Raw genomic sequence first — 127,149 nt, forward strand, 5'->3', positions numbered from 1 at the left:
TTATTCAACATTTTCATGAAGGTTTTTTTAATGTTTTACAGCTTGCTGGCTATTTTAATCTAGCTTTTCACTTTTTATTTTACGACTTTTTTCTTAAATCGTATATTATTTTACGTTTTATGGGATACTTTTAATTGTTTGGAGATTTATCTTTCTTTTGATGGAGGTCTTTGTCTTGTTTAATGCCTAGTTTTGTTTAGAAGTTCATTAAAAAGACGAAATAACGCATATTATTACCAAGCAAAAAAAAAAAAAAAGCCTCTAAATACTTTAAATTTGAAAGTGTCAGAAGAGCTATACAACTGTACTCGATGTCAAATGGCTGATATCCCAAATTTGCCACGGCGACTGCGCATGATGCACGCGAACTAAGCTGTTTAAAAGTCTTGATTAAATTAATTGCAAAAATTTTTTCAGTTAACAAATTACTGCAAAACACGGATATCCACACATGTATTTCATATATTTTCAGTTCTTAATGTGTTATGTTTGTGAAAAATTCATTAATTTAGAAAATAAGCAAACCAATAAAAAAAGGGGCTATTTTTCGCTTTCAATTATAAAGTTAGATGTATCATATTCATATGCGTATAGTTTCATATAATATGTCAAGCAAAATTTTCTAATGGTTTAACCCATTGAGAAGGAATACTAATGGAGGGCCATAGCAAATGTCTCAGTGAAATAAGCTTGGGACCCAATGTTTCCCAGGTCAGGTGACTTGTTTGGCTGGGAAGTTGTCGCGTTTTGGCACGCAATCGCTCTTTTGGCATTAAATATTTTTCAGACGGCGCGACGGCGCTTATTATGAAGTCGGGGCTACACATCAGAGCAACTCTGGCTCCAACTCCTTTACCGCATAATAAATAAATAAATTAATAACGGATACAAATACAGGCCTATCATTCAAACTCCCTCTACCCCACTTCTTTCCGGATTTTAAAATATAATGTAACTGCATTTTTCATGTATTTTGATGTTTATTCCCTGAAAGGACGGACATGTACAAATAGTTTAAAGTGTTCTGTTATTGACTGAAAAATTTATGGATTAATATGTATTGTAATCAATGTTTTGAAATGATTTCATACGCAGGCATACTAGTATTTAAATTGAAGCATTAAAATAGCAAATCTTCATTCTTGCTCATCTGCTGTTCACAGGAGCTTGGCGAGAAGATACTCGCCAACAAAGCAAATGTACACAAAATGCTTAAGAGCCGTTAAAATAATTACTAGTTAAGTAAAAAGTGTTTTTATGGAACTAAAATGTTATTTGCACTCAAGATATACAATGTTTTATATATTTTATAGGTAAAATAAGTATTAAAATTTAAAAATTATAGGCAACTGTGGAATATGTACTCGTTGAATGCGTATAAATGTTATTTTTTCTTTATTTAGAAGTAAAAAACATTCGTACGTGCTAGGGAAAAGTTACTGGACCTCCTGGTGTGGCTTTTTCCTCACAGTTTACAATGAATACTGCACTATTACTATAGATCTAATTTTTCCCTTCCACAATTAAATGTTTTTATCATTCATGGCTTCAGCTAATGAAAACTTCTTCAGCGGTTACGGTCAACTCGAAATTGCTCCCCAGGTCACATGTTACTGTTGCCGTATCGGGATAGTAGGGGTGCACTCTCTCCATCTATTCCTTCTCAATGGTTTAACTCCAGTTTCGCGCCGATTATTAAAAATCCCCCCCCCCTTAATTATATTAAAGCTGAAAAACAGGAGAAAGGAAATTTCGTATCGGCAAAACTTGGGGGGGGGGACAGCATTCTAATGTCATTCATTAATTTTTTTTCTCTGCTTAAATATAAACAAACAACATGGAATCGTAAAACAGAAAGCCCAAGGAGCTTTGTCCGCGCGCATGCGCAGTCGCTGTGGCAAATTTGACATATCCGCGATTTAACATCTAGTTGCAACTGTTGGATCTGTTTTAGTCTTGATTGATTTTCATTTTCTGAGACAACTTTGAACAACTGTTAGATCTGTTCTAAACTTGCAATTGCAGTCAGAGATTAACAAACCCTATGAGCTGAGAGTAATTACATAAGAATTTAAGGGAAATTATTGATTTTCAAACTTTGATTACTTCAGCCCATGATGTCTCTGTGGGGGTTGAATTTTCGTATATGTACTCAATGGTCCCCCAAGAACATGTATACCAAAAATCATTACCATAGCCTACCGGAGGGCTGTGACAGAATCCCGGGAAGATACAATTTGGGGGGTAAACACGAGGGAGGAGGGGGAGGGGGTCAAATGGCACACAAGGTACATCAGTAGGGCACAAGGAATGTGTGTGTGTGAAATTTCAGCTTGATTCGATTTTTCGTCTGGGCTGTAGCCCTGTCAAAGAAAGCGAAAACCTTTTTGAACAGCGATTTTATAACTTGAATTCCTCCTTACCCTGATTGTCCTGGGGATTGTATTTTGGTTTATGTCGTCAGGGGCCACTACAGATTGAGTATACCAAAAATCAACTCCGGGGGTTTTCATGGGGCTGAGATACAGAGGCGTGAAAAACCCAGAAAAACCCCAACTTGTTCTGTCGTGTAAACTGTTCCTTAGTCCCGGTTTTTCTTTCGTCCTTCTTGGCGTTGGATTTGCTTTTGTTGGCTGCTGACTTTTGGTTCTCTTGGCGGCCGGGACGCTCTTGCGTCCCGTGATAAAAAAATGTAGGTAGTTTCCATATTGAAACTTCGAACAACGGCAACCCTGTGATTGCACCACTTTTGCTTAGGCAACCCTCTATATCATCGGTTTTGTAATATTTTTACCTACATTTCTTTTAATATAACTTGTGTGAAAACTCGATGAGGTAAATTATTCATTTTTCAGGCACCTTTTAGCCCCTATCATCCCTGAGTTGTTCACACGCAACAGGTAGGCAACAATACTTTAACGTTTTCTTTAAGCTTTTAGTCTTCATCTATGACAGACATTTTTGGAAACTCGATGCGGGTAAATTACTCATTTTTGGGTACTTTTTAGCCTCTGGCAACCCTGCTTAGGCACCAGAAAAAGGGAGGCAACCTTACTTAGCGTTTTATTTACAGCTTTTACACTTTATTTCTGGCAACAATTTCCGGAAACTCGATGAGGGGTTAATTATATCCCTCATTGAAAAACTTTTATCTCCTGACAACCTTGCTTAGGCACCGTAAAAAGGTAGGCAACCTAAGTTTAGCGTTTTATTTCCATCTTTTACTCTTCATTTATGATAACCATTTTTGGAAAATTCGATGAGGGGAAGTTACTCATTTTCAGTCACCTTTCAACCCCTGGTAACGTTGATTAGGTCACGTGAAGGAGGTAGAAGTTCTTACTTTCACGTTTTATTTACAACTTTTACTCTTCATCTATAGTAACAATTTTAGGAAACTCGATGGGGGTAGGTCAAGCCTAGTGGAATCTTACACTATTACGTAATTCTAGACCAGTTTTGATAGCGATAGGAGAAGACGTGGGGTTCGGAGACTTTTTCAAAGTCAAAGTTTCAAAATTGCGCTTCTAGGCCAGGTTTGATAGCGTGAGTTGAAGGGATAGAGTTCGGGACCTCTCTCCCTTTTTTTTGGCAATGTCTTTATTTTTTTATCTTTTTTATTTGATTAAATTATTGATAAAAATGTTCTAAGAACTCTCCATCTGTTTTTCTTTTCCAAAATATTTTGACTGCTTTGGTTTTTCCACAATAAAATTTTTATTTTCCAGCCTCATATATTTTTATTTGTTTGAAATACAAGCGTTTGCGGCCCCCGTCGAAAAAACTTTCAACAATTAGAACTCATATGGTTATTTTCAGAGATACCTTTTCACTTTCCTTTGTTTTAAATGTCATGCCTCCAGAATCTTGCTCTAACATTCTTGTTTAATTTCGCTTTTTATGTTTAAACATTAGAACTACTGGTGTGACTAGTCATGACATTTTAAAAATCTTGCTTACTCTGTTTCAATTTTTCCTCTATTTGAAACGTATTTTGGCTGCAACTATATTTTTCTTCACTTAACTGAGATTTTCACTATATTTTTTTATAAAACAAAGGCAAAAGAAACTAAAAATGATATAAATGTCAGTGCTCTTATGAAGTTATGTTTATTCACAATTCATTTTTTATTTGGCTGAAGCTTGATTAAAAAAATGTTCGAAACATTCGTTTCAGCGGCCCTTAGTTAGGTAAATCATAATGCAGAACCTTGGATGTTCTTAAATAATATTCAAACATTGCTTTTGCTTTCAAAATTTCACCGAAAAAAAAAGAACTTTTATTCTATTTGTTCACTTATTATTTCTCTATTCCATTTTCTTAAGATCGCGAAGGTTTCCTTTCTGTTTTTTTCTTTTTTTCCCCCCTTTTCTTTTTAATCACGAAATTTGCTACCCGATTTCTAAAAAACGGGGGTAGCAACATCTTTTTTGGCGAAAGCCTTGATGCCCCCTTAAAATGTTTGTTCACGCTACGCCTCAGGATAGAACCAATAATTGACTCATTTTGATCTAAGAAACTATTTGCAAAGCAATAGATTTCTTTTTCAGCTTATAAAAAATACGAAATGAATGAAATCATATGCTATTTCTAAGCAAAACCATGACACTAATGGGATTGGCATGTTGTATCAAAATGTTTTCTCAACTGTATCATGGCTTTAAAAACAAATCAGCAACTGCTTTGAAATTCACACAGAAATAGTTTCTGAATTCTTCCAAAAAACTTATGTCATGAAGCTATGATTGTCTTAATCATATATTATTTCAGTTAAAATATAAATTAATTTATAAAAACTCAAATGAGGTATTTTTTTCCCCATAACCTCGCCCTTGTGTTTTAATCATTATGACAATGTTCCTAATTAAAACCGCTCATTGTATAGCATCTCGGTGACATTATATTACGTTTAGTATCTAATTGGCTTGAAACGTTAAAGATATTTTGCGTCCAGATTTAAAGTATATCTGTGAACTTAAAAGTAGATTCATTGGCCTGAAGGGATCTTAAAACGAAAAAAAAATTTTAGGGGTCTGTCATTAAATTTCTCGGGCCCCCTCCAAGAGATTTTTCTGTATCCGCCCCTGTTTGTAACATTGAGCAATGATCTCACCAGACTCTCTGGATTTGAAACAGAAAAAATATTTAATAGTGCTGCCACCTATGCTTGTGACAAATAACTACAAATGATCTCATCTGACCTCTAAGCATCACACTCCTGGATTCCACACACAAATTATTTAGTAGTGCTGCCATCTATGCTTGTGAAAAATAACTACTAACATTGATCCGTGGACGTAGACTGCGTGCGAATAACCTCGACCAGACTCCCTGGATTCACGTTCGGTTAGGGACCGAAGGTGTCCAGGTGAAATAGTGCAATATATTCGCATTTCTGCTTGATTTTCTTATCGTTCATGCTGCCATCTAGTGGTAGGAGTATCAATCAATCATAATTTAAAAATAAGGTTGCTTAGCCCTCTTAACGAACTTTCACTTTTTTTTCGTATTCATTTATTTTTTATGCTTAGCAGAAATATTAATATGTAAAAAATTACGTAGTTTAAATTTATTGTTTACGGTGGAAAAAAAGGAAAAATAGACTTTTTCATTTACATTCATGATTATTTACATTAGATAGCGCAATCTTATAAAGGAACGATAAGAAGAGTGTATTAGAGTTGGTTGCACTTGGTGTAAATAGATGAATAAATAGATTTTGAAATTCAGTAATACATGAATTTGATAAAATTCAAATTGCCTAGAGTTGTTAGAAAAATGAAATTATTCAAAGAGACAAGAATACGATTGCAATATTGAAAGTTTTTTCATTTGGGTTGTTCTGAGTAAATACTTGGCACATTCACATGAAAAAGACTTAGGATATGTGGGAGCTACGATTCATGTAAGGAATAATTAAAAATTGGACGAAATAAATAACAAACATTGAAGCATTGAACTTTCTTGGGAATTGGTATTTGTTACATTTGAGTGATTTAAAATTAATCCTCTGGACTTAAAAGTTAAAGTAACTTCAACTGAGGAGAGTTTTCATTCAAATTCGCTGAAAAATATTTTAGAAATGAATAAAAACGCATTAAGAGAATTATTTTATTCTTGTTTATTTACATTTTACAATAAACATTCATATGACTTAATGCCAGGTGAAAAACAATTAAATACAATAGAATATAAGTTATTAAATTAGTTTGTTGATAATAATATCTTTAAAAAACGAAAAGGGTGTTGAAAATATCAGTTAATTAAAAGTAATAAACAAAAAAAAATGAAAAAAAAATCAAGTTCGTTTATAACAAGTTAATTGAAGCAGTGAGAAGCAAAGGGATGTAAGTGGACATTTTCAAGTTTTGAGTAAAACGCATTTAAAATTAACATCCCAGGTAGACTTTCATTGATTTTTTTTTTTTAAATCATGCTGTATAGCAGCAACTACCTAGTACTAGTACTATCTCTTACCCCAAGACATAGGAGAGGTTCACCTACCATGTGTACTGGTTTTATCCAAATTTTTAATTTTGCCACTTACATCCCTTTGCTTCTCATTGCCTCAATTGATGAACACAATAGTTAAATATAGGAAAAAAGGGGAAATTCTATATGAAAACAGTTTAATTGTAATTTTTTTTATAAAAAAATCGGATTTTTTTTAATTCATATTTTTTATGAATCTTCAAGCATTTTTAGATATTAATTCTTTACATTTATAAACATAACATATTTTCCACAATATATGAAATGCAAAACTTTTTAGCTATTTTCATTCAATGACATTAACTAAGTTTTAATAATAGGTATAAGTAGATCAGTTTTATTACAAACTAGCCGCCTGCGGCGACCAGCTAGTTCGCCTTCTTACGCCATTCACCTTTCTATGCAAGCAGCCACCTACGGCGGCTGTTTGGCTAACTTGTCATTTACCTTTTTACTTCAAGTTTGCCGCCTTCGGCGGCTGTTTAAAAAAATTTGGCTGCAGTATTAATCAATCCATCTCTATCTTTTTTTGTGCCATTCACATTTTTACGTCAAGATTGCCGCCTTCGGCGGCTATCTACCTTTACGATCAATCTCTAAATTTTCTTTTACATCTCTATTTAGTTTAACCTCCTCGCTCATTTCCTAATAAAAACAAAGATCACTCAAAAAACCGCTTTTTTTATTTAAGTAGAAAAAAAAGTTATCTCCAAAACTCCCCGTAGTGTGCAAAAAGTAACAAAGTAAAGTAAGTGACAAAGAAAAAAAATCTCGCTGTTTTTATTGAATTAAATGCGCACAACTATGAAATGTAACGCAATATCGAAACAGCAAAACGTCCAACTTGGGGGGGGGGGGGATGGGAGATGGAAAATGAAATAAATGCATTCCCTAAATTAAACAAAAAAAAAAAAAAAGGAAAGAAAGAAAGCAAGCGCTGCCGGAAAAACACGTGGTCATCACGTCATAAAATGTAGAAGTAAGCTATATAGTAAAAAAAAAAGATTAACATTGTTTGCGATTAAGATTCCGTCGTAAATATCGAATCGAAATCCAAGTAGTGACGTCAGAAGCATAGAAGATTGAAGAATGCTTTTTTCGACCGATGCGTAGAAAGATATGATGTGTTCAGCATTAAAAAAATTGTAAAAAAAAAAACTACAGTAGAACCTTCCTTAAAGGACACCTCCAAATAAGGGACACCTCTATTTAAGGGACATTTTTTCTGGTCCCAGTCCATTTGAATTGGGACCTCCGTGTATTTGCCTCTAATTAAGGGACACTCTATTTAAGGGACAATCACAGAGATAAAAAATTATGTAAAAGTGCATAAGAATTCCAGTAAATGAATTTACTGGAATTCAAGTTTCACTTTTCCTCTAAATATTAATTGAGGCGAGTTTAACGTATGTAAACGAAGGAAGTATATATTGTAAAAGTCTTGCTGAAAGTTACATGCACGATTTGCCCATCAAGATATTTATTCAAGTAGGCTTAGGGCCAAAGGAGAAGGCATAGAAACTGATTAGCTTTTTATATAAAAATTGAAATGTAAACACTAATTGTAATTCACAATGTCTTGCATTGTAATTTACATGACATGATGAAGCAAATTCATGCAATGAATTATTTCTAAATAATTGCTTTATGCTGAAAAACTTTGGACTTACCAAATTTTTGACACAATTATAATTAATAAGATATTAAAAGCTCAAAAAATTCAATAAGTTTGAATTTTGCTTGGTTGTGTATGAAAAATGCATAGTATTTAATCTTAAATGTTAATAGTTTAAGTTCATAAAAAAAATTATACTGAGTTAACATATTGCATGCATAAACTAAAATACCTCCGAAGAAGGGACACCTCTATTTAAGGGACAAAATGTTTGGTCCCATTAGTGTCCCTTATTGAGAGGTTCTACTGTATTGCGTATTTTTAAGAGCTTTTTTCTTTTGAAGAGGGCGAAATGTTTTTACTATTACCAACTTAAGTTTTAGAAATGAAGCTTTGATACTTCTCGCAGGATGATATTAGAAAAATGTAAAACCCAGAAAAAAATGCAAATTGAAGGTTTTTTCAAAAATCTATAAAAAATACAAAAATTGCTCTATCTTCAAAGTTTTTTCATTTATCATATTTAAAATGAAATTTCCTACACTATAGTACAAAAAATATTCGTCTGACGAGGTTGGTTCGGGGTCTGTGAGGTTAAAAGTGCTAAAAATCACATAAAACATTAAATAACTTTTTTTTCTAATTAAAATATCAAAAATCGAAGCCCGAGGTGCACATCTTCAGCAAAAACTGCACCTGTATACCAAATTTCATCTTTCTAGGCCTTACCGTTTTCCCGGGATGCGCGCCACACACACACACACACACAGAGAAACATCTTATTTTATTATATGTATAGATTTGGATAGCTGAAAACAAATTAAAGCGGCTGCAAAAGAAAATCTCCAAGAAAAAAAAATTAATGAAATATTTACATATGTGTCACTACAAAAAGATGTGAGTTACACTGACTTTTTCTGTTTTGTTTAAACCATTTAGGGCATCATTTTAAAACTCGCTGACTGCCTCAAATTGTTGATCTGCCTAACCGGAAAACAATACAATAGTGTAATAATGAACAAAAAATAAATAAAAAATAAAAAAATTAAGTAGCAATCAAAAAAGCATGGTAAAAGATAAGAATGAATGCGTAAATTATGTGTCCTCATATCCCTGTTACCAAAGTATGAGGTCTTGATGTCTGCCAAAATTTTTGGAAACTCGCCAAGCTTAGCGAGTTTCACGAGCAATGGAAGAGATCGTTCACACGTTTTGCATGCACTGCAAATGGATATCCTAGCCTGCCACATGCAGGAGTTGAAATCGTGTAGTTACCTTCAACTTCTCGCCAAGTCTACATTTACTCATTTCTTAAAATATCGGCAGATGTTAAAACTTTATATCTCGATAATGGAGGCACGAGGGCAAATATTTTTTGCGTCAAAAAGAAATTTCTTAATATTCTCTTTAGGTTGCTACTTATTCGGACTTTTTTCATTGTGACACTGTTCGTAAAAGTTGTGGGGGAAGAAACTCTTTTTCGAAAAAAATTAGAAATATCTACTTTTGCAGCAACTCGCTTCAATTTTAAACCTTAAGGTGATATAATTTTTTGCAACGTAAATAGAGAGATGCGGTGTATGTAACCCTCGCTCTGGCAGCTTTCTCAATCAAAGTTTTCCAAATGCGTACCCAATTTGCCCCGAGATATTGCTGAGAAAAACCAAATAATGAGTATAGTTTGGCTTAAACGTAAGTTTGTGAGTAGTCAAATTACTATTCGAAAATTTCAAGTATTTCTATTTTAGATTTGCAAATGTTTCTTTTCTGAGGAAGGGGGCAGAAGCAGTGTTTCCACTCCACCCTCGCCTCTTGTTGCAGAACGCACATAAGTGCATTTTTTTAAATTTATGTAGGAAAATTAACTCTAACTTGTTAAAAACTTTCTCATTCGCCAATTGTTATTTGCTTTCTTTACAATTATGCGAAAAGAAAAAAAAATGCAAATTAAAAAAGAAAACTTTACATACCCCACTTTAGTTACAAACCAGAATTTTCAAGGTTTATAATTTTCTGGATTCATCGTAAAACTCTTTTTAATGACTAATTTGAAGTGAAAAGTTTTTTTTTTTTTTTTTGTCGTTTCCATTCTCTAAATATTGGTATTTTTATATTGAAATCCGAAAAAGCTCGAAGTGCATCGAGCAATTTGTGCTCGAATTGTGCATCAAATTTTGCAAAATAAGTGACCCTTCAGAGATTTTGAAAAAGGTAACGCTGGAAATTGTAAAATTGAAGCAACCAACGATCTCATATCGCAACGAAACTTCATGTTTTGAAGTTCAATGAATTTTTTCGAATATTATGTTACCGTAATCCAAGATCTTTAAAACCTTTGTGTTTGTGGGGTTTTTTGTTCAGGTTTCACTTAAAAACAAAACATTAAACTTGCACACTTTAAAATTTTTAACACTTTTTTTATTTAATAGATTACTTAAACTGAATTTTGGACAATTTTTTCATCCTATTATCTTTTTTCAGTCAATTATAATTAAACTGTGGTACGATCTCAATTACTGAGACAGTGCGCAGGGTGTGTAATGCAGTGCCGGATCTACAATTCTTCCGAATCGGGGCAAATCTTGAAACCGCCGCCCTTGCCCATCTTTTTTTAAGTTTTTATATGGGTTTCTTTTTTCTTAAAGAAAAAAATCACCACCTAAATCTAGTAGATATTCCGCTTCTCAGAAGTTACCCCTAGATCTGGCACTGACCAGGACAATTTTGATTTTTTTTTTTTTTTTCAAATTAATTTAGATCCTTCTGATACTTCGATATAGTGGTAAATTCATTTCGATCAAATTTCACTTTTTCAAATATGCAATCATTTTTTATTGACAAACATCATGACATCTCCAATTAAATCAATGTTTACAATCGTATATCTGTGTAACAATGATAATATTGATAAACTGATAACTGAAAGACGTGTTTCGGGGTTTCCAGGAATCACTTTTTTTCTAAATTCAAAGTTGTGAGCTTTTGGATGCAAAGACATCCGGTAAAAAATCAACCAACTGTCTTTACATCTATAAGCTCAAAAATTTGAATTGAAAAAGAGGTTCCTGGAACACCCTAATACACGGTGTACGATGCTCTTGTGTAAGTTACGTGGACTGTATCTCAACAGTTCATTCAAGTAAAAGAATACATTTATTTAAAACGTGTAAAATTAAATCATACATATCAACTAAAGAAAACTGAAACATCGCCCTAGCAACTAACTGAATAACAATTGACTAACTGGTTAAAATAATCAAAAACAGTTTTTATAACGTAGAGGCACGTGTGCGCTCCTTCTTGACTCACACTGCTAATGCGCCTTCTGCATTACGCAATGGATTTAACACACGTGTATTCAGTAATCTGTTTATTTTTGCTAAATTTTTTTTTTGGATATTTTCTGTTATTTCTCAGCACAAAGGTATTTATTTCTTAATGTGATAATACTGATTAAGTTTTATTCATACCTTAATTTAACTTGGAAAGAAAGAACCTCGTATAAATACAGAATCCTGAATTAGGTTGATCTATATTTATTTGGATAATAAAACTACTGTTATTATTCACTTGTTAACAGCTTATTCAATCAATTATTCCGAAGTTTGGTTTTCGTTTTAAATATCTATTTTACAACACACACACACACAAGCATGAATTCAAAAATAAAAGATAACACATATATGATTCTAGCTAAAAATTAGTGAATATGACAAATTTCGAAAACAGGAAATAGTGAGTTATTCAAATAAAACTAAGAAGACAAATTTCTATTTTACAACACAAGCACGAATACAAAAATAAAATATAACACATATATGATTCTATGTAAAAATTTGTGAATATAACAAAATTCAAAATAAGAAATAGTGAGTTATTTAAATAAAACTAAGAAGACAAATTTATATTTTACAACACACACAAGCATGAGTACAAAAATAAAGGATAACACATATATGATTCTATCTAAAAATTAGTGAATATGACAAAATTCAAAATAAGAAATAGTGAGTTATTCAAATAAAACTAAGAAGACTTGACAAAACAAAATGCAAAACTACTCCCTTTTTTCAATAAAACATTTGTTTTGACTTAGAAAAACTTCCACTTCACTAATGACATCTCTACAGGTGCTAAATACTCTTTCAGAAGGCCCACTTGTGCCTTGAATAGCCAAAAATTTCTTTGCCAAAATTTTTAGGGAGGGGAACGATGCTTCATGCGACTTCCACCAAATCAGTGGGTCTTCGTTTAAATTTATTTTTGGCAACGATAGGTAGTTTTGCAACTCTTTTTGGACCTTAAATGCTGTATGTGAAATATCTTCATCATCGTCATCACTGTCGAACAATTTTTCTAGCCAATACTTCTCATCTTTCTCTTCTATTGGGGTATTGGACATAATAACATCAGATGGATAATAGTACAACATACGTGACAATACAAGTGACTTGACCTCTTCTTTCTCGTCAGTATAATTCAAGCGAAATCGTGGATCATACACAGTTGCGAGTCTTAGAATGTCGATCGATTCACTGCTATTAAAATAATGCTCTTGTATCGTAAAGAATTTCTGTTCCTATATTTTTGACCAAAGGTCTATCTGTTTTTGTGGCTTTCAGATTTTTTTGAATTTTCTTTAACAATGGTAAAACACATGACGCAGTTATATATTTTTGTTCAGACATAACTTTTGTGACTCTTCAATGAAAGTTATCAAGTTTACGAAATCCTGTAATGCAAATATTTCTATTTTTTTAAGCTTAAGTTGCTTTTTTGTAGGATTATTCATCAGCAGCTGGCTTAACGATAGCTGGTTATCTAAAACAAATTTGCATAGTTTCAATATACTACCCTATTGGTTTGGGCATGTACTTGAAAGTTTTCCAGTTTTCATTTGCAAAAATATTTGAATTTTCAAAGAGTCTTTGGGCTATCTCCCAGCAATAGGAGAAGGCATTTTGCAATTTTTTCAACTTTCCGATTGCTTGCTGCAAGACAGGGATCTGTAAAACCCTGTTTATGCATACATTTATTGCATCTCCAAAGCATGGAACAGGTTGCACATCAAAGGAGGACATGGTATTTGATATGTTGACTGCATTAGCAGTTGTGTAAGCACTCACCATATTAATATCTATATTAAACTCTGAAAGTTTGCTTTTCATAGCATCACCAATACTTTCAGCAGTAAGATCGTCCTCATAATTAATACAACATAAACAAGCTGATATAAGATTCCAGTTGATATCAATGAAGTGCCCAGTGACGGAAATGAAACGTGTAGAATCGACATTTGTCCAACAGTCTGTCGTTATGGACACATTTTCTTGCTCAGCTACAGCAAACTCACTCTTTATTTTTTCTTTTGCCTGAAAGAAAAGTTTTGGCACAGCTTCTTCAGTAAAGTACTTAAGTTCAGGTAATTTGTACCTAGGGTTTAAAGTCCTAACCATCTCTACAAAGGATTCATGCTCAACTATGCTGAATGGTTGCCTTGTTGTGACTATAAATTTTGAAACTGCTGCTGTGCACTGCTTTTCGGAGCGGAGGGATTTCATTTGAAGCTGATATTCGTACATCCTCCTTAAGTACATGAGGTGCTGGCGAACGATTTGCATTTATGGCTTTAAACTCCGCTGGATGTTGCGTTCTTATATGAAAGATTAAACTTGAGTTACCTTTTCCTATGGAAGATACCAAACTTTTGCAAAGAGTACAGACTGCAATGCCTTCCTTTACTACATTACCATCTTTATTTGCTGGCAACAGAAAAAAATTCCATACAGCACTTTTTGCATTCCGTTTTGGAATTAGCTGAAAATACTTAGGACAATCCAGAGAAATTCTGCTGACTGGACGCATCCTGTGAAGAGGCTCTGATTATGAAGAATCTAAAAAAAAAGTTAGAGATTTTAATGCTAACTTAGTTAATTAAGTTCTTTTCTGAGTGGTGGGAGTTAGTCAGGCTATTGTTATGGCCTTTACTTCCACCTACTCAATCAGGGATTTTCAAATTGACAGGGTGAAATATATTTCTGTTTGTAATTTATTTTTCTTTTATTTTATATGTGAAATGTATGTTTGAAAAAAAAAAAATATTACCCTGATTGAAATAAAATGAAAAAAAAATGAAAAACTTGTATATTCGTTGGAAAAAAATTACATTACTACCCTTTGTCACAAAAAAAAATGCAAGCATCCAGAAAGAAACGAGCTATCTTCACGAAACTTAATATGTATATGGTCTTTGAGGAGCTGAGTAAATGATTATAAATCAGAAACAAAAATTGTTTTATTACCAAGTTATGACACGACAAATGTTACAAAACCGCTGGTAGTATAGTCTCCTGTGGAAGCCAGTGGCGGCAATTTGGGGGGGGGGCAAGGTGGGAAATCCCCCCCCCCCCCTTTTATGGTTCATTTTTTTTATTTTCCAAATGAGGAACCAAAACAAGAAATTATAAAAATAGCAGAAGTGTCAAAATTTTCAGATCATAATTATTTGTTTTACTTTGTATATCTGTTTACGAAACATTATTTAGCACAAGCAGTAACTTTTATGTATTCATTGTTTAGATACTGGTAAATCAATTGTTTTAGTTAAACAAGCCATACGCGTTTAATGAAATCATTACCAAGTGTCTGTGACATCTCAAAATACATTAGGGTAAATAATGTAAGTCTAATTAATGTCTAAGTGTTTCTTCGGGGTATGTTATTGTGTACATAATTCATCAAAATCTTAAGAAAAACGTGAGTTAAGCCGTTGGATTTACATAAATTACCACTCATATGCTCTCAAAATCAGCCTTAACAAAATTTTGTTCTCCCCCCCCCCCCTCCTTTTTTTCCCTTTCATTTTTTTGCTGCCTCTAAGAATCTTATGGCTTTTAGTTTTTTTTTTTTTTTTTTTTTCCCTCTCCCCTCCACTTTTCAGTCCCAATCGCCACCTCTGGTGGCAACTATGCAAGCCAAAACACGGCTTGCCATAGAATGAATTAGATCGTCTATGACCCCTGCTGAGGAACAGGCCATAATATTTGCAATTGCGCAGCTAATTAATCAGTATTCTGGGATGACTGCAGTTGCCTCAAAAGCTTGATCTAAACAAACTCCACAAGAGGGCTGGTGACCTAGAAGGCAATGGGACCACTTTGATTCCTTTAAGGCATTATTGAGAGAATCACGCAATATGGGGACGAGAGTTGTCTTGCTGATAAATGGCACTTGAGAGGCTTTGATAGAATAGACGGTAGTACAACCGGTGTTAAAATGTCTTTCACGCAAATGTGAACCGTTATAGTGCCTAGAATGACGACTATAGCTGTTTGTGTGACCCAACAAATAACTCCCGACATTGTCACAGCTTATATAATCCCCATATGCCGCCCGATAGCAAATGTCGAATCGGACCGCTGACCTGGCAGTCTCCACACAGGTGTAAGTAGGTCACGAGCACTAAGACTGAGTCGGAATTCATCGTTGAAGATCACACGTCTCATGTAAGCCACAATCCAACATGCCAAATAAAGCGAAAATCAAATCTGTGCTACCTATGATGACAGGTCAGTGGTAGGCGTCATAATGACGTCGGATGACCATCCCAGCGTCTTTCAATCGTCTTCAGACGGGTTTTTTTTATATCACCAGATGCCTGGAAGGTGTTAAATAGTGTCGAACCGATGTTAGCGACGTTCTTGGTACGGAAGGTGGCCGCTCTTACGACTGATTGATCCTCGCGCTCATTGTGTTCCAGAAAGCCCTAACCTTCTGCAACGGTGGACTACCCTTTACTTGATTCATTGTCGCCAATACCGATCTACTATCATATTGCTCCGACCGTATGAGCGACCTATAGGCTTGTACAACCAACCTGCTTCTCTGAGACCTACTGCACGCTAGGGTGAATCGAATTTAACGTTTTTTAAAAATTGAATTCGCCGGTGGTGGGAAAAATTGTGTATTGGTATCAATACTCGTGTAATTTTTTCTTTTGGAAATCAAAATATATTTAGATTCCCCGTTAGCCCCTTGAAGTTTCGTCAAATATGTAAAAATTAACATTTTTGAAAGTTTTAAAACATATTTAGCCTCCCGGTCAGACCCCTGAACTTTAGTTGTATAATGTAAAAATTGATATATGTAAAAATTGATACTTATTTCTTCTAATGTATGTAAAAATTGATACTTATTTCTACATACATTATATAAAAATTGATCTAAATGTATGTAAAAATTGATACTTATTTCTTCTTTTTAAATTCCTTACACAGTATTTTCAAAATCATTTGTGATGAAAATGGTTTACTGTCAAAACTACGGGTGCCTTTGACTAACTATTTGGCTCCCTGGTGTGAAAACACGGTACCTCAGGGTGCAATAGAGGCTAGGAAATGTGATCAAGGTGAATGACGCTAATAAATGTGAAAACGGACCTTCTAAATGCATGGGTGAAACGTTGGCGCATGCGCTCTCCGCTCTGACATTATTCAACCACAATCAATGGCAGACGCAAGAATAACTACGCACATGCACTTTCCCATTGTATGAAGTACGAAATTGGATTAAAACTCATGAGTTTCTGCGATTTACTCTTCAAAGTTTCGCGTAAGTACAGGCATTTGATCATAGTGTAGCTTTTAAGGCTTTCGAACATATTTAAAAGTGTTTCAAAGGTTCGTTGATTCTTCAGTTGGCCGTTATGTACATTTGCTATTTCTATCATGCATACATTTTACCTAAAAATAGCTATCAGCACCGGATAAGTAACATTTAATAATCAAAATGCTTAAATTAGATGATATTTGAAAAGTTATTTCAACTATTAATTTTGAATATGTGGTTTTACTTGCTTGTATTGTCAACGATCTTGTGGATTTTTAACTAAGAGATTTATTGTTAGAAATGTGATGCACTAAGCAAGTGAACGGAAACTCTAATTATGATGATGCAAATAACAAAAACATAAAAGCACAAAAAAAAAAAAGAAAGAAAGAAAGCGGATTGAGAAAAAGAAATTTCTTCTCCGTCTCGATTTTTTTTTATTTATTAGTAAGAATGAATAACTCGATAGAATTTGTTTTGGCTTTTAATTTATCGAAAGACTTGTGCTCTTTTATATTCTATACGGATATTCAAATGTCGAATCATATATACGTACGTACTAATATGTTGCTGTTGATTAAAATTTCGAACATTTGTGAAACGATTTTATTTTTCCATGATTGCAATATAATTGAATATTTATTGTTCGTGTAAATGATTTATTTAGAAATAGCACCTACGCTCTTCATTTTCGGTACGATCGGGCTGCAGTAAATGTCAATAACATATTAAAATTACCGAGCAATCCAAGTGGATGTACGAAAATTAGTGCACGGCAGACAAATTTAAGTCATGAACACTTCTGAACTATGTTCGAAAGTTGAAATGTGATCAAATGCCTTAAAGTACAAGTTTTAATCATTTTCAGAACTATTCAATGTGGAAAATGTACCAGGACTTAGTTTTACTGAAAATAATAAATAATAATATATACAATTGTTTATAGAAATGCACACAAAACCGAGAAGGGGGGGGGGCACAGCAACAGGAAACATAGGGTGCCAATGTTCTGCCATAGGGCTCTGTTTTTCGCCGCGGTGCACGTTGGGTGAAGGGTGCCGGTTTTTCGCCCGTGTTAAGGGTGCAATTCGGCACCGTAAAGGGTGCCGCTGGTGAACAAGCTTTTCACCCTTGAAAAGTGCCAAATGCAACCTGTAGTTTTAACAGTGTTGCCTATAAGATTCTTTTTCATGAAATGAAAATACATTGATATCGTACGATATTCAAGCCCCTCCCCCTCCTTGACCGATAATATTTGGAATATTTGTAGAGTTTTTATTGTTTGACATTTTAAAGTAGCTCTCGTGTTACATTTTCTGCCATCACATGATCAAAAATGTACTGAACCAAAACTTCAATATAAATCCACATGCTAAGCATTGATAAAGCACTATTAAAGCAGAAATGAGGATTTTTTTTTTTTTAAGTGGAGTGAATAGATTTGGCAATTGAGGCATCAAAATAACACAAGCAGAAAAATTTTAACATTTTATTTCCTACACGTTAATATTTATAAGTTATTTAAGTAAGAAGAAACACTTTGAATGAGGAATAAAATTTGAACAATATTTACATATACTTTTCCTTGGCTAATCTAGGACTTACATTAGAAGGTGTTTTGGGGCTTTAATCGTGTTGTAAAAATCTTCACAAGCTAATACGATACTTATTTAACTTGTCAATGTTACAAATGACAATGTAGTTATAATAATCTTTGTCTCAAAACCGGGACCTCTGGCAAGCCTAGATATAAACATGGCACATTTTGCAGTTATTTTTTAAGTATTTCGGAGTTTGTCCTTTCTTTAAAATGAATTTAACGTAATTTAGTAAATAATTATTGAAATAAAATTTTCAAAAACATGAAATGCAATAAATAAATAAGTAAATATTAATGAAAAATGATTTTGTTAAGTTTTTAAAACATATTTCACTCAAAAATTAATAAGACAGGTAATACAAAGTATACCACTCTGCTGGCGCTCATATTAATTTTAAAAGGAACGAAATAAATTTACTTACTAAGCTCCTTTGCTTTCACTGTTTCACTGCAGCCAGGTATTGCACCATTCAGTCACAGCTAAGCTTCACTGAGATAAAATGAAATCAAATTTAATATCGTTATGAAGCCTGGGAAAGATAATTGCCGGCTTCAGTGATCGGTAGTGTCAGTTGAAATGGAAGATTCAGAGAAACGAAGTTCGCGTTTTGAGGCACCTGAGGTACGCCCCTTTTCCTCACAAGCAAGCTGATTGGAAGTTCTCCCGAAGGGACCCCATCATTCGCCCGTTCTCGGTGAAAAACCACCGCAAGGTAGCCGGCGCATCCGCCATTTTGGATCAAAATAGTCGTCTGCTCTGATCCATTGCCGTTGGGATGCATTATTAAAAGAAGCAGGAAAAAGTGCCAAGATCGTAAAAATGAGTGGCTTCCCCCAGTGTACAGTGCTAACAGTTCACAGAAAGTGATGATTCGCTGGAAATTCAGTGCTGAAACCAGGGACGTAACTAGGTCATTTTCGAACAGGGGCAAGACCTCGTTTCGGCGCCCCCCCCCCATACAAAAAAAATATCTGAGAAATTTCATAACGTCAACATCAGGGCTCCTCAACCACGCTCCGAAAATACACGCTCTCTCTATATATATATAATGAAAAATAATAATAATTATTATTATAATACAAGTGAAGAATATTGGAAAGACCAAACCAAAAAGCCCATAGATGCGCAACGCAGCAAAACTAAAAAGCCAAGTAAATATATAAAATATACATGCCAAATGACAAGTTTTAAACAATTTTTAAGAATAATAATGATGAGGAAAAGAAAAAGTTGAAAGGTTGAATCTAGAGCTCATCAGCCGTGGAGTATTCAATAAATATGGTAGCAAGACCAAAAAATTAAACTACAAACTAAAAAAAGAGTATAGAGTAAAAAAGAGTAAAGAGGGAAACTGCAGCCCTCGGCTGGAAATGACTGAGCTGGCGGTGTATTTCATGTAAAAAAAGAGTGTTTAAGCTCCAGTATATGCAATACAGAAAAACATATTGGACTAAACGCATCACATGGTAAACTATCTTACTAATATTATATATGCGAAAGTTTGTCTGTATGGATGTATGGATGTTTGTTACTCTTTCACGCAAAAACTACTGAACGGATTTTGATGAAACTTTACAATAATATAGCTTATGCATCAGAATAACACATTGGGTAGTTTTCGTCCCGTTATGGGGGGCAAAACTCCCTTAGGGGGGCAATAAAACACAATTTTTGTATAAATTCTCTAATATTGGGATGAAAAAATACTTGCACATATTTACATTATATGTCCATCGAAAGCTCTGATTTTTCTGCTGAAGATGGCACCTGTTCGAAATTTCTAAGTAGAATAAAAAACGAGTTATGAGCTTTTTAGATCCATGTTCGAAGGCTTTCCTCGACTCAAAACAGTATTTAGTGTATCATCTCAACACCCTGTCGATAGCGACAATTGTTGTATTGTTGACTTTCTTTGCTTTTCGTGATTGTTCAAGGCTTTTCTCAAGTCAAATCTTGAAGTAAGATTTTTGCACAAAATTGGCAAATAATACATGATTTGGCTGATGATTTTCCATTTAAACGGAACTTGAATGTAATTAATGGTTTTTATTATTATTTATGCTCATTGAACACTTACTCATTACCCAAACAACCAGCAGATCGCCAAAATTTTTTCAGAAAGATTTCCGTAGCTGATGCATTTGGCAGTTTTTTCAACGTTGCTGTTTTTGAAGCCGAAGACTACGTCATAATGTTTCTCAGCTTTCACCATGTAAACAAAATATCGCCAATCAAAGAATTTTCAAAAGACTTTTTCTACTGTGTTAAATAATCCAGCAGCTAAATTAGGCAAATCCATAAACAGCACAAAAACTTCCATTAATTTTCCTTTTTGCACAATTTCAAACAATCGCCAAATTTTATTACTTATTTTGGTAACATTTCGGATGAAACTGTTTAGCGCCATTTTATGGTGACCAAAAATATCTCAGCATCTGGCGACGATATCTCTGTAACGAAAATTAATATCATATCGTTTTACAAAGTAAGGAAAGAATGGGGGAGCATCATCGAAGGTACCCCGAAACGACTTTCGCAAATTCGGTAAAATCGCACCAAGAGCCACAATGATTGAAATTTCCCGAAATAACTAAAGCAAGTATAAGGGGATTACGAGCGCAGCTACTTTTTTTTAATCACTTCGTACTTCATTAGCCATACAGAGAAGGTTTTAGACTCCATGTTAAAAAAAAAAAAGTATCAACAGATTAATCTTTTTAAACATGAGAAGATTAATTTCATGTTTTTTAAATTTGTATATGCTTAAATATAGTGCTTTCGTTTCTAAATCAATACTACTTTGTTCTTTATACTTATTGCTATTTTAGTTTTATGGGTAAGGAAGAAACTCGATTTTTAATCACGTCAAAAAGATGTGTTTTAAATTCTTTCACTTCAAGCAGAAAACAAAAGCAAGTAACGATTTTTTCTAATAATTATTACTGACCCAGGCAACGCTGGGTATTTTTGCTAGTATACAATAAACAAGAACTTAAACTTAAAATTAATATCTTAAATAAATCTTAAATTTTATTCTAACTTATCAAATTTCAACGCGAATGGAGCACAATCACGGAGGAGACGGTTACATATGAGCCAAGGACGAATTTTACACAAAATGCATTTGCAACCTATCAGGGTTGGCAAGTTTCTGCCGAGGCGGTTAAAACCACTGGTAGAAACCAGTTAAAACCGGCATGGCAAAAACCACTTTCTGCCACATTTGCGGCAGAAACTGGCAAAAACTCACGAAATGAAAAAAAAATTAAATTATTGACTGCAATAGGAAGTGCACAGAAAAAAGAATTATTAACCAAAGCACAATTTAATTACGATATTACCACAATTTAAAATCAAATGTTACATTGTTTGGACACTGCAATTGCTTCTTAGAAAAGGTGGTTTCTAAAATCTAAACAGTTTCTCAATCTAATATGTACAAATGAGAAACTTTAGAATATTCCTGAAACAGAAGAGCTAGCAGGCAATGCATGAAGGAACAAGCAATGTTCATGAAACTTTCATCAATTATTTTTTTTTTAACTGGTCCACCATGTAGTAACTGGGGTAGCGGGAGAAATTCAACTGGAAAAATAAGTTTCGAGAAATAGGGCTAATTTGTTTTGCTAAACTATGACATTAGGTACAAAATCTATATTAATATTGGCAAGTAAAATTCAGGCACTTTCTTCTTGAAGCACGTGATAATTTCGATCACAAACAATTTAGATGAAGCATATAAGTGAACAAATTAAAATCAGAAATGCCTTTTAATTCTGTATGTCACTCCTCTTTCCTGAGCACCTATATGATTTTTCGTCCTTTGTTAGATTTATCCAAACATTACGAGCATCTGCAATTGAAAAGTTCCCTTCTCAAACTAAATCAAGGGCATTAGCATAGGATTTTATTTTTTTTAATGATGAAATGAAGTTTCATTTTTTAGTTTACTTAAACGAATATCATTTAGCAATCACTTAGGTAATTAAAGATGTTTTTAAGTTTTTGCCAGTTTCTGCCGGTTTTTACCGGTTATAACCAGTTTCTGCCACTGGCATGGCAAAAACTAGTTTCTGCCGGCAGAAAGCCAACCCTGCAACCTATACATATCTTATAATGTAACTTTTCTTTACACCGTGAAAGAGTACTCTTTAACCAATAAAACAAAATGATAAATAACATTCCATTTGGTATCATTTTTTAAAAGTTTCACCGCCGGAAGCCACATTTAAATTAGGCAGTGAAAAAGGAGTCCGCTGCCTATAATGCAATAAGCCTTATAAATGCGACTTTTACGTAATTATAAGTTTTTATATAGCTTTATCTTATCACTGTATTGCATTTTAAAAAATAGCGATAGGGGGTAAATATCATTAAGTATTTTATTTATTATTTTACATACGAATTATTCAAGAAAAATTATTTTTGTATTTCCGCAAGAGTAATTAACAACTTGTTACATTTTCTTTTAAAAAACAAATTTAAAATTATAACTTCAATAAAACAGAAATATTTTCAATTATTTATTTTAAGTACTTTAATATACTACTATGAAGAAATTCGCAAGAAAAATAACAGTATTCAACTACAAAAGAGCAACATATCGCAATAATGTGTGAAATAATTTTAAATCCGATAAAAAATTTAGTAGGTTATTTGTTTTTGTTTCTTACTTGAAATTAATTGAATATTACTATGCTTGGCTTATCCTGACTGTAAGCTGACATGTTACTATAGTTCGAAAGGACAGATTATCTTATTTAAACATTTATTTTAATAATTTTATGTGCAATGCAATTTTAAATTGTCGCAATTTGTACAGTTAAATATTAATTATTACAGCTAATTTTTATAAAGGACGCACGTCCCCCAACTCTGGTATATAGTATACATCTGAGAAACAGTTAACAGAAAAACAGAAACCTAATGTGCTTGAGATCATAACTCTTCCTGTTAACCTTTTTTAATTTAAAAAGAAACCACAAATCTTAAAAATATTAATATTATATGTTTTCATTGCGCTTCCGTCCAGGTTATTTCCATTTACAGTACAACTTCATTTATCCGAACTAACGGGGACCAAAGCAATTCGGATAACAAAAATTCGGGTAATTCCTAAAACACATTCGTTAATAAGCAGACTTATCTTTTATAACAGCAAAAAACGCTGTAACAAAATTACATAGGATTGTTACTCGCAAACACTCAATCATTTATAGTTCAGGTGCTGTGATGTAGACTGACACTCCAAACTTGCCATGTTGTTTATTAGATGATTAATTTATTGCAGGTCCTATGCAGGAGTTGTGTATTTAATCAAAATAAAGAGCAAATATTTGGTACATTTACAGTTTCGTTCCAGCGATCATATAATTTAGAATTATTATTTCAGTGAATATATTTTTTAAATTTACAAATTTGATCTGAATAAGTCTGGATAAGCCAGAGATCTGGATAAACGGAGAAAGATAAACGAGGTTCTACTGTAATTATAAATATGCATCAAAAGTACCAAAGAAAAATTCAAGTTTAGAGCCGTAAAAAAATAGCTGATTTCTGACACATTGATTGACGTTGATGATTTAAGCATGTTTAAAATATTGTGTGGGTGGAAAAAATGTATTGAAACTAAGTCGAAAATTTCTTTTTTTTTTTTTTTTTCTGTTCAATTTATCCCCAAAAAAACCCTAGTATTTTCTAAAGAAAAATTGGCAGCCTCCCGAACTTTAAGTTGAATCAACATTATTATAGCGCGAAATTTTTTCCAAGAATGAGAAAAATTGTTAAATTCAACAAATTTGTATTAGTACATCCTTTAAATTATATAAAAAATGCCTTACTGCTCTTCTAACGCCTTTAGCGTTTAACCAAGATAATAAATAAGATGAAGATTGTTGGGGGGGGGGGGGGCTCTTTTCCGTGGTCTTTCGCTCTCTTTCTAAATTCAGCTTCAGATAGTATTTTCGACATATCTTAAAATTAATTTAAAACTATACAAGATGAGCAAAACATACCCTCAGCATACGCATGCGCTACCGATCTGCAATTATAATCACCTGCACATCATGCCCTACTTTAAATTTCCTGCAATTTTCAGCTCACTCACGTAAGTCCTTCGTGGTTTTGCAATTTTCACTAACAGGAGTGTATAACAAGTACTCACTCTAGGAAAGGTCACTCTAGGAAAACACATTCATGCTATTTACTGCACCCTCCTACTCTCTCTCTGTCTATCTTTCGCACTCTTTATCCACATTTAAACATGCAAACTTTCTGCCAGCGAATGCTCTGCGCGTTTTTTTTTTTTTTTTTGGGGGGGGGCGACTTCTAATAATTTGTCCTTTTTTAAAAAAGTACATTTAAGCATTTATTTAGTCAGTTTAGCGCCCCCAAAATCTGGCGCCCGGGGCACAAGCCCCGCCTGCCCCCCTCTAGTTACGTCCCTGGCTGAAACTCGGCAGTGGGAAAGCAATAGGGGAGGATGGCCCAAAGCGGGTAACTTTTCGAAGAACGCTCGAAAATTGTAGTTTTGGGATTTTTACCGCAACAATTTTGGTTTTATTTCGTAGCAGGGTTCTTGAACTTCAAAATAAAAGTTAATTTTTTTATATTTTCAAACCCAATATTTATTTAACTAATTAAATTAATTGACGAATTAATTGTCATCCCAAAAAATAACTTCTTAAAGTTATACTTATCCTATTGAAATAGAAAATTTAAGTCAGCACACGAATCAAAAAAAAAAAAAAAAAAAAGACTAAACCGTATACCCGCTTTGCCCGAAGGCACGTCTTTTTATTTCAATAATTATAACCTTAATTTTAAAAAAAAAAACAACGAAATGACTATCGTAGTTTGTAGGTAGATGGTGTCAGAATAACGTAATATCTTTGATAATCAAAAAAATAGTAAGCTGGTCTTCTACTTATCACAAATTACAAAACTTTTTAAGCCTGGTTGCGCCATGCCACTTCACTGCTGCTTCGCTGGAGCTGATTAAAACTCGGGTGTGTTCATGTAAACACGACATACGTATGCATCGCCGCTTACACACCATGGGGGGGGGGCATACGAAGGCCTACCCGCTTTGGACCACTCTCCCCTAAACATTGTTCATTCTCGGCAGTGATGCAACCCCCCCCCCCCCCCCCCCCCGAATGCTGAGTTGAGTTTTTCAAAGCTGTTCTTTATTATTTAAGAGAAGAAAAGAACACGTCTTTGGAAAACAAAGTGATTTTTAATGAGAAAATAATAAAAATATTAGTGTAAAATCTTAATTTCTGTTAAAAAGAAAGCTTTGAATTAAAAAAATTCAACAGTTATCACAGTTAGTCCCAACAGTTATTGATCAGCTAACCCCCCACCCCCTTCCCGTCCAATATTTTTCTTTTTTTCTCTTTTTTTCTAGTCCATCTGAAAATAAGAGTTTTCAAAATGCTGCAACTCCAAAGCCCCCCCCCCCCACACACGCCGAAAGCATTATGGGGCACTTGAAATTTTGTTTTCAGGTCTTCAATTTCTCAATTTCCAGGGGAAGCCCCCAAATACGCAACAACATCACAAATATCTTAAAACTGCGCTTTTGGAGCTTTAATTTCGAAAAATTACTGGCCTTATGAACATGGGCGCCCATAAGGAGGGGGGGGGGACAAGTGGGGAATTAGAACTTCTTTGCTTTTAGTTCTTTTCTATTTGCAAATATACAAAAACATTTCTTCTCCAGCCATTAATGAATAAGTTATTAAAAATATCAAATTTTAATAACCCTAATCTGTACTGCAATTGGTTTCCATGGGGAAAATATCCTGCCAAACCATGGGGGAAATATCTGAGACCCCCCACCTACCTTACAACTTTGCATATGGGTGCCCATGGTTCCTAGTATTAAAAAATATTTCTTCCAATCGCGTTTTCAAGACTTGAATTTCAGAAAATATTCGGCAAGGGTGCCTATACCGCCTTCCTCTAATATCATAAACAATTAGGTTTTTTAAACTATACTTGCAAAAAATTTAAGCGGAATAGCCCCTGAATATAAAACATTGAAAAAGTTTTCTGTACCATAATTTTGGAAAATTTTCCAGAGAAGAACTCCAATTTCAACCGAGTTTTCATTTTCCTGGACCTCCCATCCCCCCCCCCCTTTGCGAAATTCGAGTTATTTTATTTTTCGTCAGACACTTAATCAGGTCCCAATTTCCCAATAGGCAGAGTAGGCAGCTGTCTACGGCAGCAAAATTTTTAGGGGCGGCAAATTTTGCTTTAAACACACATCTTTAAATGAATTTTTCATTCTTTGAAAGTAAAATATTAGCATTCTTTCACTTCTCACAGAGACAATTTTTCTTGTAATTTTATAATGATTACTTTCACACCTCTTATGAAAATTAAATGTTTTTCAATCATGGTAATTGGTCAGCGTAAAATAGTGAAGACGAAAAGCGACGTCGATTTCGGAAAGTATCGTTGCGTTTATCCAGAAGTCGCAAGAAGATTGGAGTTTGACTAAGATTTTTAGTGTTTTAATAAAGTTTATTCAGTTCTGGGTTTCTTGAGTGATTAACGTTTATTTTCTTTTTTACATTATATAGAAAACCATTTTTAAATATTAATAAAGACTCGGAGTTAAATATTAAGTCTCGGAAATCAAATTTTCTTTTAAACGTGAAACATTTTTGTCAAAAGGACAGTTTTCAAAAGCGAAAACTTTTAACTCTTTCCAAAGTAATCCAGTTACAATTTACTAATGAAATACCATCGAACAGTGAGGAGTGGTAAAAATACAAGTGAGTAAACGTAATAACAGAGGAAATTATTCAAATCGATGACTCGTAAATTAAAAAAAGAAAAAGGAAAAAGATGCTGTTATAAATAAAAATGACAACTCATAAAATGGTAAACGTACAAGACATTCAAGTTCAGTGCTCATCAAAGATTCAGCTACATAGATGTTAAATAACTAAGCTAGAGTTTCGATTTCAAAACAGTTTTGACCATAAGAGCACTAGTACGTAACTTTTAGAAAAAAAAGTAACGGAATTAATTCGGAACGTGATCATTTTTTCCCCCTAAAATCAAAAAATTTTTTGAGTAAACGATGAAAAATAATGAAGCAACGAAGAAGTTTTTTTTCTTTTTTTTTTCTGAAAATAAAGATGCTGTCTCATGTGAAATATACTAACATGCTTACATTCAAGACAAATCTCGGTTACTCTTTATCTCACCATTTTCTGTCATTATATTGTCCCTTAGGTCTAACTCAAGTCTATGTTATTTCTCAGTAATTCATCTGCGTTGCCTTTATAAGGAAATGTTTCAAAACTTTGAAGAATGAAAGAGAACTTGTTTTTTGAAACTATAGGGACATGAAAAAATAAGTATGCTCTATTAATTGATAATCTTTACTAATAATAAAGCTGAAAGTCTCTCTGACTGGATGTCCGCAGGATGTCTGGATGTCTGGGACGCGCAAAGCGCCTAGACCGTTCGGCCGATGTTCATGAAATTTGGCACAAATTTAGTTTGTAGCATGGGGGTGTGCACCTCGAAGCGATTTTTCGAAAATTCAATGTGGTACTTTTTCTATTCCAATTTTAAGAAGAAAATTATCATAAGATGGACGAGTAAATTACGAAATTATCATAACGTGGAACCGTAACATGGGCACAAGCCAATTGGCGAGAAAATTCATCATACATTATTTGTAAATATACAGGCGAACCGAAAGACCTTTTAATTTTTCTATTGCGGGCAAAGCAGTGCGGGTACCACTAGTTGTAAATAAATATAAATATTGTAAATATTATTCAAATTGGTCTTATGTGAATCACTTGATAATCTGCCCTGAGCCATGAATGATGGACAAAATTAAATAATATAAAGAGAGGCGCATTCGAGCAAAAATTTTTGGGAGGAGTAAAATTCTAATTTTACCGAATGATAAAACACGAGCTTACACGCATATCATACATACGTACATAAAATCTAATGAGAAGGAACGTTAGGTATCATTAAAAAAAAATTTTAAAAAGATAAAAAAAGAATATGTTGCAATAGTATTTTTAAATTTTCCGAATCGTCAGCAAAATTGCCGAATAAGGAATTTTCTTTTCGAAATCGCTGTGACCCCCATCGGGGCGCCCCTGAATGTGAAACGTCCTCATTTCTTCATAAGCATCTACTATATATTAAAATCTGTTTGCGTCCGTCTGTCTGTCTGAAGATCGATCTTCTCGAGAACCGCTGCGAATCGAGAGTCAAACGAGATACCGATCAATTCGAAATTTTCCAAAGAAAACAATAGGACCAATCTCGTAATCGTGCGACTTTAATTAGCGGAGATATTAATTAAAACGTTAATTAACATAACGTTATTCAGGAATTTTTATTTCTTTCCTGTTGCCATTTTGCATATGCGTGAGCAAGTAAAATTCTAATAATTGTTTTAAAAGAGATTTTTTTGGTTGTGGTCCAAATCTTAAAACAACGTTTCCATCTAGAATTTCATTTTAAATTAGTTTAAAATTGGTTGGCCTATTCGGACGTAGTCTTTATTTTATCGTCTGTCCTTTTTTTATTTTTTACATTCAACGTTCCTAACTCTTTTCAGCATATGAAAGTTGTTTCTTTAGCTATGTTTATCGATTGTAGTGTAAGTTTATCATTCACCGGCCTCATATTTTGGTACACTTAGGATGTGTGACTAATTATGTTTATTTTGTTGGACTTTTTCTCGTCACATGGATGAGTTTTCGAATTGTAACAAGTCTCTTTTTCTTTCCTGTTTCTATTTTTAAAATAGTTTATATCGTTAAAAGAACATGTTAAATTAAGATTGCTTGGATTTCTATGTGAAACAGAGTTGAACAAAAAAGATTGTTCTTAAGGATTTTAACTAAAGCTAAATTGGAATCTGATGACTTGGTATTAAATTAATGCTTATTAGTAGTTATTTAGTCTTGGTGCTTTAGTTTCACGTAATCAACCAAAAAGTATGTGTCATTCTATGTAAAAAGCTGATTGTAATTGTACATAAATAGTTCAGACATAGTCTATCAGATGTAATTCATTTTAACGTGAGCACAGATTGTAGTTGATAATGCATATATTTTCATCTTTTGTGCTAATTGAAAATACTCATAACTTGTATCATTGATAACTATGATTAACGTTAAAGAGGTTTTTGCCAAAAATATGCTCTACTGGTGTTTTGCAAACTTTGCATTACGCGTATTTATTTACTCCTTAGCTCTTTAGAAACTGATGTCAGAGTAATACAAAAACATCAATCGGACATCCTTTTCATTTTTTAAGTAGCCCGTGCAACGCCGGGCACACAGCTTGTGATATTTTAAATTTCGGGAACACTTTTTTGCTTGTTTTTGAGTTTTTTGCTTCTTTAAGGGGGAGGGGTCGGCATATTTCAATTCTGCCTAAATTGGGCTCAACACTTAATCACGAGTCATTATACCCTATAGGCTGTTATACTATCCTTGAACTCGCTCCTTTTTTTTCTTTAACCCACTAAGTCCGAGACCACATTACCAATTTTGGGCAATAATCATTTTATAACGGGGTAAAAAAAAAAGCTGCCTTATTTTTGATTGATTATAATTGTTATTATTTAAAGTTTTTTTTATCATATCAAGAGAAAATCGTACATCTAATTTATAATTGATTTTAAATTATGCCTAAAACCTTCAAAGAACGAAGGACGCTCACATATATTCTCCTCCTACAACATTTTAATTCCATAACTTTCTGGTTTAAAACTTATGTAACTTCATCATCTTTAGGAATTCATACCGCGTGCTTAGACAGCGTCATACGAGGAAGAATTTCAAAATCTAAACGAAGATATTCTTTAACCTAATCATTTTGCTTCGTTTATTGTGTTGGCTCCCAAAATAATTTTGCTCCCGATTTTTTTTTTCTTTCTCAAAAACTAGAATCAAAATCTTTATAGGATAATCCCTTTTCGGTATCATGGATTCTAAATAATTGGGTCTTTGAAAACTGACCTTCCTATACATTGCAAATAAAGTTTTTGTCTCTGTACGAATTAGGCCAAAAATATCGCTATTTCTGTAGATGGGTTTCTTTAATTTATCTGTTGAAATCCGAGAAAAGCGTCAGTGCATATTTTATTTAGATAATGGCTTCCCAAATTTTATAGCCAGCGGACCCCTTTCCAGGGCCGATCCTAGGGTGTCGGCTGCCCGTGTGCAAAGATCTAATTCGCCGCCCCTGAAGAGCAATTTACATGTTTTGACTAATACTTAACGTCCATATAAATCTTTCTTCAAATTTCTGTATCAAGTTCTAATTAGAAAAAAACAGAAAAAGGATGGATTTGTGTAAAAGGTTAGAAACTCCTTAGGTACAGTTTATATCTTTGAAGAAAGTAATAGGTACCGAAATTTACTAGTTGTAAAAACGCATTTTATAGTCTGCCTTTGCTGACATCAGAGAAAGGGGGGGGGGGGGATCGCCCCCAGATAATATACGAAATTGGCGTATGAAAAATAGCTGTAATTAATCTTTGGTAGTGTTTGGTTGCAAGGACAAGAGTCGGGAACATTCAAGGTCGATGGAGAAATTTTTCAATATTGACGTCAAAAATTGCAATTTTAGGAAATTTTTCGAGACTTGACGAGAAAGTAATGTTGGAGTTATTTCCTGAAATTCTTTCAGAATTGATGTCAAATTGCAGTTATTTTGTGTGACCTTAGTTTAGGAAGGATCGGTGCTTTTCACGAAAATTTTCTAAAACAGAAGTTTTAAACACGTAATTTCGGGTTATCTTTGTTGAAATTGCTGGAGGGAGGAAGATTCGATCGTCTCCTATCGAAAGTTTTCGAAATTGAAGTTTAAAACTCAAATTTAGGCTGTCCTCTTGGTGACGTTAGGGGGTCTGGCATCTTTCCTCCGGTAATTTATCGGCACTATTGTTTCAAAAACACATTTTTGGCTAGATTTGGACACGATAGGGGAAATGGGAAAATATTCCGAACTGAAATATTTTTCGGAATTAAAATCTATTTTAGGCTATTTTTGTGAAGGATGGATTTTGGGGCTATAAAAACCGCAATTTTGTGCTATCTTTAGTGACGTTAAGGAAACCGGGAAGCTTCAGCGGATCTTTCTGAATATTTTTCAATATCAATATCTGAAAAATACAACTAAAGACTTTTCCCCACCTCACGTTGGCGATTGATGGGGGATGGCAGATGCCCTATCGCCGTGAAAATTTACAAAAGCCATCCGGAATTTTTTAGAAACGGAAGTCCAAAAATCATATTTTAGGCATTATTTGATAACGATGGGACAAAGAGCGGGTGGGGGTCAGTGTGCCCTCAAGAATTGTTTTTTGAAACTGAAGTCAATTTCAGGCTAGTTTAGGCAGGAAGGGTTTGGAGGCTCCACGGAGTCGTCTAAAAACGAAATTTTGAGCTATAGTGATTACGTTGGAGGAAAGGGGATTCGGGGTATTCCCCCCCCCAAAGTTCTTCGAAACTGATGATTGAAAAACGCAATTTTAGTTTGTTTTTAAATACGTTAAATGAGAGGGGTGGGATTGGGGGCCTCTCTAGAGACGCTAATTCAGACTATCTTTCGTAGTAATGTTAGGCAATGGATTTCAGGGCCCTCAACCGCAAAAATTTCGAGAAAGAAATTCGAAAAATGCCATTGAGCAATTTTTGAGGACGTTAAGGAGGGCTCTCTCCAGAAAAGACATTTTGGAGCCATCATTTTTAGGCTATGTTTGATTACATTAAGGAAGAAAGGGTGAATAAGAGACTTAATTGGATCCTTAAAATCGGTGGTTCAACCAGAGAAATTTTCCGAAATTGAAGTCCTAAAAACGCAGTTTGAAGCCTTCTTTAGTCTCGTCAAAGCATCCTTTTGGATCTTCGTTTTGGAGCCACACTTGAAATTTGCTACCCGGGGCAAAGGCCCTGTCCTCCTACCTGATCTGAAACCGCGCAGTTCATTCGTGATTTCAATTAGAAAAAAATGTTGTAAAGGGGGAAAATTAAAAATTTTAGATCGTTGATTACATATGTTTGACTCTCAGGGGAGTCGCAATTTTCCATTGTCTCTCCAGTCTCCACGCATCCACGACTGTTGAGCACAGAATTTGTTGTTTGAAATATTTACGAGAGTATGCTATCAGCATAGTTTTTTTTTAATATTTTTTTTACACAAAATATGTCTTCATTGTTTAATATCAATAAAAACTTGCGAGGCTGGGTGAAGCATTAGTGGCCTTTAGAAGGCACCCTTTCATGCTTGAGGGGTGGGGGTCATTGCCCCTCTCCTGTATCCATACCTGATTACCAGTTCTGTCACAAATTTTGCAACCAAATGAAGCATGTATGTAAAGAGTTGATATTAATGGATAGTGGAGCAACACAATGTGCTCTAACATTCTATTTTTCTTAATATGCTATGTGCGGTTGGAAAATTGGCATTTACTTTGATATTTGAACATTTAACATTCAGCATATTTATCCGACTATTATGGTATCTTGTGAGAAATTCTTGAGGAATTTTGCTTGATTAAAAGAATTATATGATGCGGCCTGCGGCCGCCCCTTGCTTTGGCCGCCCTTGTGCGGTGCACACTCTGCACACCTGCTAGGATCGGCCTTGCCCCTTTCGTAGACCAATATTTAGTGCGGACCCCTTTAAAAAGAAGTTTTTGGGGACTGTCCGTAAATGATGTCACACTTGTTTTCAACATACTTGACCCTCCCTCATTTGTCACTTCACCTTGTTACATGTCACCCTGTTTTTCATAAGCATAAAAATTTGCGATGATGTCACTCTTATTATCCTCTCCCTTTCCTTATTTCGAACTAAAACAATTTCCTAAACCCCTTCCCCCACAAAGCATTGGTGGACGGACCCTTGATAGGTAGTTTGCAATGTATAACTTTATTTACAAACTCTGAAGTACAAAAATCAAATTAATCAGACAGAAATAAATTGGTAACAAAAAATGAAAATTCAAAAATGGTTATTGAATGAATGGGAAGAGTGAAATTGGTTTAGCTGACACAATTTTTACTACGTATACTGGGTTTGCTTTTTGACTGCTGGAATCAAATATCAGCTTCAGAATCTAGACAGCTTCCGTATTTAGTTTTGCAGAATTATCTGATACTTTTTGAGCATGTCTTGAACTTGTCCCCATTTTTAGAACACTTTTAAAGCACACTTTTTGAAACTTCTTTCAAAACATTTCTGAGAATACTTTTCAGAACTCTTATTTGGCTCAGCACACTTTTTTTACATCTTGGGAACGCATTTGAGAACATTTTTTGAACACTGACACTATTCGACATGGCTCTTTTTTTTAGAACACATTGTAGCACCGTTTTTGGTGCACTTTTTACAGTACTTATGGACCACTCCTTTGATTATTCCAGTAGGTTTTGCCGTTAATTTTACCGCAATATCGTCGGGTAGCTGTCAGTTGCCGTCGGCAAGGGACGGTCTTCGACCAGGGAAGGCCTTCCTTTTTTCCGGCATTCTGGACATCAACTGATTGCGATTCATTGAACAAAATTTCTAGTATTATCATTGTTAGACATTCTACAGACTTTTAGTTAATTATAGAGGTGGAAATTGTGTTTGTTCGAAAGAAAGCAATGTCTTTCAAAAGATTCAAAGTCAATGAAAGAAAGCAATCACTTTCGTTTTAACGGAGCAAATTCGGAACACTTTTTCTGAATGAAAGTCTTCCAAACTGGTTTTCAGCATGCACTTGGAATTTGCTGTGTGGTGGCTGCGTGATCTGTCAGGGCTCTCCAACCTACGGCCCGCGGGCCGAATCCCAGATTTTCCCCGGCCCACGGGGAAGCTTACAAACTGAAAACAATTTTAAAAAATTTATAATGTATTTCGTTTTAAGTATTTTAAAAGAAAACTAAGCCTGGAAGATCTCAAAAACTACTACTAAGCATGATCGTAGTAAGAGGGGAGCAGGAAATGACAGCAACCTCTCCCTAGTCGAGAGTCTTAAATTTTACTTTCAAAAGTCACCAAAGATAGTTTAAAATTGCATTTTTGGGACTTCAATTTCAAAAAATTGCTAGAGGATAGTCGCTTACCTATTCTTTTCCCCCCATTAGAGCAAAAATATCCTTAAATGTTGTTTTGGTGATTTTAATTTCAAACCATTTCCGGGAAGAGATTCCGAGGGGTCCCTTCCAATCGTTTCAACACATTTAGCTTAAATTGCGTTTTTAAAACTTCAATATTAGAAAATTTCTTTAACAGCTACTGAATTCTGACCATCACTTCCTTAACTTCACAAGTCACCAAAGATTATCTAATATTGCGTTTTCGAAACTAATTTATAAGGAAGAAAAACCTTTGACTTTACTATAAATACCCTAAATTTGACGTCATTTTTGAAAAAAAAAATTTTTGGGAAGAGTATTGCAACCCCTCTTTCCCTTAATTTTTCTAAAATTGAATGAAAATGCGAATTTGTATGTGCATTTTGAAAATTTCTCTGGAGGTGGACACTGAAACTTGTCCCCTACCATTTCTAACACCGAAAATTGACCAAAACTACGCTTTTAAGAGTTCAATTTGGAAAAATTTCCGTGAGATAGAGGTGATCCCCACACCTCTGTCTTTCTTCTGATTCAAAGACAGTATAAAAAGTTTAAGTACTTTTGGTGCCTATGGGGCTTTTTTCAAATCAATAAGTTGCACATAATTTCTCAGTGTTAAAAACTCATCTTACATTTTATAACTCACTCATTTTCATTAATTAGAAAACGAAAAATCACTGTACGAAGGGGCAGCAAAAAACCGCCACCTTGCTGTACATTGGCTGCACTTATGGCTACTGTGCGCTTAAAAAAAATGTGAGTGTTGGGGGGGGGGGGGGGCGCGAGCATTAGCTAAACCATTTGAACTGGCCCGCATTGCCTCCAAAAATTTACAATGTGGCCCTTGAGCAAAAAAGGTTGGAGACCCCGATCTAACAGTATCTCGATAGCATGTAAAATAGCATGCAAATGACAGAAGCTTTGCCAAGCATTAATTTACTCAAAAAAAAAAAAAAAAAAAAAGAGCTAAAACAATTTATATTAGTATTCTAAGACACTTATGTCACCTTAGCTACAATTGAAATTATGTTAATAAATTCGAAAAAAATATGCAATACAATTTTCAAAATATGTATTGAAAAAAAAGTCACCAAAGAGTTTTCTATGGCAGTACATTCCAAATCGAACAATAAATCTATTTCAAAAGCAATTGTTTGGGCGGAGGGAATGAAAGCATGGGATGCCAAAAGTACCTTTTGAATTTTAGCTTAATAAGCAAAAATGTAGAAATTGTCCAACATTAGGAAGAGAAAAATATGAAGCCAAGCCTTGCCATAAAAGATCATGGATAAAATAGAAATGAAACATTATTTCAAAACTATGTCACTCAATCAATATACATTATGGCGACCTACACTAATTATTCAGACAACTTCTGTGGTAAAAAGAAATTATGGGCCAAATAATTAGGCTAATTACTGAAAAGCTCTGAAAAAAAGAGAGAAAAAAAAATCTTCAGCCAACTTTAAAAGCAATCATGGATAAATGGTCTGGAGGGAATATGCCTTTGATGTACAACTGTTCTTACACTCCTTCAGTGGTTGCAAAGCATCATATGAGGCAGTGAGAAGCAAGTGGACATTTTCAAGTTTTGAGTAAAACGTGTTTAAAGATAAGGTTCTAGGTAGGCTTTCATTGATTTTTCTTCCTCAAAAATTCTGCATAGCAGCACCTACAATGTCTACTAGTACTATCTCTTGTTCCAAGACAGAGGAGAGGTTCACCTACAATTTATACTGGTTATCTCCAAATTTTTAATTTTGCCACTTACATCCCTTTGCATCTCACTGCCTTATATGAGCATCTAGACTGTGAGCCAGAGAAAAGTGGCAGTTTTAATAATACTACTTTCATGCAATCCAACTTGTTGTTTTTAACTGAGTTGTCAGCCAACAGTCCGATGTTATTTTATAGAGACAAAGCAGGGGCGGATCCAGAAATTTTTCAAGGAGGGGGAGAATTTTTTCATTATTTACTCTTAAGAACTCCAATTTCTAAGGAAATTCAAAGGATTGTATTGAACCCCATTGCTTTCCCTTATGTAATCAAAGGTGTCATACAGTTGTGTTTCTTTCAAAAAATATTTATGGTACACTTTTGAACCTATCCCTAATATCATCTAAGATCGTCTAAAATTTAATTTTTATATTTCAATTTCGGAAAAAACCTGTCGAAAGTTCCTGTCCCCATCCCCAGTGTAATAAGAAATCTGCTACGATTGCATTTTTAAGAATTCAGTTCCGGAAAAATTCTGGGGAAGAGCTCCGTTTCTTCTAACACCATAGACTATTATGTAAAATCGCGTTTTTGAAACTTTACTATCAAAAATATACACGAAGAAAGTTCCATTCTCTCGGCTCAAGGAGGGGGCCCTCCTTTGCATCTGTCCTTGAGACAAAGGCGTAATACAGAAAATACTTGGAAGATATTACTCCATTAAATCTATGCTGTTTTCAGACAGTTTACTTATGTCAAAGAACTCATGCCAGTAATAAAAAGCATGGTACAATCTGAGCAAGGGATCACATCTTTTAATTTTTCAAATAGTAAAATGTAGTTTTTGGAGTTGTGAGAAAAAAGGACAGTGCTCTTTTGTACTATTTTTTATTGATTTCACATTCAAGTTCAAATTTTTGGGACAATACATATTAATTGAGGCAGTGAGAAGCAAAGGGATGTAAGTGCCAAACTTAAAAATTTGGAGATAACCAACACAAATGGTACGTGAACAACTCTTCTGTTTTGAGGCAAGATATAGTATTAGTAGCCCTGGTAGGTGTTGCTATGCAGCATGATTTAGAAAAAGTTTTCAATGAAAACCTACCTAGGATCAGAACTTAAAACGCGTTTTATTCAAAATTTAAAAACGTCCACTTACATCTCTTTCTTCTCACTACCGCAATTTATCTTTTATAATTTACAAGTATTGCTCATGGTTAGCTGTAATTTCTTGCTGCAAAAAACAAATGTGTAACAATAAAGGTCTGTTTGACTTTGTAAACATTAAAATTTTGAATTCGCAACTTTTATTTAACTATAAACATATAGAGTAAAGTGTATAAAAATATGTAGTTTTCAATGAGAAAGAAATTCACAACTATAAAATGTAACATTTTACAAAAATACAGACTAATTCCTAAAACTCAATGAACAGTTTTATCAATACGATATGTTTTATCAATACAACATACTAGTAAAATTGATGTTTATAAAGATTGTTCCACAAAAATGTACACAAATTAAAAGAATATGTTCGAAAAAAATGAATTTTAATTCATATTTTCACAAGATTTGTCAATTGAGCAAAAATATCTTTGTTGGAAAGAAACTTTGCTTTAAATGTTACTTTGTAATTATGAAATTCATATACAACAACATTTTCCACTAACTTTCACTGCCTATTTCTAAGAGTGTAAATGAGTAATGAGCACACTTGAAAGTTGAGGCATTTTCACAATGTAGGTAAACTATCTTGGATAAAAAATTGTTATCAAAAATATTATAAGAGTTTGATAATTGTCCACCAACTTTCACTTACTATTTCTAAGTGTGTAAATGAGTAATGAGCACACTTGAAGGTTGGGTCTTTTTCAAAATGTAGGTAAACCATCTTGGATAAAAAATTGTTATCAAAAATATTTTCGATGTTTAATAATGACGCATATGATTTATCTTAAAATATTTCTTTCCATTACAAAAATATTTTTAAAGATGCTTATCATGATTTTTTCAAACAAGTATTTACAAATACACCCTGTGCGAATTAATGTGAACAAAGGGAAATTTTAAACAAAATTAATTTATTTACCGAAATATGACAAAAATCAATACAGAAGTTATTTTTTTCGGAGGTCAAAATATAACTCAATTAAAAAAAAAGGAGGTTATACATCCTATCACCTTTATAAGCAACATGTCTATTAGGCTTGTTGCCTAATTAGTTGTTATTTTATTAAAGTATTTTTAATCCTATCATAAATAACTGCAATTTAACAATACCCGATTTAACGATTTCCTCAATTTAATGATACATTCCACTGGATCGTGTTTGACTTTTTTATTTGTTGCCTGGCTTTACATCCAGACACCAACAGTCTTGGCCAAACTGTTAAATAATGCACATGAACACCAACATCAAATACAGTCAACTCTCGATAACTCAAAGCCTTATGACTCCAATATTCCTTTATTTCGAAGTTTTTATTTGGTTCCAAAATAATTTAGCTTTTAATACAATGTTGTCTTGATATCTTGAAATCCTTTTAAGTCTAAGTTTTTACGAAAGTTTCGTTTTCATTTTATGCATAAAAATGCAGACAAAACAAACAAAAAAAAAGTCGCCCTTTAACACATTGCTTTGCTTATCAACTTGTGTGAAGGGAATAATTTATAAAATAGTGCTACTTAATACGAGTATTGCAAAATTGAGTGAAAAGTATCGGATGCAGCTTTTTTTTGCTTTGGCTGCCGACTTTAATTTTCTTGCCGACTAATATTTGAGAAACTTAAAATTTTGGAAAAAATTAATAAAAAGTAGCTTTTATTTTTTGGATGATTCAAATAATCTGCTCTTAAGACAAAATGATATATGTATGTAATGTGAACTAGAACTGAAATCAAGAGAGAAAAAATTGGACCAACAACATACAAACTAAATGACGTTTTAAGGTGCATTAAAAAATGTAAGCATTCAAAAATAGTTGCTCTTTTCGAAGAATCTTAATAAAATTTATTTTCTGTAAAGATATTTTTGCATAGTACAAATAATTAATTTTATCTAAACTATAAGTGCTATGTCTGTTCATTATCACTATTCCTGAAAAAGGAAATAAAATTGTTCTTTAGAACACTCAGAAGGGCACTTTAGATAACTGGAATACTGATTACTTAGATGTTTTAGCCAGACCATTGGGACTTAAGAGTTATTGAGAGTTGTAAGCTGAAAACTAGTCTTATTATGACTTAATCTTTCTAATGAGAAATACATAGTTTCTGGCTCTTGCTGAACACTTTTGCCACAATGGTTTTCTGATGAAGTAAAAATTGAACCAGTCTTGACTTTTAATTAATTCTATAGAAAACACCTTCACATTTTGAAGCGATTTCATGTTGTTTGAGCTTGCCCTTTTTGGGAAAATAATGATGGATAATCATTTTCTCGGTTTGAAATTGCTCAACAACAAGACTTACAGATAATATACTTGGCCAGGCCAGTACAGAGATTAGGACGGGCAAAATCTATTGCCATTATCAATTAAAAAATAGAAAATTTGAATTTTTGACAGCTTGAATATAGGTTACGCTTTCCGTAATCACAAGTATGTGCGTGTATGTGTCCGACCAAGGGGGTGGTGTAAAAATAAGAACATTAGACGTGGACAACATTCAATGGTCAAGTGAAAACAATAAGCAATTTGTGAATGCTCAAAAAAAAAAAAAAAACTTGTTCACATTAATTTACATAAGGCTGCACTGAGCCATTCCATGGGAAATGGTCATTTTGTCCTGCAAGTGACGCCTCATATATTTCATTAAAAGTAATACTTTAAAATATTAATGAACAAATTTTTTCTGCTTCAAATTGCAAACTTATGTGTGATTTCTTAAGCAAAACATTTTGTCATCACCCTTTAAAATTATTACTTTTTAATAAAACACATGAACCATCATGTGCAGGTCAAAGGGTTGACTTTTTCATGGAATGAACCTACTACAGTGTCACATAGAGTAATTCTTCATCATTTATAAAAAATAAAATTTAGCTTGATGAGTATTTATAAAAAGCAAATACAACAAAGTTCACAATAAAAATAATCAACAAAAAATGCAACTTAATTCTATTTTTAATTGACAAAAGAATTTCTAAAATTTATTATAATTTAGCTAAAGATTTTACATTGAAAAATCATCCTTTTTTATGTTAAAACATATTTTAATAAAAATTTCTTGTACTATTTTCGTCCCTCAGTTTTTCATTTAAACATATTTAAATACAAAACGCTATTTTTAAACAGTTTCCGTAACAGTTCCCTTTGATTTTCCTTAAATTTAATATAATAAATTACTTTCATTTTATTCATTCGCAGAAATAAAATAATATACATCATATGGTATTTTCCTAAATTAAAGGATTTCTTCCTCACACTTAAAAAAATTCCATAAAGGTTTGTAATCAACATCAGTACAAAACGAACTGTACAACTGCTTAAATGTTGGTCTATTCTCTGGATTATATTGCCAACATTGGGACATAACTTTTTGTATTTTTTCAGGACAATCTTCAGGTATGCTGAGCCTTTGGTTACATTCAAGCAATTGGATAACCTGTAAAAAAGATTACAAATTTAAGCCAATTAACAGTAAGTTGCAATGTTATAACATTGCAACTTACACTTGAGTTTGAAATAATGTTGAAATTTTAAATATCTACTTTCTCTGCATAATTACTTCATATTATTGAACTATAATCAACAGTTTTGGAGCATTTTGTTTGTATAAAGCTGTTGAAAAGCTTTAAAGCACCTACATGTAATAATCACATCATTACAGTGAAATACCATTACAACCAGGGTTGCAGAGTTGGAGGGAAAATGACCATTTTTTTTTTATCCAAAAACCAGTCTGACTCTGCAAGCACTGGCTGAGTTTTGGACTTTGATTCTTGAAATTTTAACCCTTCGAATCCTGACTCTGACTTCTTTACCCTAAAGTTATTCTAACTTCCCAGCCTTGGTTACAAGGAACAACAAATAGCCATAAATGTTCTATGTTGTAACAAGAATTTTGTCCATTCGAATTCAAGCACTGTAGTAGCAATGATATCCGGACTGAAATTTAATTTTGCTGAAACGGACATTTGGTGGCATTGATTTTCTTTCATACAGGATTTCACTGTATTTACCACAAATGCATTCTAATTTAGTTTTCTTAGAGAGGATAACGAGAAAGTCATAAAGGAAAAAAAATGTGTTTCTATTTTTTCTCATTCAGTAAATATTATGCAAAAGAATGTGTTTGTATGATATGTTCAATGTGCCATTTCATTGAGTAAATTTCATTTCAAGTAAACGAATAAGTTATCGCTTGAAGCATAATAATTTGTTTCCCTTGTACTTTTTTAATCAAAAAAAAAAATGGCAGGAAATTTGCACATGGGCTCAGTATGGTTTGTTTTGTTTTCATCTCTGATTATAGTATGATAAATAAGAAACTAAATTACGATGTTTAAAGCTATTATCCATATGCAAGTGAATAAAAGTATAAAAAAGATAAAAGCAGGAAAAAAGCAGGAAGCTTCTTAAATACCATATTTTAGGATTTGGTTTCATAATGAGAAGCTAGTTTTTTTTTTTAATTATACTTGACTTTTTTGTTTCTTTTCACTAGTTGGTACCAAAACTAATGTCACAAGTAATTTTTCAACCAAAACCAAAAGTGAACAAATTCTGTTTTTGTCGAACACAGCTTTAATAGGGGATATGATTTTCCTTAAAGAGTAGCATACTTATACAATATTTAGGGAATCTTTTTGACACATGGAGTCTATCATTAAGAACATGATCATTAAGAATCATTCCATCAGAACTATCCAGCCTAGCTCTTTTCAACTAGGGAGCTGTTTGAGAGGTAGAGAGTGGAGGAGTTTACTTTCAAAACGGATTATATCCACTTTTGGATTTTTTTCCGTCAGAATCTTTAATGTAAGCCCAATTAACCAATGAATTTTTTTCTTCTCTAGATGGTTTATATCTACTGTTAAAAAATGCATAAACAAAGTGGAGCGAAGCACCGGCAGCATTTCCAATCAAGCGTGATACCCGTCCGTATTAAGAGATCGCAGCACCTTGCACAAGTCTGTTATCAGGTAGGCAAGCATGTCCTCAAACTGTGATTACTAAATCCATATTAAATATTTTTTTACAATTAAATTTTGATTAATTAATGACTGAACTGAGATTAGTTGTGATAAAAATTGATCATATATAACTGTGATAAAAATTGTGATCTATTAATACCTATACAACGTTGTTATTTGAATCGGCTGGGGTAGTTTTATTGTTCAACTTAATTGGATCGAAGGCCTTTTTTTTTTTTTTTTTTGAAATGGAAAATGAAAAGATTAAGTAAGTTGGAAGGGAAAAAGTAGAGTAAAAAAAAAAATTATTTTTAATGTTTTGATTATTTCGTTACAATCTAATCAAGTTTATTCCTGATGAAAATGAGTTTTCTTTGCAAAAGGGGATGATATCCACTGTTTTACCCCAAAAGGAAGAGACTACCTGCATTCCCGTCATGTCTCCATAAGGCGGATCTCCATATGTAAAAAGCTCCCATAATGTAATGCCATAGCTCCAAACATCACTTGCATGAGAAAATGTTCCATAATTGATAGATTCAGGAGCATACCTGTGAAAATTATTTACAGCACTGTATTATTATACACTATGTTAAAAATAAAGATACAACAAACAGGAAACAAATTATCATGACTAATTACATTGATTTGTAATTGCAAAAAAAAAAAATGTAGAAGAATATCAGTAGCAAACCAATCTACTCATGTCACTATAACATTTCAATGTTTTAAAGTAGAATGTGCAGTAAATTTGAACTGACATAAGGAATTCTATAATAAAATGTTGAGTCACCAATAGTGATTCTTGAACAAAAATGAAAAGTGCACAGAAGAAAGGCGAAATGTTATTTTTCTTAATAGAATAGAGCTTAATATAGAAATACTAAATATTTGTAGGGTAGAAGTTGTTGCATTATTTATAACAAGTATGAAATAAAAAGAGTCGAGGCACAAAAACACAAAAAGTTCAATGTACAAAGGAGAAAAACTAGGGTTTGAAGTTTCAACCCTAAGGAATCAATGGATTTGTCAATGGCAATTCTCAACAGGCAGCCCCGCAAGCTTTTGTGAATGGCTCAATAAATGCAGACAAAAACTTGGAAGCCATTAATAAATTTTATTTTTGTTCAAAACGTCCAGAAAAAAACACCTTTTTTCTTCTTACAAGTAGTTTTAGTTTTGATGAGGCACCCGAAAGGATCATTTTTTAGATGAATCAGATTTACTTTTACATTGCAGCTGGTGGGAAATATTTCTCGGGAATGTTTGGTCCAAGAAACAAAAGGTACTACTGCTGTCCAACTGTAGTTAAACATGACTCTTTCCACAGTTAGTAGGTCATTAGCATGAAGGGAAGAAAACATTTTGTTCTTCATTGAAAGAGAAGCAGAAAACTTTTGATCAGCCAAACTGAGAGAATGTAGATCACTGACATAAAATATATTTTTTATTTTAAAAACATCAGCTGTTGATAAGCCAACTGCAAAAAAACATTAAATGTATAAATTATTTTCAACACTGAAGTATCACCAGGAGTATAAGTAAATAAAAGTGCCAAAATTTTTAAACTATGCAACACACCTTTTAAAAACTGAATCAACAGCAACTTACTTCATTCTGTTGTGCTGAACTTTTTTGAAAAAAAAAAAAAAAAAAAGAGTTAGAAGAAAATGCAGCAAAATAAAACTAATTTGTGTTAAGTTTATTTCATTGAAATTAAATTCATATAATTGGTTCTCTGTTTAATGAGGTTCTATTTTTAATGACTTTCTCTATTTAAAGACGACCTTTTACGATCCTAGATGCTCTACTGTAGTTTTAAAAGCATTCTATTTAAGGATGCATTCTACTTAAGGACAATTTTTGTGTCATCCCTTGAAAGTCATTAAATAGAGCATTAGCTGCATAATAAACATCAATTAATAAGAAATGGGAATACAATAAAAAAATTAAAATAAATGAAGAATTTGATTACACATGAATAGTCAAACAATTCGTTTTAATTATTACTGCATAAACTATTCTACACAAAAGAAATGATTAAAACATACCACTTAACAGGCCATCTTCCACCAGTACTTGCTTTATAGTACTCACTACCTGTTCCTATGGCTCTAGATAAACCAAAATCACTAATTTTTGCCTGTAAATTTCAACGAGTTATTAACAATTTCTTTAAAAGCTATATTCATAATTTAAAAAAAAAAAAAAAAGAACAACTGAAATACCTCAGTTTTACTCGACAAGAGAATATTTCTTGCAGCCAAATCTCTGTGAACAAATCGTTTACTCTCCAGGTAAGTCATGCCCCATGCAATTTGAGCAGACCACAAGATTAGATCATGAACATTAATTTCATCTTGAAAATCTAACAGATAGTCAAACAAGGAACCCATTGGTACGAGTTCTTGAACCTTAAAGAAAAAACTTTTGTATAACAGCAGAAACAATTGGTTGATTCAAAAATAAATAATAAATGCTTTAAGCTGTTGGCAAGTTATTTCATAATTAATATGGCTTGGTAATGCCAAATTGTTTAAATAAATAAATAAATAAATAAACAAAACTTTTATCAAAATTTAACATTGAGGAAAGAAATTTTGCATGTAGCAAAAATTTGGACTTCATTCTGACATACTAATACTGACCAGGAAATAGGTTGTATTAGAGGTGAACCCCGTTAAGACAAACTCAATGTAAAATTGAAAATCTTACCGTAGTCTTAACCATAGTTGTCTTACTTGAATAACAATAAACAACAAACAATAGGACCGGAATAATCATCTTAAGTGTGTTCAAATTAAAGAGGTTTGACTGCATTCATAAAAAGGTGAAATGTATTTTCAATAGATTTTTTATTTGTAATACAAAATGATATCCAAAGAACCTCTGCGACCAGCATAAGAGAAAAATGTGAGAAAAAAGCATGATGTCATATGTCATTGTTCATTGATTTTATTTTTAAAATTTAAACACATTTAGGATAAATTCTAATATTCAGAATATTATAGGCTTTTAAGTTAAGCAATGAAAAATCTAATACTGTATATTAATTTCAAAGAAAGAAACTAAATACAAGACATTAAAAATAATTCAGTTGTTCTAAAACTTCATTATAAACAAAACCTTTTAAATGCACCAAATAGTTTGGATATATTTTTCAAGTTTAAACTACTGCAAAAGTTGCAAAATAAATAAATACATGAATGATGTTATTAATAATGCAAAGCAGATACTCACTTTTTTTTGTTGCCACAATTCTGAACAATGCATTATTCTATATATCAACATTCAAAAATTACATACGACACTGCTACATGAATGAATCAGTTTTTATCACTATTCCAGTTAGGGCCTGTTTTGTTCATTGTTTTTATGAACAATATTTATAAAAATATTTCTGGGAGCATGAATTGTTTTGCTGATAAAATGTCAAAGTTAGTAGGTAGTTAAGAGTGTAGAAAATGAAGAACAAGCAAATCAGCTGCAAGAGGATCTAGATCATATTACGGAGTGGGTTGATAAATGGGGTATGGCTGTGAATGTTGGGAAATGTCAAGTGCTACATTTAGGGCATGGAAATAAGTGTACAAGTTATTATTTGTAAGGTTCAGTCATTAGTCAGGCAGAAAAAGTTACTGATCTGGGCGTCTTAATAAGTCAGGATTTAAAGTTCAGCCAGCAGTGCAGCATAGCTAGTAACAAAGCCAATAAGATGCTTGGGTTTATCAATAGATCTATTTCAAACAAATCTAAAGAAGTTCTTCTGCAATTATATATAAGTTTGGTAAGACCTCATTTGGAGTATGCTGTTCAGTTTTGGTCTCCTTATCTTAAGAAAGATATTAATGTATTGGAAAGGGTTCAAAGACGGGCTACAAGGCTAATAAATGGACTTTCTCATTTAGACTATGATTCCAGGCTTAGAAGGCTAAAAATGTACAGTCTTGAGCAAAGAAGAGACCGAGGGGACATGATTCAGTTGTTTAAGTTTATTAAAATGCAAGATGTTACGGGGCTGAAGTTTAGCACTGAAAACAGGACAAAGGGTCATTGTTTTAAGCTATTTAAATCTCAGGCCAACATGGATATTAGGAAAAATTATTATTATAGCAGGGTAGTGGAACCTTGGAACAGCTTACCGGAAGAGGTGGTAATGAGCAAGGGAGTAGACAGTTTTAAGAGGGCCATTGATTTTCACTGGGGATTGTAAATTGACTAGGACCAGTCTAGCTGGGCCCAGAACCTGTTGCTGGTCATCACTTTTGTATTTTGTATTTGTATTATTTTATACTTTGTTATTTTACAAATGTGGGTATGGGAAATGAAAATTCTTTGTGCTCATAGTTTGATTTAGTTTATAAGTGTTTTATTAATTAAATTCTGATAATTATTTTTTGCCAGTGTTTTAAATTATCAAAACACAAACCTTAGGTCAGTTTTTCTTTGATAATTTTTAAACGCAATATTGAACTCTTCTGCAAAATCACAAGATGCTCCACAAAACCACCATAGATGGTTCTCAAAGCCTTTGTTTAACAATTTCAATCCTGCGTTTAAATTTTGCATTTTGTTCTCAATATTTGTTTATGCTTTTGTCCTAGTTTTTAAACTTCATTCAATTGAAATTTATAATGTCATTATTTTTCCATTTGTTACTGTGATCGTCAGGAACCACGTATAAAAATATGATAATGCGTAAACTATAAAAATATTATGATTTACCAAGAACACAAAGAAATCACCCTAGTTTGAGAAAAAGTTGGGTGTTTTAAAGTGCTTTATTTTGATTTCCATTTTAGAGTGGGGACTCTGGATAAAGTTACACTAGAATCCACAAAACACATGACAACATACATAAATTCAGTTTGAGTCAAAAGCAATTTTTATTTTACATTATCATAATTTGCAAAAGAGTGTAAAACTTACAAAAAGTTCAGGTTTGCCTGTTTTTCCCCTGATATTTTGATAGTTCTTATTATGCTTCATAAGGCCCCAAAATTCTGAATTTTTCAACTGTTTTTCAAAAATTTTTACGGGAGGAAACCCCCCAGATCCCTTAAAACTGGAGATAAACTATACCACAGTGAAGGTGGCCCTTGCATAACTCTTCTGATACCTCTCTCCCTCCCAGATTAAACACAAACACAAGAAAGCGGGAAGCAATATAAAGGGGGGGGGGCATGGCTTTATGTATCAGAGGGGGAAAAGACTTTAATAATTGACCAGTTCTGCCACCAACATAAATTGTCCAGGACAACAAAAAGGGCCTGCCATACCTGAGTTAGTTTAATACCCCTTAAGCCTAAATCCGGCCCTGGTAAACTATAATAAAAACGTAGAACTAATACAGTATATAACAGTTCTTTGATACAATTTTTTTGTAAGGGAAAGATTGATTTGAGATGGATCGTTTACAACGACAAGCCCCAGACACTGCAACACCTAAAGAACAATATCCGGCTAGCCATCGCCAACATTCCTGTCGATATGCTCAAATTAGTGGAACAAAACTTCAAAAATAGAGTAGATCAGTGCCACCATTAACTAATGGGAGCCAACATTTGCCTGATGTAAATTTTAAATCTAATTAAAATAAAAATTCAGAATGCATACAATATTTTATAAAAAGAAATAAATTGATAAATGAAGCACAGTGAAACCTGTGTAAGTTGACCACCTGCGGTGCGCTACTTTAGTGGTCAACTTAAACAGGTGGTCAACTTACAGAGGTTGATTTATATGATAAGTGCTAATTCGAAGCCTGAAAAAAGTCGTCAACTTAGACAGGTGGTCAACTTACAAAGGTGGTCAACTTCACAGGTTTTACTGTACTTTTTATTTTATTAACTTTTCAAATAAGCAAGTTTCCCTGCTGCACCATTGTACATGGTGCAGCAGGGAAAATATAATAATTTTTAATATAGCGTTAATAATGTTTAATTGAGGACCCTGCAAAAAGTTTCTGCCCAGAGTACTGCAAGACTTAGGGTCGTCACTGGTAGGCCAGAAACTTGACATACTTTGAGAGCTTCAAAATGGTCCTTTAAATGGTTTAAACAAAGCAGAAAAAGTTATTGTAACTGATATTTGTTTCTAGCGACAGGTACATGAACCTTTTTTTGGACATGTTTCATATGCTTCAAATAACAAATAAGCTTGGTAGCACTTGATGTCAAGTTTGCATCCACTAACATCAGGGGTCTGGCCAGAGGAAATTCCGGTCCGTTAACGGACCCTTCACAAAAATCCGATCAACCAAAACGGACCTTTCACAAAATCCTGATCAACCAAAATGGACCCTTCACAAAATTCTGATAAAAACGAATCTTTCACGAATTGTTTATTGGAAGAGAAAATCTCAAATCAAAATAATGCAGCATATTTCTATGCATAAAAAGGATAATGTTTGGAACCTTTTTTAAAGTTAAATTAGAGGTATCAACTTATACAAAATCTGCTAATTTTGCAAAAGAAAAAAAAACAGCATTCTTGTGACGCTCCTGCAAGCAACAAATAACTACTAAGGCCAAATAAATATAATGCTTGTTGTTGCTTTCTTTGAAAGAAAGTAACAGCTGAAAGTCAGTTTGGTTTATAATTTTGCTTGTTTGCTTTATGCAGCGGTGTTGTTGTAAACTTCTCTGACAAAGGGTCATATACAGCAAAATGAACTTAGGGTTACCAACTTTAAACCTACCGTCACTTAGCGAGCGTCTGGCGGGGCGATGTTCAATTGTTATTTTGGGAAAAAGTTATATGGGTTTGATTTTTCGATGCTAAAAAGGATTATTAATTTTAAATAAACTCTTTTATTAATCGTGTTTTTCTTTAGATGCCTACATTTTGAAAAGCCCAATTTGTTTACATTCAATTTGAGAATCATATTTTATTATTTTTTCAAGCTAACTTCAATTTATTAGGATGCAAATAAATGAAAAGTCTTTTTATTTTTGTAACAATGCTTATTTTAAGTCTTTAAAGCGGAATTCCATTTTCTTTTACGAGTCAAAAATTTAAATGCTGAATCGATGGTTCATTTTTTATTTTATTTTATTTTTATTTAACTGTGTTCAGACATTAATGATATGTTTATCATAGGACTCTAAAACGCAATTCTAAAACAATTTTACCAAAAATATTTATTTTACAAGCCGTTTTTACTTTCAATGTTTTCACTTTGAGGATTGCAATCTCTTTGCATCCGCTAGGGGAATCTGATTTTTGGAATTTTCGATGTTTAATATGCTTTGTTAAGATGTAAACAAATAAAAAAATTTTTTGTAAAAATCACGGCGTGTAAAAGTTTTAAATGAAATTCTGCGCTCTTTAACAATGTCTTGGTTCAAAAAGTTAAATGCTGAACCCCTGCCTGAATTTCTTTCTTAAAATTATTTTAAATACTATATATATAACATTTCTAGTATAATTTAACATAATGCAGAATGGTAAATAAATATTGATACTTGATGGGTGCCTATCTCCCAGAGAGCGATGCCACCCTCTCGTACCCCAATACTCGAAAAACACTCAAGAATGATATTCTCAACAGAAAAGAGGGAAAACACTCAACTTCAAGTATCAATAATGCAGTTGCGCCATCTCAAAATTCAAAAATTTCGTTTTTACAAAAAAAAATTTTTTTTTTCAAAATTTGATTTTTCACAAAATTGATTTTTCACTAAAATACTTGATTTTTCACAAAAATGGACCCTGTGAAAAATCCTGGACAGACCTCTGAACATACCTATATGAAAACTAAAACACATTTATTTCAAATTTTAAAGGCTAAAAACAAGTGCTTTAATCAATACTTTTAATTTCACCAAATTCTTTATGGATTATTTTTTATAAATAACTATGAACATACCATCATTAAAGGAGGGCCTAAGCATACTCCAAGTAACTTTACAACACATGGATGATCCAAACCCACCATTACTTCCACTTCACGAATAAATTCCTCTCTGCAGCGCTGTACCTGCTCATCACGCATAGTTTTAATAGCCACATTTACCTGCAAAGAAAATACAAAGAAAGGATTGTAATATTATTTTCATCAGTTTTATATTATGATTATCTTAATATCTAAGTTTAAACAAAAGCAAACATTATTTCCTTCAACAGTATTGGCACACGACATTACTGACCACTAAAACCAGTTAAAGCAGATGTTATCATTGATGTTCATAATCTTCACATTTTTTTAAAAATGATATTTCAAAACAATTTTGAATATTTTTTATTTCATGTTAAATTCAGATTAAAATTTCTTTTTTAAGCTGCTTTAATCTGTAAGACTTAACTGCAGTGTTTAGATATTTCATTTTCTTTGAACTACACCAGTTTTGAAAATGAAGAGAATTTACATATTTTGTCCCATCTCACATCAAGAAATAAACAAAATCTAAAACCACTGATTCGAGACAAAGATGCAAATCTCGTACGTCAAATACCCATGGGCACACATGGGTGTGGGCAGAGCTGGAGGAGAAATAGGTTTCAAACATGCGTCTGACCTACCTGCACCTTGTTCACTAGCACAACTCAGTGAATTTTTCTTTTTTTTTTGTAGTAACCAGTATTTTGATTTTAACCGTAAAAATTAGTTATTACCAACGTTTAGATAATGGAATGAGGTGGCAAATTGTGGGAACACTTGAAGTAGGCCAGTCTTAAGTCCAGGCTTATACAGAATTAAATTTAGCTCTTAGCACTGTGTGCAACTTATGGAGACAGTTTCAAGATACAGGAGCCATCAAGCAAAGACCTACGCAAGGTCGTCCAAGAAGTACGACAGCTAGAGAAGATCGGCATTTGTCTATTTTAGTGAAGCATAACAAGATTACTATAGCTTCTCAGCTCTCTCATGACTTATATGTGGCCACAAGAATCCGGGTTCCAAGGTCCACCTTTTCTAGAAGACTTCATAAGAGAGGGTTTTTAAGAAGACCTGCTGTTTGTATCCCTCTCAATACTACCAAGAGCTCATTTTGCATGGTGCACAGCATAGAGATTGGAGTATGGACCCATGTGAGACCACTGGAGTGGTTCAAAAAACTTTCTCTCAGCTAGAGTCCAGGCCATTCTTGATTTTTTTTGGACTAACTAATAGTATTATGCTGCAAAAGTTTAAGCTTCTTACCGGAATTTTAAGAGGGTGCTCAATGACCCCTTAATTTAACATTAGCCGTAGTATAGAAAATGCCACAAGTTTAGAAACATTTAATTTCCACAGCTGTTTTTTTTTTTTTTTGTTATTTTTATTTTATTGCAATTTATATGCATATTATTAGCGTATAAATTATAATATGTAGCATTGTGTTTTCGGTTCAATGCATTTTTTCAGCCCCCTCCCCCTTCCCATATGTATGAAGTCTGGGGGAGGGGGTTGAGCACCATCTTTCAGTTGAAATACGAAGCTAAAATTCCTAGTGTATTACTATCCACAAGTCTAAAAATATAGAGGGGAGGCCCACTATCTAGGAAAAACTTTTTTTTTACATGTATTTTTGAACCACTCTAGATACCATTCTGTTTACTTTCAAGTCTAGGTTCAGCATAACCAACAATTCTTGTTGTATGTTCATATGCAAAGCCTGATTACCGCAGGGACACGTGGGGCACAGGCCCCTCCTCTTAGATTTCAGGGGGACTAAAATCCCCCTAATTTATCATGGTAATTAAAAATAAATGATAATTTCACTCAGAATCTAGAGTACAATGATATCATTGATATTTTTGCAAATGCCAAGACAAGGAAAAAAATCTCTTATTTGTTGATAAAATTTCCCCTTAAAAATTTAATATCTTTTGCAAATCCCAAAACCCACTCACAGTTTAGTTTGTATTTACTATTAAATGTTATATCATAGATAATTTTTGTGTTTACAGTCACGGGCAGATTTTAACCACATCTTATATAATTGTAATTTATTATCTCTTCTACTTTTTAAATGTGCCTTTATATTATATTGTGATATGAGGTACCACCAAATTTAGCACAGCTGTGTTAATACGCAAGTATCGAAATATTTTATTGTTTCTTTAATAGCATAAGGGGGGAATATTTTTTTTTGGGGGGGGGGGGCATAGAATGAATTTTGAGTGCTAGTTTCTTCAAATATTTTGAGGGCTGAATATGAGGCTGAAATAGAAATGTGCCCCATGTCCAATATCAGAATGATCGGGCTCTGTTCATATGGATCCAAAAAGGGACCAGCTACCTGCCCTCCAATATCTAGATAATCAACCCTAATGGTAGAGGAGGTTTAAAAAATAAAGATATTCATTTCAGTGTTTGTTCAAAAACTCAACTATTTTATGAAAAAAAATTCTGAACTACAGTAAACTCTTGATTATGTGCGGATTAGGGTGGCAGGGTAACCACAAATAATCCAAATATTAGGTAGAAAACAATACTGATGTATACACTAGCTGAAAAATATGAATAAAACTCAGACATACATTTAAATTCTAGCTAAAAACAATAACATTGATTGTAAAAAATATATGTAAAAGCTAAAAACAAACAATAACATAATCATAAGTCATCACCACTGGATAATCCAAACCACTGATAGTCTGACCACCGATAATTGGGAGTTTACTGTACTTTAAAAATAAATTTTTAATTTGGATAAAATCCAAATTTTTAAGCTTGCTGCATTCAGATTGTTTGCTTTGTTACTTTAATGTGTCCTGCACTACCATACCTCCCCTGTGTTACTGACATGTTCTTTCAATCTGAGTGAAATTTAAAAATTAAAAAAAAAAAAATTGAAAATCAAATAGACAAATATACAAATGCATAGAACAAAAGAGTATTCCCATAACAGAAAAAAATTATAAACAAAAGAATTTACTTCTATATTATCTAAATTCAGCCATTTTCCACAGAGAACTGATCCAAACTCTCCTTCTCCAATAGAATCACCTATAATTTGCCAAATTTAGAAAGATACATTTTATGGTTTCAGAATATTTTAGTAAAACTAATGAAAGTTTTGCATTAACCCCACCATCTCAACACTTACATTTTACAGAAAAGCTTAAGAAGTAGAAAGCATCAATCTATATATTTTGAAAAATATTAAAAATATTGGGCAAAATGAATAAAATTTCATAAACTTAAACTTGATTTTCAGAGAAAAAAATTTAAGAAAAAACTGAATCCTGTGAATGAGTACACTCGCGACTTTCAGGAAAAAAAATAGGTTGGTTTTGCCATGTTTTTTCAGGAATAAATATCTTAAAAATAAGAAACATTAATTGTAATAAGCATGACTAAATATGACATTATACAGTTCTCAAATTCTTGAAATGAAAAGGTTTTGTTTTTACATTTGTGATTTTTGTAGATAAGTATGTCAAGAACAATTTTCGCAAACTGTTAGAGTTACGTTTTTTTTTTTTTTTTTGCATAATCAACCATATGGAAAATTCTTGATTCTGCCATACTTTCATAGTCTGTTTTTTACTGTAATCAGTCTTTGATTGACAAACAGACAATATGAAGATAAATTTCAATGAGAAAGTATTGTTCTAGTTTTTATTTGAAAGAGTTGGATAAAAATGATTAACAACAAGTTTTCAAGAGTTCTTTAAAAAAATATTTTGAAATTTTACCTCTCTCTCTCTCAAACTTTAGAGCATATTTTTGTACTAAATTACCAGTGAGTACGTATGACATATGGCTTATTAACATGACTTGCTTATTTTAGCAATATAGTTTTCAGTAATATAAATAACTAATCAATCAAGAGTAAAAAGAAAACTTAACTGCACCGAAGAAGATGTGCAAAAATCTTTTTATGTCAGTTAATGAAAAATAAACAGGAATGTTTAGACCAAAAAAAAAAAAAAGGTTTGCAAGCATGAAACGGTTATTCTTACAAATTTGCCAAATTATCTGTCTTTGTAATTTGTTATGGACTGAAGTTTAAAAAGATTTTCCATTGCCTGTACTAACAATCATATGAATAAGAGCAAATTAAATGTGACACGATTGTTCTTGGAACTTGAATAACCAAACACCATTCTGGGAATGTCTTATTCAAAACTTAGAAATTTAACTAATGCAATTTTATTCATAACCAATGTTTAATGCTCAAACCTGCTTCCTTTTTTTGTTCTGGTTTTCTACTATTTTATTTACAATAATTAGTTCAACAGAATTCTTCTACTGAAAATTGCTCAGCAGATCTCCTGCTCATGAGCATGATGAGTAATAGATTATCTTATTCCTTCAGAGTCTTAAAAAAGTTTAGTGTGATAGCAGTTATAATCTGCATCTGCCAAATAGCAGGAAGGGCAACAGTGAGTTTGTAAACAATGAAATTGATTTTAAGTTTTGATGTTCCTGTAATAGTGAAAATATATCATCACCTAATCTTTACTAATAATAAAGCAGTAAGTCTCTCTGTTCGGAGGATGTCTGTAGGATGTCTGTGACGCGCATAGCGCTTAAACCGTTCGGCCGATTTTCATGAAATTTGGCACAAAGTTAGTATGTAGCATGGGGGTGTGCACCTCGAAGCGATTTTTCGAAAATTCGATGTGGTTCTTTTTTTATTCAAATTTTAAGAAAAAAAAAACTATCATAAATTACGAAATTATCATAACGTGGAATCGTAACATGGGCACAAGCCAGTTGGCGAGATACGAAATTATCATAACGTGGAACTGTAACGTCGGTACAAGCCAATTGGCGAGAAAATTCACCATACATCATTTGTAAATATACAAGCGAACCAAAAGACCTTTAATTTTTCTATTACGGGCGAAGCCGTGCGGGTGCCACTAGTTTTAAATATGAATATATCATGATTGTGAATTTTAGGTCAAGATGTTCAGTTTTTTTTTTAAATCTTCGACCTATCTATTGCTATAAATTTTTATTTTCTCTTCAATGTTTTGTCAAAAACAATAATCAAATTAACAAAGCTTTGAGTTATTGAAGTGAACAACTCATCTTCAAATTGGTTATTCAGCAGCAATTGTTTTTCCAAATGTGAATCAAGGGTAAGCAACAGCGATGTAACACTTGCAAGTTTGGTGATAATGTTTCGAAAAATAAAACTTTTCATTGAATTACTTCCAGATTTCTTCTAAAGCATGTTACTATTATCAAATAGTAATCATCATTTTTAAGGTCACCAAAGAATAGTCATTCTGTTGGCCTAGAGCCATTAGTTTTGGTTCTTGAAGACAATTCCTAAAGTTTTAGAAGGTTTATAAAAAGTTCCAGAACTTACTTCCTTATTTTTTTGAACTTAGAATGTCATCCCAATATTTAACCGGCGCACAAATCATTCCCCAGAGCCATTATTCCCTGCATGCCTAGCATGTGTTTGTTGACCCGCCATGATGATGTGACGTCATAGTAAAGATGTTGAGTAACTTTTTGCTGTGTGCATGTGGGAAACAATTTTAAAGATTTGAGTTTTAAATAATGAACTGGGGGGGGGGGTTGAGTAGTTTCACCAATATAATTTATGCATTCTTTTTAGATATGCGTCCTGCCATCGTGCAGGGGGATTGGGAATGGTATTCAAGTGTGAGTTCTCAATCAATCTCTTTTTCTTTATGACGTTTAACTGCAGTTCAATGTATTGGTGATGTGCTGAGATTGCGTCTGGGAGCTGAGTACTCTAAGTTGATTGTTCCACGTTGTATAGTGGATTCTTTTTGAAAGATGTAGGAATTTCTTTGGTATAGCCCAGCTATAAATGGGGGCATGTTCCAGTTGTTGCCATGAGATGTTTTTAAGTGGATTATTTTCTTTTTATAACATAAAAGTTTAAATCAAGTCATTTTGCTGGTAAAAGGCCTAGCAGGCAGGAATATTGAAGATTCAGACTCAAGAACTGGATTTTATGTCCATTAGAATTCTTCGTCCAATGGATGGTTCCTGGTATCCAACAGTAACGTAACTACAGGGTCTGGCGCTCCTGGCGAACTTAAAAAATCGTGCCTCTCCTCCCCGTAGGGCGCCTCGATGGGAAGTCATCAGAGATCACTGTGACCTCAATTTTTTTTGGGGAGGGGAGGGGGGGACATGGACTAATTAATTCGACAAATTAGGAGACAGTAGTGCAACTTAAACATTCTTTTTTTTTGACTAGTTTTCAACGATGCCCAATGTTCCTTTGCAGTATATGTAATGTATGTATGTGTGTGCATGTTCGAATTTTATCATTCGGTAAAAGTGAGATTTCATTCGGTGAATTGAGAATTTTCCCCTTCCCAAAAATTTTAGTTCTCCCCCACCATTTCACATAAATTCAATAAAACCAATGTTATTTGCAGTTCGTTAATATATATATATAAAAAGTATGTACATTCTTGAATTAAATGAGAAAAACATTTTCTGTTCCGTTTATAGTAATGATTTTTTTTTTTCAAAACAGCTTTTACTTTTAATAGAACTTGTTTCAAACCAATAGGAGAATGTATAATATAAACATAATTTACACATTTTCTAAAAGAAAGAAAGAAAAATAATTTTTTTTCAAATAAAAATCAAAGCATTTAAAAAATTCTATTATAATTAGGAAAGCAAAGCAAATACAAAAGCATAGCAAATCTGAAATTGACTAAAAAACATGACCATTTCCATACAGGCAAAATAAAACAAAAACACTACCGTATTTTCCTGCGTATAATCCGCGCATTATCTGCTAAAAAAGGCAAAGTTTATGAGGTATGGACTATACGCAGCCGCAGATTATCTGTGATTTTTTTTCCCCTTAACACCAAACCATTGAACCTCAATACTTTTACAGTAGGATTCACTGATCGAGACCGTACGCCGACTGAATGTTGTTTATTTTACCAAGCATGCTTGTTATTCCTCGCTGTCTGCCTGTATGTTGGTTATTTTACGTTGCTTGAATGTTCCTCTTGGCGATTCCGGTCATGTAAAATAAGCAAGATTACAGTGAAATAGGTAGCCATTTGCACAAGATTAAACCGTTTGCTCCTTTGTCTTGACTCTTTGTTTTTCAAGTAATTAGCGTACTATAATCAAGGTTTCAAGAAGAAATCATTATATTTTAGATTATATTTCAGATTAATTTTGATTATGCATTCAAAGTAATTACTTTTTCACGTTTGTAGTATAGTTGCTTAAATGGTATGTTAAATTCAAACTTTATTTTTTTACATCGTATTATCCGCGGATTATACGAAGCATTTTGTTTTCTTCAGGCCAATTTTGGGACCTGCAGATTAAAGGCCGCCCACGGATAATACGCAGGAAAATACGGTATATCTTGGCTAATTAAAGCCTCTTAATATTTTGTTCAAATAAGGCTTTTTATGCTTAGATTATTTATTATAATGAGAGTAAATACTTAGCCTAAGAAAAACTACTAACTTCAAGCTACAATAAGACAAAATGTCGCCCCCATCCCGAAATTTTTTTAAAAATCATCTGGCATAGAATGCCCTCCACTACGGCTCCCTGGTATACAAATTATGTGATTTTAAAACAAATTATGTGCTTAGCTAAAAACTTAAACTAACTCAATGAATCGGAATAGAATTTCACGCCACGTGTAAACTCCCCCGCCCATTTTTTATTTGAGAATTAGGGATTTTTTCATTTTCCCCTCTAGCTCTTTTTGTTGCAAATTTAACTTTTATTTTTTATTTTATTCATAAAAGCAATTTTCTACTTATATGATAAATTTTTAAAAAAATAAAAAATGAATAAATAAACCCGATTTTTTTTTTTTTTAATCAGTCAAAATACCGCTGCCTGGCTGCTGCACCCCTGGCGAGAGCCACTCTTGCAAACCACTTGGCACCAGGGTAGGATGCAGTTCATGCTGCCCAGGGAAGTTTCATCAATTTTTCATTCTTCTGTTATTTTTGAGAGAAAAAAACTTCTTTTGTGTCCAAAAGAAAAGTTTTTGTATAAGATTATATCAGTGTTCAAAAAGCAATGCATTATACATTACAATTTTTTCACCTTTAAAATATATATTTTCCCCTTTAGCTCTTTTTCTTGAAATTTTTTAAAAAACATTTTAAGCATCTTTCAAATACTATGATCAAAAAAAAAAAATTATATCTTTAAAAAAAATAGCTTGTAGGGTATGAACTTTTATGTTGTTCATCTGAACTATTGTTTTTGGCATAGGACTCAAGGTGATTCTAGAATTAAACTAGTTATGTGAATTTTACTGGAACTTTAACGATACTATTTTAAAATGTGTCTTCTACTGATATTTATAGGATGAGTTTTAGTCAATTGTTGGGGAATGTGAATTTTTATTTACACTTGTTAATATTTGTATGATTCGATATATTTATTGTTCAATAAAATGTTTATTTGATTGTTAAATATATGTTTGTTATTCCTTTCCTCCTGAGCAGATCATTCCACAAATTTTCACTTAGGCTTGCCCATAACCTGTTTTTAGTTTTTCGAACTTCAGGTTTTTAATTGAGCTATCAGAAAAAGTCCAACAAATTCCTACTTCAAACATCAAATTCTCCACGTATTTGTCTCATTTCTGTTTTTATTTTAACTCACCAAAAAATTCTTTCTTATGCATGCATATTGATGTCAATGCTACTAAACTCTAACTCTCAAAATGCTAATAAATTAAAAAATGATCACATCTAAAAATGAAATATTTATATTTAAAGTTAATAAACAAAAGATAAAGTTAACAGCATAATCAATAACACAATTAAGATTTAAGCATACTGTATATTATATCTTATTAAATTTACAATGCATTTTCTGCCTAGTTAGACATTTATTAAACAAATTTTTAGTTTACAATTATAGAAACACAGTTTATACACAACACAGCTATTATGTAACTGTGTTGTACATATTTAAATGTAGAGTTCAACTTTCTGTGGGAAAACCAAGTAAATAAATAAACCAGAATAACTTATATTTAGATTTCCTCTAGAATCACTACATGTGTGTGTCAAATCATCCAAATTTAATAGTCGGCTGTGCCGTCATGTCTCACCTTTTGTCCATCATTATTTTTTACCAATTGACATCTATGAGAAAAGATCAAATTAATGTTTTAAGATTTTTTCAATGATAATCATGCTTTGGAGATTTTTTTTTTCAAAAATTCGATTTTTGATCACTTCTTGGAGTCGCACTTTTAGTATGAACTTAGGAAAATCTCCTTAATTTCTTTATTTTTCAACCAATTAATCTGAATTTGGTATCGATTTCAAGCTCATACTTTTATCTTTCAGTATAAACAATAGAAAGCGTTCTGTGAATAGTGGGGTGTTGCTGCTCCTTATCTAAAGTCAGTTTTATGCTTTTTCAATTGGGAGATTTAATAAGTCATATTTCTGGAGTACCAACTCATATCTGCATCAATTTTATTTTGTAACGCATTTAAATCATTCTCTTGCTATGTAGAAAAAACTAGAACATTTTTTTTTTGTTGTTTTGAAATAAAAAAATAAAGTTTGTTTTGCAGAAAATTTACTTCAAATACTAGTCTTCCATAGCTTTCAAGCCCTTTTGAGTCAAAAAAAGTGCAAAAACTTTTCAAAACAGTCAATAGTGGAATGTGAAAGACTAAAAGTTGATTTGTATCTATTGTATGTCGTTAAAAAATTGTTCACTTTGGAAAATAATTGTGCAAAACCCCCGTTTCACACTTGACAAAAGAGAAAGAAAAAAAACCTTTTTATTGAAAATATATTAATATTAAGAATAAGAAAAAGAATAGTTTAAAAAACATTTTTAATGGCATTATTTTTCTTTGACATTAACCCATTAATGCGGGTTTCAAAAAAAAAAAAAGAATAAGTTTTGATAATTTTATTAGTTTTTATTTATTTTATGTCTAGTGCATCATATACAAATTTAATTTTTCCCGTTGAATTTTCTATTTTTATTTTTATGGTAGATTTTTCTACCAAATGGCATTTATATACTCTGAGCATATTTTTTTTTTTTTTGTGAAAATTTTACATTTATTGTGTAATTTCAATAATTGCATTGATTATCAATTATAAATATCTATAATTGTCAAATTTACTTAGAGTGGTGGTAAAAAAAATTGCATCACTCGTGTCGCAAGGGATAGGAATATCATCCCGACTGCATTCAACACACAGTCAAGCGTCCTGTATCCCAGATGATTTGGGGATGTATTTCTGGTCAAGGAGTTGGTGGGCTTCACTTTATGCAAGGAACAATAAACGTTCAGGAGTATATTGGCATTTTGGAGGAGAAATTGCTTCCTACTATCCGGGATCACTTTACTTCAGTTCCAAACGTCATTTTCCAGGATGATTCTGCTCCTTGCCATAGAGCAAAACTGGTAAGTGACAATTTAATAACCTTTATCTTGCCATTAGACTTAAATTGACATGGGGTTAAGTAATTTTTTTCTCTAAACTCACACGCAGGTTCAGAAATGGAGAAATGAGCATGGGGTCAGCAGTTTGCCTTGGCCCGGAAACAGCCACGATCTATGTAAACAATTATCGGATTCCTGCTGTTAAATGTTTATTTCATAAGTTTTGCAGAACTTCACATACATTCATCGTTAATCGGTCAACCAAATCTTCTCACATAATCCCATTGTTGTGAAAGCGCGAAGGAGATGCAATTTTTTTTACTAGCACTGTAAACTTAGATAAAGTGTTTTCTGACAAAAATTTCAATTATTCAAAAAAAAAAAAAAAAAAGCATTCAGTTTGTAAAATAAAATTTCATCGAATATGAACTTAAAAAAATCTTTCACTAGAAAATTACAAAAAATGTAATTACATTTTAAAAATAATTCGGTATGAATAGTGAATCATAGTTTCAAAGATTCTGGTACTTCTGCCATTCTTTTACAGCACGTTTCACAAATTACCCATGAAAAAAGTGATCAACACAGTTTGTTTTTTTGAACAATTTCTAATACTGTATTCATATACGAATCAAAAAGGTCTACCCCACAGATGTACTTGCTATGTGTTTCTTTGACATAGGAACAATTTTCTTTTCCTCAGAAGCACCTCATTTGTTGCCCGATTCACATCATGTTCTGAATACTTTATTGCTTGCAACTGCAGCAGCAGTACTGCCGTTCCACTTTATAACATCATGTACATTGTCGCATTTTCACGCGCTATTCTTGGTTGATTGTGTGTGTGTGTTTCTTCATTTCATTTCTTGAATTCAATGCAGCATCCTATTGCATACTCTCTTTCAATGCATAAGTTGAAAGATTACCCCTATTAGAAAGTTCTTTTAGCACAGGAATACAAGTATAAAACTGCTCATACTGGCACGGGTTTCCTCTGGTACTTAGATACTTATGGCTTTTTCAAAAGTCCAAGTGAAACGTCAATCTAAACCAATTCGTCTAGATTCCGCAATATGGCTCCGAAAGAAATGAAAGTTGATATGATGAGACTGACACACACACCCACACATAATATCCAAACCAAAACGGATTTCCTCTTATCAGCTTTTTGTGTCAATGATGTCGATAATAAAGGACTATTGACTCGTCTACATTGACGTATTATGAGTTTTCTAAATTCTTGTAGCTCTGTTAAACGGTGCAAAAATTGAGCAAACTTCAAAGTAGTAGAAAAGCTATCATTATTTTGAATTTTTTACTTAAAATATAAACTTTGTAAATATAATTAACAACAATATTAAAATGCACAAAATCTTTAAAAAATATCACTTATTTGTACAAATTTTAGTTCAAACACTTTAATTTGCCCAAAGCAAGACAGGGATTTCATATTTGCTGGTTGGTACAATTTTCTACCATTGAAAGTAAAAGTGAATTTACAATACGAAACAAAGATAAAAACAACTTTTTAAAAGCATGTTTAAATCAAATACACCGTTACAATTATGATACAATTTTAAAACTTTTTTGAAATTACTAAAATACATGCAAAACTTGCATTTTATTTTTTAATGGAAGAGGAATGCTGTTGGAGTTATCATTTATTCAAGTTTTGAGCCTATTAATGCGTCCATTTTTAACAATGATGCAGAAATAATATTTTTTTCTGTCTCCATGGTTATATACTATGTAAAATATTATAATTTTGTTCCCAGTAGGTATATTTTTGTATCAAACAGCATTAATGGGTTAAAAGACAAAGAAAAAAATAATTACTATTGAAAAGTTTCCATAATATGAACTTGTTTGGATTATGTAACACCTGATAATGGTCCTCCACTCTTACTTTACTCATGCAGCCCAACTCTAAATTTCTCCAAAGATCATTTTTGCTGATTGAAGTACATTTAAAAATATCTTTAAGCCTTATTTCAAAATTGATAAAAATTCGGATTTTCCCATCATTTGATAAAAAGTAAGTGCGCCCCATCTGCCATCATTTTTGAGACCTGAAACAGAAGGTAATGAAGGGAACTTTGTAAGTTGTTCTGTAATAAAGAAAAAATTTAATTGAACTTTAATTGAATCAATAAATAGAGCACATTTTTAAAATAAGTTCATTCCGCAAAAGCATGCTTTTCATTTAACATTTTATAATCGATGAAAGCTATGTGTCGATTCACTTACAAAGCGAAAGTATAATAATGTGTATAATGTGCATGCAACAAGCTGTGTTGTTTACTTTATTAAAATAATGTAAATAATTACTTGTACAATAAAATGTTTATTTGATTGTACCGAGTACAAAATTATGTACTTCTTACCAAAAAGAATTTTTTTTTTTCAATTTTTCCTGAAAGTAGTCAGAATAAATCAATTTTTCAGGCAGTGAGTATGAACCAGATTATTCAGGTTACAACAATGAAGCCACTGCAAAACTAAATGAAGCCTCTGAACAAATAATGATTTTGTCATTATAGTTAAAAAACAACCTACTTTGTAACTGGTAACAATAAAAGCAGTTGTTGCCATTCCTTTCATAATGCATGCATATAGTTTGTAGGTCATATTGCTAAACATTCTTCTAATGTTTTGAAAAGCTTTCGTTGATTATAAAACATTTAATGGAATGCTTATGCCAACTGCTTTTATTTAATTAATTTACTCTGCATTTTAATTTAATTAAAAGTTATCTTACATTTTTCTTAATTGCAGAACAACTTAAAGGGTCCTTCAAATCTATCTGCTTGGGCTGATGTAGGGGTCTCTTTAAAAAGATGGCAGATGGAACATATTTCCTTTTTTTTCTTCAAAAGAGAAAAAAACCAGGACCTCTGTCAATTTTGAAATTATTTTCAAAGAATTTTAAAATCTGCTTTAATCAGCAAAAATAATCTTTTAAGAGAAATCTAGAGTTGTACTAGATTAGTAATGTAAGAGTAGAGGACCGTTGTCAGGTGTTAAGCAATCCAAACGAAATCACGCTATGAAAACTTTTCAACAGTAATTCAATTTTTTTTTTGGCTTTAAATGCTTTAAAAAAAAAAAAAAGCAAAATAAGGCTGTTAAAAATGCTTTTTGAACTACTCCTTTTGTTATTATTCTTAATATCTAGTATATTTTAAATCCAAAATGTTTTTCCTTTTTTTTTTTGTCAACTGAGAAACGAAGGCTTTGCACAATTATTTTCCAAAGTGAGCAGCTTTTTAACGATTTAAGATTGATACAAATCAAATTTTATGCTTTGACATTCCATTATCAATTGTTCTGAAAAAATTTTAAGCTTTTTTTTAAGCTCAAAAACGATTTAAAGTTATAGAAAACTTGTATTCGAAGTGAGTTTTCCGCAAAGCAAAATTTATTTTTTTATTTCAATGCAACAAAAAATACCCTTCTAGTTTTTTCTACATAGCAAGAAAATGATTTAAATGTTCTACAAAAAAATGATGTAGATCTTAGTTAGTACTCTGGAGATATGACATATTCCCAATTGAAAAAAACATAAAAACTGACTTTTAGATAACCCGTGTGGTGACACCCCACTATTCACAGAATGCTTTCTGTTGTTTATACTTAAAGAGAAAAGTATTCGCTTGAAATTGATACCTAATTTTGCTCAGATGGTTGGAAAAAAAAGAAATTAGGGGGAATTTTCTAAAATCATACCAAAAAGAAGACTCCGAAAAGTGATTAAAAATCAAAAACTTTGTGGAAAAAATCCAAAGCGCAATTTTCATTCAAAAAATCTAAAAAAAGTTAATTTGAGCTCATCTCATGTCATTGGTATCTAGTCCAAAAAAAAAAGAAATAATAGACAAAATCTGAGACATGACCGCACAATCGAGCTGTAACAATAAGAGGATAGCGAACTAATTGGTCCATTTTCTGACCAAGCGAGTATGGCAAAAGAATCGCAATTTTAACGTTTAAACTCAAGTTTTATCCTGTAAAGCCTTTTGCCATGCAATTTTCAAATCCTTAATATGTTCAAATCGTTGCGGCAAAAGAAGTGGTCTTTTGCCATTAAACAAAATGTTTTATCATGCAATTGGTTTTGCCATACTCGCTTGAAATTCAGACCGTGAGCCTCAGTATAGAAGAATGGGAAGTTCTCTCTCCTTTAAATGTTATAACTCAATGGACCGCACATGGCAAAAGGCGATAGAAAGTGAAATGACCCAGTTGGGACTTTTTTGCACTTATAACTACAGCAGCAAAAAATATCTCACAAGTACAGGAAAAACAGAACTTTTAACTTTGAGAAATATTTACCTAATTTTAAAGATTCTCGTCGAATCAGATTCGGCCTTGAAATAGGATCTATTTTTCTCACTTTAGGTGGTGTTTTTTTCTCTCTATACACTACATTTGCAGCAACGTTGTTATAGATAAGATTTTCAACATCTTTCTAAAACAAAAGAGAAGAACTATCAAGAAGTAGAAAATACCAAAATACAGTAGAACCTCTCAATAAGGGACACTAATGGGACCAGACATTTTGTCCCTTAAATAGAGGTGTCCCCTCTTTGAAAGTATTTTAGTTTATGCAAGAAATGTGTTAACTCAATTTTTTTATGAACTTAGACTATTGACGGTTAGGATTAAATACTATACATTTTTCATACACAACTAAATAAAATTTACACTTAATAATTTTGTTTAAGTTTTTATTATTTTATTAATTATAATTGAGTCCAAAATTTGGTAATCCAAAATTTTTGCAGCATAAAGAATTATTTTGAAGTAATTCATTGCATGAATTTGCTCCATGTCACGTAATTTACAATGCAAGACATTGTGAATTACAATTAGTGTTCACATACAATTATTATATAAAAAGCTACTCAGTTTGTGCCCTCTCCTTTGGCTCTGAGCCTACTTGAATAAGTATCTTGATGGGCAAATTGTGCATGTAACTTTAAGCAAGACTTTTACAATATATACTTGTTTCTTTAACATATGTTAATGTTAAACTCTCCTCAATTAATTTTTAGAGGAAAAGTAAAACTTGAATCCCAGTAAATTCACTCTTTCTTATGCACTTGAACATAATTTTTTGTAATTTCTTTCTCTGTGACTGTCCCTTAAATAGAGTGTCCCTTAATTAGAGGCAAACACAAGGAGGTCCCTATTCAAAGGGGCCCGGACCAGAAAAAATGTCCCTTAAGGGAGGTTCTACTACATCATTGTATTATTATTATAGATAATTTTACTAGAACTAACAAGAGAAAGTACAGTACGAAGAAACAAAGGAATACTCTTACTATTTCAGACAAATTTACTGCAATTACAAATACTTTCTATACAGCTATTATAGTTACATAACATTTGATTCAGCAACTTAGCTTCGCTTTGAGTAAAATCATTATAAATTGACTGTTTGAAAAGCTATTTTACTATGTCATCTCAAAACAGCATTGGGTCATTAATTAAAATTGCTTGTTGATTTACTTTACACATATGTGTTAAAAACAAAATCAACTGTTCCGTAATTTGAATAGAATCATAATAAAATTAATGATCACAGATTGATATTGACACAGGACTGAACATCATTAACTAATGAAATGAAGGAAAATATTGAAATAGTTATTAACAAAGTAGTAATCTTTGATGACATAAGAGGAAGCAAGGGCTTTCCCCTGAACATTTTTTAAAATTAGAAACCTAAAAGTTTTAGGCTCTCTTTGTAAAAGCTTTGCAAAATTTAAAATCTTGAAAAATTCAGATTTTAAACTGTAAGTTCTAGCCTCATGGGGGGGAGGGGGGCGCTACAGCTCCCTTAGACTGGGAACAAAGTAAAATATAAGACTTAATTTGAACGTAATAACTTCAGATTAAAAAACCTCAGTAGTAGGACAAAACTATTCCTTCAAGTCTTTCCATGGCGTTGCAATTCACATTGTAATATGTTCAAAGTTTTGACCAAATATGAGAAGGGACTGCAGTTCCCTTAGCCCCTCCCACCAACCTTAATGAAAAATTTTATCCTGGCTTTTTCGAATTGCTAGCTTGGATATTGATTATCATTTTTTTACACTTCGGGTGGCAGAATGCCTTACAAAAGTTCCATTAAACTTAGATCAAGCCTTTTGTCTGGCCAGTACAGTAATTGCACAAAACAAGCATCAAGCAATGATTTTGAAGTTTGAGAAACATGTAATTAGACATTATTCTGTTGGAACAAATTGCTTAAACTCGTAACTAACATTGTTTTTGGTTTAAAATTTTTTTCCAGTACATTAACATTATTCTCAGAATTCATTCTGCTTTGCAATAAAAATATTGGTAGTTTCTGTCCGTTACGAAGCTTTCTCAGACGATTACTGAGCCGCCTCCAAATGTACGCTTTGAGATTTTTTTCCCTCAGAGTGATTGTACCAGAAGTTGCAAAAAAATCCAGTCCATCCTAATTAAACTCTTTCTCATCAAAAAAGATTACATCATCCCACATTTTACCCATACCAACCCATGTTTTACAAGCCCCACCCTTGGTTTCTTATGAACTTTTTAGAGTCAGTCGTGACCTTATACATAGTTTCAGATCATGAAAAGTTTTCTCTTTTTGGGAGGCAGGTTGAACAGTTTGAGCTTTGCATTGTAACTTGAATTCTTATCTAATATTCATTGATGTTTGTTTCCTGAAGCAAGCTCGCCTTATTATCATGTTTCACATGTACAGAAACAGAGGATTTCTTACCTGTTTGTCTTTGTGGTCCTTATATACCAGGAATTTTGAGAAAGCTTTAAATGACCAATCTCTATTTATTCAGATTTGTTGCTATTTGATGAATAGTAAGTCATGAAGTTTTCAAGCAACCACTTTCCATTTCTCAAATTCTTAAAGTTTAGTATCCAATGGCATGATTAAAAATAGAATGTGACATCCCCAATCGCTTACTAAGCATTTATATCGCTATGTAGTGCAGTGTGCAGAACAAAAAATAAGCAAATTTTCTTTTTAGAACACACACATTAAATTGTCCTTATAAATTTGCCCATATAACAGAGATGTCTAAATTCAAACTTCATTCTATGAATACGAAAATCCTATGTATTCCCATTAAAATTGCGTAAAAGTAATTCTAATAAAATAAAAAAAAATTACCGTTAGTTTCCACTTATAAAATTTGCATAACTTTCCAACCAAATGCAGCCAAGATTTGAGGATTTTTCTTTTGTTGTTATAATTTTGGCCACCACTGCAGAAGGGGGAATACTTAGTATGCTCATTTTGGTCTCATAAGGCATAGATTAAAACGTTTTCTAGCTTTCCACCAATTACATCCATATTCAATTCCCCAACTACTTTTCTCCACCTCTTAGCTTTTAGCTTTAGGTTAACTTTCCAACCATTGGGCTAAATGTATCACAAGGAAGAATTTTTAATATATCACAAGGAAGAACTTTAAGAAAGCCAGCAATAGAATAATATTAACATACATTCTATTTTAACTTACGTCTTTTGAATTTGAAGGAATATCCAATGACTCAGTCCCTATGAAAGGAAAAAAAAAATTAAAAGCTATTAGCAATGTTTGAAATGTGGAAGATGGAAGAAACTCTGATTTCAATGCAATGAAATAACATGAGCAGAAATTGAATAAAATATTGGACAAAAAAATTTCATAAGTAATATTGATATTTGATTGCAGCATGCATGTCATAATGAACTTAAGTTAAAAATTACAAGTAAAAAGATTTGATTTATATTAGCTAATTTATCTAAGAAGCACTGAAATTCACAGTTAAAATGCTACTGATACTAATCAGATTTTGAGCATAGTATCAGGGAACAAATTTGATGCAACTAAAGTAATTATTTTAAGGAGGTTTGGTTATTCTCACAGAGGCGACAAATCAAATGGAATCATTCGCAACTAATCTGTTTTGAACACGAATCACACTCAACAACTGCAGGCAGATGTTAACAACTTGCGAACAATCTCTTAGGCATGCTAGAGAATAATTGAAAATTCAGCTCAATAGGTCAATAATATTTTTTCAAGCTTTTATGATAATCAACTGGATTATTTTTATGAGTTGGTATTTTTAATTGTTTACCAAATTTTGAAAGTTATAAGTTCCTATCTTTTGCCTATGCAAAGTGGGAAATTAATTGCTTTAAATGTTTATATTTCTTCTAGTTTTTATATTTGTATTTTAATGGTTCTCTTGTACACTGCCGAGTTTACTGCAAGTTTGATAGGGTTTGACAGAAAACGCTGCATGTTACGAGCCAAAAACATGTGAACAAAATCAATATTTTAAAATACATGCTTGTATCTTCTTAAATAAAAGTGGCACTTTCACAAAAACATATAAAATTAATGTACATTTTAAGTAAACTAATTATTCAGATTTACAGCTTATATCCCCTGCTATTTAGGATGAAAAATGATTAAAAAACAGTTTTAGTTTCTTAAATTTATTGCTAGTCCCCCTAATTGCATGGGTGATTAATTTTTTTATTGAAATATGTCAACTGCTGCATACTTTTTATGTGACAAAAGTTACAGAACAATTGAAGAGTTTACTTTCAAAAAGGAATATCCACTATTGGAAAAACAATTTTTTTTTCGTTTTCAGAATCTATAATGAAAGCCCTATCGATCCATGAATTTCTTTCTTCTCAAAGTAGTTTATACTTACTGTTAAAAAATGCATAAACATTGGTTTAACCACCTAAACGGTGTACATCCATCCCCTTATTTCTTGCCAGATCTTTTACAGCAAAGTGGAACTTATTCCTTTTTTGCCAGAACCCTCTCTTTCACTTTCAGATCAAAAGGTCACATATCTAAATTCAAATTTGCTACTTCTAACTCAAAAGTAGTTCCCAAATAAAATAGCCAAATGAGACACTGGCTGAGCATTTCAAATCAAGCATACTACCTATCCGTATTAAGAGGTTGTAACACCCTGTGCCTTGTGTAAGTCTGTTATCAGTTAGGCAAGCACAACCTCAAATTGTGATTGCTAAATTAATATTAAATAATTAATATTACTGTTGAGTTGTGATTAATTAAAAAAATTGTGATCTATTAATACCTACAACGTTGTTATTTGAATCAACCTGGGTGGTTTTATTTTTCATACTTGATTGGATTGAAGGTCCCCCTTTTTTTTCGGAATGTTCAATGAAATGAATAAAGTAAGTAGGGAGGAATAAAAGCAGAGTTAAAAAATATATATTAAAAAAATTTGAATATTTTGTTTCAATCTAATTAATTTTATTTCTGAACAAAATGCATGCTTTTTTGCAAAGGGATGATATCCACTGTTTTACACCAAAAAAAAAAAAAAATGTACCCAAAATGAAATTGGCAATTTCGGTTTGGTAAAATTGAGGACAAACTACTAGACTTATGCCAATAGACAGTTGTTATTCTACCAAAACATTGTGAGAAATTCAAAATTCTAACAGTTAGTGTTTGTGTGTAAAAACCTTTTATTTTTCATTTTCCCAAAAATATATAAAACTTGGTATCATTCGTTTTGAAAGTAAACTTCTCAATTGGTCTCTTATTTCTCTAGAAATTCTTTAAAATATGAATTTTTGAAAGTAGCCCAACACTTTTGGAAAAACAGTGTAGTACTAATTTCAAATGCTTTTTTATTTATTTATTCAATCATTTTTATGATTTTGGAGGGGCAGGGATTAGAAAAAGAAAGATGTTTATTTTGCTTCAATATGATCTGTAATCCTTTCTATCTATGATTATTTTCTATTGTGATTAAAAGAAGTTATCCCATAGAAAAAATGTATAAAATACGAATTATATTACATTGAGATAAGTTTATTATATTTTGACATAAAAAAAACATTCCTTCACAAAAATAAAAGCGCTTTCAAAATTATACCTTACATGACTATGTAACTTTCATGAAATATAGAAACTCTTAATGATTTGAAAGTATTAGCAAACAATTCTTAGTGCAAAAGCAGAATTCATGCAAATAATGCACATTGCTGAAAGTGCTCCCATGGATAGGGAAGTTATTTACTGTCTAGAACTGAACATCTCTACATGTTCACTATTCTGACTTCCACCATAAATGCAAAACTTAAAACTGAAACTTTTTCTATATGATAGAAGATCAAAGGCCATATTTTTAAAAGTTTGCTAAAGTCATGCACTTTGCAAATCAGAAAAAAGTACAAAATATAATGTTTTCACCCTCACATAAACATTTTATTATTACTCTCTTCTAAATATTTCAAGTTCCTTCTTATTTTCTCATCAAATTGATGAGAAAATCTTCTTCCATAGTAAGAGTTTTTTTAAACTCACATAATGTTAGTTCACATCACAGAAACATCCTCCCAAATTATAAGTATTTTTTTTTCATTGATTTTGCTATTAGATCACTGAAAGTATTAATTTTTCTAAACAAAGTAATACCTGGAGGAATTGGTTGCACTAAATTTGTTGGAAGCCCATCTGCCATGTTACTATAGTGTTCAACAAGGTGGTCTAAAGAGTCCAAATAGGGACCATCATCAATAAAATAGAAAGTTTCCTGCAAAAAAAAATATATATATATATCTATATATATATAATTACAGTAACAAATGTGGAAAAAAAAATTCAGTATTTCTACAAAAAAATTAGATGAATACAATAACAAAATGTACTATCCTAAAACATTTTAAAAAGAAGTCAATAAGAATATATCCAAATGCTAAGATAATAAACTTTGAACCCCTCCATCCAATTTTTCTCGACAATACCCGGAATTTTACAACCAACGTCTGTAATTACAACTTTCCATGGGTACAGCAGTGACTACTTACTTTTTACTTATTGTACTTGGGACAGGAAGAAGATCTTCCGTAAATCTTTTGATGCAGATCAGAGAAAACGACTATTTTAATCTTTAAAATTTTTTTATTTAAGAGAAGTATCAAATTATTTTAAAATATCTTTCATTTAAAAAAATTAGTATTTTCGAACATGTATTATATTTCAATACTGATTAAATTACTGACTTTCATTGTTATCTTCAAATTGTTTTTTCAAGTTGGTAAAATATAAATTTTGTTCACATGCATAAATATACATTCAATCCTTGATAGCTTAAATCTTGGTGTCTTGACTTTTCTGATTTTTAAAATATTTTTTTTTTCCTCTCATACATTCTATTTTTCCAAAGTTAACGTTGTTTAGTACACATTTTCAATTTTGAGCTCATGATGACAAGAAATTGTATTATTTCGCTTGGATTCAATTTTCTTTTTTCATTGGTTTCCTTGTTCCAAAATGTGCAAGAATGTGCACTTTGTTTCCATTCTAGTTCACGGGCCTCAAGAATTTTCAACATTCTGATCTCTCTGTACAGGTCACATATCTATATGCAGTGGCATAGCTAGTGTTTGCCGCCCAGGGCGGTTCCTCAATTTGCTATCCTTTTGGCAATACATTAAACTGTCAAAGGTGTTTACAATAAAACTAGAAACTCAACTCAAGAAGAAAACGAGCTGATGTGTGCATCACATGACTTCCTTTTACTCCAATTTAATGTCATTTTCCCACTATTGGCAATTTTAATGTGATTCAATAGTTTACTCTCTAATTATCACCAACACTGGTCAAATTGAAACCACATTTAAAATTTAAAAGAAAAAAAAATCGCCAAATTTGTCACCAAGTTAGCGACAAAACGTAGCAACCAAAAGACTGGCGATATATCGCCAAGTGACGATATATCGCCAAGTGTCCGCTAAATTATAAAACCACTTGGGTTTACATCGAAATTAACAATGATTTCCCCCCAAAAAGGGGCAAAAGACCCCCTTAGGAGCATCCGAATGCAACTAAAAGGGAAGGTGCACAACTAGACCCCACAAGGAGTAAACGTACCAAATTTAAACTTTCTAGGCCATACTGTTTTTGAGTTATGTGAGATACAACCACACATACGCACATACATACATACATACGTACATACACACGTCACGAGAAAGCTCGTTGTAATTAACTCGGGGATCGTCAAAATGGATAATTTGGGAGTCTGTACGTTCCTAGGCATATATCCACGTGTGGTCAAGTCAAAAAAAAAAAAAAAACCTAACGTTCATTTGGGGGTGAGCAAAATAGAAATTAAGGCTGATTTTTGAGTGAAAATTTTTTCTCGAATACAATACTTACTTTTTTTGTAAAAGTAAGTAAAAAAGAGACAAAGTTAAATTCCATATTCTTGCAAAAGAAAAAAAAGGGGGGGGGAGGGGGGGAGTGGGGACCAAACTTGGAAAACGTTGCTAAATTTAGGTAAAAAATTGCAAATTTAGGCAATTTTTAGCTGCGTTAAGGGAAAGGGCGGGTTGGAGTTTGCTCCTAGTTTTTTTTTTAATTAAAGTTTCTTTTACTGTTTTTTTTTTGACTTTAGAGCGTTGGAGGCACTGCAAGGAAGCTTTCTGAAATTAGTTTGAAAATGCAAGCTTAGACTATTTTGGAGACGTTAAGGAAATTGGGATTGTTTGGAGACTTAGATCAAAAATTTTAAGGATTGAACTATGCAATTTTATGCTATCTTTGGCAATGCAATTGTAAGCATATTCAAACGCAGTTGAAGGAGCTAAGGAAGAGAGGAGCGCTGAGATTTTTTATTCAAATATTTTCAAAATTGAATTCCAGGGGAATTTTGGGTAGGTAGGAGAAGGTTCGGGCACTTTTTTTTTTTTTTTGGAAATTTTTCGGCACCAAACATTCAAAGTTGCTAACTTTGCACCAAAAATGTTGCAAAGTCAGGCGGCTCTTCTCTTGGAAGTTTTCTGTATTTGACATCTGACTTCAGACTTTGCTTGATAATGCTAGGAGGAAGAAGGGGCAGAGGGAGGTTCACCTCCCAAAATTTTTCCTGAAGCTTAAGTCCATTTTAAGCTATCTTTGGGAAGGAAGAGTTAGGGGGCTCTCGCACTGAAATTTCTAATTACGAAATTTTATACTATCTTTACAGGCGTTAGGGAAAGGAGTGAGGAGTTCCCTATATCAGAAATTTTTTGAAATCCAAGTTTTAGAAACGTAGTTTTAATCTTTGAAGACATAAGGTGAGAAGGAGGGGGGGGGGGGGCGCTATTGTGGGGAGGGGCTTTTCTTCCAGGACATTTTTTGAAATTTAAAGCCTAAACATGTACTTTTAAGCTGTGTTTGCTAATGTTGGAGGAAAAGGCAGGCATCAGGCTCTTTCCAGAAATTTTTCGACATTGAGGTTTTAAAAAGTAAATCCGAGCTATTGATGGTAATATTAGGAAAAGGGATGAGAAGATCAAGAGCTCTCCCGCCAGAAAACATATTTTGAAGCTTTGTTTTGCTGTGTCAGGCAACAGAGTGGAAGTAGGAGATGTCCCAAACTGCAAATTATTTTAAACTTAATAAATTAAAACGCAAGACTATGGTTGGCCAAGTTAAGAGATCAAACGAAATGTTGAAAAATGATGATTGCTTACCTTCTAAAAGGAGCCAACAAGAATCGGAGTGGAAAAAATCTTACTTTTTAAAAATGTACTCCAGATAAAACCTGTTAAAAGGAGAAGCCTGGAAAGGAGACAAGAGGAGTAAAGAAAGCTTAACTTTGCTACTTTAAATGGGACTCACTACTGCTGCTGATGATTGGAAAATCAGAATACCCAAAATGATTTTCTGGCATAAAATCTTTCCCTCTTGCTTATGATTCTAATCGTAGAGTTTCAATGATGCATAATTTTTTTTGAAAATTGGCTAAAACAATTAGAAATGAAGAGGAAAAGAGAATGAAAAAATTGTGTTGCTTATTGATAACTGCAAAGGTCATGGAACCACCCCAAATTTAGATTATAGGAAGGTTGAATTTCTTCCTCCGAACACAACATTTAAACAACAACCTCCCGTTCAAAGGACCATTCAAAGCTTTAAAATAAACTAAACCAAACCCTGTGGCACGATAGCCTGCGAGGGCCAAGGTCTACTGTGCCCAACTCAGTTTTCCTGACCAGGGGCTCTGGGGTGCAAGGCAGATGTTCTGGTTAGGTGGTCAGCCTAATGTGGAACCCCCGTGTTTGGTTCCCAAGTACACTTGGTACTCATTTTATCGACCCACTGAAGGGCTGAACAACCGAGTCAACCATGCCCGACCCGGGAATAGAACCCGGGGCCTGTGACCTGGGAGTGCGAAGCACTACCACTGAGCCACAGGGTTTCTTAAAATAAACTATCAAAATCTAATTGTGAAACACTTTGGCTAAAAGTGAAAGAGAAAAGTTATCAGGAGTGAGCCTTTTGAAAGCCACGGAAATGACAGATATAGCATGGAATGGAGTCATTTCATTAACCTTTTCAAATTGCTCTGAGTAAGCTTGATTTGTTAAGAATGTAGAGAATGCCACAACTGCAAACAATGATGAAATGGTAAAAAGTGTGAGCGAAAGATTGGGGATTACTTTCAGAATGGATAAAGAAATAGAATTTTAAAACTGAATGTTGATGATAAAGTAGAAGTGCAAGGTCATTGGAAAGACCATCAAATTCTTTCTCAAGTTACTGGTGGTGATGTATTTTACGAAGATGATGAGGAAGAAGAGATATGTATATTTTACCATAAAAACAACAAAAAAAGAAGCTTAATCTACTGCTGATGTGTTGAGATCGAATTTTCTCAAATCATATCCAAAATGACAGGAGATTTTTAGAGCTACCCCCCCCCCCCCGTAGACGAATGTGAAAGTGGCTCAGCTTTAACACAATCCAGCATAGATTCTGTTTTTAATGATAAAATGTATACGCAAGTACTTAATTTATAAACTACTCTTGTTTTCAAAGAGGCTTTTTTTTTTTGCATATCATTATTTTATTCCCCTAGCTATCAACAACAATGGAATTTCAATTTTTTCACTGAAACTTTATTTAAGCTTTTTTTATTTAAGCTTACTGCTTAAACTCAAGCTTTGTTTTCAATTGACGAGTTGAGCTGCACCATTGCTGTGAACTCTCACTGGTGTGTTAAACTATTTTAGCAGCCAGTTAGTTGGTAAACTCAGCTTCAATGAAAGAACATCTCCCTTACGCTCAGTCACTGACTATTCAAGATTGATGAGCCCATTACAAGGACGAAACTGCAGCCTCTGGATGTAATAACCACGCATTCAGTAATTCGCATAAATGTTATATTACCAGGAATCAAAGGGAAGCACAAAATATGACTTTTTTTAGAAAAATATAGGAAAAAAGGGGAATCGAATCTAAACAGCAAGTTGTTAAGTTTTGCATATAAAATATTGAAAAATTATGTTTTTTGTGTTAATCATTCATACAAAATTATAATACTTTTCAAATCTTTATGTTTTTCTCCTGCTATCACAATAAAGTTACTCAATATTTATCACAAAAAAAAAACCGATATTTAATAATATTAATTTAAGTAAAAGAACTCAACTGCAATTTAAAATTGAAAACATAGAAAAAAATTACTCATAGCTGTTGGTTGCATAACATGCATTTAAGTTCAGATTTCAATAGCGTGTGGTTTTGTCTTCAATCGTGACTGGAGTCTATGAAATGTGTTTGTTAAATCCTTTTCAGTTTATCCTTACATAAGTTTGTTTTTAGAACTAAATTACAGCTGAGCGTCCAAGTTTCTTTTTTTTGGCCTTTCATTTCTCTCAGATTTTTATTTTCTTTTTGTTCTATGGATTGTGCTGTTTTGTAATAATTAAATCATTTCTTTATTTATGCTTCATTTTGTTCCTTGGACTTTTCCTGAGTCCGTTTTTTCAGTTTGAGAATAGCAAACTCTTATTTGGTTTATGTCCTTTTTTTTTGCAATGCTCATGCTAACAAGAATGACCCTTGGCCAAGGGAGAAAGTCAGAACAACCTTTACAAGTCTCGTCAAATGAGGAAATGATGCAGCTCTACACTTCCATTTTTGAGTTTAAAGATAAAATAAAAATATTTATCAATTACGTTCAATTTCTACTTTAAGTAACACACACACACAAAAGAAAAAGCAGCTTTTTTTTCAAAATATATAGGCTCTGCACCTGATGTAAAGCTGTAATACCAAAAACTATATTTATACCTTACGTTGAATTTCATAATTGAATGGATGAGAATTATGCACCACAGACAGCACATAGATGTCTTTTCGCCTTGAACTACGACGAACTAAAAACATTCCATCTTTTAACCCTTCAGAGCGAAAAAGAGACATTGCTTTCTGCAAAAAGAGACAAGATTTTATACATTAGTACTGCAAGTCAAGAATTATGTTTAGATTCGAAAAGTAGGACAAAATTGAACTTTATTTATTGTATATTTAGCATCCTAGTTGTAATTACTTCATTGAAATATGCATACAGATGCAAAAAGTAAATACAAAAAGCCTCCATTCAATATTTCTGTACATCATCAAATAACGCACCTGAAGGTACGAACATTATTATTTTATTTATTTATTTTTAAGTTTGGTGCTGAAAATTTGCACAGCATCATCTGTGATGTTTAATATCAAAACAGTCTGCAATATTAACAAATTTGCATTATATGTTAGCTATTAACTTTCTAATATGAAAGTTAATTCAAAAAAAAATAAAAAAGCTCAGTGCACACAAATAAATAATCATGGGAATGATTTAATATACCATTTATTTAAGTCTTATGTGGTGCAATTAGTGCTGCATTTTGCTTTCAAATTAATTTTAGCGAACAACTACAGACATCATAAAAAATCAGTCATTAACCCTTTCCCTGTCCAATTTTAAAAAATTGCTGTTGTTATCCTGTGTTGGGCTATGTTCAACATAGAACTGCAAAGGTTTAAAGACAGACTAAATAGCCACTCTTAACCTGCTATATAACTTTCACACAATGATTTTGAGCTTATTAAGTTCAGAAAAAATCAATTGGGTGGAATCAGATGAAACCTTTCATAAAGATAGATACATGTAGGGGGGTTTATCAAAAAAAATATTGATCTTGTAAAAGAAAAAAAACGAATAACATTATATACCCTCAGCATTATACCCTCACTTAAGTGTCATTTCCTCAGTAGTGACAGAATGAGGAATTCAGTAAAAGTGATTCCTAGTAGTTATACCTAACTGATATTTGAGTTTATTTGCAGACAAATATTCTCACATAAGAAATGCACTGACAATCATTCAGTGTTTATGCATTATTTTACTTTAATCTTCTTTAAAATCAGATGTGAAGGAATGACAGATGTAAAAACAGTTTTCTGGTTTTATGCTTTCATTTAGATTTCAAGTAAATTTCCGACAAATTAAAGACGCAAATATGCTGCAATATTTCTCTGGGATTTCAGTTGTAAATTGCAACACTTTTTGTTAAATAAGATTATTTTGTTGTAATTCTGGGAAGGAAATCGACTGTTATGAAGGAATGACACTAACTGCTTTAAAATAATTACGTGAACTAATTTTTTATGAAAATTTAATTTCAAATGTCACACTTAAATTTCAATCCCTAAAAGTACATATGAGTCATAAAACATTCGTAAATTATTACAGGGACATGAAAATAACTGTTTCTGTGAGAATGACTCTTATAATCCTCTCCAGTTACATTTTGTGATCTCTTTGTATTTACCAGGAGGAAAATGCTTTTACTAAAAATGGACCTCAAAGGGTTGATTTCAATGGACATACCTCTCTGAAAACTAAGAAAATGCTTTTTTTAAAATTAAAATTCAGAAAAAGAAAAACTACTCACTTCTCGATCTAGATCCTCATGAAACCATTCCGATCTTGAAGAAGTGGGAGGGGCAGCTACATAGTTTTCTAAAGTAATAAAGCACAACATAAAAATTTAGCAAGGAATCTTTCATGACTTTCATACAGTTGTAATGCATACAAAGAAATGTGTTAAAAGAAACACCAACTAATAACTGATAACAACATGCATATTATAATGCAAGCTTCTTTGAATAAAATGAACTCTATTCACATGACGTCACTTACAAGTCACTGAGGGTACTGAAGCAGGCAGAAATCCGACTATCCGGTGTTCATTAACAAATACATTTTTTCAGCTTAATAACTCTATTTCTATTTAAAAGAGAGGTCTTTTGAAAATTTTCACTAATTGCTATAAAAGAATGATGAACAGTTCATTTGGTACGCAATACTTTCTTTATAATTGCATTTTCCTCATTTTAAGCTTCATGGCTCCTCATAAGAAAATAGATGAAAACTCATTCTCTTTTTATTTAACCCTCTTCTGAACACTCTTAATGCAATTGTATGAGACTGTCTAAGTCCTACACATTTCTTCATGTATATAACGTCTATTGGTTATTTAATAAAACGAGTTTCTATAGCACTACTGACACCGAATACTGAATCAAAATATTTCAAACAAAAATTTAAACTGACCCTTGCTACACCATGGGCAGGATCTACTGACATTTTTGTAAAGCATGTTTACTTCTTTGTTTAAATTTCAAAAACATATACCAATACATTCATAAGAGGATTTTAACAATTAAATTATTTAAAGTAACACAGTACAAGATTTGACTATATTATCTATTGATGGGGCCAGTGATTACTGGTAGTAATTCAGAGGGGCACATTAACTTCTCACTTACCAGAATCTTTTAAAATATCTTTACATGCAGTCTTAAGTTAATGTTACATTTTTCAAAAGTAACGAATAATCTTCAAGCATATGTGCTACTGCTTATACATGGAATAAAAAAGAGAGAGAAAAAAACAGAATAAAAAATACAAAATTGCAAATATCTGCCTTAGCAAAATGCCAAGAGTAAAACATCAAGCTACAAGCATCAATCGAAACTAATTCCATTAGGAACCAAATTACTTGACAATAATATAATTTAAGCTAAGATAAAATTTCACTAACTTAAGCAATTATAATGCATAATAGAGAATAAAAACCACTCAAATAGAAAAAGTTGAAAAACCTCCAAGAAAACATTGAATAAAAAAGCAGCATTACAAAAACAATAATAAATAAATAAAGCAAAATAAAATACAAGAAAGAAAGAGAGAAAGGGAGAAGAGAGAGGACTAGAAAAGAATGAAGGGTCATTCCATGTCAAGTGATCCAAAATTTCAGAAATTTTTTCACATTTTTGTATTTCTTTGAAATTTGGCACATCGATTGTACCCTTCAAGGTAATCAAAAGTCCAAATTTTTAGATTTTTATCTCTTTTAAGTTTTGATTTATGAGACTTTGATTTTTAGAGAAACCCTCTTTTTTTCATGGATGCTTGAACATAAAATGGGCGATAACTCAGCATCAAATCTAGATAGAAAGATTTGGTAAAAAGAATTTTAAAGTACATTAGTTGCTGTTTAATATGACATGTAACATGACTAATTTTGTAAAAATTTTCATTTTTAAAAATTTAAATTTAAATTAAAAATTTAAAATTCTCAAAAACATATAATGATTTTTAAAAAATCCTAAACATTTTTCTGTATTTTATCTTTATTTGAAAAATTTCAAGTTGGGCTCTCAATGGGATCATATTTTTATGAATTTTTTAATAAAATTTGATTTAAGAAATAATGATATTTTTCAGATTCTATTTAGTTAAATATGGGATTCTCTTACTGGTGATGGTCAAATGCATAGTAAGTAAACATAACTATGCTTGAAATGAACTGGCATAAACTTCTACATTAGTAATCCCCCCCCCCCACCACCAGCACAACCACTTATAATATTTTTTTGTTTAAAGTTTTCAAAACGTAAAAAAATAAAATAAAATAATAAAAATGAATAGTAAATTATTCAAATGTGGTAAATGTTCTTCTTTAAAACAACACGAAGTATATCCCCCCACCCCCCACCCAAACATACGATTAACACTGTACTAATATCACCCAATATGCTTTTTTTTTCTGACAAAGTTTCTTTTTAGGACATAACTTCACTAAGTGTACTTGATTAATTCAATATCTAATAAGAAAAGTTATGATTCATTTCATCCCCTAACCCAGCACCAACCTTCAATTTCAGAAGGAGGTAAGAAATAGTTTGCCCCAAGAACATAGCAAAATAATGTTTCCCCCATGTTGTTTTAATGTTTTTCCTTTCTTTTCACACAAAACTACAAATAAATCAAAGTATCAGATCCTATGTCTGTCCATACATAACTGTCTTTCTACAACATCTGGAGTGCAGCTGTTTTTTCTTTTCTTTATTGCTCGGTTTCTTTATAATTTCTGTTGTGATGGAGAGTAATGCAACAAGATCTATCTATACATTAAAAGTAGTTATAGATCAAACAAATTTTGCTCTTTTGAGCATAACCTTCCATATTGTTAAGCTTCATTCAAGATTGCTCCGATCCCCCCACCCTCCATCACTCTACCATCCCACTTTCCAAAAAAAAAAAAGCTGCAAATGAGTGTGGTTCTATTCAGTGATATTCCTATCGATTTTTCTGAGGGTATACTCCCATTATGCACAATATGTGTACATTTCATGTACATAATATGTCTAAAAAATGTTTGAGAGCATACAGCGTATATAGAGTATACCCCTGGTTCTATTTGTCTCTTAAAGTTTTCCCAACTTTTAGTGTTTGTGATTTCCCTCCCCACCATTTATGAACCTCAGTCATTTCTGATGTTTGGCAACGTTTTTTATGATTAGTACTCTTAGGTACCAGCTTTTTTTCCTTTTTTTTTTTAATTTTGAAAACTGTTTTGAAAAAAAAAAAAAAGATAAAAAGTGGTGGTGTGGTGGGGGGGGGGGGATGCTTACCAATCTACAAGTTCATACTAGTTTATTTCAAGCATATTCATGTTTATTTACTACTCTTACTTAATCCTATTGATTCAAATTTTATTAAAAAATTCATAAAAATATGATCCCATTGAGATCCCAGCTTGAAATTTTCCACAAATGAAGAAAAAATACACAAAACTTTTTGGGAATGAAAAAAAAAATCATTATATGTTTTCTGAAAAATTCGAACTTTTAATTTAAATTTAAATTTTTAAAAATGAAAATTTTTACAAAATTAATCATGTTGCATATCATATTAAACAGCAATGAATGTATTTCAAAATGCTTTTTACCAAATCTTTCTATCTATATTTGGTGCTGAGTTATTTTCCATTTTATGTTCAAGCATTCATGAAAAAAGGAGCGTTTTTTTTTTAAATCAGTCTCATAAATCAAAAAATAAAAGAGATAAAAACCTAAAAATTTGGACTTTTGATTACCTTGAAGAGTACAATGGATGAGACAAATTTCAAAGAAATACAAAAATGTGAAGAAAAAACTGGATCATTTTAAATGGAATGACCCTGAAGTAAATTAAAATGCATTCCAAAAATAATAAAGAAATAAATATTGTGTCAATTCAGATGAAAATGGTTTGAAACTCTCAGAAGTGCAAGGAAGCTCATTGTTTTGTGTCCTTTTTTTTTATTTGGGGGAAGAAAAAAACATTGAAAATTAAAGAACAGAAGTTATTGTTTTTCATAAAAGGGAATAACATGATAAATAAATACCAATGAGTTTTTGAAGGAGTGGATGCACACAGTTTTTAAAAAGTTTAAGACTTTACATAATAATAATATTTTTGAATACACAATTCAATGCAACTAAAGTACAGTTCCCATAAGCAATTATTTGGTAATGTACACTCCCCCTCTCACATTATTTATTTTAAATGTATGTTACTGCTGTCTTCCTATTTTACTGTATCATTTAATGCAGTAGTGCAATAGTGGTTTATCTATGACAGGGGGATTTAAAAAATCGGTTGAGATAACCTACATGAAGAAGGAAACGAAGAGGCTCTGTTATGGGGCCCATATGTAAAATTGTAAGGGGGGGGGGCTCAGATATTTTAACCATGGTTCAGCTAATATTTTCCATATGAAAACCAATTTCAGGACAGATTAGAGTCATTAAAATTGGACATTTTTAATTACTTATTCATTAATGGCTGGAGAAGAAATGTTTTTACATTTTCGCAAAGAAAAAAATGCTAAAAACAAGGAAGTCCTAATTTCTAAGGGAGGCTCGAGCCCCCCTTGCCCCCCAATATGGGCGCCCTTGGGCTCTGTACGTAAAATATCACAGCATGCAACGCCCACCCATGATGTCACTTTTACATACGCAACAAAACCAGCTCTCTTTGCCCTCTTTACTGTACAAAAAAGTTGTCTGCTAAAATGCGAATGCACAGTAAATTAATAGCGTGATTTTGCTGGCACAATTCTTTCGTATGTACGTAAAAGTCAAAAACAAAGATGGCTGCTGGATTCGCCGCTCGTTGAGTTTTGTGAAACTTGCTGAACTATTGGAACTCATTGAAGGAAATATGTTTACAAATCATCACACGTGTTGGATATTTTAGATGTAAGGTTTGTCAAACTTTTTAAATTGATCAAAAAAAAGTGATTAATGTCACAGAAGTGAAACATTGTTTACTGTCTGTAGAGGATTACCAGTTGTTGCATATTTGCTAGTACTTTTGTCGTCATTCTGCAAATAATACATCATTTTTAATTCTTAGCGTTCTTTTATATTTATCGATAAGAGTAAAGTAAAAGATCTTGCACCATGGCCAATGAAAACTGCTGTTTATTTTGTTCAAACCGATTCATTTTTTCGACAGGTAAGTGTGTCATTCCATTTTAAATCAAGCAGTAAATAAATAAAATTCTCAAGCTGACCATCTGAGATTTTACACAATTGATCTTACATAATGGATCAGTAATTAATTTCTGAAATTCGTTGAATAACTTTTTATCTTGCTAGCAGTGTTTAAAAAGGAAAATGCCCTACTCAAGGTTCAATTTCACTTCAGCGTTGAATAATAGCTCATTTGAAAGAAAACTATGCGCCTTACTTTGATATGTAACATGAATATTTGACGTAAAAATATTTTTTCACAATTTTAAATTTTGACATAGTGTCTCTCAAAAATTCAGATTTTTTTTTTTTCTTTTTAATGTATGCACCCAAAATGTTCAAAGTGGGCTCATAAAAGGATTAACAGTTACAGCAAATATTGTAGGATAACTTTTGTGAAAGATTGGCTTTAAAAAAAGTCCTAACTAATGATGTGCCAGACATCCAAGGAAAAATAAAGATCTGTATCCTAACATGTTTTTTACGGATCTTAAGCAAATCTTTTGTATTCTTAAATTTCAACACATATTTGAACTTTAAATATAGATAGATGTAAAACACTCTTAAATTCTATTCAAATTAGGTGTTTTTATTTAGTTAAAAAAGGTATGGTTTGAGAAATTAAAAAGTTCATTTTTAACCCTCCAACTCAACAAGAAAGGGGATAATAAGTTTGACGTATATATCTGTGTATGTCTGTGGAATTGTAGCCCCCAAACAGATGAATCTATATAGTTCGTACTTTCTTACGCTCAAAAGGTGACTTGATCGAAAGTATTCTTAGCTTGGTCTTACCATTGTAACACTAATTGCCCAGGGGTGCCCACCCCCTCCCCAAATACCAACAGAGAAAAATACCCTCCTAAAATTTTCAATGCCGTAGTCTGTGCTATGACCTCTCCTAGGTGGACACCCATGAATAACCAATTTGGTATGTTTCGCAATTTTAACAGGTGACCAATTTGGTGTGTTTTGCAATTTTAACAGGTGAAAGCTTACATGTGCCTTTAAAATATTGGCACTAGTCGAAAGAATGAAATCTTCTGCATTTTATATTTGTTTGGAATTTCCAAGAAGGAGTTATAAACTTGTTTACTAAAAAGTAAATTTTAAGTGCAATGTTACACCTTTATGCTTGCGATTAGTAATAATTTCTTTGTTGCAAGATAAGGAGAAAAAGCTCCATGATTTAAAATTTATCTGCTTTCAATTTCTGCCATGTTCTGACCCACAAGAATTATCATAATAGGAGATCAGCCCTCTGAGTCAAGAATTTAAATTTTTTAAAATTTGATATTAAGTCTTATAATTGATTTAGGGTTTGTATTATTCTTCATTCTGGTTTTTCTGGGCATTCTTCAAAAAAGAGAGACAAAATTCTCTGTTTACTGTTGTCAGTAATAGCGAGTTAGGAGTGGATCAGCGCTGCATTTATGCTAAAATAAAAGGTGGGAAATGTTTTTTAGCTTTTCCAGTAACAGCTTCATTATAAATGCTTGCTGCTACATCCTACATCTACCGTGTAAGCTAGAAATATTTTTTCTTATTTTATTTAATCATAAATGCTGCTCTATTCTAAAACTCTCTCCCAATCTTAGCGGAGACTTCTTTTAAGAATAAATCATTCTTGATAACATTTTTGCAATAGATGGAATTTTCAAAAAAAAAAAGGTGTCCTTAAGTTACCCTGTGACAAATTTTATATTTGGGTAATTGAATTAGGTGAGAAAAAAATGATATCTGCATCTGCTCTCACGGATCTAGACAGTAATGATCCCTATCCGCAGATCTAAACTTTTTACAATCTGGTAAATCACTAGTAAAAACTTCAGTTTTTTTTTTTTTTTTTTTTTTTTTTTGAGCACCAGAGCAGTACAATAGCTCGTTTTAAAGAGAATTGCATGATCTTTGATCTCTGATTTGTAAGTTAAACATTTTTTTATTCCCATATTTTTTTCACATTTTGATGCAGTTAAGTTTTCCTTAAAAATTTTCCTAACTGTTGATCCTGTCATGATCCCACTTTTTGGCCCTATTCACTAAAATGCAGTAAAAACCACTTTTTTCCCTTCTTTTCAAAACTTTTAATTGACACTATTCTCAATTTTTTTTTAATTTGAAAATTTTGGAAGAAAGATTTTTTTTTTTTTTTTTTTTTGAAAAATAATGAATTACACATTCAACTAAAGTGCATGTCTTTCTCTTCAATGTGAGTTATAATACAGCTCTGCAGCTCTCATAAAGCTTGAATTATAAAATTTTGAAGCACTGACAGCAAGTTAAAAAGGAGAGCTTTGTAACAATTTTCAGAAATTAATTACTTATTAATTATGAAAACATTTTTTTAATTATATATACAGGGTGGTTATAATTAAAGTTATCCTCTTCAGACCCCTCTACACATTGGATTATGATGAAACTGGGAATATAGATTATATAAGCCATGGGGAGCAGGTTTATGCAATAAAAAAATTAGTTCAAAAATCTACCAAGAGGTTAGAAAAGGGTGCATGAATCAAATAAGACGGAGAATGTTTCACTAAATCGATTTTATGTACAGAATTTGTTCGATATGCGTTCCATGTAAGTCAATTACGTGTTCAAAACGTCTTATAGCATGAGTCACAGTTGCACAAAGGGTTTCTCTATCAATAGCATTAACATGACGCCTTATGATGTCCTTCAATTCAGGCACTGTCTGTATGCTTCCACCATAGACCCGATCTTTCAGGAAGCCCCACAGCAAGAAGTAGCACGGATTCAGATAATTAGTGCGACTTCTGGCTGTGGGTGATTTGGCTGCAGGTGTGGATCAGGTGATTCGGTGATCGGGGGGGCCAACCTGTAGGCAGCTGATAATGTCCTTATCGGTGTGTAGACTGCCCCCTATCTTCGATTTCTGAACTAATTTTTTTATTGCATAGCCCTGCTCCCTGTGGGCTATATAATCTATATTCTGAATTTCATCGAAATCGGATGTGTAGAACGGTCAGTAGAGGGGTCTGAACAGGGTTAACTTTAATTATCACCACCCTGTACATTTAAGATGTCAGACAGAAGGGTTTCCGAAAGTTTCCTGAAAATCTGAGACGGTCAGGTTGAGAATTTTATTTATTTACAGGTAGATATGATCAATTTACCTGTCGGATAACATTAATTTGTCCAAATAAAATGAACAGCACTTTTTCTAGGGCCAAGGCACAAGACCTTTTACTTCACTTTCAATAAATATAAATGAATGCAAGAAATTAAAAATGATGTTGTGTTTGCAGAATGATGAAGTAAAAGAGTTGGTAATCCCATAATGATGGAGGAACAAATGAGCTGGTAATATTGTAAACAGGAAGCAATGTTTCATTTTTGTGAGGTTAATCACTGAACATTTATTCAATTAAAAAAGTTTGACAAACACTTTGCATTTAAATTATTCAATGCATTGTATGAGGATTCTGAAATACTTTTCTTTTGATGCATTCCAATATTTCTGCTTCTTCTTGTTGAACACTCAATGCAGCAATTCAGCAGCCATCATAGGCTTTGCATATAATAGCTGTAAGCTCAGTTGCACATGCATACTTCCCACGGATCCGCTCAAGCTACAGTGGGGTCTTGGGCAGGACAGTCTTTTTAAAATTTTCCAGGGGAAGGAGAGGGGGGGGGGGCAAAGGATTTGTGCTGAATACATTTTATAAGGAGAAAACAAAATACATACAATAATGCTAAATTTAATTGCTTCTGAAATCCAGAGGATCCCCTTATTACCCAATTCATGGGGCTCACCCTTCTCTTCTGTTTCTTCACTATACATATCATCATTCTCTTAATACATCATCACAAAATTTTACTCAGATGTGGAACCAATAAATGCACATTTTCATCAATATTCATCTTTGTTTCTTCCATATGCACTTTATTTGGATTCCTTCGGCTGATTTCAAATAAATGTCTCTACTTAAGCTGTCATTTAATTATAAAAAGGATTTTTGATCAATACTCTGTACTAATAGCAATGTTATTTAATGGAAAATTAGAGGGCTGTGCCCCTGCTTGAATGGCTCCCCAACCACGGTTTACCACCTGTGGTGGCTTAAAGTCACTAGCAGCAGCTGACTATAAATGATTTTTAGGGTGTCATAACATCCGTGGATATCCTCAAGGCATAATCAGAACTGGAAATCCGGCCCCTCAAGGTTTGGAGGGATGAGACAGGACGCAATAAGTACATTTTACAGGGAGATTAACAACCTGTATTTGATGTGAGCTGTGTTGGCGAGATTGGCAAGGTGTTGAATTCTTAACCCAGGCGTGCCAACCATAGCTAGAAGGGGTCATGGCGCAGACTGCGGCACTAAAACTTTTAAGAAGGGGGTGTTTTGAGAGGTATTTTTCTTTTTTGGGGGGAGAAGCACCCCTGCTTAACTGAAAGGTCCCCGGTCTGATGTCGTTCGGTCAAAGATCCCCTATGTTTGTTAATGGTGACTGGGGCAGGTTAAATACGTCACAGTCAAAGTCCTTCAAGGAATCAAAACTTCTGGGTGTGCTTAAGCACGAATTGCTTGGCTTCTGGCCTGGATCGAAAAATAGAGCAGTCTTCAGGCCTTCATCTAACAGTTTAAACCAAAAATGGTAAAAACCCTGGAGTGCTGGAGGAGATGTGGTTATAGACAGATATGCAGAGAAATTAATATTACAGACTATCAGATAATCTGTTATGCAAATTGTTCTGAATGATGTTTAATTTTCAAACTACAAATAATAAGAAATTCAAGAAAAAGAAACAAAAATATTTCAGCAATTATTTTTCTTTTCGTAATTGTATATGTAAAGCCTAATAAATGTAAATTAAATTCCATTCATTGGATATTTAAAGAGAGATGGGTTTTTTAAACTCCTTGGGCCTGGCTCATTTGCCCCAGTCCCGGATTTACATATCTGCAGACCCCGCAGTGCGGGGTGGCTCACTGTATTAAAGGGGCCTGTGGCATTCAGTGGCATAGAACTCCAATAGGCAGTTAGAGGTCCTGCTGATCTATTGCAGGGGGGCCCAAAATTTATAGATCCAGGCCTGGTTGGCCCAAGCGTTGATCAGGGCCAGGCAAGGGCCAATCCATCTGAACATAGAAGGGGAGGGGCCAAGGAGAGTCCCAATGGGAAATTGATGTGACCTAGCAAAATTTTCTTATTCAGCAAATTTTTCTACCAATTTAGCAAAAATTAGAATTCTATTAGGCAGAATTATCATAATTCAGTGACAATATTTGAAGAGTTCCATTTGGCAAATTGAGAGTTTCTGCCCTTCCGAAGATTTAAGTTCATGGTCCCCATAGGGCAGGCCCATCATTTGGACAATTGGGAGACTGGTCTGTTAAGCCCCCCCCCCTCAAGATTTATGGAAGCAATGTAATTCTAAAATGATAGTGGTATCAACTCAACACCAATAACTTTTCCTTTTAATGGACTCTCAAGAAGATGTATACACTTTCAAACTCAATGACAATTGCCCTCCCTGTTGCCACCTTGTGGATATGCCCATGAGACCAGAAGTACCTGTTTTATGTTTGAGATCCAGCACAAAAGTATTTTGAGCCAAATTCTTAAAATGTTATAGTGCATAGATATTTTGATAATTTACAAAATATATTCAAAATACATGGTATGTTTTAAAGAATGATATTTTGGTACCAGGAAGATTTTGTAATTTCATTATTATATTGGTAGATTAATGAAGAAATATTAAAAATGAATTTAATTAGAACCTTCCCTTGCTTTTTTTTTTTTTTTTTTGGCTTTTGAAAAATCCAAAAATTTGCTAGTTCCTTTTCATTTTTTAGGAACTTGTTACTTAATACTCCAAAAAAAATGGTAAAACCCCAACATATATGCTTGTTTTTTATAATCATTGTGGTTCTTAGGTACAGAGGTTCTTCTTTTGTTCCCCTTTTTTTTCTGGTTCGGGTAACCGAGTGGTATCAGTAACAAAAAGAACATCTTTTCCATGTTTCTGTGATTGGGAACACATGTCAGGAAGGAGAAACAAAACAAAACAACTGATGCTAGCCTCGTCTGCAGAGCGCTGTCAGGCCAATGATTCTACTTCTCCATTGGCTATTAGTGACAGGAAGAAAGACAAGCTCAACATTTTAGTCTTGTACGTTATCCAGCGTTTGCGCGGGAAATATTAGCAAACATTTGGAATTTTTAGGCAAAAACTACAGCAATTAAGGTGCGTACGGTAATAGCATACGTTGCTAGCTTTTGTTGCAATGCGTCCGAATGCTGACATCACGATTGACGTATGTTATTTACGTATCGGCAGAGACTAGAGCTCTAACACAAAAATTCTTTGTAATGATGAGGCTTTTGTTCCAAATAGGTTTAAACATTTTGAGCAGGGTTCGAAAATATTGGATATTTTGATATATATATCCAATATTTTCAAGAAGCACAAACTAAAGTCTTCAAAATAGTAATTGCATCCTCAAATCATTCTTTATTTTCTCATATTTTAACTACACTATGTAGACTTAAAATTAAGGTTTCTTTCATTATTTATGTAATATTTCATTTAACATTTTTATCGATTTTAATAGTACTAATTTAACATTAGCTGTTTTACTCATTTTTTCTTCTGTTAGCTACTTTTACAGTTATATGATTCAGAAATAAAAAATATGCATTTGTCGGTGCACAGTCATAAGACTTTTTTTCTTACCAATGTTTAATATTTAATCAGGCGCTTTTAACATCAATTAAAACTGTTAAATTATCAATAATTTTATGAATATAAAATAAAAAAAGGAATATAATATAACATTGTTACATTAATAATGTATTAATACATCATAAAAATATAGTACATAACTTTTTGGTTGTTTTTAATAATAAATGAACAATATTGCTAAGATTAATATAAATTTTACACAAAATACCCTATTTAAAAAAATAAATATCAAAAATATCAAAATAGCATGATATTTTCAAAATAAATATCAGACATATATCGTGATATATATCATGATACATATTGATTGATATATATTGGCAAACCCTGATTTTGAGCATCATTTGAATGAGTTTTGAGAGCTGCAGAACTTTTCTGGCAGATGTTTGAACTAAATTAAACAATGTAATGTTTGACACATACAGAAAAAAAAGAGAAAATAACGCTCCAGGCATCTTAAGATATATATTTACCCAATATTGATATGCATTCTTTGTGCTTATTTTTTTTAGCCAAATCTAAGGGAGTTTCATTATAATTGGACCTAGGATGACAAGGACATTTCATCTCCAACAATACCTACAAGTTGCAAAGAAAAAAAATGCATAAATTTTATCTTTGGTGCATCATCAAAGAGAAATTGAAAACTAAACAGAAAACCAAATCATGTGTCTAAAAATTAAACTTACAAGAATATACTTCACTACTTAATTTTAAAATTATAACAAATATTATATACAGAGGTACAAACAATGAAATTAGCAAAACAACTAATGGTTTAAATCCATTCATCTAATAACAGAGGTGTCAAGTTTGAAATTTTCAGCAAAATTGTTGAATTCTAGATTTCTTTACCCTTTTTTGTGTTCATATTTAGTAAACTATTTTATTTTTAAAAAGAATGTTTTGTTCATAAAAATGAATAAAAGTAACATCCAAAAATACAGTAGGCGCCACTTAATGTGATCACTTTGGGACAAATATAATTTGATACCAATAACCGACTGATAACAATAACCGAAAAGAATCCAGGAGATTTTTTTCCAATTAAGGTGCATTTATTTTGGCAACCTCAAATTAAAATCACAATGACTCAACTGAACGTAGTTTTAAATTATAAATTAAATTGACAGAATGGAAATATCTGAATTATAAAAAGTTAAAATTAAATTATGAAATTTTTAATCATAGTAATAGGTGAAGTAAAATATGACCGTTTTCCCCGACATTTGTAAACCAGTTTCAAAGCACATTCAGCTTTTCTATCTTTTCCAGCATGGTTTTGCTTGTTGTTGAAATTTTAATTTAACTTCGCTTTGTTTTCAATCTTGACACAATTCTTTAATAGTTTACAAAGTATTGGCAACAATGGAGGTCCTACATCAATGCCTGCAACATGTCCAGCGACTGATTTTTTTTTTTTTAGGTGCAAAAGAAAGTTTTCTTAGGGGGAGTCTGTGGTCACTAGGGGCGAACTTTTTGTAGCTTCATTCCTAGAAAAATTTTGAACTGCTATTGAAAATCACAAAATCTACACAGAAAGTTAGTCTCGTCAGGGTTTGCCTATGTATTTCTCTTAATTGAGGAACAAAAACGGGGAAAAAATTGAAAGTTTATGAAAAAGTAACAACAATAAACAAAGACGCTGATTACAAAATCCGACTTTTTTAATGTGTGTTAACATACAAGTGTTGCGGGACTTCGTGATTCTGATAACATTAAGCGAATGATAACATTAACCGTGATCACATTAAGCGGCTCCTACTGTAGCACACTTTGTGTCACAACGCCCCTCCCTTTTAGGCAACTTTTGAGAAACAAGATAACATTCAATGATGATCAGGAGTAACTCCATTATGTTTTTATGTAGGAAATTTATCCAAAAGGGAAAGTTTTTTTTTAAGGACAAAAACAAGTGAAGCAGTCTCAAATATGTTCTAATTTCTACATGGTCAGCAATATGAAAGTTTCTAAATCCAGTTAGTCCTTCCTGCACTATTTATATAGCGGAGCTTTTACTACAGTTAGTCAGACAATATAAAATTATAGCAGAATGTAGCAGTATTTGTTTCTTTAGTGGTTACTTGAAAGCGTTAAACTAAAATCCAGAAACTGATCAGATTTTCTAGTGTTGCACCGAAAAAATTTCAGAAATTTGGCCCTGTGATGTAACAGGGCAGAATGTAACATATCCCACACCAGAGCCTAAATTCAAACACTTTTTTCAATGTTTTTAACTGAAGGGTTTATGAGATGAAATTACTCCAGAAAGTCTTGTCATTAAATGGGGGATGTGAATGTTTAGTGGAAGGTGAAGAGTGCTGTGTGCAAAGCTATGTAGAAATTAAAGAAATAACATTAACGACTAACTATTTTGCAACATTCTATTACAGCAAATGAATAAATTGATGCTGACTAATCAGTTTCAGCTTTTAAAGACATGACTCATGGGGAAATTATAAGGGTAAGCAACTGCCAATTCACAATTCAATTCATCTAAAGCAGAACTTCAGAATGAAGAATTGACCACCCAAGTCTGAATAATATGTTACAAAATACACCTTTCAAAATTATACCCATGCATTAGAAAAGGATGTAGAAAGAGTTATTTTGGGGGGAAATGTCTAGGTAGCATTTATATAGAAATATTTTGCATCAAAGAACACATTGATAAAAAATGTTGGAGCACAGAAATTTATGTACAGTATAACTTCAATTTAACACTACTCGATTTAACGATTTCCTCAATTTAACGATACATTTCACTGGTCCGTATTTCAATGCATTAGATGTCCACGCTCCTTAACTCAACGATATCCTTGATTTAATGACAACTTTTTCCAGTCTCTTGACAATTGTTAAATTGAGGTTACACTGTTTTTTTTTTTTTTTTTTGACCTCATACAGGTATGAACATGTTTCAATTTGATTATATTTTTTAATATTAATATTCAAAATTTTTGTGTAATCCTATACTTTAAACTTTGATGTACCACCAAACTTGATATAAAGCCAAAACAGAATTAAATCCAACAGTGGTGTTATATTAGAGTTTGACTGTAATGGCAAAAATTTCTCAAGCTAAAAGAACATTTTTCAAAAAGAAAGGAGAAGTAAAAACACAATCCAAAGCACTACATACATTCAAAACCTCTGTGTAGCCAAGAAAAGCAGCATAATGTAGAGGCACCCAACCAGATTCAGTAGCTCTCAGTTGAGGGTTAGCTTTATGTCTTAACAGAACTGCCACTGTTTCAGGTTCATTATTTTTGCTAGCATACTGAAAAATACACATAAAAATAAGAAGCTATTTACTTATGAAATAACTCTTGTGCATATTTTAAACACAGCACTTAGATTTCCAATGTCAGATAACTATGATAAATATCTTCACAATGTTTATAGCTTTTCCCTAAATCGAAAAAATATTCAGGTAATTTAATTTGCTTGCATGTTCTTCATCATTCATCGATGGGATTTTTTTACTGTTGCATAAAAGTTTCATTATGGATCATAACTTTTCCATGTTTTAAAATTAAAAACTTCTCAAGTTTTCACTATTATTTTAATAAATTAATGTACAATAAATTTTGAGCATACACATGCTTAAGATCTAAAAACAAAGTGGAGGGGAAACAATCACACATATAATCAACATTTTTTTATCTTAAACATTACAGTTTTCACAACTCAAGATACTCATATTAAAAAATACATATGGTAGAATCCATGTCAATTCAACAGGGGGTGTTACTTATGGTCTCGGATTTTTTTTTTTTTTAATGTAACATATGTTAAAATTTATAAAAAATTAAGAAATAGGTTTTTTTTTCTTCTGCCCCAAAAAATTCCGTGGCCAAGAAATAGGCTGCCAAAGATGGCGGTCGTGTAATGACTTCTCACTTGGAGTTTTGTTCAAAATCTTTAAAGTACATTATCTCAGGAACGGTAGAAGATATTTTGTTTCGTTTGTTTAATTTAAAAGAATATTTGTTCTTCTTGTTTAAAACCATATGCAGTATTTTGAAATATGTGCATTAGTTTTTTTCCAGTCTTTGGAAAAAAAAATTTTCAATATTTTTTTTGATTTTCCTCCAAAATGTCTATTTCAAAAAATTTCATTTTTTTTATAGTTTATTCGTACCACTGAGCACTACGTTCCCTGAAAAGGAGAGCTTCCATTTTTTCGTTTAACAGATTTTAGAGGCATTTGAAAAAATGGGGGTTTTAAGAAACTCTTTACATAATGGCAAACCGGAGAATTCAAAAAATAAAAAATAAAAAATCGCGACAAGTGGCCATAAAACACTTTTAATTAAGTTACATAGCGAAATTTTCATTTTGAGTCCCCACTTTATCCATGAGTTTTATTTTGTATGAAAACAAGAACGCAGTCTCCAGCCGATTTGCTGCATTTCCCCACGTATCCTTTCAGCGTAGCGCCGGAAGAACCCTTAAGCGTGATGCCATCTTGTTCTCACTAAATTCAATATCCTGAATAAAATGGTGACTCAAAACAAACGTTTCACTATATGACTGAATTAAGTGTTTTCTGTCCACTTGCTGCAAAAAAAATACTTGAATTATCATGTTTGCCTTTATGCAAAAGTTCATTAAAAACCCTCATTCTTTTTCAAATGCCTGGTGAGAAATTCTTTCTTCTTCTCTCTTTAGTCAATGCAAACATGTTCTACCAAAAGAAGGTTTAAAAGTTTAAGTACTTTAAAGGACCACATTGCATTTTTAAGCACTTTCGGGAGCATCTAGAAGGCAAAATGAAATTTAAGGACTTTGAAGGAATGCGAGAATGTTGTTCAATAACGTCATGGAATGACTTTGCAAGAAATAAGCATTAAAAATAAGGAAACATTCTTAAATCATAAATTTATAATAGAAACAAATGCTTACCAGCATTTGGTAGCATTACAATGCTGCCAATTTCACGAAATTCTCACTACACAGTGAGAGAATTCCCAGAATATAATAATAAAACCTTGTTCATAGTTACTAGAATGCTAGTGTTTAGCTGAAGCACAAAACCCTTTCAATAAATCATTTCAGGGAATAAAGTTCCCATCAAAATCTGAAAGTTTTTCATTCATTCCCATAAGTTCAATAATAACTAAGACATTAATCTGAGTAAAAAGATATTTTTTTTTTCAAAATGATGTGTTGGATCTTGACACAGTGGATACATTTAAATAGTGCTGCAATCAGTAACACATTCCCCTTACATGTTACCAGTATGTCATGCATTAAATACCATATAACAAACACTAAAGCAATGCAATAATCTATTATGTCTATATAGTGCATCTCCTAAAAAAACTACATGCTCAGTGCATTTCACAAAGCATGCATAAAATGTCATGTCCTTAAAATAGAAAAATTTAAATTTAATTCATTAAATCTATTTACTGTCCTTGTTTATTTGCAAAAGAATGTAGAGCAAGCTATTTTCTAAAATATAAACATGCTTTTGTGTTTTCCTTTTTGGATTCAAAACAAAATAAAAATAATAATCAGACTTGAAACAAATTTTTTTTTATTCAATTTAAATTTGTTTTATTTCCCCTAACGGTGTCATATCATTTAAATTCAATGATACCATTACTGATCTTATTAAAAATTGCTCTTATTTTCATATTTCTTGGGACATGTTACACAATTTCCAATTAAATGATGCCAATGTTTTCTTTAAAAATAAAGAAGGTACACAGTTTCAAAATGACTGTTTTACATTTTTCATTTAAAACCTAGACTAAATTTCCTACAACAGCCACAGCTATGTGAATGACAGTGAAATACACTTCTCAGAAAAATTAGGGGAGCAAGAAAAAGGAAAGAAATCATTGCAAAGTCCTTAAAGTAGTTTACCTTGGCATCAATATAAAAGAAAATTCATGAACTTATGATTGATTCATATCATAATGAGCAATATAATGTTTTAAAACATCAATGTACAACAAATGTAAAATAATAACATTTATGAAAGAAAAGTTTTTTTAAATAATAAAATACTCATAACATTACATGCAAAGGTGTTAAGCCACTGCCATCTCTAATGTTAGGGTTTGCTCCAACAACTAAAAGCAAATCAAGAATATCATTGAATCCCATAATACTTGCTAAGTGTACTGCAGTTTGACCTTCTTGATTTTTTGCATCTAAATTGTGATAACCAGATTTGAGTAATTCTCTAACCACTGTAACCTCTCCTGCAAGAGAAATATAGGAAATTTGTTACAACAATGCATGCATTTTCCACATTTTTAATGAGTAGAGTGATCAGTGGATGAACACTACCCAGTAAATGAACGAATTCTTAATATTTTTTTTTTAAAATCAGCTTTCAAAAGATTTTTTCTGCATGAATTCACCACAATAACTTCTTTTATTGATGTTCTAAGCTATCTGACACCTGATTGGTTACTTTGGCCACATATTTTTTTCCTGAAAAAAATATAGAATGTTTAGGATTGTGCATCACTCTTTTTTTCTGTGAAAATGAAAAGGCTGGTTTCGTGCATGCAACTATTTCGATAAATAAAAATTGCATTTATAAATTTTAATTTTTAATTCCATGAAAGATAAATAAACTATGCATATTTAGGCTATGGATTTAAATTGTTTCAGTCAATGCAGAATGTATAGATTTTCAGGTAGATGGGGTGCTCAGTAGAGTGTATCACGAAAAACTTTTTTGGGAAATTCTAAATTTCAAGTTGATAAAAAGCTGTCACTTTGATCACGTATTTACCACAAAAAATATGTTTAAAAAAATATGACTCTCCTGAAATGAGCTTTAAATTTATAGTTTTTATGTAAAATGCAGATTTTTTGAATTTTTTCTAGATATGAATAAAGAAAAAATGTTTCTTTTAAATTTCAAAAACGTATAGTTTAAAAAGGCACCTGATGTTAAAAAAATAATTTCTCTTTGTCATTAACTATGAGCATTTCCCAGAACCCAATTAAGAAACCTAATTATTCTATCACATATCCATACCTTTCATTTTCTTTGATTGGTGGTTTTAAAAATTTTCCAGGCTACTTTTTGCATCAGTGAACTTCTAGAAACTATGCAAATAAATCCCATCTTACCTTCAAATGAGATTATTAGCCTCATATGGGAAGAGGGGGTTAGAGGGAGGGGGGGCTCATGACATCAGAAAAATTTAACTAGTAAAAAAAAAATCAACCTATAACGTTTTGATAAAATATATTACAAATACAGTAGTTTCTTTTGTTAAACATTGAATTAGAAAAACATTATTCAAAATATCTTCTAATTTCGTTTTCATTTATCTTGATGATTTATTTTTAGAGGGGAAGCAGAGCGCCACAATTGTAGCCCTCTTTTTCAGCCACAAACCAAAGTTTTTGGTTGAGCTGGTTGTCACCGGCCATTCTGAGAGGCACTTCGCTTAAATAAAACATGCAATTCACTATTTGTGCTTGGTGTTTTAAAGGATTTTCGAAATAATTGACCCATTAGAGCAAGCTGATTAGAGACTCCAGTATTTGTTGTTGCCCACTGTACCATCATATCCAACAGCTTTATTGATTGTCGAATCAATCTTATATATTTCTGTAGAATATTTTTGGTAACACCCAAGCGAGAACTACTTTATTTCTTTATCAAATTCCATGATTTACCCCTCATTTTAGAGCTTATTGTGCCAGCTATTGACGAAAATTAGACCCACTGTCCAAAAATCTTTTTTTTTGTGTCAATAGAATAGAGCGCTGTGCTGGAAACACGAAGATCATACCGTCGATCCTGCTATGGGTTTTGTCACTTTTGATTGACTTTTTTCACCATTTAGTGTCGATCCAAATGCCCAGGAAAATGCAATAGGATTTTAAACTTTAGTTGTACTGTCGCACTAAAATTGGAAAAGAGAAGGTTTATTTTAGCAGAGTAATTAAGCATAAATAATATTGCTTAATGGTACTTTTTTTGTTGCTGTTGTTGTTTCCTTAATACTTCATAAAACTATGAAAGTGAGGCATCATTTCATTTTCTTTTAAATCAGCAAAAAAAATAATAAAAATTCACTTTGTGCCTGTTTTTTGAAAAATTACTGTTGAAATAATCGAATTTTTGGTTTTCTGCTGTCAAGCGTGCATGCTTCCTGCGGGTCAGCTAGTATATTTATATTTCAACTGCTTTAGTACTAATGATATTATGCTTTTCCTAGAGTCACCGTCTGGAGTTACATGACCAAAATGTGTTGAATTTGGTTTTTCAACCAAAGATATGTTCTTCTTGAATGGTTTTCTGAAGATTCACCACACACCTTGCCTTTGATTATAATTTCAACTTTTTGACTATCAAAATAGAAAGTATTTAGTCATCCTTTTTGCTTACCTGAAAGCAAACTAGAACTCCATATTGAATGACAAAATGAAGAACTGTATTGTTACAAATTCTGTAAATATTAGTTATTTTTGTGATTAATTTGTCGTAATCTAGCTAAATTTGGCATTTTTTAAATTATCTGTCATCTAAAATTATTGTAGAACGTAACCTGTAAATAGTTTCCCGTAATGAATATACAGCCCCTATACATTCGGCTGAAGTATACGATCCCCTATTTTTCATTGATAAAATTTGCGAAGGAAGAGAAATAAAATAACGGTCTACGATTTTCGAGAAGTATTTGGAATCTGGTGGAATGTTTGAGAGCTCTCTTTTCGGTGTGTATAAAAGCCGTTATGCTGGATAAAAAGTTAGTTTCGATTGAGAATTTGTACTGAGAGTGTATTAGCTCTGTTTATTGCGAGGCATTTCGCTGTGTTGTTTTTCGTATTTGGAAGTAAATACGTGTGTAACCATTGATTTAACGGTGTTGTGTGATATTTGCTTAATTGCTGATGATTAATTTAGCAGTTGTTGACGCTCTTTCCTGTACATAGTGTAAATAAATTTCCTGTGATTTTAATAAGAAACGTGTCTTCCTTTCAAGAAAGTTGGAAGTCGCACCGGATCCGTTACAATTGGCGCCCAACGTGGGGCTTCTTCAGGACTTTCTTGGAGTAAGTGTGACTTTGGACATTTTTTCATAAAGACTGTTTGAATTCGGGACTTTATTTATTTATGGTGATTGCTCGCGCAATGGATGACCAATTAAAACAACTTCTGGAAGCAATTAATGCTGTGAAAAGTGACTTGACTGAAAGTTTGGCGGCTAATCAAGAACAATTAAAAAATGATATGGCGGCTAATCAAGAACAATTAAAAAATGATATGGCGGCTAATCAAGACCAATTAAAAAGTGATTTGACTGCAAGATTTACTGCAAATCAAGAACAATTAAAAAATGACATTGCGGCTAATCAAGAACAATTGAAAAATGAATTGGTGGCTAATCAAAAACAATTGAAAAATGAATTGGCGGCTAATCAAGAACAATGGAAAAGTGATTTAATGGTGCTGAAAAATGATTTAGCTTCTAACCAAGAGGAAATTAAAAATGACCTTACTTCGGTAAAGACTGTGATGGAAAATAAATTTAATGAGATAGAGCATCGAGTTGATGCTTTTGATGAAAGATTTGAAACAGTAGAAAACCGTATCGCAACAGTTGAAAATCATGTGGATGAGAAAATTAAAAACATGGAAAGGAGATTGGCGACCGGCGGAAAGCAGCTCTGTACAGTTTGGCGCTCCCACATTGGTTGCTCGACCGTCCATTAAACTTGCCACATTCGATGGGAAAACTTCGTGGCAGGTTTACAAAACTCAATTCATGATAGTGACGGAAGCAAATGGATGTGTGATATTTGCTTAATTGCTGATGATTAATTTAGCAGTTGTTGATGCTCTTTCCTGTACATAGTGTAAATAAATTTCCTGTGATTTTAATCAAGAACTGTGTCGTCCTTTCAAGAAAGTTGGAAGTTGCACCAGATCCGTTACAGTATAAAGATCTTAGATTACATTAACACTTATATTTCCATTGTCTAGGAAAAAGATTGTGATATTATCACCCACTTTAGATGAATAGAGATTTTTTCTATTTATAACATAACATTTTTTTTTTCAAAGAAAGCAGCAGTGCTAACAATGTTGCATTCATGGCTATAATCTCAGCTGAAGACATAGTTTGAACACAGTTCATGGGTAATTCTCCAGAAAACAAAACTTTTGAACCCAAATATATTTCAATATCAAGACCTTTTGTTTTCTTTTTTTTTTCATTCCTACATGAAAGTATTATCTACTACAAGTAACCATAAACAATGGCCCAGCTAAGTTCCAATTATTTTACCCATAAATAAAAAAAATTAAAAAACGCCTATTTCACGGAAATTCAAAAAAATATAATAATATTTATAAATCAAGGCAAATTTAATATCAAAGTAGTAATTTTGTTTATTGTGCAAACAATCAGCTATTTTAATAGCTAGTGGGAACATAATATTAATCTCTCTTAATTAAAGTAGGGTTTAATTAGTAGTTTCAAATGTATGTTAAGAAATAGTACCGTATTTTCCGGCGTATAATCCGCGGATTATCTGCTAAAAAAGGCAAAGTTTATGAGGTACGGACTATACGCAGCCGCAGATTATCTGTGATTTTTTTTCCCCTTAACACCAAACCATTGAACCTCAATACTTTTACAGTAGGATTCACTGATCGAGACCGTACGCCGACTGAATGTAATTTATTTTACGAAGCATGCATGTTCTTCCTCGCTGTGTGTCTGTATGTTGGTTATTTTACATTGCTTGAATGTTCCTCTTGGCGATCCAGGTCATGTAAAATAAGCAAGATTACAGTGAAATAGGTAGCCATTTGCACAAGATTAGACTGTTTGCTCCTTTGTCTCAACTCTTTGTTTTTCAAATAATTAGTGTACTATAATCAAGATTTCAAGAAGAAATTAAAATACTTCAGATTATATTTCAGATTAATTTTGATTATTCCTTCAAAGTAATTACATTTTCATGTTTTTAGTTTAGTTACTTAAATGGTATGTTATATTCAAACTTCATCCTTTTACATCGTATTATCTGCGGATTATACGCCGTCGCGGATTGTACAAAGCTTTTTTTTCCTTCAGGCCGATTTTAGAAAATGCGGATTATAGGCCGCTCGCAGATAATACGCAGGAAAATACGGTATTTAGTAAAGTTGAGGATATACTGGAAATTTTTAATTAAGGTGGAATGCCTATAATTGATGAATTTAACCTCCATCCGTTATTTTCACGTCAGAAATAATGACATTTATAAGGTCTATCATGTAGGTGAAGAATTTTCCATTAATATAGGCCTAGTAGATACATTTTTCAGGATTCTTTTTTTCTTCGTTGCTACAATCTGCACATGTTAAGCATATGAAAACATGTTCACTTCTTTTTTTACATTAATTTACATCCCTGAAATTCGAGTTCACGGAGGTGAGAAGTCATAATAACCACACTAAGTTTTTGAAGCAAAATCTATATTTTTGTTTTTTTTGACAAAAATCTCACAACTTCAACTATGGCTAAAAATAAACAAGGAGGCTCCCTTGTATCATGGAACATAAAATTTGACGTAGTTACTGCCACGTGTTAATGAGGAATGGCAGTTTGTGTTTAGGTAAGGGAGATGAGAATTTATTGTGTGACGTGACTCCTTGTCCTACTAAAACGAACTAAAACACAATATAAAAAAATTAATTATACTTAAACAATTAGTATTTGAGACACTTGCGAAAGGAATAATAAATAAATAAGTATATACTTTTAATTAAACAAGTTATTAAGCAACATAAACAGTCACACAAGGTGTGTGACATGCCACGGAGGTGAGAATTCACATGTTGTGAACCAAAAAACATATTAAAATAAAACTTATTATTAAAAAATTATTGGCAGGTTTAAATAGATATATTTTTATGAAATTAAAAATTATTGTTAAATTAATTGTTCCTTAAAGTTTTTACTGTAAAAGGCGTGTGACAGAAAAGTTACTTTTTGAAGAATAAGATTGTGATTCCATTGATCACACACAAATTCAGATTCTTTATCTTGCCACAGCGGATTGTTACGCCCTAGGCTCTGCTACAAGCAAAATGTAATAAAAAGGAATAATTCTAACGTTCTTTTTAATTAATTAAAATAAATTTCTGAACTGTGCATACTACTTTATTACCTTCCTTTGTAGCACGATGTAGTAGATTTGTTCGCCCATGTCTCCGAGAATCAGGTGGAGGAGGCTGACCTTTGCACATTTCATTTAATTTTGTAGATAAACCTTGAGCATTTTCTTGATAATAAGTTATGAGCATTTCAAGTCCTACAAAATAAACAAATGTATAAACAATAATAAACTACAATTCTTTAGCACTTAACAAAGTTTAGGTATTTTTAAAGGGTTCTTTCACAGGGAATTTTTTAATATAATTTGCAATTTCATAGTAAAATGAAAAACCAAGCAATACCATTTGGTAGAAAAAATTATTGATAAAATTAATACTTTTTCTTTACACAAGAATTTCTCATGCAAAAAAAGAACTATTACCATTTGGATTAAGTGCATCACGCAAGTATGAGAAGAATTTCTCTGTTTTTGGATGCCAAAGTCATTTTGAACATGTCTGTTTCTGTTTTAAACCATAACTATATTAGTTATAAGTACCATAGTTTTTATATATATGGAGTTCAACTCAGTGTAATAATGTTTTATCTAATTTGTTTCTTTTAGATGTTATGGCGATGAATTTTTTTAAAAATACTAGATCAAGGGCGGTTACAAGGGGAGGGTCATGAGGTACCATGACCCCCCTAAACCGCCATCGATATTATCTGTCCGCGTTCTGTTCTAACACTTTATGAATAAAATGTAAGTGATTTCAGTTATCTTTCCAATTCATTAATTTTATTTTTTAAAGTAAGTGTTTGAAATGCTACGTCTTTTCATTGCTTATGAAATTAATTAACAATGTTTATTCCTCATTAGGTGCCTCTTTTGTGTTCTTCTATTCATTTCCTACTATTCCTGGCTGATTTGGTGCTTTTTATTGACACCCAAGCAGTCTGAGATTTTTTTTACACCCAAAACCGTAGGTTCATTTACAGGAGGGGGGGGGGCTTCATTTTTCAGCATGACTTCCCTCCCTCTGAATCTGTAACCACTACTGTACTAGATATGATTGAAAGTTTTTGGAATGTTGAAATGTTTAAACCAATCTTATTTTAACTGATTCCATGAGAATTAAAATCTTTTTATGTTGAACTGCACCTTATCACAAAGCATCAACATAATTTATAGCAAACAATGTAGAAATGAAGGAATAAGAAGAAAGAGAAGGCAAGAAAGGGATTGAGCTTAACTTTAAACAAAACATCAAAATCAAATGGGAAAAAAAATGACTTAAAGGGCTTAAAACGTCCTGTATAGTGAATAAGAGGAGGGCCATTCTTAATTTTGTGTTGAATTTTATGGCCCAAGTAAATGCTTGGAATTCTTAACAAACTACTACCCCTGTTGATCTTTATTATTCGTGTCATTACTGAAAATCGTACTAAATAATGCAGAATTTACTTATTAGCATTCAAAGTACTTTGTTACAAGATACTTTCATTATTTAACCAGATTTTACAAATTTTTATTTTAACTGTTTCCTAAACAAGACCTTAATGTTCATTCTTGAGTAAAACCAATAAAAGATCATTGTATACTTTCTACTTATAAAAAAAATGTAATAACACAATTCTCATTATTTTCCCAATGTTTCAATAACTCCCAGTATTTCAGCCCATCCAGGCTGATACAAGATGAAAGTTTCTGGTTGCTTTAAATTATCTCAAGATTTTTTTTAATACAGATAATGCCAGTAAAAGACCACCAATTACAGCTAGACGTAACGGATGTATTAAAATGAAAATATCAAAACAGTTACAAAAAGTGATTTGTCAAAAATAGTTTAACTGCCTTTAGTCTCCCTTACATGTTTATAATGCAATTTAAATATTAGAATTCTGAAACTTTTCAGTTTGTTCTTTACCCTTCCAATAACTAGTCCCTACTGGAAAAGATAAGTACAAAACTAGATTTTAACATGAATTTACTTTTTAAACAAATTAAAAAGAAAATATCAGCTCAAAATTTCCAAGCACTTCCAGGCAGATGAAAGAAGGTTGATTTGCCTGCATTTCTGCTCTCCCAAAATAATTCCTTTCAAGAGTTTTTCAATGGGCCCAGTTTTTTAGAATTTGAAGATCATTCAGTTTTTACAGGAAGAAAATGTAATATTGAAAAATATATTCATTCTCAAAGACAAACCTTTAAGTAAAAAAAAGAAGAATGATTTTGGTATGAAATTAGTCCAAGTAATCTGGAGCTTTGCTCAGGTCCGCACCAAGCCTGATCGGCGCCGTTGTGCAAATGTCTTTTGAGCGCCTTTATGCTCTGGCGTTCGAGGAAAATACAGTTAACACATGGAGAGAAGTTTTGTAGACAAATATAAAATGGAAAAAAATACGTTTGGTATTGAATTTATACAAAAAATAACGTCTAAATATTTAATTTTGCTATATGGTGTTCGCTTCACTTCTTATCTTGAAATTATTCTGTGTTCAGCAGCTCCTCTGATATGCTAATAATATTTTGGAAAAAGAAAATATTTTGATATCTAAGTTAAAGCCACTTTGTGTGTGTGTGTGTGTGTGTGTGAATATCTATCTAATCTCTGAGTGATGAAAAATTAATAAAACTTTTATGCCTGTCAAAACATGACAACAGGAGCAGTGGTGCAACTAGAAAATAGTTTTAGGGGGGTATAAATTGAAAAAAAAAATCTCTTTTAATAAGAGCGGTCCAAGGGTTCTCCCCGGAAAAATTTTGAAACTTGTAGTTTGAAAAATGCAATTTTAGACGGTCTTTGGTGGTTTAATGGAGAAAAAAGGTAGAAGGGGCTCCGCAGAAATTTATTGAAGTGGATCAAACGTGAATTATTTCAAACGTGACTATAGGCTGTATTTATTGATGTTAGAATAAGGGATGCAACTCTGGGACTCTACCCGATTGTTTTTTTTTTCTTTTTTTTTGAAAGATAGATAGAAATTTTCCTCTAATTTTCTTCCCTCCAATTTTTCGAAATTGAACTTCCAAAAACGCAATTGAAGTAACTTTGGAGTCTTTTACAAGAAAGGAATCCTGGACATGGGTGCAAGTTTGGTGATGTGTTCAAGACGGAAAATATTTTCAGCTCCCCCCCCCCCGCCCGCATGAGGGCTTAAGGAAAAATTTGTATGTATAAATGTTGCAGATTTTAACAATGCCAGTTTTGGAATCTGTTTGATTTAAATTTTAAGCCTTAAAATTGTAATATTTAAGTGTTTTGACATCATAATTCCAAAAAATCTAAAATCCGGCAATAAGGGGGGGGGGGGGTCTGGGAGCTTTCCCCCAGAATTTTTTTCCAAATTGAAGTCTAGAAAACGCTGTGGTAGGCCATTTTGGTAAAGTTCAGGGAAAGGAGGGGTTCAGGAACTCTTACATCAATTATTTCAAACTGATAGTCCCAAAATCACAATATTGGGCAACCTTCACAAAATATTAAAGAAAGAGGGGGGGGGGAGGAGACGCTATGGGCTTTTCCGAAATCGAAGATTTAAAAACGAAATTGTAATTTAAATTTCATAACGTTTATACGCTTTTTGAATGCACTATTGAAGGGATGGATTTCAGGAACCCTTCTTCGGCAATATTTCGAAATTGAAGTTTCAAAAACGCAATTTTAGACGATGTTGGATAATGTAAGGGGTAAAAGCGTTTGCAGCACCCCACGATTAGTTTTTTGCCGATCCTAAACATTTTTGTTGTAGCAATAAAATCGCTTAGGACATAAGATTTTCACTTTTGCAACATAAATCAGTTCTGATTCGAAAGTCTACCCAAGGTAGCGCCAACAAACTAGAAAAGAAGGAAAGGTGGGGGAAGGGTAAGGCCGACTAATGATAATGAACTGTCACCATTCCCCCACAGTCTTCATTTGAAAAAGAATTCTTTTATAAGATAGCAGGTGGTGAAATTAGTAATAAAAAATCGCTTCAGTGAAGTAGATATATTTTTTAAATAAGGTACCCTTTCCAACATTCATTAATTAAAAAAAGAAATAGGGGAACTGAATCCTAACTCCAGGCAGGGTTCCCGAATCGCATCCCTCTTAAGGCACTCAAATATAGCCTAAAGTGGCGCGTTAAATATTTCAGCATCAAAGAATTTTCGGAACAGAACTCCCGAACCCCTTCCTCTGAGTTCACCACAAATGTCCTAAATTTCAATATTTAAGGCTTCACTTTCTAAATTGTTTTGTAGGAATAGCACCCCTCTTACCAATAAACATGACTTATGGCCGCCTAAAAATTTTAATATTTTAATTTCGGAAACTTTTTGAAAAAATCTTCCTACACCCTTCCCCCTTAAGTCATCCAAAGATAGCCCAAAACAAAGCTCTTAAAATTTCAGAAACTAAAATGTTTCGGGCTGGGGGTGCGGAATACCTCCCCCCCTCTCATTGTGTTTACCAAACGCAGTGTAAGTTTTTGTTTAAGATTTATTTTTCTATTGAGAGAGCAACTCCCTTCCATACATCACTAAAGACAACCCAAAGTTTTAAGACTTCAATTTCGAAAATTTTTCGAGAAAGACCCCTGAATTCCCTAACTCTTAACTCACTCAAAAATAGCCAAAATAGCATTTCAATACTTCAGGGAGAGATACCCCCCCCCCCCGAACTCTTTCCTCTAAGTTTATTAAATTTTACTAAAATTTGCGGTTTCCCCTTTTCATCACCGAAGATTTAAGAATTTAAATTCTGAAACGTATTAAGAGAAAGCCTTCGAATTCCCTCTTCTTAAGTCTTCCAAAGATTACCTAAAGCTGAGTTCTGAATACTTCAGCTTTGAATATTTTTTGGGAAAGGAGAACCCCGATCCCCAAGACGGTTCAAAGTTGCGCTTTTAAGACTCCAGTTTCGGAATTTCGCCTAAAGAGAGCCCCCTCCCTCCCTCTTGACATTACCAAAGACAGCCTAAAAGATTTAAGACTTCAATTACAAACAGTTTTCGGGAGAGGGTCGCAAATGCCCTTTAACTTAAGTTATTTAAGTATAGCCTCAAATAGTTTTTAATACATGAGCTACAAAACATTTTCATGTTAGAACACCAAAACCATCTCTCATAAATTCACCAAAGATTGCCTAAATTAGTGTTTTTAAGACTCCAGTCTTCGATTCTTTTTGAAAACCCACTTTTATATCATTAGAGACAGCTTAAAACTTTTTGACTTTTAAATTTTTAAGAGTTTGCACTGGAGAAATATCGAACCACTCCTAGCTTCAAAAATATTTTCAATTCAGTTTTTCGATATTTTTTACTGTAACCCGTGAGTAACCCCCCCCCCCTAGATTGTCCAAGATATCAACGTTTTAAGACCTTAGTATCGTGGGTTAATTTGCAGACAGATTACCCTCTTTGCAAGAGCAGCAATTTTTCGCAAACTCGTGCTGCCGTTATTTTTCTCCTTTCCTTTCTCTCCCTCCCCCCACCCATATTTCCATTCTAGCGAGTGTTCGAATCGATGACATTAGAATTTAATGATTCCTCAAGTCATTGTCAAAAATGCAGGAACGGTTTGCCCATCGGTGTTTCCAACCAGCTAGAAATCCTCCCCCCCCCCCCCCTCGATTATTTCCAAAATTCCCATTTTTATTAAAATCTTCAAAATCTTGATAAGTTTCTGTTTTACCTGGTATGTGGACGCCCTTTACTGTGGCGAAAATATTTCATCTTGTCAGCAATCACTCTCAATCAGTGATGCAGATTCAACTCTTAAGACATTTTAAGAGCGTACATAATTTTCATTTATGCGTGTCAAATTTGCAAAAAAAAAAAAAAAAACACAAATGAAAAAAACGAAAGGATGATCGAAAATAGCATGAGAAAAGGCTAAATTTTCAATTAGAGCCGATTGCTTCGAAAAATTAGGGAGAATAGCGAGCAACTCCTCGGTCTGCAATGCAGCGAGTTGGAAATAAAGCTATATCTAAAAAAAAGTGAAACGGCGCGAGCCGAAAAGTCACTCCTCCAAAAGCACGTTGCAAACAAAACAAGCACATGGCGGAAAACCAAGAGAATGTCGATGTAAATTCGTGGTTATGGAACGGTCCAGTAATATTAAAGCATATTTTTCAAACACTGAATTTTTCTTTTTTCATTCAAAATTAAAAGAAAGTCATTGAATTTCTTTCCGTCCCGACCTCCGTCTCGGAAATTTTGTCAAGACGGAAATCCCTCCTGAGACGGAAGGTCTTGCACCCATGATCCTGGAGTTCTCCCCTGGAAGATTTTTCAAAATTAAAGCCCTAAAAATCTAAGCTGTATTCTATGACATTAGGAGAACAAGGTTCAGAGGCTATTCTAACTTAAATTTTTTGTAAGTCATGTTTGAAAAACCTAATTTTCGATGATATTTAAGGAAAGAGGTTTGGAGGTCCTTGACCGAATATTTTCTGAAATTGAAGTCTTAAAAACGTGATTGTAAGACCATATTTGGTAACATTAGGGCCTGCAATCTTTCAAAATTGAAGCTCTAAAAACGCAATTTTAAGTGATTTTTGAATGGAGTTTCAAGCAATGTTGTTCCGTATCCGCGAACTTTCACAAAATTTGCGAAATTGAAGATCTGGAAATGAAATTTGAGATGCTCTGTAATGCTTTTGGCGGGGCAGAGGAGAGGAGGAGATTTGGCAGAATAGCATTTTGAAAACTTTCTTATTTTCAGGGGAACTAGAAAAAAGAAAAATAATAAGGAAAAAAGAAAACAAATAGAACAGAGGGGGAGTGTATCTGACCAATTACTAGCTACTTGACTAACTTGAAACTATTGAGAATTTTTAACTCAAAGATCTCGTTTTGAAAGAAATTCAAGTTTTACCTAAGCATCATTATTTTTTCCTTATTAAAATCACTTTGTTTTCCTATATATATATATATATATATATATATATATATATATATATATAATACACATTTTGTCCCCCTTTCAATAGTAAATATTTTTGATAAAATTCAACTAAGCAGTCTAGAGGGGTGCGGGCATGGAGTGGTGCAACCAGAGAGGTGTCATGTAGACCCTTACCCCCCCCCCTCCCTGTCTGGTTGCACCATGGAACAGGAGGGTTCTGATTATATTTTTAAATTGAGGGATAATATCGTAGAGGATATTCCACTTTAAAATCTGGAACTGAAACTTGCCGGTAAAAGGAATAATTTTAAAGTACGAGATCATTAAAAAGGCATTGAATTTTATATCTAAAACAAACACATTGTCGAAAGCTCTTTCTTTAATTTAATCCACAAAAGTTGGAGAAAAAGGGGAGGAGGAATTGAGTAATTATGGTCAAGTTGTTACTTTTCGGAAATAAAAAAATAATCTAAATTATTGTCTACAATATATGAATATTATGCACAAGTGAATAATATGCAAATGTGCTTGCCGTATTTTTTAATGTATGATAAACATGATGCCCGAATTATAATACAACGCAAATTTAAAATAATAGCATATCAGAACTGTTTGAACAAAACTTGTCCCCGAGTCAGAAAAAATGAGCGCATGCAAATCAAAAAGAGTTAAACATTTCAACAACTTTGCAGACATTATTTCAACAACTTATGGATGGATCATTAACTCATTGGAAAATTATATTGATTTTTTATATGGGTCAAAAAATTAGAATAATCTATTCAACCAATGTAAATGTTAAAAAGTTTTAAAACGTAGTGAAAAAAATTACATACTCCGTAAGAGATAGCCTGTTATTTGTACGAAGTTTGGTGCATGGATAATTTTACACCGTTTTAAAAGCCTTTTATTGCTGAAAATGAGTCGTCAAGGTGATAAATAAGATAAAACAAAGTTCAGTATTGTATCATTGCTTAAAGTTAGAAAAAAAAATGATCCAACTCAATTCAAAGTAATGTTTTATTATCTACAGTATGTAAGATTTTAAAGGAATATAGAAGGACTAACCAACTAAAAAGTAACTGAAGTAAATGAGACAGAAATATTGTAACAACTGGCAGAGAGGAACCGAAATTAAAGCAAATCGTCCAAAATAATCGTTGAAAAATGCTTCTTGCATCCATAAGTGTTGGAAAGAATCTATATTTATTTTATCCACGCCAACTAAACTTGGATGATTGCATAAACTGCAGTTCCAAATGCGGGTCAATGAAGTAAAACCAAAGAGAAACATGAAGCAGAAACGTACATGACTATCCTGGAGCAAATGGAAACTCGTAAAGCGACAACAAGGTTGAAAAGATATTATATGCAATGATGAATCTTTTTTTGAAATATCTGTGAATGAAAAAGGTGTTCTGGTTTATCAATTTTAAAAGTAAAATGTATGAGAGATCTTGTGTAAGACGTTATCTCAAACTTGAGACATCTTTTATGACATATGAGTGCATGAAGGCTGCAAGAATTGGGCGATTGTATGTATTTTATAATAAAACAATGTGTGACTTTCATTGTTTATCAATAATACTGCATAATACTTCATATGAGCCACAGCAGTGACACATTCAGTGACATGTTATCTTTTGGCAAGATTCTACTCCATGTCACATATCTAAATCGACTAGTTAATTTTAAACCAGAAAGAGGAATTTCAGTATTAAATTGTTCAAGCAACTCTACCGATCACTGTACAATCAAGAATTTGTGGTACTGTCATATCTAAAGAAAACGGTTCAAGACCGAATGCCCGCTAACAAAATTGAACTTGTTGCCGCATTGAAGTGGGTATGGAAACGTTGTCAGTAGCGATGAATGTAAATAAGTGGTTGAATTCGTGTGTAAAAGGATTAAAGCATTGAATCAAGCAAAAATGATGCATTCAAGTATTGATATTGTTTCATTTGAAAATGGTTTTCCCTCTTTAGATGAAAATATTCTTTTTTTTTTTTTTTTTTGACTCAATGTAAACCCACATCACTGTAAACTTTTGGATTATTCTGTCTAATATTATTTTTTAATTAAGTACATTTGAAATGAAACGTACACTTTAAGGTCTAAGAAAGGTGGTACGTCATTTAAATACCTAATATACACTTATATTTGGTTAAAAAAAAAACTTTTTTCCAAAAAGTGTTAAGTATTCTATTACTTTGAATTTGGGTTGTATAACATATTCACCGCAAGAACCAAAATGGGGAATAGCAAATTTCTTGCACTGCTTCGTATGCTCAACCTTGTGAAATTATATACATACCAAAATTACATTCATGGCTCCACATATAAAGAAAAATGCTAATGTATGCATTAATTAGCATTATGTGTTTTCAATGTAAAAGATTGCATTTTTGAATAGCATATTCAGACACAACAAGGCAATATTTTTCCCTTAAAGATAGGCAGCAAGGAGGGCTGCTTGTTTTAATGAGCAGTATAATTTCACCGCTACTTTTATAGATATAATGAAAAGTTCAATTTTATTTATTCGATTGGAGATCCCCCCCCCTCCCCATTTGGAGCATTTTTGATTGGTAGAGCTTTGCGCCTTTTTGACTCTGGCACCCTCGTGCGTCGAACAACCTTGCACATAGGGATGGCGCAGCCTTGGCTTTGGGTCTAAATGCAATTGCACATTTTGCCCTCACTCCACCCCCGCCCCATTGTCTTAGACACTATATCTAGCTCTCCAGACCACTGAATGCTTCTTCTTATTTCTTCCTCCAATGCTCAATGAAAAAGTACAAACAGCAACTGTAGAAATAAACTACAGTAACACTGAATTTTTAGAAAATCGGTTCAAACAATTGCTAGCATAATTTTATTTTTCTTAATCTAAATTATAAAATCTATGAATTAGTCAAGTCAATTTGCTATGAATTAGTTAGTAAGATGAACTAAAATTTACATCAAAAAAAAAATCAATGCATGTTTTTTTTTTTTTTTTTTTTTTTTAAATCTGTAAATTTTGAAATCTCTTTGATTTCTAGTTTTATATATATTACTTTACAAAACTTCAATTTTAAATTCTCTCTGAAGCTGTAAAACTATAAAATATTTGAATATTTTGTGTTCAAACTGTCTACAAGAATAATCTGTCAATCACAACACTTTTTTTTTGGTCCCTAGAGTATTAATATAGACATTAGGGTGTCTCAAGATAAAATGGCGAAAAAAAATTTTTGAAATCGAATATACATACTCTCCAGATTTTTTCCATTTAACCTCAGAAACATAAAAAAAAAATTATTGCAGTGAAATAACGGGAACCCGTGCCAACTTGAGGTCAAAGTTGGACCTGAAATCCTGTACGGCGACTACAGTGGAAGGATTGCTAACTGTATAATTCCTTTCTGCACACAACATCTATTTAAAGCAGAAATTTATAAAAATATTACACTACAAGAAACATTACCACACATATTTTCGTTTCAATGTTCGCTTTTTGCAGTCAGGATAGATCTTCTGGTGCTCTTGAAGGCAACGTAACACAAATTGTTTTTGTTCCTCATCAGCTGTTAGCAAACCATGAAAGTCCTGCATCATTTTTACCGCTCTTTCAACTGCATCGTTTACTGCTCTAAGCAATGAGACCGTCTTTTTCACATCAAGGAATGAAATTGTATTGACCCCATAAAGAGAGACTCTCGTTGCAAAAAATATCAATTTTAAGTCTAGTAAACAATGACTGGCTTTTGGCTAATATGAAATCATCAAGTGTTTTTTCTGCAAAATAATAAAATTACCGGTAACGAATGCACGATATAAAGGAATAATTAATTAAACAACTAGATGAAATCAATGTGCAAAACTTACCATATAATGAACCGCAAAGATCTTCCATCGATGGAATGTATCTTTTCTCATGGGTCGAGAAGTCTTCTCTGCGTAAATTTATCACCATTTTTGATTTTGTTTCTTCTTCTACCTCATCATCAAAAAGAGCTATGACTGCTATTTCGTCAGACAAATACCATAAATAATTACAATGAAATACACCGCCAGCTCAGTCTATTCCAGCCGAGGACTGCAGTTTCGTACTCACCATAATGTAATAAAATACCATAAATGCTGGATGAATTTTTGTAGAACAGCTTTTGAATAATTGGGTCCACATTTTCTTACGCTTTCAAAGATTTCAAAAAACACAAATCTTTGTTGGGTGCTTGGACTGCCAAAATGCATCGAAGCCATGGTTTCACATATATTGTCCCTGCAAACAAGCAGACATCTAAAAATGCTTCACTTTCTTTCGCATCTAATTTTAGTAGTGAAATAAATAGTAATAGTTTTAGGGAGTAATGCACTCGAGCCATCCACTGAGCTTGGTGCATAGCTCCCAGTGGTCTTATTTTAAATTTATTTTCTATTTCTTCACCTAAAAATATGATAGACACTTCTATCAACTCTCGATATTCATCCCTGATCGTAACATTAGTAAGTTCAGCGTGGTAAAAGCCAAGTAAATTTTTAAGTTCGGGTACAGTTCGGAACAACTCCGCAGCTCCTCTATAACACTATTTTAGTGGGATCGCTATTTTTCCAAGACTCTGAGATTTTTGAAGAGTGGAATATCAGGGCTTGTGGATTGCATAATTTTCACTTCGAATACTGCCTTGTCTTTGAGATTCGAATCTAAAACTGCCTTCCAAACAGCCTGTGCCTGTTCTTTTCTTGTAGAATTATCCAGTTTAGGCACAGTAACGAGTTGTTTCTTACATCCATATCAAATAACTACAGGTAAGTGATCTTCTTGTGATTTTTGAGCACGCAAAACAGGTAGCAGTTTCCCATCCTAATGTCAAGTCACTACATCTGGTACCTCGTATTGAAAATCAATTTTTATTCTTTCCGCACGCTCCTTTCTGCTTTTCGGTTTGAATTCTTCGAATTGAAGAATTACTTATCAGAAATTCATCCCAAGTGCGTCAATAGTAGCTTCAAGAATAAACACAGAATCTCACATACTTAACTGACACTTGTCCAATGCAGCAACTAATTTTGGAGTAATAAAATCGTTCCTCATTACCTATTTACTTGTTCCAGGTTCTGATTTACTTGCTCCAGGTTGTGATATACTTGTTCCAGGTTCTGGTATACTTGTTCCAGGTTCTGGTATACTTGTTCCAGGTTCTGATGTACTTGTTCCAGGTTCTGACGTATTTGTTCCAGGTACTGATGTTTCAGGGAAATCTTCTGAATGTATATATTCACTAGAACTGGACGAGGAATCTTCTTGTACTGGTTCATGCAATTCCGAGGATGTTGAAGCAGAATCGTATTTCATGCGCTTATTTTCTTCTTGACAACTCAATGTCGAGCCCTTTCCTCTTTGTCGGCCAGTTTTTTTTATCCACTTCACCTAAGAGACTGCGTCGGCCAGGCTCTCTTTGGAGTTGCTAGAAAATCCTATCTTCCTCTATTTTGATTAACTAAAGTGCATCAGCAAGTGCAATATCGAATAAATTGTTTAAATTACTCACAAATTACTTTTGGCGCTGCCTGAATACTTCTTGTAGTTTCTTTGCATTTTTTTTTGTAAGTCTATTCAAATTTGTTAGTTTATTCACACAATTTGGCACAGATTTGGTGGGAATGCGTGCCTTTTCCCAAAAGATGATACATTCCGTATTAGCGAGATTTGCACTTTCACTGATGGTTAAATTTACTTCTTGAATGTTATAAAGCAAAACTGACAGAACTTGTCCGTTAGAGGGAAGTTTTGAGCCCCTACTGAATTTGATGTCTTACAACTCTTCTTAAAAATATCTCTTTTTCAAACTACGCAATTTCACTACCATGTTTCATTCACTAATAGATTATACTGCGCTCAACTATACTATTTTTTTTGGGACACCCTGACAGACATGTTTGACTGTAGGTGTATATATGTATGTATATATATATATAGAGAGAGAGAGCTGATAGATTTCTCTGGTTTAGTAAGGTGTTGGTCATTACTAAAATATGAGCATGTAAAATAGGGAGGTGGGTCCGGGGGTTCTTCCTTTAAAAATTTTTTTAAATTATAGTTCTACAAAAGCAGTTTTTTGATAATCTTTGGAGATGTTTCAGAAGGAGGAAAGGTTCCAGGACCCTGTAAATTCTCTGAAATTAATGTCTTAAAAATGCAATTAAAGACCATATTTGCTGGTATTAGGAAATGATAGAGCTCAGGAACTGTCCCATATCGATTTTTCGAATCAATTTACCTCCGGCTCCCAATGTTTTGAAACTAAAGTTCCAAAATGCAATTGTAGATTATCTTTGATCACGTTAATCTTTGATGACTCTTTCCCAAACAACAGTTGAATGAGGCCCCAGGAGAGTGTTCTGAGGCCCTCTCCAGAAAAGTTTTCGAAATTGAATCCCTAAAAATGAAATTTTTAGACGTTCGTTAATGATTCTTGGGAGAGAAGTACAAACGTTCAACTTCTCAAAGCTTTCAAAGTTGTTGTTTATAAAACCTAATTCTCGTTGTTCTTCAGTAATGTTAGAAGGAGAAGATTTGAGATCTGCTCAATAGAAATTTTTCAGAGTTGAAGTCTTAAAACCGAAATTTTAGTAAAACCATGATTATGGTAAGGTTAGATACTTAACAAATTTTTAATATTGAAGCTAAAAAACCGACTACTGTACAATTTCCGATGTTTTTTGAAAATGGGGGGGGGGGGATTTGATGACTCTCCAGAAATTTTTTTAAAATTGAAGCCCTGAAAATATAATTTGAGACGCTATGTAACAATTTTGAGGGGATTTGGCAGCATAGGATTTTGGACCTCTTTTTATTTTCAGACACACTAGAAAAGGAAAAAAAAAGGGAATAAAAGAAAAAGCAGCGAGAATATGATAAATAACTACCTTTGTGCTGAAAAGTAAAGTAAGAAATAACAACATCAAAAAAAGCACAAATAGCAGATTACTGCAGACACCTGTTTCGGTGTTACAGGGAACACCTTTTTCAATGCAAAAAGTAATGAGCTTATGGATGAAAAGACATGCGACAAAAGTCAAGAGCTAGATAAGCAAACAGCTTAAAAGATAAAAATAGCGGATAAGTCAAACAGGAATGAGAAAATTATAAACCAATAAAGAACTAATAGGAATGCAAACAAAGGGCAAGAGCTCTCTCAGAGGCACAGTAAAGCGGAAAGAAAGAATTGAAATGGACAAAGATTAAGCCAAAGCTTAAACAGAAAGAAAATGTCAATAATCATGAACAGCAAGAAAGGAAAAGCTGAATGGAAGAAAAAACATCAGAATATGAAATAAAAATAAAAATTTTCTTAAAAGGAAAAACTCAAGATAAATAGAAGAAAAGGGGGGAAAAGTCAACCCATGACAAAAAAGTTAAAAATAAACAAAGCAAGATATATAAAAATGAATGGAAAAATGAAAAAGTATGCAAAATAGAAAAAAAAATTGGATGGGGAAAGGACAGTGTTAAAGATATGGGAGCCAGATGTTGGAAAAATACGGAACTGCTTTAAGATCATTAATTTAATTAGAACTGTTCCATAAAATATGAAAAGATTCCAAAAAGTCAAGATCTGATGAATTGGGGCATTTTTGGATAATCTGATAAGAGTGAAAATCAAAAGAGTGATTCGAATCCCAACAATGTTGAGTAAACTAGACTTATTTGTTGTCTTTTTACATAATTTTGATGCTCTTTCCCCAAAGCAAAATTTTAAAGCACACCATGTCTGTCCAATGTAGGCAAGTTTACAACTACAATTAATTTTATAAATTCCACAACAATTAAGAGGGTGAATAGGATCTTTAAGAGAAAAGAAATAAAGTTTATTAATAGGAGAGAACACCACCAGGAATTGGAAACATTTTAGAATCTTAGCAACCTGATAGCTTACAGACGAAAAGAATGGCAAAACAAACCTCTCTGATGAAGGTTCAGTTAAAAACATTAGTTTGGGATTTATTTGAAAGTTTTTTTATAAATGGAATCTATTAAAGTTAGCCAATAGTCTCTATCGATTGCCACAGCTTTAAGATAATTAAATTCCACTTTAAGTAGTTCCGATAAAGATAAATATTAATAGTGCAATAAACAAAAGAATTGAAAACAGAATATTTTTGATTTGGAGGATGAGACGATAGTCTATGAGGAGGTAAAGAAACAGCAAAAGGTTTGCGATAAACAGTAGTTTTAAAACCAATTTCAATATGAGAAACAGGTGCATCAAGAAATGAAATGCAATTATCCCATTCTTTCTCACAAGAAAACTGAATATGAGGATCAATGGAGTTTAAAATAGATAAAACCTCATCACTCTCAAACTGATTCTGGTTCATTAGAACAAAACAATCATCAACATACCGAAAATAAAATTGAAACTGCAGTTTTTGAAACAGCTTTAACTCAAAATAATGCATGTAAATATCATTAAGAATAGGGCTAAGTGGGTTTCCTATAGCCAGACCATCCAGCATAATATAAAATTTTCCATTAAAAAAAAAGACCATTGCTTAAGACAGGTACGAGTAAGGAAAATTAAATCTTCAATTTACGTATTGGTGAAATGAAATTCAGAAAGTCTTCCATGAAGGCATAACAATGAACCATCGACGGGAACGTTCGTAAATAAAGAATTATCAAAAAAAGTCATAAAAGAATTATTTGGAATGAAACTATGAATTTGTTTAACAACATCAACAGAATTTTTAATAGTAAATAAATTGTGACTCCTACGAGGAGAAAACACAGAGACTAAATATTTTGCAAGTTTATACGAAGCCGTACCAATATTTTAAACAATCGGCCTGAAAGGAATACTAGCTTTATGCACCTTGAGTAAAGCATAAAATCTAGCACAATTAGCAATAGATGAAACAACAGAGTGTTTAACATTTGAAGGAATAGACTGAACAGACTTGACAGCAGATGAAATAGTTTTTAACTCTTTATCATCTTTAGAAATTTCGACATATGGACCAAAAGAAAACAAATCATTAGTTTTATCAACATAAGATGATTTGTCAAGAACAAGAATTTGGCTACCCTTGTCGGCTTTGGTAACAACCAGATCATAATTAAAAACTAAGTCTTTAACAGAACGGCAGAAATGTTTTTAGTAAACCGGTAATCTTTAACCATTGAAATTTTTTAATTTAAAGATTTCTTTTTAAAACAATTAAGATTTTTTTCTCTATTCTTTTTTTTAATGAAAATAACTTTGTTTTTCCAAGGTTTGTTCTTTTTTTCTCTTCAGTAGGAAAAAAAAATTATGAAAAACATTCAACTCTGCACTCTGCAGTGAAATTTCTTATTGGGCCACTGAAAGGTTGTGCAACTTTCAGTCCTTACCAACCATGCTTAAACAAAACGACTGAAGTTCATGAGTACATATAACTAAATCATAGAAATTACAAGTCGTGAAAATATAAAGCTCAACAAACGGACACTCTCCTCTTTTGTTTTTATTATTCATAGGGTCATTTTTATTCAAATTTTTGGAACATTAAATGTTATTTCTTTTTTTATCTATATAAATAATTAAAATCGTAATAATACCATGAACAATAGGTCCATCATCAATGCTAAAAAATGCATCTTCACCATGGCGTCGAATCTGGTAATGAATTGGACTTTTATTATGTATTAAGCTCAGAACATAATCACCGGGTGAAGAAGTACTTTCTCGGATCAAAAATAGACCTTCTGAGCTACCACCTGAAAGAAAAACAAAGCATTATTATAATTTTAATAAAGAATTTGGGCTCTTCTCTGATATGCCCCCCTCTTGGCGAGATTTTAATTTTTCGCTCGATACGAAAATCGCCAATAAGGCGATAACTTGGCAACCCTGGTTTTGCAACTTGAACGCTGGAAAGTAGTTTCTCTAAGTCTGTTTTTGCACGTGTATGTGTTTTAGGAGGTAGGTGCTCATATGTTTCGCTCTTAGGGAGATTTTAAGTTGAATACTCTAAAATAAAGTTTCAATTCAAACTTTATTTTAGAGTATTCTTTTTCTTGTTGTTTTTTAATGTTAATTTAGTTGAATTTTCTATTTTAATTATGAGTTCGGTTTGTGATGTTGTCCAAATGTATCAATTGAAATTTTTGAATGAATCTTCTTTTTCTTTTTCGTCAGGTCGTCCAACGTTTGGACGTACCGGAGTCCTAAATAGATTTTTTATATTTAAACTAATTGAAAATAAAGAGGTTAGGTAAGTGAACATATTTTGAATTATTGTGTTTTTAGTGTGTTTCTGGTAGTTTGTATTTTGGTCTGGTTGGCATTTTTGTAGCACAAAAATGGTGTTAATTTCACATAAAATCTGTGACTTTATTGTATACTGAACGGAGGAGATCTGTGACTTATATCCGACTGTGATGTATATTAAAAGTCGGAGGGATAACGGACCAAGCGGCAGCGAGGTCCTGGCGAGCCCGAGGTCTCATAGTACTTTCGTAATGAGACCGAGGCAGGGGTCTCATTACGAAAGTACTATGAGACCGAGGGCTCGTATCCCGGAGAAACAACGGAAAAAAATTAATGCATTAATTTCATTAAATAATTAATGACATAATTTGAATTTTTCCTGTTGGCGCTAAAAAAGCATCGCTAAGAACGATGTATGACATATGACGTCATACATAGTTTTCTTGGCGACGCTTTTTTGGCGCCAACAGGAAAAAGTCGCCAAGAGGGGGGTATATCAGATTTGTTCCAGAATTTGCCTTTTCTGTTTAAATAAAAACTAATACATTTTAATACAATATCGTAATAACCCGTTTTCAGACAAGATGAATTCATACACATAATCAAGAACTAAATTTAAAATTTTTATATTTTAATTGAAAATGATATCACCATGTCTCTTACCTACATCCAAAATATGTTCAGCTGCATCTCTTGTTATTTTTCCATGAAACCAGGATATACATTCATCCATGGAATTTCTAGAAGCAGACTTATTAAGTGGAGGCAAAGGCTGTGCCTGAGTATCTTCGACATCCATTTTTCATTCATGCAGGAGAGATATGTGCATTTGAGATGATGCATTTGAGAACTGAAAAAGGTACATATATAATTAGATAACTCATGTAATTGAATCCAGTGTTCGAAATTACTGCAAGTCCACTAGTCACAAGACCAATCAACCTTGCCTTGGACCACCATAAAAAATTATCAGTGGTTTGCAAAACCACCAACTGCTGCCTATTTTTAATCACACTTGGGTAAAAAAAATTCAAAGGTCAAAGAGTTGGTTGACTTTTTTTACAATTAATTTCTTTTTCAAATAGCGTTATATAATTTTAAATCACACACCCACATTTTACATAATATTTATCATACTTGGGAAGGACGAGGATTATGCCCTGAAAGTAAGAGAAAATGATCAAATTCAATCCTCAAATTATTAAGGGAGATGGAGGCACATTTGGGCAGGGGAACCCCCGTCCCTCCCTTCCCACATCGACGGCTAAATTTTCTCAAACTCACAAAAAACTGAAAATTATGAAAAAAATTTGCTTCAATGTCGGCACCATTGTTCATTTCCCAGGAAAATTTTAAGCAATTGGCAAAAGAACTTTCCCCGTTATGTCAATCAAGCAGTTTGGTAACTCAAAAGAAATTTATGCTGGATCTGTTTGAATGCTAATTAATACACCTATATGTGGAGGCCAGCACACAAGCCCTTGCACAACTAAGTATTAGGATCATGTAGTGGTGCTGCCAATGTCAGCGTGGAGCATCCTGCAACTCACCAATAGATACATAACCGAGAACACTGATGCATCCACACCAGATACTAATGTCATCAGTCATGTCATCAGTAAATATATTCATCAGTTAACATGACCATCTGTAAACCATCATTGGGAATAAATATCATTATTTCAGTAAACTAGGGAGTCTATGGCTCCCCACAATTTGGTGGCCTGCCGCAATCGTAACCCTAGAACCTAGCATTAAAAAAAAGTGCTTCAAGAGTACAGAAAGGAATGAACGAAAACTGTTTGTCAAACGTGGCCTTTTGATTTTAAGAAGACAAGAAGAAAAATGTATCGCCGGGGAGTAACAGAAAAAACTTTCACAGCAAAAAGAAATGGAAGGTTATCGGTTTTGAAAAAAAAAGAAGAAATTGGACGGAATTAAGCAACAACACTGCGAAGCAAGGCAATCAGGGTGAGTGAAAGAACATTCATTTTCTTTTTTTTATCAATGCTGCCGAAAAAAGATAAGACAGATAAAGTCTTGTTAAAGAAAAACAAAACAAAAAGTGTTGGATATTTTTGATTCTCATAAAGAAAAGTTCAACATGGCTACAATATTCCTGTCTAAGGCTAGAAAAAGCGATTTAATACGACTAACAGAGGAATAAAATCTAAAAATCAACTAACCTCACGTCCCTTGTTATGTCCTACTTCTTCACCTCCCCTGTTACGGGTTAAAGACTATTTTTTAAACATACAATAATATCATATTTACAAAATTTATGTAGTAATACTTTTGACTTTTAAATCGTTGATGTCGAAAATTGCTAAACAAATAATCATTGTCAAATGTCAGTTTGTCATGAAATACAATGCCTGCACAATCGCGATGTTTCATCTCTTAATTTACCAGTGGATTTACCTATACCACTCCATTATTACCTTTGGAAAATCCATATACAACAACAATCCAATCTAAACAAAACAAAACACGATATTATGCATTGTTGCCACGTTAAATCAAAACGTCAGTAATTTATGCTTTGGTTGCGTTCGACGAACCTCACCGGTCGACCGGTAAGTAACCAGTACTAACCACGGCGTTCTATCATCAACCGGTTACCGCAGTGGTTACCATTCTAAGCAGTTGATTGGAGCACGTGATCATTTGCTGTCACGTGATGAACTAATCGGTCGCTCTTGGTCGTGCTCGTCGAACGCACTCTTTGACGACTGAGTTTACGATTTCCTAACTGGAGTGCTATATTAGCGGTTCGGCGTTTGGAACGGATAGAGTCTCTATATGAAAACGTAGTTTTCAGAGTTGCGACAACAGCTAAGCTCGGAAAGCGCAACCGGTTACAGGGGGAAGATAGGGTTGCTGCCGAACTGCAAGATTGGCTTCTTGTTCCCTTTCGAGTTTCATTTAAAAAAATAGTCGCAAACGGGAACGGAAAGAGTGGCTGAAACGGGTTCTGAAGAATGTAAAGGGCCGCCATTCGCGGGCGCTCCATTCATCCGAACGGCGCGGCAACACTCCAAAATCCGCCCGTGAATGCCGAACCCCTCATCTATTTGGATGGCATGGCGCGGCTCGCTGGATATCCAACCGAGCCAAAATCCACCGCACCGCACCGATTTTCCACCGCTCCATCGCATCGTGAATGTGATAACCCGTTGGAGTGGAGTAAAAAAAATAGTCGCAAACGGGAGCGGAAAGAGTGGCTGAAACGGGTTCTTAAGCACGCGGAATCAAAAATGCATGCTGTCAATAAGTGAAACGCTCGATTTTGATTCAAACATTAAAAAAAGACAAAATGGCCCTGTGTTATCAGAATTAAGAGCAGATTTTTTTTTTAAACCTTATTCTCTTTAATACGATCAATTTTAAATTAATCAAAAGATTCCGAAACAACGAAAATTACATTAAAAATTTTATTTGATTCAAAATAAATGAAAGAATAAAGAGTGATTAAGAAAATGAAAATAAATAAATAAGCAACAAATAACGAACATGAAAAATTGCTTGTTTTTGCTACATGGTTCTATATTCTTTTTTTTTATCGTAGCGAAATGTAAAAATTCATTATGCGTTACTCTTATTGAACCTACCTAATCAAATTTTGCTTGATCTAATAAGCTTAGAAGTATATTTCTTGCTGCATATATGTTCATTTAGTGCAATTAATCCTCTCATGGCAGTAAAACACGTTTTTAAATTCGTTTTTTTTAATACAAAATAAATGTAACAATCCTGTGTGCGTTAACATTATTGAACCTAAATAATCAAATTTTGTTTGATCTAATAAGCTTAGAAGTATATTTCTTGCTGCACGAATATTCGTTTACTGCAATAAATCCTCTCGTGGCAGTAAAACATGTTTCTGAATTGTTTTTTTTAAATAGAAAATAAATGAATAAATCCAGTATGCGTTACACTTATTGATACTAAATAATCGAATTTTGGGAGAAATAATTAAATTAGATCTATATTTCTTGCTGCATATATGTTCATTTAGTGCAATTGATCCTCTCATGGCAGTAAAACACGTCTCGAAATTCGTTCTTTTTAATAGAAAATAAATGTAAAAACCCTGTGTGCGTTACCATAATTGAACCTAAATAATCAAATTTTGCGAGAACTAATAAACTTATAAGCATATTTCTTGCTTCATAGAAGTTCATTTAGTGCAATTCATCCTCTCAGGGCAGTAAAACACGTTTCTAAATTGTTTTTTTTTTTCAAGAGAAAATAAATGTAAAAATTCATTATGCATTACTCTTTTCGAACCTATATAATAAAATTTTGGTTGAACTAAAATAATTAGAACTATATTTCTTGCTGCATATATGTTCATTTAGTGCAATTAATCCTCTCATGGCAGCAAAACACGTTTTTAAAATCGTTTTTTAATAGAAAATAAATGTAAGAACCCTGGGTGCGTTACCATTATTGAACTTAAATAATCAAATTTTGTTTGATCTAATAAGCTTACAAGTATATTTCTTGCTTCATATATGTTCATTTAGTGCAATTGATTCCGTCAGGGCAAAAAAACATGGTTCTATTTTCTTTTTTTTTATGGTAGCGAAGTGTAAAAATTTAGTATGCATTACTCTTATTGAACATAACTAAACAAATGTTGGGAGATCTAATAAACTTAGAAGTATATTTCTTGCTGCATAGAAGCTCACTTAGTGCAATTCATCCTCTCAGGGCAGTAAAACGTTTCTAAATTGTTTTTTTAAAGAGAAAATAAATGTAAAAAGTCATTATGCATTACTCTGTTTGTACCTATATAATAAAATTTTGGTAGAACTAAAATAATTAGAACTATTTTTCTTGCTGCATATATGTTCATTTAGTGCAATTAATCCTCTCATGGCAGCAAAACACGTTTTTAAAATTGTTTTTTAATAGAAAATAAAAGTAACAATCCTGTGTACGTTACCATTATGGAACCTAAATAATCAAATTTTGTTTGACCTAATGAGCTTAGAAGTATATTTCTTGCTGCACGAATGTTCGTTTACTGCAATAAATCCTCTCATGGCAGTAAAACATGTTACTCTATTTTTTTTTATAGTAGCGAAATGTAAAAATTCATTATGCGTTACTCTTATTGAACCTAAATAATCAAACTTTGGGTGATCTAATAAGCTTAGAAGTATATTTTTTGCTGTACATATGTTCATGTCATGCAATTGATCCTCTGATGGCAGTAAAACACATTTTTAAATTCGTTTTTTTTAATAGAAAATAAATGTAACAATCCTGTGTGCGTTAACATTATTGAACCTAAATAATCAAATTTTGCTTGATCTTAGAAGTATATTTTTTGCTGCATAATATGTTTATTTAGTGCAGTTGATCCTCTCATGGCAGTAAAACACGTTTTTAAATTCGTTTTTTTTTAATGCAAAATAAATGTAATAATACTGTGTGCGTTAACATTATTGAACATAAATAATCAAATTTTGGGTGCTCTAATAAGCTTAGAAGTATATTTCTTGCTGCACGAATGTTCGTTTACTGCAATAAATCCTCTCATAGCAGTAAAACATGTTACTCTATTTTTTTTTATAGTAGCGAAATGTAAATATTCATTATGCGTTACTCTTATTGAACCTAAATAATCGAATGTTGGGAGAAATAATTAAATTAGAACTATATTTCGTGCTGCATATATGTTCATTTAGTGCAATTAATCCTCTCATGGCAGTAAAACACGTTTCAAAATTCGTTCTTTTTAATTAAAAATAAATGTAAAAATCCTGTGTGCGGTACCATTATTGAACCTAAATAGTCAAATTTTGTTTGATCTAATAAGCTTACAAGTATATTTCTTGCTGCAAATATGTTCATTTAGTGCAATTGATCCCCTCATGGCAGTAAAACACGTTTCTTAATTCGTTTTTTTTAATAGAAAATAAATGTAAAAATCCTGTGTGTGTTACAATCATTGAACCTAAATAATCAAAATTTGCGAGAACTAATAAACTTACAAGCATATTTCTTGCTTCACAGAAGTTCATTTAGTGCAATTCATCCTCTCAGGGCAGTAAAACACGTTTCTAAATTGTTTTTTTTTTCCAAGAGAAAATAAATGTAAAAATTCATTATGCATTACTCTTTTTGAACCTATATATTAACATTTTGATAGAACTAAAATAATTAGAACTATATTCCTTACTGCATATATGTTCATTTAGTGCAATTAATCCTCTCATGGCAGCAAAACACGTTTTTAAAATCGTTTTTAAATAGAAAAAAAAATGTAAGAACCCTGTGCGCGTTACCATTATTGAACCTAAATAATCAAGTTTTGTTTGATCTAATAAGCTTACAAGTATATTTCTTGCTTCATAGAAGTTCATTTAGTGCAATTGATCCCCTCAAAGCAAAAAAACATGGTTCTATTTCCTTTTTTTTATAGTAGCGAAATGTAAAAATTTAGTATGCATTACTCTTATTGAACATAACTAAACAAATTTTGGGAGATCTAATAAACTTAGAGGTATATTTCTTGCTGCATAGAAGTTCACTTATGCAATTCATCCTCTCAGGGCAGTAAAACATGGATCTATATTATTTTTTTTTATCGTAGCGAAATGTAAAAATTCATTATGCGTTGCTCTTATGGAAGCTAACTAAACAAATTTTGGGAGATCTAATAAACTTAGAACTATATTTCCTGTTGCATATATGTTCATTCAGTGCAATTAATCCTCTCATGGCAGCAAAACACGTTTTTAAAATCGTTTTTAAATAGAAAAAAAATGTAAGAACCCTGTGTGCGATACCATTATTGAACCTAAATAATCAAATTTTGCGAGAACTAATAAACTTATAAGCACATTTCTTGCTTCATAGAAGTTCATTTAGTGCAATTCATCCTCTCAGGGCAGTAAAACACGTTTCTAAATTGTTTTTTTTTTTTTTTTTCAAGAGAAAATAAATGTAAAAATTCATTATGCATTACTCTTTTCGAACCTATATAATAAAATTTTGGTTGAACTAAAATAATTAGAACTATATTTCTTGCTGCATATATGTTCATTTAGTGCAATTAATCCTCTCATGGCAGCAAAACACGTTTTTAAAATCGTTTTTTAATAGAAAATAAATGTAAGAACCCTGTGTGCGTTACCATTATTGAACTTAAATAATCAAATTTTGTTTGATCTAATAAGCTTACAAGTATATTTCTTGCTTCATATATGTTCATTTAGTGCAATTGATTCCGTCAGGGCAAAAAAAACATGGTTCTATTTTCTTTTTTTTTATGGTAGCGAAGTGTAAAAATTTAGTATGCATTACTCTTATTGAACATAACTAAACAAATGTTGGGAGATCTAATAAACTTAAAAGTATATTTCTTGCTGCATAGAAGCTCACTTAGTGCAATTCAACCTCTCAGGGCAGTAAAAAACGTTTCTAAATTGTTTTTTTTTTAAGAGAAAATAAATGTAAAAAGTCATTATGCATTACTCTGTTTGTACCTATATAATAAAATTTTGATAGAACTAAAATAATTAGAACTATTTTTCTTGCTGCATATATGTTCATTTAGTGCAATTAATCCTCTCATGGCAGCAAAATACGTTTTTAAAATCGTTTTTAATAGAAAATAAATGTAACAATCCTGTGCGCGTTACCATTATTGAACCTAAATAATCAAATTTTGTTTGACCTAATAAGCTTAGAAGTATATTTCTTGCTGCACGAATGTTTGTTTACTGCAATAAATCCTCTCATGGCAGTAAAACATGTTTCTGAGTTCGTTTTTTTAAATACAAAATAAATGTAAAAATTCCTTATGCGTTACTCTTATTGAACCTAACTAATCAAATTTTGGGTGATCTAATAAGCTTAGAAGTATATTTCTTGCTGCACATATGTTTATTTAGTGCAATTGATCTACTCAAGGCAATAA

At 32.6% G+C, this 127,149-nt stretch overlaps 1 protein-coding gene across 1 annotated transcript; it reads right to left on the reverse strand.

Moving 5' to 3' along the window:
• Positions 1-40,020: 40,020 nt before the first annotated feature.
• Positions 40,021-120,012, reverse strand: LOC129219112 (tyrosine-protein kinase HTK16-like). The gene is made up of 17 exons (XM_054853432.1): positions 119,877-120,012; positions 118,562-118,720; positions 102,157-102,300; positions 96,040-96,224; positions 93,149-93,286; positions 90,480-90,585; positions 78,371-78,438; positions 76,719-76,856; positions 71,070-71,187; positions 68,124-68,161; positions 64,936-65,071; positions 53,167-53,237; positions 50,172-50,318; positions 44,530-44,715; positions 44,353-44,444; positions 42,726-42,852; positions 40,021-40,770 (listed from the first exon to the last, which is right to left on the reverse strand). The coding sequence occupies exons 1-17, from the start codon at positions 120,010-120,012 to the stop codon at positions 40,570-40,572; spliced, it is 2,190 nt and encodes a 729-aa protein (XP_054709407.1). The 3' UTR covers positions 40,021-40,569.
• Between the last annotated feature and the right edge of the window lie 7,137 nt (positions 120,013-127,149).

This window comes from Uloborus diversus, chromosome 3 (genome assembly GCF_026930045.1).
Source record: "Uloborus diversus isolate 005 chromosome 3, Udiv.v.3.1, whole genome shotgun sequence".
Taxonomy (NCBI): domain Eukaryota; kingdom Metazoa; phylum Arthropoda; class Arachnida; order Araneae; family Uloboridae; genus Uloborus; species Uloborus diversus.

Excerpts from the sequence above, each read along its gene's own strand:
- LOC129219112 (XM_054853432.1), bottom strand. The coding sequence starts at position 120,012 with ATGGATGTCGAAGATACTCAGGCACAGCCTTTGCCTCCACTTAATAAG. Across the intron at positions 93,287-96,039 it reads GTGGCTTAACACCTTTGCAT|TATGCTAGCAAAAATAATGA; the intron begins GTAATGTTATGA and ends TGTATTTTTCAG. Across the intron at positions 42,853-44,352 it reads GGAAGATGGCCTGTTAAGTG|GTATGCTCCTGAATCTATCA; the intron begins GTATGTTTTAAT and ends TAATTTTCACAG.